The sequence below is a fragment of the Microcaecilia unicolor genome, chromosome 3 (genome assembly GCF_901765095.1).
Source record: "Microcaecilia unicolor chromosome 3, aMicUni1.1, whole genome shotgun sequence".
NCBI classification, from domain to species: Eukaryota; Metazoa; Chordata; class Amphibia; order Gymnophiona; family Siphonopidae; genus Microcaecilia; species Microcaecilia unicolor.
Genome location: NC_044033.1, coordinates 129639709 through 129783887, shown reverse-complemented (window position 1 = coordinate 129783887; position 144179 = coordinate 129639709).

The window sequence follows — 144179 nt, the reverse complement described above, 5'->3', positions numbered from 1 at the left end:
ATGCTGGGCTCAATGGACCCTTGGTCTTTTCCCAGTATGGCATTACTTATGTACTTATGTACAGATAGTGCATATGCACACATCAGTGTCTCTTTCTGTGCACTTACACATGCAAGATGCACGCAACGGCACTTGCTGAGTTATAGAATTGTCTTTAAAGTGATAACATGGTGAATTAATAGGATACAAATAGCACAGCAAAAGAGAGTCATACCATAATACATTTTCTTGAAAGCAAGGCCAAGACCCCTGAGCCATTCAACCACAATCAAATGCAAAAATAGCTTAGACAGGAAGGAGAAAAAACTCCAGTCCTAGTGTTTCTTCTGCTAAAGAATCAATAAAGCTAATTAACACATCTTACCTTGTCAAGAGTCAGAATGAACTTACCATCTCCACCCACCCCCTTTCAGCTCATGGTGGTCAGCATGCTTTAAAACACCAGCCACTGTGGAGGTTTTGCACCCGGATATTCATACCAGTACCAAGATATCTACCTTCTGCTGTCCTAAATTTATCCAGCTAGTTACATGGTTAGAACACAATATCGCCACTAAGCGAGTAACTCTTGTCTCCGCCTTAGCTCCATCCCTGGACCACCCTGGCACTTTTCAAACGGTGCTGGGAAGTGTGTGGTAATTTTCAATGGCATTACCCAGATAATACTGCTGAAAATCTATGGCTGTCCCTGTTCTGCCTCCATATTCATGGAGGCAGGGTATATTGTTATCTATGTTTAGTATAAGTATTATTTGTATTCAGTTGCATTGTCTGTATATAGATAGCACTATGTACTAGAGCTGCTTTCCCCTTTAGTTGCAGTTTCCTATGATTGACTCCTTGTGAGCTTTCCCTATTGGCTCTTAGGTCTGAGCCAGGGCTAGCCCTCCCTGGAGTCTATGTAAGAGAGGTCCAGTCTTGCTTGCATGCCTTGGCGATCAGCAGCTGTTATAGGGACTGATCCCTCTTTTAATTTACTGTAATTCCATCACGATTTTTCACCATCTCCCCAAGTCACTCTCTTTTATTTTTCCCAAGTTACTTCCCCTTATTCCCCTTTTGAGTGTTACAACTTTCTCTCTCAGCGTGGCTGAGGTTCTGGCTATCTCTTTTCATCTGGGGTGGCTACATACAGACTGACTATATGTGCAGATGGCAACAATTCTGTCCAAGCAACTAAAATGTAAGTTGGATTTTCTTTGTTTAATTTGATTACTACAATAAAGAAGATTCGCTTAGGAATTAAGGGCTTCTTTTACAAAGTCGCACCAGTGATTCTTGTGCGGCAAATGAGAGGAAGCCCCTAGGAGTCTACTGGTAAAGCTTCTACTTGGGGATGGTTTAGTTGGTTGTTGAAGCTACACTATACTTTGTCTGGAACAGCACAGGCCCCAGTGCTGAATATCAACCCTTTAGTTTGCAACCTTTGACCCAGGCATATAGGAAAGTAGAAAGAGAAAGAAAAGGGAAACACTGAAAGGTGGGAGAATTGAGGAAAAGGAATTCTCCAGAAGTTTACTCCCCAGACTATACTTACAAATCACAAAATAATAATGTGGGGGTTGATATTTAGCTAGTGATGCTCAATGTTTTGCTAACTGCAGCTGGAATTATTCCCAGATATTCAATGCTAGGCCCTATCTGGGCTTTGACATTGAATATCTGATTTTGCAGAGCCGGCTAACACAGCCATTTAAGTCTGATACTTAGCACTTAACCGGCTATAGGTTACTGCATGAAGAAAGGACAGCCTTTTGTGCGGTTTATGTGGTTAACCTGGCTGGTTAAGTGCTGAATAACCATCCAAGTGCTGACTCCACCCCTGGAATGCCCCCAAAAGAGCTGGTTTACAGTTCAGTACTAACTGGTTATTTTCCGTGGCACTAACCGGTTAAATGCTGCTGAAAATTAGTGGTTAGCCCTGGGCAGGTGATTTAACCAGCCAGAATCCTTTTCTGGTTGGTTATCACTTTGAATATCAACCCAGTGTTTTATTAGTTCAACTTTCATATGATAAAACAGAACTGTGCTAAAGGAGCAATGGCTGCTGGTTATTCATGGCACCCACTTCAAACTAACTTCCTCTCCCCTCCCCCCTACAAACTTTTTTCAGTTACATAATGGATAAGTCCAGCCACCCTCACAACCTGCTAGAACAAAAGCCAGCTCAAAAAAATGCCCCTAAAGAGAACTCACTCAAACATTACAGCAGAATACTCAGTAGGAATATTATTTCTTAATAGTTTTCTTGGGGGGTTTTTTCCTTTTTTTTTTTTTTCTTTTCCTTTTAGCATCTGCTACATCTATAGCAACAGACTGAACATATGGAAAGTGTTTGTAGATTTATGAATTTCAGATTTCTCTAGAACTCAGTTGTTGCCTTCCTTAGAATTACTTTGGGGCCTTTTTACCAAACTGTGATAAAAAGTGACCTTACACGGTAAAATGGCAGCATTTTCTATTTTGTCTATTAATGGCCACACATTAATTTTCCCATTAGCATGTGGCCATTAGCATGAGATCCACTACCGCCTTCTATTTTGGAGACAGTAAAGGCTTACCAATAACCACGTGCTAACCGATTAGTGCAGAACACGCCAACTCTCCACCCGAAGACCCATCCCCAGTGCTAAAACATAAATTCTACTTTTTAACGCATGGTTAGCATGCATACGTCCAAAAACTACTAATGTGTGCTTACCGCAGCAAAAGATGGCATACTATGGGACATGTTGAGGCATCCCTGGGTAATTTCAGGATCTGTACACACTATCCTTGTGCTAAAAAGGAAAATTAATTTTTTTTGCAATGGGGGAATATCTGGGGGAAGAGAGTGGGCAGGTTTATGCTAATCGGTTAGGGCAGCTACATTGCTGAATGCTAACCAATTAGCATGTGATTAACACATGAGCCTTTACTGCCTACAAAATGGGTGGCAGTAAGGGCTCACACACTAATCTGTTTTAATAGCCTTGCGCTAATGGCAAAATTAGCATGTGGTCATTAATACAAAAAACTGGAAATTCTACCATTTTACCCCTGTGGTAAAAATAACTTTTACCACACAGGAAAGACCTGCATAAGGGTAAGTTAAGGCCACTTTTTACCGCTGTTTAGTAAAAAGGCCCCTAGGTCATATTGCATAAATAAGACCCTGTGCTAAAATAGCACAACTTGTGGTAACGTACTGTTCTAGGGCTCTTCAGCTTTTAGAAAACGTGACTGAGAGGAGATGTGATAGAGGACTATAAAATAATGAGTGGAGTTAAACGGGTAGATTTGAAGCATCTGTTTATGCTTTCCAAAAATACTAGGACTAGGGGGCATGCAATGAAGCTACAATGTAGTAAATTTAAAACGAATCAGAGAAAATTTTCTTCACTCAACATGTAATTAAAGTTTGGAATTCATTGCCAGAGAATGTGGTAAAGGTGGTTAGTATTTGAAGGTGATTCCACATTTCAAGGTGATTAGATATAACTACTTCAAAATTGTGACTTGTAAGTTCAGATTTATGACCTATGATGAATTACTTAACTGGCAGCAGCTAAATCTCTAAGAAGAACCTCAACCGACATAGCCATGTTTCGGATCTTCATCAAGGCAGAGGTTCACTAAAACAAAACAAAAACAAAACATTAGCCACTACTCAAAACAATGTCACGTATTTTATATCAATCTTCATATATTAAAACACTTTTAAGATCCTAACAAAACTTACAGTTTTCAGACATGCTTCATTCTTCTTAGTGAAAAAATGGCCACGGCGTTTCACTAGAATGCCGACGCTTAAATAGGAATCAGCTGACTGGCGAACAACAACCGTTGATAGGTTAACTGCAGTGTATCTTAGACCAATCAGATCAGAGACCACCAATCCAACTCCGAATTTAACCCCAAAGGGTAAAGCGTGTTCAAAAGATATATCCATCAATGATCCTTGTAGTTCAAAAAATATCCAGAATTCCCACCCTCCCACCCTAAAGTTGGGAGCATTGGAGGGTGATGCTGATACACATTGGAAGAGGTGGAAGGACCATGCACACTAGGTTTCAGCTGGCGTAAATACCAGTGCCCAAATTTGGACGCATGAATGGGCTCTAAGCGCTATTCTATAAAGAACGCTTGACACGGAGCACCCTTTCTGGAAAAGAACTACGCACCGATTTTTCCGGTGCCCAAATTTAGGTGTCATTTACTGAATCCGGTCCATACTGTTTGGTTAGTGCCTTCCCTATGTGATAAATGCAGGGTAGATGCTGGCCACATCCCCAACATTTGACAGCAGGCTTTGCACTTATCAGTTGATACGTTTTACACCTAACAAGCAATAAATGCAAAACTTTATCACAGTTTAATGAACACGTTCTGTAATCCTTTTGGACTTAGTTTGAAAATTATATATTTATCTTTGCTTTCCAAACAAACAAAAAAAATGAAGCTGATCAAAATCATCACCCTTCTTGTTGTTTCATCCTGGTCCACATGAACCACTTTAAAATGTCAAAAGAACAAGTAGATTGAACACAATTCACCACTAAGAAAGCTTCAAGTCACAATATGCTGAAGCAGCTTCTGGGTTCTATCAATTGAATTTTCACTTTGACATTTATTCTTCCAATATATTAAACATGACATAAACAAATGACGATGTAACACAGTAACAGAGAGTAACACTCACAGTAAACGATGGCAGATAAAGACCTGCACGGTTCATCCAGTCTGCCCAACAAGGCCACTTACACCACTTTATGCAGGTTATAGTTATTCATGCTTAAACACATGTTGGCAACTTGCCATCATGCCAACTACGTATAGGTAGTTAAATATGATGGAGTCTTGGGACAACATATGTTATAACCAAAGTATTGCTGTCAGTAATTAGTTTGCTAATTAAGATGCCATCCAGAATCCTCACTCACTACATAAGATAATAAAGTGATATACGATACTGGAGTTGATGTAAATAACATGAATATTATGAACAATCTGTGGTATTGCAATTCATATGCGTTTTGTCTATTTAAACAATTAAAATATCAGGCCTATATTCAAAAGGGTTTTTTCTGGTTAACAGGACCTAGCAAGGCTAATAGTCTGCATCATTGTCCAAATAGTGCAGCAGAATATTTTCTCTAACCACCAGGACACTTTCTTAATAGATCCGCTGAATATTTCCTCTAACTGCCATGGCACTATCCTTTTAGAGTGCTGAATATGTCCTCTGAGTGCCATGGCACTATCCCTATAGAGAGCTGAATATTTTCTCTTCTCTGGGTGGTCAGTCCAGTGCTCTAGTCCAGCCATTGTCAACTTGTGTGTCACAAAGCAATGGGAGATGACATGCTAGTGCTCTTTCATCTTCTGCAGGAACTCCGCTGTGTTTTCCAGAGCCATGAGAAGGCCCTCTATGATCCCCCATCAGTTCTGCAGGACAGCTGCAATTTCTTCTTGTATGACCTGTAAAAGATTCTTGCCTTCATAGCAGACACTGTACATGCTTTTAATGTTATGCCTTATCTGTTAACTTAAAAAATGTTTTAATTCTGTCTTTATTCTTTCACTTAATGTAGTGCTATAACTACAACTAATGAAAAGGGGAAATCGTTTGTGAATGAAATGTGGTTTATTCTGTATCTGCTTTCCAGATCTTGGTGATCTCTTGTGTACAAAAAAAAAAAAAATGAAAATGTAGTGACCAAGAGAGGAGACTTTTCTGAAATCTAATAAATGAGTATTGAAATGAGTGTTTAGAGCACATTGAAAACTTTGAGTTCTCATTAGGTTACCACTGAAAAACTTTCCAGCTCACTATACAACCTTGTATCTGTTATCAACCGACTAGGCAAACGCCTCTGACGGTACTATGTAAGCCACATTGAGCCTGCAAATAGGTGGGAAAATGTGGGGTACAAATGCAACAAATGAATAAATAAATTCCTCCACTCTGCCTGCACATCATCATGCTCAAAACGTACAGCCGGACCCTATTCCGAAAATGATCTCATTCATCACGAAATGAACATCAGGGGCTGCCTATCCAGGCTACTTTCAGCATGCACACATATAGGCAGAGAGGGGAAATAAATGGCAGCATGATCTCCTGTTGCAGATGTCCTGAAAAGATAAGATGTCCACACAAAGAGAAAAACCTATACTGAGTCGGGAAAGAGGCACAAGTTGTAAGGGGGAAGAAATTAAGAGAGCGGCAGGAAGCACATGTTGGGGCAGGGGAATTACAGGAGAGGCAGGAGGCACAAGTTGGCGGTGGGTGAGCAGGGACTAGGAAGTTTAGTAGAAAAGCAGAAAATTGGGGGACAGTTGGCGAGTTAAGCAGGAAATTAACAGAGAGAGAAGGGATTTGAATTTAAGGGGATGAGTGTTGACCATGGGAACCCAGGGACTGAGTGGAAGAGCAAGTATATGGAGCGTAAGGAGAAAAAGAGGAGAGGAAAAATGGGGAGGGAAAAAAAAGCAGAGCTATAGCTTGGGGTTAAGGAGGGTGAGTAAATGAGCACCTGTGAGATCGAGTGCATGGCAGAGAAGAGGGATTAGCAAAGGGTAAGGAGAGAAAGAGGATGGGAGGGACAATGAGTGAGGGCAGGGGTCAGGGAAAATATGAGAAGCATAAAATAATCACAGCCACATACACCACCAACATGTACACACCTCAGTGATAGAAGAGTGCAAGAAGCGAGCACGGGCAGTGAACAGAAGGTGACCAGAAAGGAGAAAGAAGCTTTCACACAACCTATATAACCATTTGTAATCGCATACACACATCTTACATACTTATTCCCCTCTCTAGATCATTTATAAATATGGTCCCAGCATAGACACCTGGGGAAACCTACTTTCTACCCCTCTCCATGTGTTACACTTCTTCCTTCCATGCCTGAGACTGAAACTTTCAGTATGAAAAGGAAAGAACATTCTCACTGCTCATACCATAAATCATATACATACCTATTAGTCTCAAAATTGTACAAAAATCTGTAGAGTTCTATTTAAAAAATAAATAAAATAGAACAAGGTCAGGACCAGCAGTGACCTTCCTTTCAAGTCCACCTGCAATAGAAGCAAGAAAAGGAAGTTCGTAAGAGATCCAGGCAGAGACCTAGTAAGACCTGGCAGAAAATCACCACTTCCTGAATGGTATGGGATTTGTGTTACAAAACGTATGAGAAGAGAACATGTATACCCTGGAGGAAAGGAGAAACAGGGGTGATATGATACAGACGTTCAAATATCTAAAAGGTATTAATCCGCAAACGAACCTTTTCTGGAGATGGGAAGGCGGTAGAACTAGAGGGCATGATATGAGATTGAAGGGGGGCAGACTCAAGAAAAATGTCAGGAAGTATTTTTTCACGGAGAGAGTGGTGGATCCTTGGACTGCTCTCCCACGGAAGGTGGTGGAGAGGAAAATGGTAACGGAATTCAAACATGCATGGGATAAACATAAAGGAATCCTGTTCCGAGGGAATGGATCCTCAGAAGCTTAGCCAAGATTGGATGGCAGAGCTGGTGGTGGGAGGCGGGGCTGGTTGGGAGGCAGGGATAGTGCTGGGCAGACTTATACGGTCTGTGCCCTGAAAATGACAGATACAAATCAAGGTAAGGTATACACAAAAAGTAGCACATATGAGTTTATCTTGTTGGGCAGACTGGATGGACCGTGCAGGTCTTTTTCTGCCGTCATCTACTATGTTACTATGATTCCTTCTCCATCTATATGTTTCATGACAAATAGGGCCTCTTTTACCAAATTGCGCTAACGATTCCAGGCGCAGCAATGCCAACAAAGCCCATTCACTTTGAATGGGCTTCGTCGGCATTGCCATGCGGGAATCGCAAACACAGTTTGGTAAAAGAGGCCCATAATTTGGTGTGAAAAAAGAATTGATCTGGTATTTTTGCAATATTTACCATAAATATAGCAACTAGTATGGAATGCAGCACTCACCTTGCATCTAATACTAAGATCCATGATCCTATTAAACCACTTTTAAAGGCATTTCATTGGTTGTACATCTATTAGCATGTAAGTTTGAAATTCTTTTTATAATTCATAAATCTTTGGAGGGGAAAGTGCCGCTGTACTTACACTCCCAAATTCAGACTTGCCCTTCTGAACTGAACTATGCATTCTTCAAGTCAGGTACTGTTGGAGGTACCCATGGGGAGCTGTTTACAATAGGCCCTGGCTTATGGAATCACTTGTCACCTGAGCTGAGAAAAACACGGGAAACTGCTTTTTCTCATAAGCACTGTAAAGCTTGGATCTTTTTATTTGCCTTTAGACAATTACAAACAATGTATTTCTGTTATTGGGTACTTTGTTCAGCATTACTGTATTTTATTGTTTAATTCTGTGAAATATATTGAATTTATTTGTATTCTGGATTGGCATGTTTTAATATTTGTAACCCACATTGAGCCTTTCAGAAAAAGGTTCTATAGAAAACTGAGAAATAAATAATGCAGCAAATAAAGAATAGCCATCTAGACAATTGCTTTTTTTCTTCTTTTATTGTACATTCTATTCTATTATTTTATAGCCTCTAAAATTCATACCTGATATTTTCCTCTCACTTCAAATTTAGCCATTAATGCACAAAACTCTGTATCAAAGCTTGGGATGAAGCCATATTTATAAACACCTATTCTTGCAGCAGGTCTGTCAGGGTCACAAAATGGTCATGTGTTTATGATAAATATAATAACAATCATATAATTATATCTAAACAAAGAAGCTGTAGTTCATGATTTAATTTAATTTAATCTAATGTGGCACTTATAACCTGCTTTATTGACAAGTTCTAAGCAGTTTACAGTTAACAGTATACAGTAAACAATATTATATTATATCTTATTAACTAGCTACATAAGTACATAAGTAATCCATACTGGGAAAAGACCAAGGGTCCATCGAGCCCAGCATCTTGTTCACGACAGCGGCCAATCCAGGCCAAGGGCACCTGGCAAGCTTCCCAAACGTACAAACATTCTATACATGTTATTCCTGGGATTTGGGATTTTTCCAAGTCCATTTAGTAGCAGTTTATGGACTTGTCCTTTAGGAAACCGTCCAACCCCTTTTTAAACTCTGCTAAGCTAACCGCCTTCACCACATTTTCCGGCAATGAATTCCAGAGTTTAATTACACGTTGGGTGAAGAAAAATTTTCTCCGATTTGTTTTAAATTTACTACACTGTAGTTTAATCGCATGCCCCCTAGTCCTAGTATTTTTGGAAAGCGTGAACAGACGCTTTCCATCCACCTGTTCCACTCCACTCATTATTTTATATACCTCTATCATGTCTCCCCTCAGCCGTCTCTTCTCCAAGCTGAATAGCCCTAGCCTCCTTAGTCTTTCTTCATAGGGAAGTCGTCCCATCCCCGCTATCATTTTAGTCACCCTTCGCTGCACCTTTTCCAATTCCACTATATCTTTCTTGAGATGCGGCGACCAGAATTGAACACAATACTCAAGGTGCGGTCGCACCATGGAGCGATACAACGGCATTATAACATCCTCACACCTGTTTTCCATACCTTTCCTAATAATACCCAACATTCTATTCGCTTTCCTAGCCGCAGCAGCACACTGAGCAGAAGGTTTCAGTGTGTTATCGACGACGACACCCAGATCCCTTTCTTGGTCCGTAACTCCTAACGTGGAACCTTGCATGACGTAGCTATAATTCGGGTTCTTTTTTCCCACATGCATCACCTTGCACTTGCTCACATTAAACGTCATCTGCCATTTAGCCGCCCAGTCTCCCAGTCTCATAAGGTCCTCTTGTAATTTTTCACAATCCTGTCGCGAGTTAACGACTTTGAATAACTTTGTGTCATCAGCAAATTTAATTACCTCGCTAGTTACTCCCATCTCTAAATCATTTATAAATATATTAAAAAGCAGCGGTCCTAGCACAGACCCCTGAGGAACCCCACTAACTACCCTTCTCCATTGTGAATACTGCCCATTTAACCCCACTCTCTGTTTCCTATCCTTCAACCAGTTTTTAATCCACAATAGAACATTTCCTCCTATCCCATGACCCTCCAATTTCCTCTGTAGCCTTTCATGAGGTACCTTGTCAAACGCCTTTTGAAAATCCAGATACACAATATCAACCGGCTCCCCTTTGTCCACATGTTTGTTTACTCCTTCAAAGAATTGAAGTAAATTGGTCAGGCAAGATTTCCCCACACAAAAGCCGTGCTGACTCGGTCTCAGTAATCCATGTCCTCGGATGTGCTCTGTAATTTTGTTTTTAATAATAGCCTCTACCATTTTTCCCGGCACCGACGTCAGACTCACCGGTCTATAATTTCCCAGATCTCCCCTGGAGCCTTTTTTAAAAATGGGCGTTACATTGGCCACCCTCCAATCTTCCGGTACCATGCTCGATTTTAAGGATAAGTTGCATATCACTAGCAGTAGCTCCGCAAGCTCATTTTTCAGTTCTATCAGTACTCTAGGATGAATACCATCCGGTCCAGGAGATTTGCTACTCTTCAATTTGCCGAACTGCCCCATTATGTCCTCCAGGTTTACCGTGAAGTCAGTAAGTTTCTCCGACTCGTCCGCTTGAAATACCATTTCCGACACCAGTTGGGCATAATTGTTTATTTAAGATCATATTTAATATAAAACTTGACAGTCTTTGGAACTCACAGTCTATAATGTTACTTCTTCTGGTTAACTCACAACCTGAGCTTAAGAGGATATCAATAAATTCCAACAACAAACCAATCCTCTTCATATGAATATTACTATATTATAATCCTTAGTGGTATTCTTATCAAAAAATTATCAACAAATTGAAGAAAAAAGCCTCAACAGACTCCGTTCTTTTAGGCACAAAGCTGTTTGAATTCAAGGAGCACTTGCTGTCATCACGGGCAAAAAACCTCCATAGGTTAACTAACTTTTACAAGACAAGATAAGTTTTTTTGTATTTAATATGTGGACTGTAAAAGTTAGTTAATCTATGGAGGTTTTTTTCCCGTGATGACAGCAAGTGCTCCTTGAATTCAAATGGCTTTGTGCCTAAAAGAAAGGAGTCTGTTGAGGCTTTTTTCTTCAATTTGTTAATAATTTTTTTATAAGAGTACGACTAAGGATTATAATACAGTAATATTCATATCAAGAGGATTGGTTTGTTGTTGGACTTCTTCTGGTTAGTCTGAAAACCAAAGTAGTTTCTGTCCTTCATGGCCTGGGGTTTGACACCTTTGCCAAAAAAGCATTCCCAGGCAGTTTTGGCTTTACTTTCATATTTCCTTGTCCTTTATACTGTGCCTTGACTTTCAGATTGTCCTCACACAACAATACTGTCTCATTCACACAACACTACTGTCTTACAGGCCCTTTTACTAAGCGGCAGTAAAAGGGGCCCTTCGCTAGCACCGGCGGTCATTTTTGCCACAAATCAGGCCCTTTTTACCACAACGGGTGAAAATAGCTAAAAATAAAATGGCCGTGTGGTAATTTTGCACTAGCCGCACAGCCATTTCAGGGGGAGCACTTACCACCACACATTGAGGTGGCAGTAAGGACTTCCATGCTAACCCGGTGGTAACCCCCTGCGGAAATATTTTTTCAATATTTCCTCTGGCACCGAAAATGGCATGCACTGGGGGTGAAACTACCGTCGGCGGTAGTTCCGGGTTGCCACACGGTAAGCCCCTCGCTACGCGGCAACCCTTTAGTAAAAGGCCCCTTAGTGTTACAGCCAGCATTTTCTCAGTTGAGTTACATTTTTCATGCTTCTTAACCACAGCATAAGAGAACAGGCATAGTCTCAGGAACACAGCAGCACATTCAGCTGCCCCCCATCTAGTAAACTGAGCTCAAATCTACTTTCTACAAGGAGTCAGTAATTTCCTTAAGTGTGTGAAACATTTTCATGTAGAATGAGTGCAAAGCAATGTTCACCTTGAGACTCCAGGAGATGACAGCATGTAGGTGACAAGAAACATGACAGAGGCCAGCGCTGCTCATCATTCCACCAAAATGGGAAAGGCCTCAGGCTACTCTGTAGAATGAGAAACTTTTTTCTTTACCACTGATGTTTATTGATTTGTCCGGTTCATAGGGAGCATCCCTTAATGTTCCTCTTTCATGTTTCTGCTTTGTTGCATGGATGCCAAAAAGATTATTGCAAATTGATCTGTCTTTCTTGCCTTTGTTGGGGATGAACTCCTAGAATGTCAGTTTCTCTGGCCTGTCATCTCCTGCTCAGTTTTCCAGTGTATAATCAGCATGGCTAAACACTGAGGGCTGAGCTGATTAATTTCCAGCATGCTTGGCTGAGCCCATTGATGGGCTCCCTGTTTGATGATCTATGCAATAGATGGCCACTTTTGATTGTTTGACCCTTGCTCTTCGACCTCAAGTTGTCTGTTCTAGCACCTGTTTAAGTTAACAACACACACACACACATTCTGTTTAGACTGCATTCAAAAGAAAGTATTATGAAACATGTTTAAACTGCAAAGTATATTCAATCACAATATTTGGTTGCCATCCATAAGCCTAATCAACTCATTAAAAGGAAAAAGAATGTCAATAACAGGAAATATGTACTTGGCTCACCTGGTATCCTTCTGGGCATGTCTTCATTTATTGTTTTTAGATCTTGACCTTGCGGGGTTTTCTTGTTCACACTGTCCATTATTTGGCATACAACGGCCATTTGACTTTAAAGTTTCATATATTTTTTGTTGAATTATCTGTATGTGCCAGCATTGAAAATCTATGTATAACTTTAAACATTAAGGGGTCCTTTTTTACTAAGGTGCGCTGAAAAATGGCCTGCGGTAGTGTAGATGTGTGTTTTGGGTGCGCAGAATTATTTTTTAGCGCACCTACAAAAAATGACTTTTAAAAATTTTTGCCGAAAATGGACATGTGGCAAAATGAAAATTGACGCCTGTCCATTTAGGGTCTGAGACCTTACCGCAAGCCATTGACCTAGCAGTAAGGTCTCACTCGGTAACGAGGCGGTAATGGTCTAGGCGCATCAAATTCCACTTGACACGCGTAGCTGCCGCACGTCAGAAAATAAAAAATATTTTTCAGATGTGCGTAGTGGACACGCGCCAAAATTGAAATTACTGCAAAGGCCATGTAGTAACCAGGCAGTAACTCCAATTTGGTGTGCAATGGGCGCACGTAGACGCCTACACAACTTAGTAAAAGGGCCCCTTAGACAACACCAGGGTTTTTTTTAGGATATCCATAATAAATAAGTGGGAGTGGCATTTCCATATCCTGGGTCTCTAATGTGTTCATATTTATCTCATGCATATTCATTGTAAATTTCTTGAAAACCCAACCTGCTGTGGGGTCCCCATGGCGAGCTTGAGAAGATCTGGGATAAACAGTTAAAGTAAGACCTATTCCTTATGTATCACCACTTAAATGTGTAAGTTGTGTATTCACAAACTGAATTTCACTGCTGAGCATAGGATATCTGCTCAATGGACCATTCAGTGGACAATTGGTCATAAGCTAGAATTATTGGTCATAGGCATGCTGGTCATCATGGTTTATGGTCATAGGACTATTGGAAACTTGCATTGTTCATATTAGGACACTTGGCAGTAACTTAACATATAACATAAGATAGTAAATACAGAATACAGAAAGACAAACAATAATTAGGTATAAAAGATACAAAATAACAAGACTAGGTAAAATGTAAATTTTGTATTTTATTTCACAATGACAACTCAATCGTTTTCACACAGTATCAATTTTGTGATATAAATGCCATACTACGTAAGTGATTATATCAGTTTTATCATAAGTTGTAACTGCTCTCTGCAAACGCTTTTTTCAGTAAACGATAGTGCTTCACTGGTGCCAGCTCAACACCTGATGATGCTTCCAAAAATGATACTTTTGTAAACTGAAATGCCAGCCCTCTATGCATGCCAGTTATTCTGCTGCTGATTTGTACTGATTTCATGTTTCAATCCTACAAAGTGGGTGTGCATACGCATTACCATGAGCCTGCCAGTGACGGCTTCTGATGTGTGTTTCTACAAGGAGGTCATATGCTTGTTCAACGTCACTTACAGGCATATGTGCAAGGGCAGCAAGACACCTAACAGATCCATGGACAATGTTGCTGCTCTCAAATGTTGTTTCACGCCCATTTCACTAACCTTACATAGAATACTCTGAGTTAAATGAAAATAACTCCCTGTTATCCATGCTGATGGGTGGGGTTTTTCGAATGCTGATATTGCTCCAATTTCAAAGCCTGCCAGTATAACTGCTATACAAGCAGAAGGAATCAGTCGTTTAACCTCTTGCATTAGGTGATTATATGTTGAACGCTGTTTATCGGGTAACAGTCAGTATATAACAGCTGGATTATATCCGTCTGCAAATTGAAAATTAATGGAATACAATGCTAAAAACAACTTAGATACTACCTTGAATGTTCTATCTGCAATGTATAGTGGTCACTAAGCCAGCCCATATAATAATTCATTTGATCCAAAGATGAGTATGCAATCAACTCCAAGTCCAGAGTCAAAAATAACATGAATTCTGAAATGAATGGGTACTTCAAATTAAGATAATTTGGAATGCTGGGTAAAACATCTACATTTCCTTCCACGAGAATCTTCTCTCTGTGTTGACGAAGTGCAAGGCTCAGCGTGGACTTCTTCGGCAGTGTTATAAGTACATGTATTGAGAAAGTCTCAGAAACTCTGCCTAGAGCTTCTTTTGGCCAAACACTTGCTTCTCCAATGATCTTCTTCATGTCTCTGACAGCATTTTTGGCAACTACTTCATGATTATGTTCAGCATTATCATCACGGAGGATATGTAATCCATTGCTGATTAATGAAGTATGGCATCTCAAAGTTCTCACTTTACTACAACACCACATTGTGTGTTCAGGTTGGTTGATGTAATTTTTGCATTATTTATGTCCTTTGTAGATTAAATTAGTTTCGCCTTTTTGTGAAATACCGTACTCTCCGTTGACTTCCATTTATGACGAGCACTCTCAATCACACTTTTTAAAACAAAGTTTATACTAAATTATAAATTAATAATTTTATCAGATGTTATAACTAAATTTTCTAACTTACCATCAAGCACAAACATGTACATCGCACTAGCTACTTCCTATTAATATTATGCAACTAGCATTATAAAGAATTGTAAGCAACAGCCATGCATAGCAATATGTGCCTTATCAGCTCTCCTGAAAGACTTCAAAGATATTTACAATTTGGACTCAATTATTATAAACAATAACTTGCATAAAGGTGATTTACTTGGAATAAGACCAAAGAAATAGCCTAATTCCTACTAGCCTTTGAAGCACATGTAACAATATTACATCTATAAACCCCAAATCCTTCATGACAATATATCAGTCACCTAATGGCCTTATGACCAATAGTAGATGTGACCACAAGGTCCTATGACCTAAAGCCATATGACCAAAAGGTACTATGATCAAAGACTCTATGACCAAATATCCTACGGCCAAGTAGGAATGACCAATGATCCGTACACCAACTTTATTACCTACCCTCACTCCATTCTAAACCACACCACTATTTAAAACATATAATGGGCTATTTTGGTGCTTGTTTTAGAAGGACTATTTATGTTTTAGAAGTTCATAAACTGGCACTTAGTCATCCATGTTTTATGGACATCCAAATCCTGATTTGACAAGCAAGGATATGAGCATCTAAAATTGCAGAATGCACATATAGCGAGGGACAGTAGTCTAGGCATATTTTGGGTGGGATTTGGGCAAGCTTAAAAAAATAGATGTTAATTCCCCATTGCAGAAGGGGAAAGAAAGTCCATGTCCAAAAAGATGCACATAGCCAGCACACAGACATCCATTTAACCATGTATTTTAGAACAGGCCTCTACTTCAGGAGATCCCGTTCTAAAATACTAGTGCAACTTCAGACATCCCAAACTGGATATCTAATTTCCTGGACATCCTTTCTAAAATGCCACTCTTTGCAAATAAATCAGCCAAAGTTAAAAGTACACTATTGGGATTTCTTTTTTTTTAAGCAGTTGGGTGACCAGTGTCACTGCCAAGCATGCAAGTGCTTTTAGATAACAACCTCTACATTATTATTTCATATTTTAATGCAGAAATTAGTTTAAAATGTATTTTAATGCCCTAATTCAGCTGCTCTATAAAGCATCTGATGGCTTTTTTTGTTTAATTAGTTACCCAGAAAAGACAAATTAAGATAAGTGCCTTATTTTCTCTAAGAACCAAAGGCAGAAAGAGATAAAGAGAGCACTTTTCAAAAGGATTTAGCTCACAAACCAAGGAGGTAGCCAACTAGTGCCCTAATGCAGAGTGGTTGCATGTATATTTAGGGGCATATACAGTAAGGGGTGAATTCTCTAAATGGTGCTGAAAAATTGGTGCTGGAAAAATCAGCACTAAGATATTAGATCAAGGATCTAGGATATGTGCGTATTACAAAACTAAAATGAGTAACAACTTATTACTTGGTCAAAACGTGTTTATGAAATAATGTTCTTTTTAACCCCTTTTAAAAAATATTAATACTGGATCTAAGTTTCACATAATATGGGAGAGAAGACTAAAACCTTATTGCTTGATATGAAAACAGAGAAGTAGACATCTTCTTCAAAATTATCCGTTTGAGACTTTGGAAAGATAAAGCCATCATGTTTCTAACATTATAAAATTGGCCAACCATTGATCTACAAAAAAGATACATCATACATTTAGGTGACAAACCATATAGAATTTTAAAAATCAAGCAACCCAACTTACACAATATGCTGGCATCTACTGGAAGCCAGTGTAACGTCATGAAAAAAGGAGTGATGCTATCTGACTTTTTCAGAGAAAAGATTTATCGCACAGCCACATTCTGGATCGTTTGAATCCCCTATTAGATGTTTTGAGAGCCCCAGATAAACAATGTTACAATAGTCCAATTTGCTTAAAATCAATGAATGAACCACCAACCTAATCTGGTCTTCATGTAATTGTTTCTTAATATTTTTCAATTTCCTTAATATACAAAAATTGCTTTTGACAAGAGAGTTAATCTGATTTTCCATTGATAGTTTATGATCCAAGATAATACCTAAGAATTTCACTGAATGATCTATTCTATAAACTTCACCATTATTCCTAAGGTTTAAATTCATAATTTGATTCACCATAGAACCAACAAGAACTTTGTTTATCTTTGTTCAACTTCAAGTAATGAGAATTCATCCAGTCAGTAATTAAAGAAAAACAATGAGAAATATTTTGATATGAATAATGTAGCTCACCGCTAACTGGAAAAAGAATGGCTATATCATCTGCATACATGAAGACATGGTAGCCATCCCTCTCTAAAGAGGACATGAATACATTAAAAAGTACTGGCGATAGAGGACATCCTTGCACAACACATGGTGGTGGAAACCACTTCTCTGATAGGACACCGTGTATTTTAACTCAATAAACTCTACATAATAAAAAAAATCCTAAAACCACATCAGCACTTTTCCAGACACTCCAAAACTATCCAAGATTTCATGTAACACTCTATGATCAACAAGATCAAATACACTGGAAAGATGCAGCTGCCCGCATTTACTTACAATTTGCTTAATATGATCTGACAGAACAACAAGCAAACCAGACTGAGATGTATGTAGTAGTTCATTTTAATCTAGATAGTTTACTAATTGATTCATCACCAGACCCTCCATATCTTATAAAATAAGGGATAGATGCCACCAGTCAATAATTAACAGTATCACTCTTCGATGCCTTTGGATTTTTTACTTTAGGTGTCAAGATAATCTCAGAGAATTTGTTATGGAAAATGCTACAGGTAAAAGAATCCTCTATCATGAAGCAAATCCAGTTTACATTCTAGAGGTGCTGATTTCATTAGATAGGTTGGGCAATTATCATGTGAGCAATGGACCTTGAATTTTTAGAACAAAATAAATTTAGATCTTCCATAGATATCCTAGAGAAAGCACTCAAGTTGTGATCTGTTGGCCAGCCCTCAGAACGGAGATGATCAAACATGGCCCTCTTATCGGAATTTAGGCAGATTACTTTACAGAATATGCTTAGAAAGTTACGCACATAAATTCTAATACGTGCCAATTAGTACCGATAATTGCTTGTTATTGGCCAGTTACCAGCACTGATTAGCTTGTAAGTTGCCTGTGCAGACCAGCTCCATGTACAGATTTGCATGTCCAACTTTAGTCACCATTTATAGAATCTGGGGGTTAGTGGCTGAATATTGCACCTGTCCACATCATTTTTAGAGCTGCCTCTTAACCCAGCCCACAGTTATACAAATGATTTCATGCCATCTAGTGATTTAAGCAGCCTGATATTATCTATATAGGGCTTCTTTTACAAAGCTGCACTAGCAATTCCTGTGCAGCAAATGAGAGGAAGCCCATAGAAATTGAGTGGGCTTTCTCTTATTTACCGCACAGGAATCGTTAGCTCAGCTTTGTAAAAGAAGCCCATAATAAGGTAGTTATGCAATGGCCATCTGCCAGCTATTATATAACTCCCTTTGAAAAGCAGCCCAACTTGATTTGACCAATTTAACCAAAGTTCATTTTTTCAAACTGTTGCTGAATAAAAAGAACTAAGCCAAATTTCATCAGATTTGCCAAGTGTAGTCAATTGTTGTTATTTACTACGAACAGATGATGTGCTAACCTCCTAGCTTACACATAGCTGTGAAGTCAAGAACTAAAATGGTGTGCCAGAGCCCATCTTAGATTCAGAAACTATAGGCTGTGCACAAAATCAAGTAAAACACAGGCTGTATTTACTTAAAGGCACTATTACATTACTACAAGTGGATGCACATTAGTACATGTTATATATTGCAGGTTCCATTTAATGCAATAGGAGCTATTTTATTTATTTGCATTTTGCTTACACCTTTTCAGTAGTAGCTCAGGTACATTGTGTATTTCTCTTTCCCTGGAGAGCTCACCATCTAATTTTGTACCTGATGCAATGGAGGGTTAAGTAACTTGCCCAATATCACAAGGAGCAGCAGTGGGATTTGAATTGGGCACCTCTGGATGGCAGGATCAGCACTCTAACCACTAGGCCACTCCTTCACTGCATATTAATGGCATTAGCAAACACTAACTCAGTGACACACGTTAGTAAATCTAACCAAGTTGTCTTCCCAGAGCTGTTTTATTTATTTATGACCTATTGTGAGGGAGTGAGTGGTATAGCCACAAATGTCCCTAGGAACACTCCCTGGCTGAAAGTTCAGGTTAGCCACCTTACAGCAGGTGGAGCCAAGAGAACGCAGTTTAGCAGCCTAAAAGCAGAGGTCATTAAATTTCCAAAGCAGGTCCTGAGTCAGAAGGGTGTGGCTTAGAGGGAAGGGAGGTTAAATGCCCTGAAGGAGTGTAGAATCAGTGTGGCCCTGAGGCAAGTGGTCTCCAAAAGAGAGAGCTCAAGTTCAGAGATCTCCTGGAAGGGAGCTACAAGTGAGGGAATTCACCCTAAAGTGTTAGCTGGGTTGAAGTGCATGTGAGGGAGTCCCAGGGATGCAATAGGTGGCCCCAGCTCATACATTTACATGAAAAGGAGCAGAAAACTGTAAAGGTAAAGTAGTGCCTTCATTCACTGTGAATGTTATTGAAGTTGCTGACCAGAGTTGGAAAGAGTGTGACAGGGGAACAGACTGTATTGCTTTATTTATTTTCTACAAATAAAGTTTCCTTTGATTTTGCACTGCACACTAACTGTGTCTGTACAATCCAGTAGCCAATCACCAGTCACACTCACACCTATCACTTAGAAGCTACTATTTTTAAGCTATAGGGAAGATGTCAATGGATAGTAAAATAGACCACAGTCTTGTTTCTATCAAACTAATGAGAAGCTCACTCAAATTCTGTGTTCTGTTAACTTCAACCCTAGCAGAGTTTCAGTGCTTTTACATAGATAAGACTGGAATGCCACCTCACTTTATGGGCTTTTTAAATTGATGACTTATTTATTCAGAGCTGTATTCTTGCAGTATTTTTGGATGAGTAAAATATTTAAAGAGAATGGAATTCTAGATTGACAACTGATTAGTATACAGGCCTGATTATATGCAAATCACCAGTTTCCATTGACTTAATTGTGATCAGAAGCAACATGTATAATTACCACATGTATTTAAGATACATTTATATTTAATTAGTGTGAATATTTTTATATTTATAGCACTTATGTTTTATGTATATTGTACTTTTGATAATGTACATTGAGGTATCGAAGCCTCACTAAACAAATTTGCTGTGTGGGTTCATGAGCTACCCAGGATTAATTTGCTGAATATTATAAACCTGTGAAAATTATTGTGCTTTTTATATGATTGCAATGAATTAAAATCTTAATGAAGTTGAGTTCAGGTGCACTAAAATGTTTATCACATTTTATACTTACTACAAATTTCTGCTTCCCTCTTTATTCTCAATGTGCTTCCACAAAAATGAGCAAATACTTAGAAATAGTCACCGATCATAATATTTTCTTGTGCTGAATATAGAGATACTTTTATTATTCTGCATTTTGTTCTCTGTCAGGCTATTTTATTGTTTCTATATAGTGAGGGGGTGCTCTATAAAGATTTCATCACTATTTCTATATAAACAAGTTGTGAAGTACATGCTAGAAGTATTGCACATAGGTGTCTTTTCCTAAAAACTCATTGCCTGTCATGCATTCACTCAGCACCAGGCTCCACCACCCTGTAGTGACTCAGACTCCACATCGCTGCTCTCCTCCTCAGAGCTGTTCTCCATTATAATCCAAGTCGCAGGCTTTCTACACACAGCCTGGCAGAGACAGTACACCTCCGTGAAGTGCAGGGTATCTCTGGTGAGATGATGAATATCTGGGATCAATCTCAACTTCAGATGGCTATAGTCTTGTAATCAGTAATAACTCAAAACTCATAAGGAAAAAGAATCATTATCCACCAAACCGCCATAGATATATACTATGGTTTCGGAGGAAAAGACTTCAGAAGCTCTTGGCTTGTCGGCTTCAAAACACAACTGGGAAATAATCCTGATGGTGCGTCACTTCATCATAAGTCACAAAAAACTCCATGCTGCTTTTCTGATTTTTAAATGAATTATTCAACTTAGACTATATTACCAATTTTATGCAAATTTAAGTAAAATATATCAAGGAAGTCAACTTAACTTTCCATTGCTGACCGCTCAACAGGGTGCTGCTGTTTTTGCAAATTGCTTCTTCGGGAGCTTTACAGCTTCTTCAATGTTGCCACTATTTGTCACCAAACCTCAAGGTTTCCTGCTGGTTTGATCAAAATCCAATGCTTTTTTTGTAGAAAAAAAGGTGCCGGTACTCATTATAGGCGGGGTCACCACATATGGCTCCACCCCTATTATAGCCACACCCACATTAGCCACACCCCTTATGCTAGCCATGGCGCATATAAACAGACATCATTGAAAATATTATACTAGTACAGGAGAAAAAAATAACGTGATTTTTTTTCATTATAAATAATTTCTGTAAGCTGTTACAGCTCCAGTTTACCCAGTGCAAAATAAGACAGCAGATGTAAATTCTCAAATTGGACATATTCCAAACACTAAAATGAAAATAAAATGATTTTTTTCTACCTTTGTTGTCTGGTGACTTTCTATCCATATTGGTCCCAGTCTCTGATTCTGCTGCTCTCTATCTGTTCTCTTAACACCGTTTCCAGGGCTTTCTTTCCATTTATTTCTTTACTTTCCTCCTTTCTTCTTCATTTCTTGCCCTACATCCATAAGTAAAACCTGGGTCCTCCTCCGTGGAATTGACTGGAGGAGGTACAACGTGGCTCCAGCTTTTGCCTATTTTCTCCATCCATGTGCAGTTTTTCTCCTCTCTTCCCTTTCCCTCATCTTCATCCATGTGCATCTTCTTCTTTTTTCTTTCCTCCCCTCCACCTATGTCCAGCGCTTCTCCTCTCTCCTCCCCTCCATCCATGTCCAGCATGTCTCCTCTCTCCCCTAACCTCCCCTCCCATGTCCAGCGATTCTCCTCTGTCCCCTGTCCTCCCCTGCCATCTATGTCCAGCAATTCTCCTCTCTCCCCTTTCCTCTCCTCTCATCCATGTCCAATGATTCTCCTCTCTCCCCTGCCCTCCCCATCCATCCATGTCCAGCAAATCTCTCTTCCCTGACCTCCCCTCCCATCCATGTCCAGTATGTATCCTCCTTCCCCTGCCCTCTCGTCCCATCCATGTCCAGTGATTCTTCTCTGCCCCCTGTCCTCCCCTGCCATCCATGTTCAGTGATTATCCTCTCACCCCTGCCCTCCCCTCCCATCCAAGTCCAGCAATTTTCTCTTCCCTGCCCTCCCTCCCCTCTCATCCATGTCCAGCAATTCTCCCCTCTCCACTGCCCAGCCTTCCATGTCCAGTGATTATCCTCCCTTCCCTGCCCTCCCCTTCCATCCATGTCCAGTATGTCTCCTCCTTCCCCTGTCCTCCCCTCCCATCCATGTCCAGTGATTCTTCTCTGCCCACTTGTCCTCCCCTGGCATCCATGTCCAGTGATTATCCTCTCTCCCCTGCCCTCCCCTCCCATCCATGTCCAGCGATTCTCTCTTCTGTGCCCTCCCCCCTCCCATCGATGTCCAGTGATTCTCTCTTTCCTGCCCTCCCCTCCCCTCCCATTGATGTCCAGCAATTCTCTCTTCCCTGCCCTCCCCTCCCCTCGATGTCCAGCAATTGTCTCTCCCCTGCCCTCCCATCGATGTCCAGCAATTCTCTCTTCCCTGTTCTCCCCTCCCCTCTCATTGATGTCCAGCAATTCTCTCTTCCCTGCCCTCCCCTCCCATGAAGTCCAGCAATTTTCTCTTCCCTGCCCTCCCCTCCCATCCATGTCCAGCGATTCTCTTCTCTCCCCTGCCCTCCCCTCACCTCCCATCCATGTCCAGTGATTCTCCTCTCTCCCCCCTGCCCTGCCCTCCCATCGATGTCCAGCAATTGTCTCTCCCCTGCCCTGCTCTCCCATCGATATCCAGCGATTCTCCTTTCTCCCCTGTCCTCCCCTCCCCTCCCGTCAATGTCCAGCAATTATCTCTCCCCTGTCCTCCCCTCCCCTCCCATTGATGTCCAGCAATTCTCTCTCCCCTGTCCTCCCTCCCCTCCCATCGATGTCCAGCAATTCTCTCTTCCCTGCCCTCCCCTCCCATCAATGTCCAGAGATTCTCTCTTCCCTGCCCTCCCCTCCCCTCCCATCTATGTCCATCAATTCTCTCTTCCCTGCCCTCCCATCCCCTCCCCTGCCCTCCCATTGATGTCCAGCAATTCTCTCTTCCCTGTCCTCCCCTCTCCTCCCATCGATGTCCAGCAATTCTCTCTTCCCTGCCCTCCCCTCCCATGATGTCCAGCAATTCTCCTCTCTCCCCTGCCCTCCCACCTCCCATGTCCAGCAATTCTTCTTCCACAGCCTATCCTCCTCCCAGCCCGTCCTCCTTCTGCTTAGGCTGCCAGCATCGGACTTGGCAGCGCAAACGGTGCAGGCAGCGATTGAGAGAGGCTGGCAGTGTCGGGGGTTCCCTCTACGAGTCCCGCCTATGCAGAAACAAGAAGTTGTAACAACGTAGGCAGGACTCGCAGAGGGAAGCTCCGACGCTGACAGCCTCTCTCAATCGCTGCCTGCACCGTTCGCGCTGCCGAGTTGACGTGAAAGTAAGTAGGGGAGTGAAAGAAGGGTCAGGACTCGCCGGGGGGGGGGGGAGGAAAAAAGGTGCCGGTATGCCATACCGTTGTGTACTGGCACAAAAAAATCACTGTCAAAATCTATCACTGTTATGTACCCTTGAGAAGAAAGCAGTGTTATGCAGCTCAAGTCAACAGGAGAGGAGGAGGAAAAAGATGGTAAAGATGACAAATCCTGACACTAGGGTGAGCACATACTTAGGGGGAGATGCTAGAGAGAGGTGCAAAACATGGTAAATGTGAATAATCTGATAGTTTTACCAAATCATAATAGACTGGAAACAGCTAGGCGCTATCTTGAACTTTCCTACCTAAGTGTTAAAAGATAATTAATAAATCTATTCTTTCAGATCTTTCAGAAATATTTCAGTAGCAAGCAACTTAATGCTGGAATTTGCTACCTATATGCTCATTATGGTACATAAGAACATAAGAGTAGCTATACTGGGTCAGACTAATGGTCCATCTAGCCCAGTATCCTGTTTTCCAAACAGTGGCCAATCCAGGTAGTACCTGGCAGAAACCCAAATCTTGGCAACATTCTATACGACAAATCCCAGGGCAAGCAGTTGTTTCCCATGTCTGTCTCAATAGCAGACTATGGACTTTTCCTCCAGGAGTTTGTCCAAACCTTTTTTAAACCCAGATACGCTAACCGCTGTTATCACCTCCTCCAGGAAAGAGTTCCAGAGTTTAACTATTTGGTGAGTGAAAAAATATTTCCTTCTATTTGTTTTTAAAGTATTTCCATGTAACTTCCTCAAGTGTCCCCTAGTCTTTGTACTTTTGAAATGACTATCTAGTTAAAAACTGGGCCTCAGTGAACACCACATTGTTTTCTTGGAGTTATAATACATTTTCAAACTCTCAAATCTGGAGGATTCCTGTGTTGTTCATCATCCCGTCCAATCGTTGTCACCACTTCCTCTTCATATGTTAGTGCTGAAAATATCAAGAGAAGTGAATTATGTATTTGTTGCCTACTAGCATACACATAACTCACTTTAAGATTATTTATTTATACTTACCTTCTTTTTGCTTTATAATTTCCATCTTAAGTAACTCCCTTATCCCTTTTTGGCCTGTTTGTCTTGACTACATTGTAAGCTTTGTTGAGCAGGGACTATCTCTTACATGTTCAGTTTACAGCACTGCATACGTCTAGTAGTACTATAGAAATAATAACCAGTAGTAGTAGTAAGAAATTCATACAAGTTAGTGTACAGAAAGATTAGACATTTAAAGCTGTAAAATTATTCAAATAGTGCATATTATGGTATAGTATATTATTTACAACATCAACACAAAACATTAAAACATCTTAATAGACAGCATAGGGTGTAGGTGGAGGTAGAACATGCAGATAGATAATATAGAAATAAGGGTGACTAACTTAAGTTAAAATTGTATATGAAGTCAGAAAAAATGCATGAAAATGATCTATGCTAGAGTAGGAGTGGATAAGCAAGTCCTGCTACAGTATGTACAGCTAGTATTAGTCCTTGTGGGCTAGATTCTATATATTGTGCCAAAAGAATTGGCATTAAAAAAAGTGCTATTCTATAAGCCATGCTTAAAGTTAGGTGTGGTTTAAAGAATAGCGCGCTTATGCCCAATGGTTGTGCATAAACTTAGGCACCACCATTTGCACCAAAGAAAATGTGGTGAATGTAACTCAAAACCACACCCTCTTATTGCCTCAAAATGCCCATATCCCTTCCCTTTCCACACCCCCTTTTTAGGGAGTGTAAGTTCTAATTAAATCTAATTAGACCCAATAATTGTTTGTTAAAATGCCAATTATTGGCACTAATTGGCTTGTTATGTAATTAAATTCCATGTGCAAATTTGGCATGCACCCAAATTTTCAAGCTTACGTTTTATAGAATTGGGGGGGAGGTGACTAGCTAGTTAGTTGCTTCTTCCATTAGAGGTTGAATAATCTGGTACCACCCAAAATAATCTCTAAAAATTGTAGGTACAGTATTTTACAGCATTTTCCAAATATATATTTGCCAATTTATACACAGGGGTGAGAGAGAGACAGAGAGAGCATCACCAAGTTTTCAGAACCTCTTCTGACCAACATAAAACCTATTTAATAACAGTTATTTAAAACATTACTTATTAAGAAGGAGAAGTTCTATGGCTTTATTTATTCAATTCTATTTCTTCCTGCAGTGCTTCTATTCTTTTGGCTAAAAAGCTAACTCTGTAATTTGTCTGCCTCTTTTATTTCATTTCTCATCAAACTGTATGAAAATTGAACTCACTGCTTACCTTTTGCTTCTCCTTATTTCAACCTCCATAGGCTACATATAAATATAAATAAGTAAATATATAGATAGATAGATACATAGATAGAGAGAGAGAGATCTCCATAGACTAGTGATATATATATACATACTGTACACACACACACACACACACACTCACACCCATGCCCTCACACCTCATTAGGCTGGTAGAACAATTTTCTTTCATTCTTTCTCCAGGGTGACTCTTGGAAGCATGAGTATGTGGTTGCTATTTCTCATTATAATTGTAAGTAGATAGGGGTCTGTATAATCTGACTGGTTCTACTGGGTGCTTGTAGATGTATGTGTGTAATCTCATTTTCTCATTTTCTTGGACAGCTGGTTAAAGGAGTATTTGTATGAAAAATGTTATGGCTGTAAGTGCTATATAGTGATGTGTATTGCAAAGTAAAGCAGCCAGCTGAGTGCCTTCCTGCTTTTGCTCCTTATTCAAGAATGCTTTCATTAGTGAAGAAAAATTAAAGTACTATTATTGGGTCAGCCAGCAGTTCAGGTGGCAAATATTGTGCACTGTCATTGAGAAGGTCTCAGGTTCTACCCCCAAACTGTGTCTTCCTCTCCTCTGGTCAGCTGGGGCCAAGCAGCATTTAGAGCATCAAGGTGGGGAGGTAGCTATAATCATTGATTAAATGTGAAATCTAGTGTTTGGAGCTGGAGTCCTTGTGTGTAGCTCCTAGCACAGGACCCTCAATGCAATAACCAGACTAGGTATGCTGGGGAGGGGTGGGGGAGGAAGCAGAAATATAAAAACCCATGAATAATTTCAAATGAAAGCTCAAGGTGCCAGATTCCGCCCTGGTTCTAATTAATCTGGAAGTACAATGGAGCAGAAGGAAACTGCCAGGTTAAAACAGCAAAGTAATATTACCATTGATAACCCCAATCTATCATCCAAATTGCCTTAGCTGCAATGTAATTTCAAGAAGTAGCAGGTAAGGGAGGAAGCATTATCTGCACTAACATCACAAGAGTAAGCAAATAACATTTACAAAAAGATGACCTTTCTGTGAATTTTATTAAATGGATTCGTTAGTGCTTGAAAGGCAGCCAAGTAACTAACCCCTAAATTCAAAGGCAAATGTATTTATAGCTCTCTGCATCTTCTGAAGATTTTTTTTACAACGCTTCTATTAAAATTTGGCAGTTAGCATATGTTAATGTCCAAAATTCATGTGCAGTTACTGAAAAGCCTGTGCATTAACTGCTATAGACATACCTAGCATCCTCGCATAAGAACATAAAAATAGCCATACTGAGTCAGACCGATGGTCAATGTAGCCCCGTATTCTGCTTCCAACATTGGCCAATCCAGGTCACAAGTACCTAGCAGAATCCCAAATAGTAGTAAGATTCCAAAATCCTAAAGAGCAGCAAGATTCCATGCTACCGATCCCAGGGCAATCAGTGACTTCCCCTATGTCTCTCATACAGTTAGCACAGGGACAGTGTTCTTACCATGCATTAAAGGGATGATTCTCTAATTGTGTGACTCCAATTAGGCATCTGGAGGGTGTGCAGTGGTTCTTTTATAGAATACTGCACTACCAGCTATCAACATGCCTAAATTTTAGGCATTTGCACTTACAACAGCCATAGAGCTGGTGTAAGTCTGCACACCTATATGTGGTAGGGATGCTGCAAATTATGAGCGTAAATGAGAGCCTCTCCTATGGCCCGCCAATAGGCCTCCCCTGTGCATGCCCCCTTGCAAATATGTGCTATGTAAGTTATGCGGGTATTTACAGACCAGCATGCACCATTCCAGCATTTGCATGCATAAATGTGCACATATATGCATAAATGCTAGCATTGTAATCCCTTATGCATAACACATGCATAAATATAACCTAGATTATAGAATTGCTCTTTTAAGTACATTGCAGATAACACAGATGCACTTAACAATACCTACTGAAGTGGCAATAACTGCTCTGCACTATCTACTGCAGTGCTTCTCAACCCAGTCCTAAAGACACACCCTGCCGATTAGGTTTTCAGGGTACCCACAATGAATATACATGAGAGAAATTTTCTTGCATTGCCTTCTTTGCATACAGATCTATCTCATGCATATTCACTGTGAATATCTTGAAAAGCTGACTGGCTGGGTTTGCCTCAAGGACTGGGTTGAGAAGCTCCAATCCACTGCATTCACAGTTAATAAAAGTTGCATTGGCTCCCAATCAAAGAACGGATCATCTTCAAAATCTGCACCTTAGTCCACAAAATCATCTACGGCGTAGTCCCAGGATACATGATAGACCTTATAGACTTACCAATAACAAGCAAAGTCAGATCGTCAAGATCCTACCTAAACCTACACTACCCAAATTGCAAAGGACTGAAATACAAAACAACTTACGCAGCCGGCTTCTCCTACATATGCACACAACTATGGAATGGGCTCCCAAAAGCTGTGAAACAATCCACGACCACTTGAACTTCAGGAAATCACTAAAAGCCTAGCTCTTCAAAAAGGCCTACCCCAACGACCCCACGTAACCCTCTTCACCTACCAACACAGCATGACTATGATCGAACAGGACATCACACAATCTTCATCCATTCCGACCCTCCACTTATACTTCATACGATCACTATACAACTTTGTATTTGTTATCCACCGACTGGGCAAACGCCTTTGACAGTATTATGTAAGCCACATTGAGCCTGCAAATAGATGGGAATATGTGGGGTACAAATGCAACAAATAAATAAATAGAGGCGCCACACCACATGTTACCTGTAAGGTGCAGTCTCTGCCTTTACCGCATTCAATGTTTTGTCAATTAATTCAGGAATTAGTGCCCACTGTATTAACTGTTAGTATGGGCATGTGCTAACAGTGAATGCTAATTCCTGCAGTAACTGTTTAATACACTTTAATACCAGGGGCCCTAAGTATTGTTCACCAAGATCTGGCTAGATAACCAACATAGGCCAATAGAAGTAGATTTAAGTAGTAACCTTTCTGTAACATGCAGCATTTCATTTGTGTGAAGCACGGTTAAAATATCTCAAATTTGAATAGAGAAAATGTTGCTTGAACACTAATTTCGTTTATTAGAATTGACATACAGGAATAGTTGTGGTGATAAATGTTGTTTCATGCAACCTTTCTTCATAAACATGCAGTCACAACTGATTGCCTAACAAACCATCAATTTAAATGACCGAAAAAAAAGAGCACATAATAAGAGACAGATTTCTCAAATCAGATAAAGATGGGAACCAGATTATGTGTCTGTGGGTGATGGATTATAGCAATAATAAATTCAGTTTAGGACACCAGATCAATTTTTAATCAAGCCAAGAATTATTGTTGCAGAAAGATAAAATGACCCATGAGGAGAGGCTTTAATTTCCCACCAATCAAATTATAGCTTTTCTAAATAAGATGCAATGAGATCCATGGAACATCCAGGTTACACATTTCACCTAATTGCCCATGTTTCTTGTCATGTAGTGATGACGCAGTGGTACAATGTACTTTGGAATTTTCCATGATGAAAAGATAATTAGGTTTTTTTTCCCCCCACAAGGCTGCAATGAAACCAACAGCAAGGACATGTCTACTTTTTTTTACCAAGTCACAGTCTCATAGGTATTTATTCTTAAAATATACAGGACATGCCCTGCTAGGTAATAAACTAAAGTCATTAAGCAACACATGCATCTGACAATAAAGCAACTGCCATGTTGAAATGAAAAGAGCACTGCAACGGAGTTTAAAGGCCTGATTAAATGTAACCAGTGAGCAAGCACACACAGATCCACAGCTTAGTAAGTGGGTTGTTAAGCAATATGACGATGTGTTGTTTCGTTGTGACACATCACTGCATCAAAAGTAGTGTCAACCCCCCCCCCCCCCCTCAAAAGCATTTCCAGAAAAAGACATTACTAAGGGCCAGCTTTAAGAATCAAGCAAAAATGGAGTACAGAGGCTTGAAAAGCTGTCATGCCAGTTCACTTGCACTAGTTTCAAATTTTGTACCTGTTATGTTATGTTATAATATGTTATGTTATACAGGATTTCTAGTCTGCAAATACTGAAATTAGTTCATTGCGGATTACATTTAAGAGTCAATGGAGACAGAAACTCCAGAATATACAATATTCAATAAAAATCATTCCTAAATGAAATAACATAAAACATATTAAGAGAGGAATATCCCAGAAAATGTTACTGTTGTTCCACCCAATACCACTTGAATAAGAAGGTTTTAAGAACCTTACTAAATAACTGATAGTTATTGAGTAAGTGAAACTCTGGGGGGTAATGAATTCCACAGTGAAACAATCTGATAGTGAAGGGAAGAATCAAACAATTCCTCGATTGAACTAATCTGAATAATGGAAAATTTAGCAACATTTGCTTACGAGTTTTCCTATACTTGGTAGAACTATCATTCAACAAAACAGTCATACTGCATAGATATGATGGAATAACACCATCAATAATCCTAAACGTAATACTGTACAGTTTAAATTGAGCCCTAGCCTCAACTGGAAGCCAGTGTAAATTCACAAGCAACGGAGTGGCTGAAAAAAATCTACTTGCTGAAAATATTAGCCGTGCTGCTGTGTTCTGAATAATCTACAGGCGCTTGATTGTTTTCATACAGCAGTTAAAAATAACAGTCCAGTAATCCAATCTGGACAGGTTTAATACTTGAACCAATAATCTAACCTTTTCTGGTTTAAAATAATTCTGAACAGTTCTCAGTTTCTTCAGCATTGTCTAAGTCTTAGTTTCTTCCAATGTTTTAGGATCTGGGGAGGGGAGGAGGGGGATGTCCCACAGTGCCTTTAGTAGAAGATTTTGACACATAATCTAGATGGATACATTTCTGAAAGATAGGTTTATAGAACAATTTGACTAAATTGTTAAGGATTATATGACTACTACTACTACTTATCACTTCTATAGCGCTACTAGACGTATGCAACGCTGTACACTTGAACATGAAGAGACAGTCCCTGCTCGACAGAGCTTACAATCTAATTAGGACAGACAAACAGGACAAACAAGAGATAAAGGAATATTAAAGTGAGGATGATAAAATAAGGGTTCTCAAAAAGTGAACAAGAGTTAAGAGTTAAAAGCAGCATCAAAAAGGTGAGCTTTTAGCTTAGATTTGAAGAAAGCCAGAGATGGAGCTTGACATGCCGGCTCAGGAAGTCTATTCCAGGCATAAGGTGCAGCAAGATAAAAGGAACGGAGTCTGGAGTTAGCAGTGGAGGAGAAGGGTGCAGATAAGAGAGATTTATCCAGTGAACGGAGTTCCCAGGGAGGAATGTAGGGAGAGATGAGAGTGGAGAGGAGCTGCAGAGTGAATGCAGTTATAGGTCAATAAGAGGAGTTTGAACTGTATGCGGAAACGGATAGGAAGCCAGTGAAGTGACTTGAGGAGAGGGCTAATATGAGCATAACGACACTGGCAGAATATTAGTCGTGCAGCAGAATTTTGAACAGATTGAAGAGGAGAGAGATGGCTAAGTGGGAGACCTGTGAGAAGCAAGTTGCAATAGTCTGAGCGAGAGGTTTAAGGTGTGAAAATATACTTTGGCGCTTTACAAAATGCTAAACTAGATTTTGCTGAAGTGGCAGATTCCCTTTTGGTTTTCTGAAATGCCAAAACAGATTTATTTGGAACTGTCTGAGCTTTTCATTTCACCTTTGAACTTAATTGAGAACTATTAGTCTGAAATTTGTACTCTTCCAGGTGAAAGAGTGAATTCTTTCCACATCTCTACAAGAAGGCAAACAATACCGACACTGTTCCTGTAGAGAGTAAGTCCTAAAGGAAATTAAACTTTCTTCATTCTTTTCAAGCTGATCTGTTAAGGATGAAGAATACAGACGTATCCTCAGCACTCTGGTTTTCTAGGTCATCAACAAGTGTCTGTTTTATTTATTTTTCACATACGGGACTAGATTCTATATATCACACCTAAAAAATTGGCGCCAAAAAAATACACCTAGGTGTATTCTATAAAGTATGCCTAAATTTAGGCGTACTTTATAGAATACACCTAAATTTCCACACAGTTTATAGAATATGCCTAGTACCCAGCTGCGCGACTAAATTTAGTCACAGGCAGTTACACCAAGTAAAACTTGGTGTAAATGCCAACACTAAAATTAGGTGCAGACTCAGTGTATTCTATAACAACGTGCATAAATATTAGAAATGCCCATGTCTGCCCATGGCCACACCCCCTTTTTAACTATCAAGCTTATTTTCGAAAGAGAAGGGCGCCCATCTTCCAACACAAATCAGGAGATGGGCATCCTTCTCTCAGGGCCGGCCAAATCGGGATAATGGAAAGCCGATTTTGGCCGTCCCCAAGTGCTTTCCGTCACGGGTTTGGCCAAAGTTCAAGGGGAAATGTCAGCAGTGTACCGAAGGCGGGACGGGGCATGGTTAAGAGATGGCCATCCTTGGCTGATATTGGAAAAAAGAAGGGCATCCCTGACGAACATTTGGCCGACTTCACTTGGTCCCTTTTTGTTCACAACCAAGCCTCAAAAAGGTGCCCAAACTGACCAGATGACCACCGGAGGGAATTGGAGATCACCTCCCCTTACTCCCCCAGTGGTCACCAACCTCCTCCCATCCAAAAGAAAATTAAAAAAAAAATTTCCAGCCTCTATGCAAGCCTCAAATGTCATACCTAGCTCCATCACAGCAGTATGCAGGTCCCTGGAGCAGTTTTTAGTGGGTACTGCAGTGCACTTCAGGCAGGCAGACCCAGGCCCATCCCCCCCCCAACCTGTTACACTTGTGATGGAAAATGGGAGCCCTCCAAAACCCACCCGAAACCCACTGTACCTACATCTAGATGCCCCCATTACCCTTTAGGGGCTATGGTAGCAGCGGCGTAGCGAGGCCGGCTGACACCCGTGGCGGGTCGCCGCTGCACACACACACCCCCCCCCCCCCCGGAGTGCATCATTACCGCTGGCACTCCGCCCCGCCGAGTGCACGTTGTCTCTGGGAGCTGCGTCAGCTCTGTTGGTTCCCTGCTCTCTCTGCCCCCGGAACAGGAAGTAACCTGTTCCGGGGCAGAGAGAGCAGGTAACCAGCAGCGCCAACACCCCCCCCCCCAGCGCGTGTACCCGGGGCGGACCGCCCCACCACCCCCCCTTCCTACGCCACTGTATGGTAGTGTTGTACAGTTGTGGGTAGTGGGTTTTGGGGGGGGGGTTGGGGGGCTCAGCACCCAAGGTAAGGGAGCTATGCACCTAGGAGTAATTTGTGAAGTTCACTGCAGTGTCCCCTAGGATGCCCGGTTGGTGTCCTGGTATGTGAAAGGGACCAGTGCACTACGAATACTGGCTCCTCCCATGACCAAAGGGCTTGGATTTGGCCGTTTTTGAGATGGCCATCCTCGGTTTCCATTATAGGCGAAAACCGAGACTGGCCATCTCTAAGGTTGGCGATCTCAACATTTCGGTCGACCTAAATGTTGAGATTTGGCCGTCCCCAACCGTATTATCAAAATGAAAGATAGCCGCCCATCTTGTTTCGATAATACGGGATGCCCCGCCCCTTCACCGGGCCGTCCTTAGAGATGGGCCCCCTTAAAGATGGGTGCCCCCTTCGATTATGCCCCTCCACGTGACTTAGAATTTACGTGCATCACATTACAGAATACTCTTAGACAGTTGTGAACATAAATTCTAATTAATGCCAATTAGTGTCAGTAATTGCTTGTTAATTGGCAATTTTCAGCACTGATTGGCTTGTTAACTAATTAAGCTGTGGGCATAAATCCAGAATATGACTGGATTGGCATGTGCAATTTAAGTCATGCTATAAGGAATCTGGGGGATACCCCCTAATTCTATAAACTTGTGCACATATCGTGGGCATGGTTTTGAGTTCCGTATGTAATTATAGAATAATGGTGCTCCACGTATAAATTTAGGCATGGGCATTTGCACCACATTTTTGCTGGTGCAAATGATGGTGCCTAAATTTACACACAACATCTCCACTTAAGTGTTATTCTATAAACTGCGCCAAATTTTAGGCTTATAGAATATCGCTTAAGTGTTTTTATCAGTGATGAATTTTTAGGCGCCAAATATAGGTTGTAGCCCTATATCTAAGAAGGTATGGGACAAGCACAGAAGATCTCTTAGGGAGTGGAAGGGATCACAGAGTTTAGTAATTGGTATGGATGGGCAAACTAGATAGGCCATATCATCTATATCTGCTATCATTTTCTATGGGGTCAATATTCAAAGCAATTTAACCAGCCAGAAAACAGTTCCAGGCCAGTTAAGGGGGTCTTTTACAATGGGTCAGTAAACACAATGCGGGCTTACTGCTTGCTAAAATGGAAGTACTGCCAGGCTACCGCAGTAGTCTGGTGGTAGTTCTCACCCCCAGCACATGCCATTTCCAGCGCCGGTGTGTAACCGGTGGTAATCATGCAGTGCCACGCACTGCCTGGTTACTGCTGGGTTAGTGCAGGAGCCCTTACCGCCACCTCAAGGGGAGGTTGTAAGTGCTTCCCCCCTCCCAATATGGGCACACGGCAAGTGCTTCACTTTCTGCATGGCCATTTCTTTTAAAAAACAAAGACCTGCCTTTTACTCACTGCCGTAAAAGGGGACCTTGGCGCTCATCATAAACATGAGCTGACGCCAGCGCAAGCCCCCTTTTGCCGTAGCTTTGTAAAAGGACCCTTAAATTGCTTATTCAGGGTTAACTGCTCATTTTCAGCAGCACTTAACCCCCTCTGCTCAGGAAAAGCCATTGGATCAGCAAGAGGTGCACCTATTTAGTGATCATATAAAAGGACAGACAGGCAAACGCATTTTTGTTGGTACAATAGTTTTTGGTGGGTCTGGTCTATCTTTACTGAAACCCAGCACCTCTGCTACCTAGTACAGAGTTCCTCTCTTTTGTGCTTTGAGCCTAGTTCATGCTTCATGTCTGGTTCCTGAGCCTTGTCTGCACTGCTCCACCCTGCCCTGGGATGAGCATCTCCATCTATGCTCCTGCCCAGGGGAGATCCTGACACCCTGTTATAGGATTACCTTCTTATAGCCCAGTAGTTCAAAAAGTCTTTGCTCTAAGAAAATAAGAACATAAGAATAACCATTCTGGGTCAGACCAATGGTCCATATAGCCCAGTATTGTGTATCCAACAGTGACCAAGCCAGGTCACAAGTACCTTGCAGAAACCCAAATAGTGGCAACATTCCATGCTACCAATCCCAGGGCAAGCAGTAGCTTCCCATGTCTGTCTCAATAGTAGACTGTGGACTTTTCCTTCCGAAACTTGTTCAAATCTTTTTTAAACCCAGATAATCTAACCTCCGTCCTCCAGCAAAGAGTTCCAGAGTTTCATTGAGTGAAAAAATATTTCCTCCTCTTTGTTTTAAAAGTATTTCCATGTAACTTCCTTGAGTGTCTCCTAGTCTTTGTACTTTTGGAATGTGTAAAAAATTGATTCACTTCTACACCACTCAGGATTTTGTAGACCTCAATCATATCTCCCTTCATCCATCTCTTTTCCAAGCTGAAGAGCCCTAACCTCTTTAGTCTTTCCTCATATGAGAGACGTTCCATCCCCTTTATCATTTTGGTCACTCTTCTTTGAAACTTTTCTAACTCTAATGTTTAAAAATGTAAAATACAGGAGATTATCCATCTTATTTTCGAAAGAGAAAGACGCCCATATTTTGACCCAAATCGGGAGATGGGCGTCCGTTTCCCATGGGCGCCCAAATCAGTATAATCAAAACCCGATTTTTGGCATCCTCAACTGCAGTCCGTCACGGAGATGAACAAAGATCACGGGGCGTGTCGGGGCATGGCGAAGGCGGGACTGGGGCATGGTTATTGGCCGAGGAGAGATGGGCGTCTTTAGCTGATAATCGAAACAAGAAGGGCGTTTTTGACGAGAATTTGGTCCGCTTTATTTGGACCCTTTTTTTCAGGTCCAAGTCCCAAAAAAGTGCCCCAACTGACCAGATGACCACCAGATGGAATCGGGGATGACCTCCCATGACTCCCCCAGTGATCACTAACCCCCTCCCACCAACAAAAACCCACTTTACAAACTTTTTCCCAGCCTGTATGCCAGCCTCAAATGCCATACCCACCTCCATGACAGCAGAATGTGTTCTATCCTCTGACAGCCTTTCCCTGGTCCTGATGTGGGTCTCGGGTGAGTGTGCCACCTTTTCTGTTAAGGGCACTGCAGAGTCACATCAGCAATGCATCGTGGTGGGTGTAGGGTATTGGGCTCCGTGATTCCACTAGCTTGTGTTAAATGCTCACAATGTTGGTAGTTGGTAGGCTCTACTCCCATGGTGCTTTTCCCTCTGCTTACTGGTTCAGAGTGTGCCCTGTTTTGTTTCCGGAAATCCATGAGGTAGTGGCCCTTTGTGTAAGACACTTTTAGATCCCTTTCATGTGTTAGCCACGTTACAGCACTTAGTTCTTACCTTGAATGTTGCTGAAAGAGGGCATTGTACATCATTCTGCCAGCTCGGACCTACTGCTAATCTCAGTACCAACGAGACTCGTTGCCAGTGGGGCACAACCTCTGATCTGCAATTAACTGTGAGTAAATGTGGTTATTCAAATAAAGGACGTTTTCAGCGAGATTAGTCTTCAGGTGTGAACTGCTGTGCCAAGGTTATACACCAGCAACAAGTGCTATCCCTGGAGCACTTTTAGTGGGTACTGCAGTGCACTTCAGGCAGGCAGACCCAGGCCCATCCCCCCCCCCCCCACCCGTAACACTTGTGGTGATAAATGAGAGGCCTCTAAAACCCACTGTACCCACATGTAGTTGCCCCCTTCATCCCTAAGAGCTATGGTAGTGTTGTTCATTTGTTCCTCCCACGACCAAATGGCTTGGATTAGGACGTTTCTGAGCTGGGCGTTTTTAGTTTCCATTATCGCAAAAAAAAACCCCGCCCATCTCAGAAGGGACCAAATCCATGGCATTTGGTCTGTCCAAACCATATTTTTGAAATGAAAGATGGACGCCCATCTTTTTCGATAATACGGTCTGTCCCGCCTCTTCACATACCCGTTTTCGGACATAGACGCCCATGGAGATGGGCGTTCACGTTCGATTATGCCCCTCCATGTGATGCAGTGAGCATGGCGGGTGTGCATAGCTGCAGCTCTGGGTCTCTCACCCCCCATCATGCAGAAACCATAGCTCTTTCTGAACATCTCGCAGACTTAACTGACCGGGAAGCTTAACAGCGCTGCATTTGGATACAGAAAGTGAAAGTGCCTTGGTGCTTTGTAGCTTTTACTATATGAGACGTAGGGTAAGGAATAATATATTGTAGAGGAATATATTCTAGTTATTCCCCAAGTTTTCCACGTCATCACTGTGACCCCTGACGCAGGTGCTAGTCACCGAAACACGGCCCGTGTCGGGTCTTTTTGTCAAGGCTCATTCATTAAAGAACTGTGTTCCATTTTTAAAGGCCCGTGGTGCTGTTTTTTTGGTAAAGATCTTATTACAGACACTAATTGGACATCCTCCATGGGTTTTGGATGAAAGGAGCCATATTAGCCTATGAAGGACAATGCATCCTAATATTCCAAGATTACTCCCCCTCTGTGCAAGAACAGCGGCGAAAATTCCACCCGATTTGTGAATCATTAATACAGAAAAGAACCCGCTTTATGCTTCTTTACCCAGCTACTCTGAAAGTATATCATCAGGGCCGCTGGATGTCTTTTTCAACAGTTGCAGAGGCTAACAACAGTCTTTTGAACAGCACCTCCAGAACGGTGGACACACGACCAAGACATTATGCATTAATTTGGTGAATATGTGAAATATAACAGAACTGCCCAGGTTCACTTTAACCATTGCTGCATTGTTCGGTATAATGTTGCTTTAAATTACATGTTGAGAGGGTGAGGGGTGGGGGTGTCTTGCATCTATAGTGATCTCTGCTCTACCTGGTCAGAGGCATCGCTAGGTGGAATATATGAGGGGATTGTTGGGGAGGTTGGTGGGGGGAGGAAGGGAGAGGGATCAGGGAGTTTGCATTGAAAAGCTTTGGCAAAGACAGTTTGGGTCTAAATTTGGGGTGGGAGTACTAGGGGTTGAAAGGGGAGGGGAACAACTACACAGGGGAATTACCATCAACCTGTTCTCAGTTTACTAAAGGGCTATTCTCACACAGTCTTAGAGGAATGATCATGCTTTGGTAATTTCCAGTAATGGAAGACCCACTTGCCTGGGTGGGGCATGGCAGAAGGCCTAGGTGGGGCTGGGCACCTGGGTTTGACGCATCATAGAATATGCAATTTTGAGAGCCTCTCACACGAACCATCTTACTATGTCTACTAGGATACTCACTTGCAATGTTGGGGGGGGGGATCGTGTCTCCTGTGAAGCACGCAAAAATATGATCTGCTCTGAAACGCCATAAGGCAGACATTGCATGCTTGCAGGAGAAACAGAGAGTGAACATTTAAAGATGCAATGCTCTTGGGTAGGTGAGATTTTTTTTTCTGCTTCCTCAACAGGGCATCAAGGAGGAATAGCTGTCTTGATTCGGAAAGGGTTGGCATGCAAGGCAGAACTTCTAGCTATAGATCAAGGGGGAGGATACATACTACTACACCTATGGCTTCAACATCATGAGATTCTACTTTTAGTAATATATGGCCCCAATAAATATGCCCTGACTTTTTTCACACAGTAGTACAATTATGCATTCCATATCATTCTCTGAAAGTGATAGTATTGGGAGATTTTAATTTAGTGTCTGATCCCAACTTAGACTGTTCCAGTTCATGAACACCTCTCCATGGGGGAGCTAGAGCTCGAGTTCTACCAGCTTTTCAATGATCCCTAAACCTTGTAGATGTCTGGCGATCACTGCATTCGGGAGAGCATGACTTTACGCATCTTTCTCGGGATGGGAGACATGTTCATTTAGATTACATTTTTATAGAGCACTTCCTATTTTCTTTAATATCCTTGGAAACTATAGGTCCAGAGGAAGTTTCAGACCATGCTATGGTATGGATAGATTTAGAATCCCCAACTTTTAGATCAACAGCAAGGTGGTGTTTTCCCTCCTACCTATATTCTGACATGCATTTCCATAAATATCTTCATGAGAAATGGGCAGAATATGCTACATATAATGAGACACACACAGAGCAACCTGTCCTTTTCTGGTCAGCATCTAAGGCTGTGCTCATAGAAGATGTGATCGCCTACATTCATGCACATAATAAAATGTTGGCAAAGGGAATATTATCTTTGGAATCTCAATTACATAAAGCTAAAACGGCATATGTCCATTGACCCTGCCAAACTACGTGAGATTGCTTTCACTCTACACAAGTGACCCTTAACTCATTATTACATGAACATGCAACTCGGTCCCTACTATTCAAGAAATACCATCTGTATTGTTTTGGTAATAGGCCGGGTCAAATGCTAGCTCATGTGGTTAAAACATGGGGAAGGTCTTGAACTGTAGCTTCCATATGAGATTCGCAGGAAAGATCTGCAATAAAAATGATGACATAGCTGAAAACTTTAAGAATTGCTGTCTCCTCCCATGTCCAAATGGCTTGACTTTGGACGTTTTAGACTTGGACATCTTTGTTTCGAAAAGTACCAAAAATCAAAGATGTCCAAATTGCAAAATGTCCAAATCCAAGGACGTCCATGGTATTTTCGAACACAAAAGATGGGCGTCCATCTTTTTCGAAAATGACCTTCTCCCCGCCTCGGAATTTGGACGTCTTTGTAAAACGTCCAAATTCTGACTTAAACGTTTCTTTTGAAAATGGCCCTCCATGTCTCCTATACCCGGAGTCGGATATTGAACTTGTGAACTTCATCTTAGGTGTTATGGGAGGGTGGAGTGGGCTGGGGGAGGAGGTTGAGGTTTATTTCTGTAATGCTGTAGAAGATGCTTATTTCAGCTGAGTATAAATTGTATATGTACTACAGTTTTATAAAATGATTGCAACATAAAAAAATGTAAAATACAGTCATATAATTAACATAAAAATATATTTACATAACATACACATTAAGTTTATTTATTTATTTGTTACATTTGTACCCCACATTTTCCCTCCTATTTGCAGGCTCAATGTGGCTTACATAGTACCATACAGGCATTCGCCAGTCAGTTGATAACAAATACAGGTTATATTGTGGTCGAAGTGAGGTAGGTGTGTATCAGGCACCATGAGGATGAAAGGGATGAAGATTGTATATTGTCCAGTACGATCATTGGTTGTGTTGTGTTGCTGGGTGTGGGGATTTACGTTGGATCAGTGGGGTAAGCCTTTTTGAAGAGGGTGTTTTTTAGTGATTTCCTGAAGTTTAGATGGTCATGGATTATTTTCACAGCTTTTGGGAGTCCATTCCATAGTTGTGCGCTTAAGTAGGAGAAGCTGGATGCATAAATTGTTTTGTATTTCAGTCCTTTGCAATTTGGGCAATGTAGGTTTAGGTATGATCATGATGATCCGAATCTGTTTCTGGTTGGTAGATCTATGAGGTCTGTCATGTATCCTGGGACTACGCCATAGATAATTTTGTAGACCAAGGTGCAGATTTTGAAGATGATCCGTTCTTTGATTGGGAGCCAGTGTAGCTTTTCTCAGAGGGGTTTAGCACTTTCAATGCGTGTTTTACCAAATATCAGCCTGGCAGCTGTGTTTTTTTACGAGTTGTTCTTTACATAGATTCTATTGCAGTAGTCTGTATGGCTTAGGACCATTGATTGTATTAGGTTTCGAAAAATTTCCCTCAGGAAGAAAGGTTTTATTCGTTTGAGTTTCTACATTGAGTAAAACATTTTCTTTATTACAGAGTTTACTTGGCTCTCAAGGGTAAGGTTGCGGTCTATTATGACGCCGAGTATTTTTAGGCTGTCTGAGATAGGGAGGGTGTTTATGGATGTGGGTTTGTACTTGTTATGTTGAGATGCAAGGATGAGGCAGTGTGTTTTTTCAGTGTTCAGTTTCAATTGGTATGAGTTTGCCCAGGAGTCCATGATGTTCAGGTCGTCATTGATTTCATTGGTTATTTCTGTTAGGATCTCTCTAACCAATATTGTGCTGTTTTTGTGTCAGGTTCTCAGGTTCAGAGCCCACGGGGCCGGGCTCTGGAGCAAATGTGAGCCCTTGGGCTGCTGACGAGGAGCGACAGCAGCAGGCAAAACACACCAACCAATGCTGGGCAAGCCCACCGACACCGGCAGGGACTGCAGGCACCGCCCAGCGAGCCGGAACACACGGACTGGAACACGGGACTGGAATTCCCCGGACTGGAGGACACAGGACTGGAACACTGGACTGGAGCACACCGGACTGGTCCACACAGCTTCACCTGCACTTAGCTACTAAGCCCCCCAGGAGTTGAGCTCCTGGGTTTGAGTAGCCGGCAGGACTTACTGGACGACACTGGGACCAGGACTAGAACAGGCTGTAGCTGAAGCAGGGGCGTATCTGCGTGGGGCCACAGGGGCCTGGGCCCCCGCAGATTTCGCCCTGGCCCCCCTCCCCGCCGTCAACCCTCCCCCGCTGCTTACTTTTGCTGGCGGGGTCCGACCCGCAATCTCCATATTTCGGCTTCCTCCGTGGCCATGTGCTTCCAGGAAGTAACGCTGCAGCGCTGATTCGTTGAATCTAGTTCGGCGTCTGACGTGTGGGACGTCAGACGCCGAACTAGATTCAACGAATCAGCGCTGCAGCGTTACTTCCTGGAAGCACATGGCCACGGAGGAAGCCGAAATATGGAGATTGCGGGTCGGACCCCGCCAGCAAAAGTAAGCAGCGGGGGAGGGTTGACGGCGGGGAGGGGGTGGAGAGAGGCGGCGGCGGCGGCGGGGGGGGGGAGGCAAAACTGTGCCCCCCCTCTCTGGCTCTGGCCCCCCCTACCGCCGGATTCCAGATACGCCCCTGAGCTGAAGTGCGCCTAACTCCTAAACTGACCAAAAGTGTTCCTAAGCCCGGCACCAACCAAAGAGCTCCTGAGCCCTCCACTAACAGCAGTGCTCTTAACAGAAACTAACAGGGGTGCCCCTACGCCCTACACTAACAAAAGTGCAGGGAAGCCACAAGGGAAAAGGAAGGGAAGACAAACGCCAGACCTAACACTGGTGCTTCCTAAGCACCAAGCTGCAGCAGCTAAACATAGGTTCTCACCCTGGTGCTTCCTAAGCACCCAGCTACAGCAGCTAAACACAGGTCACGAGGAAAAGCGGGGAAAGCACAAGGAAACAAGCAGGAAAGCCAAATACCCAAACAACAAAAGGTGCTTCCTAAACACTTATAACAAGGGTGCTCCCAGCACGAAACTCCAGCACTGCACTAACAGCAGTGCTACACACTGTAGCAAAAGGGAAAGCAGAGGAGCCAAAGGGAAAAACAGGGAAGTCAAACACACAAGTCACAAGTGCACACTGCACTAAACTAACCTGGACCTAAAGCAAGTAGCCAGAAGCAAACGTTGCGAAGGCCCTGAAGGAAAGAACCCAGTTCCTTATCAAGGCTCTCCCAGATGATGTCACTCTCCCTAGAGCCAGGCAGAACACATTCAAACCCCGAGAGGCCCAACCCACATCAATGCAGCACCGAGAAGCTCTTGAAGCCAGTACACCCAGGGAGAGGTAGAGCAACTCAGACTACACCCACAGCTGCAGTGAAGTGAGACAATTAACCCCATGCTGCTGGAAGCTGCCAGCACAGAGAGACAGAGCCAGCTCAGAAAGGACAGAGAAAAGAAACAGAAGCCAGCTAAGAAGCTGACCCCCAGGAAAGAGGTAAGTTTGAGAGGGGTTCTGACCCCAATCATAACATTTTGAATACTCAAAAATGTATCCAGAAGAGCCCAAAAGAAGATAATCTGAAAACATAGAAAGCACATTCCATCTATTATCAGGATCCACTCCAGCATTGCTTCTGCCACTACTAATGCATCCACTCAACATGTGCCTTTCTTGCCTTCCTAAAGCCTCTACCCACGGCAGGCATATGTCCAACTGCTTCCCTTTCCCTCAACTACTGTAACTCTTGTTATTTCCTTATATTTTACCCAATTCCATTAGAATGGGATTGGTAAAGTCTCAGTGAAAAATTGAAATAAAGTCCATTTTTGGAGCCTTTTCTTACTGATTCTCAACAGATCTCCGTAGTATCTATCAGCACTTGTCTACTGGAAGCACCATTGACAGACTGGGGACGATATTCATAACATGGCAGGCAGCCCAGCTACCTCCCACAATCAACGGTGAACCCAGATAGTCGATGCCAGGCCATTTCCGGTTTATTTTGGTTGGTTTAAACTTAACCAGCTAACTCAATATTCAGTGCTGACCAATTAAGTTTATAGCAGCCAAAGATAGGCCTGCTATTTGGGCAGCTTGATTTGGCCACCAAACTTAGCTGGCAATGCACTGAATATTCATAGCTAGCCAGCTATATCGCACTATTTTAGCCAGTTAGCCGCTATATACTAACTGCGAATATTCAGCAAGAGATAGCCAGCTAATTCCCACTAAATATTCATGGATAGCCGGTTAAGTGCTATTTAGCCAGCCAGTAGCCACTCCTGGATGGTTAAATAGCACTGACTACCGGGTGGACTCTGCCTACTTCACAAAGCATAGAAACATAGGGGTTGATATTCAGCCAGCAGCGCTCAGCATTTTGCTGTTTGACGCAGGCATTGTGGGTTAGATTCTATTTATGATGCCTAAAGAATTGGAGCAGAAAAAATACGCCTAGGCGTATTCTATAAACTAAAGTTAGGTGTGATTTATAGAACACACCTAAATTTAATGTAGTTTATAGAATGCGCCCAGTGCCCTTCTCCTGCAACTTTATTTAGTTACGGCCATTCATGCCAACTAAAACCTGGTGTAAATGCAGACTCCTAACTTATACATGGAACGGGCAAATTCTATAACACTGTATGTGAATTTTAGGAACGTCCATGACCTACCCATGCTCCTCCCATGGCCATGCCTCCTTTTTAAATCTGTGCCTTAGAATTTACATGCATCATTTTATAGAATATGCTTTAAAAGGTGTGTGTGTAAATTCTAATTAAACAAATACTCAAAAAATCAACTTATTCAAAAATGACTTTGTTTGAAGGAAAAAGGCCTCAAAGAGCTCCAAGATCAATTTTAATCTCACGGAGCTTAAACAGACCTGTACGGTCTTCTCTTCATCATAGGCCAAAAAACCTTATAATGCCACAGGTTTAAACTTCTTATAATATCTGTGGTCAAAGATTATAAAGCGACTTGCATATTTTTCTTAGTTATAATGTAGGTATAGACGGTGCATCTTTTCTAGCAAAAAGGGTGCCGGTACTCAAATACTAGGCCACCCTTCAAGGGTGGGGTGATCACTGAGGGATCCACCCCACAATAGCCAGGCCCCCTGCAACCAGTCACAGAACCTATGACAAGGCAGAATTGGTATGTAGAGCCTGAGCTCTTTCATTAAAACTTGGGGTCCTTGGGTCAATTTTAGCAGACAATGGAAAAGGTGCCGGTACTCAGTACCCCCACAAAAAAAGCCCTGGGTATAGATCACTACTATACGATATACACTATTACACTTATCTTTTTAGAAGTGGTGCATAATGGATTATGCTGCTCACTCTGGTATTACGCTCGGAGCGGGAAGTGAAGGACTACATAGCGTAATACCAGCTCTATGGCAGTCATAACTGTGGGTTCACAATAAGCATCTACTGCATGCTCTCTGGGAAACTAAATGGAGATACCGACTTATAGAATTACCTCCCAGATTATATGCAAAAGCGCTGCATTGCTTTCATCGTATCTAGAAAAATATTCTTGTCACCACATTAGAAAAAAAAAAAAGAAATGTGATAATTTGACCAAGTGACAGCAGAAATTCAACCAGCAAACTACCTCCATCACAGGATATGTATAAAAGCCTTGCTATCCAAGCCACTTATAGACATTGCTGCCAGAATACTGTGGATACCTTTTGAAACACTAGCTAGAAAGCACTTTTCCAACCAATATTTTTGATGGCTGTATAATAGAAGGTGACAGGATGCTTGCAGGCGTAGAATATGTGAAGATAGCACCTCCTTTATTAAGCCTTGCATGCCAGAGTACTACTACTACAACTACTACTTATCATTTCTATAGCGCTACTAGACGTATGCAGCGCTATACACTTGAACATGAAGAGACAGTCCCTGCTTGACAGAGCTTACAATCTAATTAGGACAGACAAACAGGACAAACAAGAGATAAGGGAATATTAAGGTGGGGATGATAAAATAAGGGTTCTGAACAAGTGAATAAGGGTTAGGAGTTAAAAGCAGCATCAAATCTCAAGAGCGCCCAACACTACTACTCTCTACAAAGAACGTAAAACCCTTTCTTCGTGCCCCAGAGGACTCCACAGTCTCATGTCACCCTCTCAAGCACTGGCTGCTTACTTTGAGCAAAAACTTCTAGCTTTACATCATAATCCACATATAGTTTATAGTTTATTACATTTTATGTACCGCCTTACATATATATATATCAAAGCAGTTTATAATAAAATACATTTTAAGGAATAAAAGAACTACAATAAAACAGGAAAGCCCACAGCACACACAAAATTCATTCCAAAGGCACTCAGACCTCATCCAGTCTGCTCTCTGCCCCTCCTACTACTCTATCCAATCTCCCAATACTCTATAGCCTCTCTCTGTTTATTAAATCTATGAAGATAACCACTGCCCCTCAAGATCCCACCCCCTCCAGCCATGTAAAGATGTTTTCAGAAGCCCTGGTTCCCTTCCTACTATCTGTACTCACTTCTAGCCTTTGATCTGGTCAATCACTCCCTTCTACTGCTTAGCCTGCACCAATTAGGTCTAAAGGATGCCGTTCTTGCTTGGATTTCCTCCTATCTATCTGATTGTATCTACACAATTTGAGTCAGTAGCTCTACTTCCCAGCCTTTCACCTTATTTTCTGAGGATCCATTTTAGCTGCAACAACGTTTAACATTTTCTTGGTGCCCCTTTTGATTCTACTCCAATCACTAGACTTTACAGCATAAGTCTACGTGGATGATATATAGGTTCTGTGTTCTATAGATCCCTCTGACCATTTGCAAATTAATGATATAAATCACAAGTTGATACAAATCACATCCTGGCTTGAGGACAACAAGCTCATCTTCAATCCCAACAAGTCGAAGCCCATTCTTTTTACTGACCACTCCAACAAGACCCTCATAACGCCCATCCTGTTCCAGTCCCTTTAGTCAATAGTACAAGGATCCTGGGTATGATCATTGATAACTCTTTCACATTCACTTCTCAGATTTCTTCAGTTGTCAAACATTCATTTCAAAGCTTAGGATGATTTTGTTCTATAAGATCACTATTGCACTCCTCTGCACTGAACATTCTTGTTCACACATTAGTAATCAACCACCTGGGCAGCAGTGACCATCAAACGGTTTGGTTTGATATAACAGCTAAAGTGGAGAGCAGCCACTCAAAACTCAAAGTCCTGGATTTCAAGCGTGCTGTCTTTAGTAAAATGGGGGAATACCTGAGGAAGGAGATGATGGGCTGGGAGGAAGTACGAGAAGTGGAAGGACAGTGGTCCAGGCTGAAAGAAGCTATAAATAGGGCCACGAACCTTTATGTAAGGAAAGTAAATAAAAGCAAGAGAAAAAGGAAACTGATATGGTTCTCCAAGCAAGTGGTTGAGAAAATAAAGGCTAAAGAGTTGGCGTTCCAGAAATACAGAAAAACTCAAGAAAAGGAACACATGGAGGAATATCAGATGAAAATGAAAGAAGCCAAGTGAGAGATACGACTGGCAAAAGCGCAAGCGGAAGAACAAATGGCTAGAAATGTAAGGAGGGGTGACAAAAATTTCTTCAGGTATATTAGTGAAAGGAAAATGACTAAAAAGGGAATTGTGAGACTAAAAGATACTGGGAACCGCTATGTGGAAAATGATGAAGAAAAAGCAAATTTGCTAAATAGATACTTTTGTTCTGTTTTCACAGAGGAAACTCCTGGAGAAGGACCACGATGGACTGGAAATAGTACAATTGAGAATGAAGTGGATAGAGCACCGTTCACAGAAGAAAGTGTGTATCAACAACTTGAAAAGCTAAAGGTGGACAAAGCCATGGGACCGGACGGGATCCACCCCAGGATATTGAGGGAGCTCAGAGAGGTTTTGGCAGGTCCTCTTAAAGATTTGTTTAATATATCCTTGCAGACGGGAAAGGTTCCGAGGGATTGGAGAATGGCAGAGGTGGTCCCTCTGGAAACTACAGGACGGTAAGCCTCACTTCGGTTATTGGAAAAGTAATGGAAGCGACGCTGAAGGAAAGGATAGTGAATTTCCTGGAAGCCAATAAGTTGCAAGATCCGAGACAACATGGTTTTACGAAAGGGAAATCGTGCCAAACGAATCTCATTGAGTTCTTTGATTGGGTGACAGGAGAATTGAATCAGGGACGAGCTATGGACATAATCTACTTAGATTTCAGCAAAGCTTTTGACACGGTTCCCCAAAGGAGGCTCTTAAATAAACTGGAGGGGCTGAAGATAGGACCTGAAGTGATGAACTGGATTAGGAACTGGTTGACGGACAGACGCCAGAGGGTGGTGGTGAATGGAATTCGCTCGGAGGAGGGAAAGGTGAGTAGTGGAGTGCCTCAGGGATTGGTCCTGGGGCCGATTCTGTTCAATATATTTGTGAGTGACATTGCCGAAGGGTTAGAAGGTAAAGTTTGCCTATTTGCAGATGATACTAAGATCTGTAACAGAGTGGACACCCGGGAGGGAGTGGAAAACATGAAAAAGGATCTGAGGAAGCTAGAAGAATGGTCTAAGGTTTGGCAATTAAAATTCAATGCGAAGAAATGCAAAGTGATGCACTTAGGGAATAGAAATCCACGGGAGACGTATGTGTTAGGCGGGGAGAGTCTGATAGGTACGGGCGGAGAGAGGAATCTTGGGGTGATAGTATCTGAGGATTTGAAGGCAACGAAACAGTGTGACAAGGCAGTGGCCATAGCTAGAAGGTTGTTAGGGTGTATAGAGAGAGGTGTGACCGGCAGAAGAAAGGGGGTGTTGATTCCCCTGTATAAGTCGTTGGTGAGGCCCCACCTGGAGTATTGTGTTCAGTTTTGGAGGCCGTATCTTGTTAAGGATGTAAAAAGAATTGAAGCGGTGCAAAGAAAAGCTTCGAGAATGGTATGGGATTTGCGTTACAAGACGTATGAGGAGAGACTTGCTGAACTAAACATGTATACTCTGGAGGAAAGGAGAAACAGGGGTGATATGATACAGACGTTCAAATATTTGAAAGGTATTAATCCGCAAACGAACCTTTTCCGGAGATGTGAAGGCGGTAGAACGAGAGGACATGAAATGAGATTGAAGGGGGGCAGACTCAAGAAAAATGTCAGGAGGTATTTTTTCACAGAGAGAGTAGTGGATGCTTGGAATGCCCTCCCGCGGGAGATGGTGGAAATGAAAACGGTAACGGAATTCAAACTTGCATGGGATAAGCATAAAGGAATCCTGTGCCGAAGGAATGGATCCTCAGGAGCTTAGTCAAGATCAGGAGGCGGGGCTGGTGGTTGGGAGGCGGGGATAGTGCTGGGCAGACTTATACGGTCTGTGCCAGAGCCGGTGGTGGGAAGCAGGACTGGTGGTTTGGAGGCAGGGATAGTGCTCGACAGACTTGTACGGTCTGTGCCAGAGCCGGTGGTTGGGAGGCAGGGCTGGTGGTTGGGAGGTGAGGATAGTGCTGGGCAGACTCATACGGTCTGTGCCAGAGCCGGTGGTTGGGAGGCGGGGATAGTGCTGTGCAGACTTATACGGTCTGTACCCTGAAGATCACAGGTACAAATCAAAGTAGGGTATACACAAAAAGCAGCAAATATGAGTTATCTTGTTGGGCAGACTGGATGGACCGTGCAGGTCTTTTTCTGCCGTCATCTACTATGTTACTATGTAACTTGATTACTGCAACACTGTCTACAAAGGAATTAGGGTCAGGGATCTCAAATGCTTTCGAATAGTACGAAACACAGCCATTAAACTAATTACCAGACATAGAAAGTAGGATCATGTTATATCACTACTGAAAGAAGCCCGCTGGTTACCAATTTCACATTGCATTACATATAAAATAATCCTACTAGTATATAAGATCCACATATCTGGAGAAGCTCTATTCCTTTCCTGGTTCTTAACTTCTTACTGCCTGTCTAGATCATTCAGATCATCACCACAAAACTAACTCATCGTTCCCTTCTTCAGAGAAATTGTTTATGACTCCAGCAGGCAGTCTATCATCTCGAAGCTCTGGACTCTACTGCTGCAACATCTCAGAATACAAACATCCCTACAACAATTGATTGTGAGACTTGCTGGATGCAAGACTGGACTGCACAGTTGCCCTTATGTGATTCCCTCCCCCTTTTCTCTCTTTGAAATTGTAGTTCTGCCTCCTTCCCTAAACTTTGTTGTCAATATTCATTTCTCATCTCTCTGTACTTTTTAATTAGATTGTAAGCCACTCAGATATTAATTTGATGGATGGGATAGAAAGTTTTTGAATAAACTTGAAACTTGATGCTGTGATTGGTCCCTTTTGTGAGGGTCTGTGGTCCAGTCTCCCAAGCCCTGTTGGGGTATAGGTATATAAGTTACATAACTATGTATTCATGACAGCAATGAGGTGGTTGGGAATTGCATAGTGTGGGTAAAAGTCACGCTTGTGACTTATGTCCCTTGAATGCTGTCCCTATATGGAGAGGACAGCTGTGAGTAAAGAATGCAGATTAAAGATTATGCAGGTGGCAAGAAGTGTTTTTCTTTTAACTTTGCGATTTGTGCTGGTTTTGCATGCCAGCATTTCTCTTTGTCCTATAGTATTGTTGGTGCGGGGGGGTGGGGGGGCTTGCCATTGATCCCTATGGTGTTTCAGTGAATCATTGTGTTTCAGTGAGTAAGCCCAAGTGAAGAAATAGAAATAGGAAAAGACATTCTGGCTTCTTGCCCTTAGATAGTGATAACATCACAGCCCACTTATGCCCAGTGTTATTTCTTTGTCATTTTCTATAAAAACCGTCATCACCCTAGTGACTTTTCATGTCATCAAAGGGATAATTGAGCTCATGCATATGGAAAGAAAGCAGCTGATGCATTCTGTGATTCAGAGTGGGGAGAGGGAGGGGAAGGGGGGCTGGGAAGAGGGGCTAAAATGTTTCATTATATGCTCACTGTCACTGATGTTGTCTCTCACACAACCACTCTCTAATTTTGAATGCCTATTGTATTTCATATGCACTGCAAGCCATGCTGTAAGTGAAAGAATGCATGCTCATCACTTTCTTTGATGCATCGTAGGGAAGTACGTGCATGCAGACAGCAACAATGGACTTTTCCAGCTATTACATTTCTTGACTGCCTTTTATATCTATATCAGCATTATGGTAGTGGCCTTAAAATTAAATATGCAGAATATAGTTGGACTGTTGTTACCAGGATGATCTTGAATCTGTAAAGATCATCTACTTGGCAGTAATACTATTATGCAGGCCAGCATACAGACTGCATTATTCCTGCCTCAGCATATAGACTCTGAAGTATGACTCCAACGAAGCTCTAGAGTATTCTCTGTGATACACTGCATTGCCATTAGACAGGCCATGGAAATGTAGCCTATAAGTCTACAGGGGCGCATGCTGACACTTATCTATCATACAGTTCACCATAGGCGTAGTTTGACTGTTTCATTTGGGGGGGCAAAGAATGGGCGGAGCATATTAGCCTATCATTTGCATATATACATATGCAAATGAATATGCTAATATGGAAGAAGGAATTGAAATTTACAGGCAAAATATCACAGATGCACATTTCAAAAAGCTGACACATTTCGATTAATAAATTATGAATAAAATACTTTTATCTACCTTTGTTGTCTGATCATTTAGTTTTTCTATTCGCTTTGGTCGCAGTGTCTTGTTTTATGCAGTGTCTTCTTTCCAGTAGGCTTCCCTCTGCTCCCCACCCTCCCAGTCCCATCCATCTCTTGCTCCTTCCCTCTGCTCCCCACCCCTCCCAGTCCCATCCATCTCTTGCTCCTTCCTTCTGCTCCCCACCCTCCCAGTCCCATCCATCTCTTGCTCCTTCCCTCTGCTCCTCACCCCTCCCAGTCCCATCCATCTTCTGTTCCTTCCCTCTGCTCACCATCCCTCCGTCCCATCCATCTTCTGCTCCTTCCCTCTGCTGTGCCTGACCTCTCCCAATCCCATCCATCTCCTGGTCCATCCCTCTGCTCCCCACCCCTCGCAGTCCCATCCATCTCTTGCTCCTTCCCTCTGCTCCCCACCCCTCCCAGTCCCAACCAGAAGCATAGTGAAGGCGGGATTGGGGCGTGCCTAACGTATGGGCATCCTCGACCGATAATGGAAACAAGAAGGGCGTCCCTGACAAGCACATGACCAACTTTACTTGGTCCATTTTTTCTTACAACCAAGCCTCAAAAAGCTGCCTGAACTGACCAGGTGACCACTAGAGGGAATCGGGGATGACCTCCCCTTACTCCCCCAGTGGTCACTAACCCCCTCCCACCCTAAAAAAATAAACTTTTTAAATATTTTTTGCCAGTCTCAAATGTCATACCCAGCTCCATGACAATGGTAGTGTTGTACAGTTGTGGGTAGTGGGTTTTGGGGGGCTCAGCACCCAAGGTAAGGGAGCTATGCACTTGGGAGCAATTTCTGAAGTCCCCTAGGGTGCCTGGTTGGTGTTCTGGCATGTCAGGGGGACCAGTGCACTACGACTGCTGGCTCTTCCAATGACCAAATGGCTTGGGTTTGGTTGTTTCTGAGATGGGCATCCTCAGTTTCCATTATCGCTGAAAATCGGGGACGACCATCTCTAAGGTCAAGCTAAATTTTGCGATTTGGGTGTCCCCGACCGTATTATCGAAACGAAAGATGGACGCCCATCTTGTTTCGATAATACGGGTTTTCCCGCCCCTTCACCGGGACGTCCTACGAGGACGTCCTCAGGAAAACCTGGGTGCCCCTTTCGATTATGCCCCTCCATGTTAGTCACGACTGAGTTTGTTGATCCACAATCCAGCAGGAGTTTCATTTTACAATCCAAGACATCATGCACATTTGAGTTTGTGGTTTACTGCATTCAATGCCCATGTAACAAATTGTACATCAGACAAACAGTGAATTTAGAATTGAATGAGGATAACTATAGTTGATATACATGCATTCATTTTCCCATTAGCACGTGGCCATTAGCTCATGAGCCCCTATCGCTACCTATTTTGTAGGTGGGAAGAACTCATGCTCATTCTCTGCCCCCACACATGCCCCCTCCACAATTTAGTTTTTTAGCTTGTGGGTAGCGTGTGTACATTGCAAAATTACCGCAAGCCATTTTTTGCTGAGGTAAGCACGCTTTAGTAAGCTGAGGTATGCAGTTTAGTAAAAGGATCCCTTAGTTTGTTCCTGAGGCAATGGAGGTTTAAGTGAATTGCCCTAAATCACATATAGCAGCAGCATGATTTAAACTGGGCTTCTCTAGTTCTGAGCTCGGTGCTCTAACCATTAGGCTACTCCTCCACTCCTCTCCTATGTAGTTTATTTCACAATATATTTTTTTATACTTTGGCCACCAATCTACAATAAGTGGCAACTGTGAAAGTCCACATCTAGCTTTATATCCCTATCTTTTTCTAATAATATAAGACAGTTTTTTTACATCTAAAGAGAAAGTTAACCTGAACTGTTTCACAACTTTTTCTCCAAAATGATGTTGAATATCTCAGTTTTGTAAAAAACAATTAAGATGTTCTGTCCACCCTGCCAACTTATTATATGGTATAATTTTCCTCATAAGATTTGGGAGTATAGTGTGAGGGGTAGAAAAAGACAGCATGCTATCATCAACAACATTGAAATTTTGTAAACTGTGTTCTCCAGGGAAATTCTATGAGTTTCAGGATTAATCCTAATCCCGGGCATGTGAAGGGCAATTCTATTACTGGGCTCCTGCATTTACATGCCCCTTGCACATCACTGCTAAGTGCCCAAAGCACTATTCTGTAAGGGGGGCACATAAGTGTTCTACCCTCTAATTCTATGAATAGCGGGCAGTTATGTGCGCAATCGGATGCGTAGTTATATAATAATTCCACTTGCATATGTAGCATAATTACTTAATTGGCCCTTGATTGATGCTTAATTGGAGATAACTATCAATAATGGGCCTTAACTAGCACTAATTGACACTAATTTGCAATTACGTGTGTGAGTTATCACTGTATTCTCTCAAGTGTGCAGTTCAATTGTCTCAGCATGTAACTGCATAGGGGCGTTCATGCGGGAGGGGCATGGGTGTGTCATGTGCATTCTGACTATTCAAGAGTGCTGTTTATATAATACTATCAGTTATGCACGTCAGCATTTAGGTGCATACATTTACACAATTGACCGCAACCTTACCCTTGAGAGCCAAGTAAACTCCATAATAAAGAAAATGTTCTATCCAATGTGGAAACTTAAACGAATAAAACCTTTCTTCCTTAGGGAAATCTTTTGAAACCTAATACAGTCCTAAGCCGTGCAGATTACTGCAGCGCAATCTATGCGGGATGTAAAGAACAACTCGCAAAAAAACTCCAGACCACCCAAAACACAGCTGCCAGGCTAATATTTGGTAAATCACGCTTCAAAAGCGCTAAACCCCTCTGAGAAAAGCTACATTGGCTCCCAATCAAAGAACGTATCATCTTCACAATTTGCACCTTTCTCCACAAAATTATCTATGGCATAGTCCCAGGATACATGACAGACCTCATAGATCTACCAACAAGAAACAGAATCAGATCATCACGATCATACCTAAACTTACAATATCCAAATTGCAAAGAACTTAAATACAAAACAACTTACGCATCCAGCTTCTCCTACGTAAGCGCACAACTATGGAATGGACTCCCAATAGCTGTAAAAACAATCCATGACAATCTAAACTTCAGAAAATCACTAAAAACCAACCTCTTCACAAAGGCTTACCCCACCAATTCAATGTAAATTCCCTCACCCAGCAACACAACACAACTAATGATCGTACTGGACAATACACGATCTTCATTCCCTTCGACCTTCACAGTGCCTGACACACACCTACTTAATTCGACCACAATTCAACCGACTGCCGAATGCCTTTACGGTACCATGTAAGCCACATTGAGCCTGCAAATAGGTGGGAAAATGTGGGGAACAAATGTAACAAATAAATAATAAATAAATGTTGGCACATAAATGCTGACTTATGCTAGTATTCCATAATGGTAATTGCACTCTTAATTACAGTTATAGGGCCCGATATTCAATGCCATTTAACCAGCCAGGAGATAGCCGGTTATCTCCACTAAATATTAGCGCTTAAGGCTAGATTCTATATATGGCGCCTAGAATCTAGGCGCATCTGAAAGAAATGCCTAGGCATATTCTATTAGACATGCCTAAATTAAGGTGTGATATATAGAATGTGCCTGGGCCAGGCAGATGTGCCTACACTTAAGCACGTCCATTTCCACCATCAAAAGGTTGGTGTAAATGCCTGTGCCTACACCTGTGCACGCTGGTACAATTTCTGTAACAGCATGCTTAGATGTAATTGATAGGCCCGGCACGCCCAAAGTCCGCCCATGACTGCACCCACATTTTGACTGCACGCGTGGGGATTTGGGCTGCGCATGTTGGAATTTACGTTCACCGCTTTGCAGAATGCGCCTAGCAAAGCGTGCACATAAATTCCTTTTTAAGGTCTATTAGTGTGCTAATTGGTCGTTATTAGCCAATTAACAACACAAAGTGGCATGTAAAGCAATTAAGGTGCACACAAAGATTAGGTACGTGCACTAATCTATGAGAACGCTTGCACACACCATATACAGAATTTGGGAGTTAGCAGCTAGCCACTAACCAGCTAAGGCCTATCTTTAGCCACTAGTGGAGTGGAGGAGTGGCCTAGTGGTTAGGGTGGTGGACTTTGGTCCTGGGGAACTGAGGAACTGAGCTTGATTCCCACTTCAGGCACAGGCAGCTCCTTGTGACTCTGGGCAAGTCACTTAACCCTCCATTGCCCCATGTAAGCCGCATTGAGCCTGCCACGAGTGGGAAAGCGCGGGGTACAAATGTAACAAAAATAAAAAATAAAATAAAAATATTAACCAGCTGGCGCTGAATATTAGCTTAGCTGTTGCCACGTTCAAAACTACAACTGGATATTCAATGCTAGTCGCCAGATATGGCCAGACATTGACTATCCAGGGTCAGTACTGCCAGTGGCAGCTAACCGCACTGCATGCCACCGGCTGAATATCAGGGGTTAGAATTGTTCATCTACTTGGACTGACCATTTATGTGTAAATAATTCCAACCTGAGTTCACTGCAAGATTCATGCCCCACTCAAGACAATGGGGGTGGTGAAAAAGGCAGCCAGATTGGTCGGTATTTCATCAAATAATATGGTGTGGAATTTCAAAATGTGTATCCAGCTAACCTTGGAGTTAGCCACAGAAGCATAACCAATTGAAAATGTCCCCTCTAACCTGCTAGGTTTGTCTACATAAAATCATAAGGTGTATATTTAATCCTTCCTTGGGGAACCCTGCTGTGGATCAGCCAGAGCCCAATTGCAGGGGTACAGGGTCAGTTTTAGGGTTTAACAAGTAGAAAATTGCTCATGGTCCCAGCCCTACAAGGGCCCCCTTTAGCAACAGGGCCACCGAGGGGTAGCAGGGGGGCAAGATTCCCTGGGCCCAGCCTCTAAGGGGGAACCCGGTGCCAGGGTCTGTGTCTCTCCTTCTCCTGTGTGTCAGGACCCAGGTGATTGTGTTAATGCAATAACCCAGCTCCTGGCACACAGGAGCAGGAGAGTGACAGACTGAGGGAGGAGCAGATGTAGGAAGTCAAGGAGGCAGGGCAGCAGCTGCTCAAGTGGGGGGGAGTGGGGCAGGGGTGGCCCAAATGGGAAGGGTGGGAGGCGGTGGCAGCCCAAATGGGGAGGGGCAGGGGCGGCAGCTGAACAAGTAAGGGGGGGCTGCGGCAGCCCTGCCATGGGCCCAGCTAAGTGATGTCACTGAGGCAGAGCTTCAGAGCACCTGGCACCAATTAAACCCTCATCCTTATACTCTGCCCTAGACTGCAATGTGTCTAACCCCTATCCTGCTAATTACCATTGCAAATTATTTAAAAAAGAACCCAGGAAGGCTAACTTGGTATTCTAATATAGCTTTACTACAGAAAGACATACAGGTGAAGATAAATGGAATGCAGCCTGCGATTTAGTTTCAACTATAGCCAAATGCATAAATAGACACCGGATTAAAACAAAATCTGTGTCTCTGTCTGGTGACTAAGGTAATCTGAGCATGTTGTCCCTGTCCTGGTTCTTGATGTCTCCTCATTTATTCATTCATTTGCTTATTCATTAGGATTTATTTACTACCTTTTTGCAGAAATTCACCTAAGGCGGTGTAAAGCAAGAATAAGTCAAACATAGGCAATAGACATTTGCAGCAGTGAATAGGATAATTCTCTGCTTCACCAGACTCAGTCCCTCTTCTGCTTCTTTACCTTTACCAGCATTTCCTCAGGCAGAGCTCTTCTTAGGTAAATTCTGTATCTTCTCTACCTTTCTGTCAGGTACATCTCAGGTATTTTTTTGCTTTTTTACCGTTATGTCATATGTTCCAGAAAATTCTTCAAACTCCTTTGTACCTCTTCTTCTAAAATCTTTCTTTCCTCACATAATAATTAAAGTAGCAAAACAGAAGCCAAATGTTCTCAGTCATAAGCAAATAAGCAACAACTCACCTTCCATATCAGTTGCATTCTTCCTTCAAGAATTTAAGCTGAATTCAAAACTTCAGTTGCGAAACTAGACTTCACTTTTTTTGGCTCTAAAGGCTAGAGTTTTAAAGATTGAAAGTTTAGAAAATAAGTAGAAATGTTGCTGTTTCAGAATCTAAATAGAGTCCAGTGAAGAGATCAGGGGTGTAGCCAGATAACAGATTTTGGGTGGGCCTAGGTAAGAAGTGAGTGGGCACCAATTGTTCTCCCCCCCCCCCCCCCCCCCACCACCACCACCCAAAACATATCTCAGCTTGTGGGAAAACGCTTCTTTCCACCTTGGCAGTCTGCAGCAGGCATGTGCTGAAAACTGAGCATACGCAGGTGCAGGTATCATGGAGAGTAGTGTTTTCGTTACCATCTGGAGGAAGTCTTCAGCTGGCCGAGCTTGGGATCCCACAGCTACCACTAAACATGTACTACTGTTGGGTGAGCCTGAGCCCTAAGTGGGTGGGCCCCAGCCCACCCAGGCCCACCTGTGGCTACGCCACTGGAAGAGATCCTATCTCAAACCATAGGCATAACTACAGGGTGGCATGGGATGGTAAGTGCCACCCACCCAAAAATAGCTTGCCACCCCAACCAGAAGCAACCACTATCTGTAAGCTGGTTTGGCTGGGACTTCGGCATTGGTGGTGCTGGCCATGGGTCACAGAGGTCCCAACTTCTTCATTCCTACAGCTACCGGTCCACACCATTGAGAAACCTGTGTTCGAACTGTGACATCCTGTCTATGGAGTCCTACATGGTTCAAACATCATTAGTTTCAAATTTGCAGCTCAAACTAATAATGTTTGAACTATGTAAGGCTCCTTAGATCAAATACAGGTTTCAGTTAATCAGGCTGGCAGCTGCAGGCACAATAGGAAGGAAGACGAAAAGGCTTTTGTGAGTCTGCAATCCATGAGGTTTGCAGTTCCAGCCAGAACAGCTGCTGGACCAACGCTGTCCTCTTGCACATTCAACTTCTTTGGCCCAGCGCTGTCTTCTTGTTTTAACTGCTGACCTTCCTGCTGAGTTACAGGTGTTTCTTCTCTTATCTTCTGGCCCATCTTTTGCTGCTGTGCTGAGTGAAATAAAATATACTGGACCGGGGAGGGGTGATGGTGTGGGAGATACTAAAAGAAAGATGGAGATCAGAGATACCAAGTCTCACTCATTAGAAGTGTGTCTCACTCATTTGAAAGCTTTCTCACTCTCACACTCTTTGAGAGCCTATCCAGCTTATAATCGAAAGAGAAAAACGCCTATATTGCGACCCAAATCAGGAGATGGGCGTCTTTCTCCCGTGGGTGCCCAAATCGGTATAATCGAAAGCCGATTTTGGGCGATTCCAACTGCAATCCGTCGCGGAAACAGGTAAAGTTGATGGGGGCATGTTGGAGGTGTGGTGAAGGCAGAACTGGGGCGTGGTTATCGGCCGAGGAGAGATGGGTGTCTTTAGCTGATAATCGAAAAAAAAGGCATTTTTACCAAGATTTTGGGTCACTTTTTTTGGACCTTTTTTTTCACAAATAGGTCCCAAAAAGTGCCCCAACTGACCAGATGACCACTGGAGGGAATCGGGGATGACATCCCCGGACTCCCCCAGTGGTCACTAACCCCCTCCCACCAAAAAAAACCCACTTTACAAACTTTTTTTCCAGCCTCTATGCCAGCCTCAAATGCCGTACCCACCTCCATGACAGCAGAATGTGTTCTATCCTGTGACAGCCTTTCCCTGGTTCTGATGTGGCTCTCTGGTGAGTGTGACACCTTTTCTGTTATGCGCACTGGAGAGTCACATCAGCAATGCATTGTGGTGGGTGTAGGGTATTGGGTTCCGTGATTCCAGTAGCTTGTGGCAAATGCTCACGATGTTGGTAGTTGGTAGGCTCTACTCCCATGGTGCTTTTCCCTCTGCTTACTGGGTCAGAGTGTGCCCTGTTTTGTTTCCGGTAGTCCATGAGGTAGTGGCCATTTTTGTAAGCCAGTTTTAGATCCCTTTCACGTGTTAGCCACATTACAGAACTTAGTTCTTCCCTTGAATGTGGCTAAAAGAGAGCATTGTACAGCATTCTGCCAGCTCTGACCTACTGCTCATCTCAGTACCAGGGAGACTCGTTGCCAGTGGGGCACAACCTCTGATCTGCAGTTAACTGTGAGTAAGTGTGCTTATTCCAATAAAGGACGTTTTCGGAGAGATTAGTCTTCAGGCGTCAACTGCTGTGCCAATGTTATATAGCAGCAACAAGTCCTAGAGGCCTGCGTGTATGCAGGTCCCTGGAGCACTTTTAGTGGGTACCGCAGTGCACTTCAGCCAGGTGGACCCAGGCCCACCCCCCCCCCCCACCTGTAACACTTGTGCTGGTAAATGGGAGGCCTCCAAAACCCACTGTACCCACATATAGGTGCCCCCTTCACCTTTTTTGCTTTGGTAGTGTTGTACATTTGTGGGTAGTGGGTTTTGGGGGCGGGGGTTGGGGGTTCAGCACCCGTGGTAAGGGAGCTATGCATGTGGGAGCGTTGTCTGAAGTCCACAGCACTGACCTCTAAGGTGCCCAGTTGGTGTCCTGGCATATCAGGGGGGCGAGTGTACTACGAATAGTGGCCCCTCCCACGACCAAATGGCTCGGATTAGGACGTTTTTGAGCTGGGCGTTTTTAGTTTCCATTATCGCTCAAAAAAAACAAACGCCCAGCTGAAAAACGTCCATTTTTTCGAAAATACGGTCTGTCCCGCCTCTTCACGTACCCGTTTTCGGACATAGACGTCCATGGAGATAGGCGTTCGCGTTCGATTATGCCCTTCCACATCTCACTTATCAGAGCTTAAGTACCGATGCACTGATCTTGATCACTGCTTTCATGAGAGGGAAGCCTAAGATAAGTAAACCAAGTGGCCAACTAGTATGAAGAAATCTGAGCATACCTTCCTGCCTACAGCTTACCTTTGCCCTGTCCCTTTTGTCTTTACTGCATGTGCTCTGAAATCAATGTACATTCTTTTAACTACTGGGTGGAAGACAATTTTCAGCTCAAAAAATGTACACAAACTGCTCCCCACTTTGCCTGTATTCTTTCAGAGGCTCCAAAGAAAAGTCAATATCATTTAAAGCTGCCTTAATTCACTTGTAAAGCAATACTACACTTATCATTCTAGATTTATACCCTAGATGTACAATCTGAAAAATCTCACTCTTTGGCCTTCAATGTCACTCCTTGGCCTAGTAAACCTCACTCTTTGGGATGGTTCACCCTTGGCAACTCTGTTGACCATCCTGGAAAAAGGAAGGGCGGTATTCTGGACTGTGAGGAAGGGGGAGAAGAAGAAGAATTCATACTAAAGGGTTGCCGCATGGCAAATCAGAATTACCACGGCCTAACACGGCCACTGGCGGTAGTTCCACACCCAGCGAGCGGCATTTCCAGTGTGACTGGAAATTTTTGTTAATTTTTACTGCAGGGGGTTACTCGGCAATAATCAGGCAGTGCCACATGCTGCCCAGTTACCACCAGGTTAGCGTGGGAGCCCTTACCACCACCTCAATGGGTAGTAGTAAGGGCTCCCTCTGAAATGGTCACACGGCAAGTGCGTACTTACCACACAGCCATTTCATTTTTCTTCGCTTTTACCCACTGCAATAAAAGGGCCTTGGTGCGTGTCAAATCTGGGCACCGCCGCTACCGCAGGGCCTCTTGTACCAACAGCTTAGTAACTAGTGCTAGCACATACCGCAGCTTAGTAAAAGGACCCTGTTATTAGTTAATAAGTCCTATTGCATAAAATGGAATCTGTGGTAAATAAAGCATATTAATGCATGTTAGCATGTAGTAACATGGTAGTACCTTTGAGTAAATCTAGCCCTCAGAAAATGCTTCAGCAGAGTATCTCAGCTGGTCAAATAAAGCTTTGAGGTCCATGCGTGGGATATGCATAAAGGAATCCTGTGCAGTAGGAATGGATCCTCAGAAGCTGAGCCAAAATTGGGTGGCGGAGCAGGTGGGGGAAGAGAGGATGGTGGTTGGGAGGCGAGGATAGTGGAGGGCAGACTTATACGGTCTGTGCCAGAGCCAGTGATGGGAGGCGGGACTGGTGGTTGGGAGGCGGGAAATACTGCTGAGCAGAATTGTATGGTCTGTGCCCTGAAAAAGGCAGGTACAAATCAAGGTAAGGTATACACATATGAGTTTATCTTGTTGGGCAGACTGGATGGACCATGCAGGTCTTTTTCTGCTGTCATCTACTATGTTACTATGTTACTTTTACTAAGCTGCAGTAAGCACTAATGCGTGCTTACCAAAGCAAAAAAGGACTTACCGCAGTGCGCGCGTAGGTGTCATGCGTTCATTTTTCCATGTGAATGTGCTATCCAGCACTGTGGGGTGGGTCTGAGGAAGTTGAGAGTGGGTGTGTTCTGTGCTAATCAGTTAGTGCAGCTACATTTGCCATGCGCTAACTGATTAGGGCCCTTACCACCCTTCTAATGGGTCACAGTAGACGCTCATGTGGTAACAGCGACTTGCTAATGGGAAAATTAGTGTGTGGCCATTAATGGAGAAAATAGAAAAATTGGCCATTTTACCCTTGTGATAAAAATGACCTTAGCGCGTAGAAATGACCTGCATAAGGATGTGCTAAGGCCAGTTTTTACCATGGTTTGGTTAAAGGACCCTTTATGAGCAATAATTGCTCTAGGAAACTTCTTGTAGTATATTAACAGATTTCTCTTTTACTTATAACATTCATCAAATATCCATTAATTTTCTCATTAATCTATCATTAATTATTCCATTTCCCTAGAATAATTCAAGCTCAAATGTGCAAACAAAACACAAACTTGTATAAACTGAAAATCAGCTGTGCCTTAATCAATTTTATATACAAGAGATTGACTTATTCTCTGCAATACAGGAAAATTCACAATGCTCCATTCATTCTTTCAAGTTTTCTCACAGAATGTACAGTATCGGTAATTACATGAGATCTTATCTATTATATTCAGTCACAGCAAACCTAGCTTACTCTAAGCTTATCAGCAACCTGCATTCTGATGCTTGTCATGGATATCCTGTTTCTGAATACTAAGGAGGGGTTCAAAAAATAATATGCTCATCTTTATTCAACAAAGCAAAATAATTCAGATGACAGAGAATGAGTTTTTGGTCATTTCGTATGCCTCAAGTTATCTACAGAAGATTTACCTAAGTTGTATATTCTTTTGATATGTGCTATCATTAAGGGCAGCAAAAATGTTACATCTCCAGGGCCCAATGGCTTTGAGTTAGTTTTTTATGATATGACCTAAAACAGCAAGATTGTGTTGGGATTAATCTGCATTGAGCAGCAGTTGCAACCCTAAAAGACAGTGGTACCATGGATACAGGAGAAATGGGACTGGAGTTTGGATTCCATGTTGATCTTTGTCCCCCTAATTCTATAAAAGTCTCCAAAAATTGCACGTGTGCCCAATTTGCAATTTAACTGAAATGCCCATGCAACAAGTTGATCATGGGCAAGACTGAGCGTAAACTTTCCACTCGTTTGTGTGAGCACAAATCTTGTGTGACCAATAACAGAATAGGAGCTCCGTTAGTCTCCCATTGTTCTGAGTATCATCATTTGTTCGGGTCTCTTCTTTGTTGTGTGATCGATCAAGTATCAATGAGGACCCGTGAGGAAGACATCAACAAAAGGTTATTACAAATTGAACAGCGCTGGATTTTCAGATTAAAAACACAGGAACCTTTTGGTTTGAATTCCTCACTTCAGTGGGCAGTGTTCCTTTAATTTATTCCTTAAGCCTTAATGTGGAGTCGTTTTGATTTTTAATAAATGCTGGTTTTACTCAAGATTGGTTGTGTTCCATTCCCTGGAAACCATGGTTTTATCCCCCACTCTTCTTCTCCTCTTGACTTCCATATAACCAACTTTACAGAAATTGTAACATCAGATTGCAAAATTGCTAAATATGAGGCCAAACATCAAACCCAAAGTTTGGTACATTAGGGCAGTTATAGAGAAGATACAGCAAAGTTCCAACTGAACCCCTACATGACCAGTACAAATCGTCCTGCTGATGACCACGCTTTTTAGTCTTTACGGAGGTCCATAAAGACTGATGATAGAAGAAGAAAAAAGACAGAGTAAGCGAAGCTAACATAGAGGAATGAGGACATGTGCCCTAAACAAATGTCATTGCCAGTAAGTGAGTGAATACCGCAAGTCATATTCCCAAACTTTCGGCATACCGATGCAGCTTCTTTCACTTAAAGTCTGCTTATTTTTATATATTTGCAAAGCAGGTGTTTCTGGAGATCAGAGGTGGATGGAGTTTCAAGTTTGCCAATATACTTTGCAAAGTACTCGTGTCTAGCCCTGAAGATATGTGTGCATTTATGCCTGTTCCAGTGGTGTGCTGCAGTGGGGTCTCAAGGGCTCGCAAGAGAAGTTTTTAAGAATTTTGGGAGCCAGTTGTTAAAGTAGGCCCCCAAAAGCTACTTTAACAATGGCTCCCAAAATGTGGGCTCGGGCCCCCTCCTGATTTCTCTTTTACTTTGCTGGTTGGGATGCTAAGCCCCACTAGCCAAGTAAATAGACTGCCGCTGCTCCTTGCTCCTTGTTTCTAGCTCTGAGCAGCAGGCTGGGACTTCTCATACATGCGCGAGAAGTCCCAGTATGCTGCTTAGAGCTATAAACAAGCAGCAGGGAGCAGTGGCAGCCCATTTATTGGCTGGTATGCCTCGATATCCCTGCCAGCAAAGGTATGCCTAGTGTGCCCGCATGAAGGATGTGAGAGGTATGTATTGCCCCCCCCCCCAGTCCACCCCTGCCCCCCCCCCCCAAATTGCAGGGCTGGCTATACCCGGAGAGAGAACCCGTTGTTAAATATTTAGCAGCACATCCCTGGATATAAGTCTGCTGTCGCTGGTTACACATACAAGCAGCTAATTTAGAAGGGAGCATATAACTTTGTAAAATGGCCTCTTTTTAGCTTTTTAGTCACACACCAGCTGCATCCACTTATGCAGCTGATTCTGTAATTAACTCCTTAATATATCTAGATAGATAGATAGATAGATAGATAGATAGATAGATAGATAGATAGATAGATAGATAGATAGATAGATAGATAGGTAATTTAGTCTGGCTTCATGGTCAGTTATGGATAAGATCACATTGTTTTATTCAGAGCCTAAAGCAGTGGTCATTATTAAAGGATAGTCTTTAAATAGTTTTGGCTATAGAAAAATAAGTTTGTCCCTTATTCATCTATTATGAATTCATATTCTAGAATCACTTGTGGTAAAGCTGAGAGACTACACTGGGTGCAGGGAAAGAGATTATCAAATCATCATTATTTGCAGGTCATGTCTTATTATTTCTATCTGATCCAATTAAATCACTACCAGCCATTATGGGCACATACAAAGCTCATAGTACATTATCAGGTCTTAAACTAAATTTAGATAAATCTGTCACATTAGACATCAAGGAAGGATTAAATGAAATATGGCAGGGTATATTTCCTCTAAAATGGACTGAAGGTTCTATAAAATATCTGCTAGTGACAGTCTCATGAGATTTATTGAGACTTTATGATTTAAATATTCCTCCCTTAATCAAGAAAATAGAAACGAATCTAGCTAGTTAGATAAATCTCTCAGTGTCATTGTTTGGTAGGATACAATTAATAAAGATGGTCATCCTGCCCAAAGTGTTATATATTTTGCAAATGCTCCCTCTGGTAATTAATAAATCAGATATGCAAAGTGTAAACAGAGCTTTCACTCACTTTATTTGGAAAGGGGGGGAAACCTATCTAGCATATCAATGTTTTTGCTACAAATGCCCTTTAAAGAGGGAGGGCATGTCTTTCCTGATTCTAGAAACTGTAATAAAACATGATTACTTAGATTTGTAGGAAAATGGTTGTCTTACATTTCAATATATGGTACATTGTTGAACAACAATTAACAAATCCTCTGAGTTTAAAATTACATGGAAGTAAGGAATGTCTTGTGAAGAAACAAAAGGGAGTTTATTGGTGCAGAGAGTGAGGTGGCATGGAAGTTAGTTAGAAGAGCCCTTAAGATTTATCCTAGCACGCCAACTTTTAGAGGACAGTTATTACATATGTTCAGTACATTTTTAGGAACCTACTGGAAGGGATAGCTAGAAAATGCACAACAGTGGCTTATGCTTTATGTTAGTTAGGAGTGTGAATCTATTTGGAAGAGCTGGGGTCTTAAACATTGATATTGGAATTTTATGGCTTGTGTTGGGGTAAAAGGAGATGAAAAAAGGGGGTGTGATATTGCAAATTCTATTTATTTTTTTTTAAAGAAGCAATTCATAAATTTGATTTTAAAAAAACCTTTGAATTTACAGCTGGGTTCTATGTAGCTTTCAAAGTTTGGCAGTGAGAATAGTGTAATTGTTTTATTAAGGGGTCCTTTTACAAAGCTGCGGCAAAAAGTAGCCTTAATGTGCCCTAACGCTGTTTTTTTCCCACGCACTAAGGCCACTTTTTGCCGTGGCTGGAGAATACCCAATTTTCCAATTTTAATGGCCATGCGATAATGTTCCTCCAAGGTATCAAGTTGCAAGGTATCAAGCTGCAAAGGACTCAAATACAAATCAACCTATGCATCCAGCTTTTCCTACATAAGCACACAACTATGGAACACATTACCAAAAGCCATGAAAACAACTTATCCTCACCTAAATTTCCGGAAATCATTAAAAACTAACCTGTTCAAAAAGGCATACCCTACCGACCCAATTTAAATGCCTGTACCCTGCAACACAACAAAACCAAAGCTCGTAATGGACATATAATAACTCTTCCTCTCTACAATTCTCTTCCTCTCTACAATTCCCTAATGTGTCTGTACACACGAACCTTATTCTACCACATTACTGTATTTGTTCATACCGGAATTGGCGAACGCCTTTACGGTACTATGTAAGCCACATTGAGTCTGCAAATAGGTGGGAAAATGTGGGATACAAATGTAAATATTCCTGGGGAAAAGCCTCAAAGAGCTCCAAGATTAAATATTCATCTACCGGAGCTTGAACAGACCAACTGGTCTTCTCTTCATCATAGGCAAAAACCCCAGTATCGCAGTTCTAAATAAACTTGACAAGCTGCGATCTAATACTTTGTGAATACACAAGATTATTTTTTCATTTTTCATCATCACTGCATAATTGCTATTGGAACATGCCCATCTATCCAATTCGTTACACTTAACTTATTGAATAGCGTTCCACTCAATGCTGCTCCACGCTGTGCTGTTCCTCTCTTTGCTGCCCTGAGCCAACGGTGGCCAGCGTTTCGCTGCTTCTTCAGGGTCTCGGGCTGCAACTAGAGGATAGAAAATAAAATCTTATTGTAGTGCAGCTCACCTACACAGAACAATTATCTTAAAAAAAAATCCCAACAGCTAAGTACTTGGAACAGCACAGCGTGAAGCAGCATTGAGTGGAATGCTATTCAATAAGTTAAGTGTAACGAATTGGATAGATGGGCATGTTCCAATAGCAATTACGCAGTGATGATGAAAGATAAAAAATGAAAAAATAATCTTAAGTGTATTCACAAAGCATTAGATCGCAGCTTGTCAAGTTTATTTAGAACTGCGATACTGGGGTTTTTGCCTATGATGAAGAGAAGACCAGTTGGTCTGTTCAAGCTCCAGTAGATGAATATTTAATCTTGGAGCTCTTTGAGGCTTTTCCCCAGGAATATTGTCATTTTGTAAACGTGTGGATTTTTTGAGTATATAGATTTTGTTGTATCTCCACACCACCAATTTGGTTATTTAGTGGATACAAATGTAACAAATAAATAAATAAGGCCAATGTATATAGTCACCATCAATGTATAACCAAGATTGACTCACCACAGTGACTAACTGTTTTACTGCCGATCTCAGCGATGCAACTTGTGGCTATTATCACTTCATCCACAAGAATTTACAGCACCCACCTCCTCATCGATCAGGCAATATATTTAGTTTTATCATGCATTCATTATTATGTCTATAATGCTTCCCAAATTATATTATATTCCAATCCACATTTAAATTATTTAAATCATACTCATCTTTAATATGTTTTTTGATGCTGTCAGATGGGGGTTATTGTCCAACATGCATGTTTTGCCCCAGCTGTCTCAAGGATCACCCCCTCAAAGCTTTTAAACATCAGCTTGCTGGTATCATATTGTTCTCTTCACAAAAGAGGCAATAACCCCTATCTGACAGTGTGTTTTTTACAGATACATGTACTCGTTTGCAGAGTCACAATTTAACTGAACAGAAATGACTCTCGATTGCTTAAATTGCCTGTTTGTGGCTAACTTTTCATTTTTGGTGGCACTTAACCAGTTAGCACTACTGAAAATAACTGGCTAGCTCCTAACTGCAAACTGGCTATTTTGGGGGCATTCTAGGGATGGAATCAGCACTTAGCCAGTTAAGTGCCAATTTTCAGCACTTAAGTTGCTGCATAGATTGGACTGCATAAGGGTCAGTGCTACCTTTATGTGGTTCACCATAACCGGTTAAGTGGTCCTTTTACTAAGGTGCGCTGAAAATGGCCTGCAGTAGTGTAGGTGCGTGTTTTAGATGCATGTAGATCCATTTTTCAGTGCAGCTGTAAAAATGCCTTTTTAAACATTTTGACCAAAAATGGACATGTGGCAAAATGAAAATTGGCACGCGTCCATTTTGGGTGTGAGACCTTACCGCGACCCTTTGACTTAGCAGTAAGGTCTCACACATTAACCAATGGTTATGGTCTACACACGTCAAATGCCTTTTACCGTCCAGTAGCGCCACAAGAAATGCAAAATTACAGCCAGGCGAGAGACTAGTTTCAGGTACTACTTAGATAGTAAATAAATGTTTAGTTAGTGTTATAATTGATCCATATTCAGTTACCTGTTATTGTTTTTCTGATTGCACTTTTTCTGTTTCACTGTTCAATTTTTCAGAAATTAAACAATTTTAGTTTGTTAACTCTGCTTGTCTGGACTGATAAAGAATCCTGGTGGTTTTTGTGCTGGATCTGTGAATGCTTTCTGGGAACTGTGGGACCACTAGGAGTTGGCTTCAGTAACCTAGAAATCACTGGGGATAATTTTAGAGCAGGAGATTCGCCCAGAGGCGGTTGTGCAGTCAGTGGTAGGAGGATGCTAGTGTAGAGCACAAGCGGCAGTTGCAGGCAAATCTGAGCTGTGCTGGGGATAGACCCTCTAAATGGTCACAGGGTGGGTGTCTAGGAGTTTTGTGACAGAGGAGTACCATCTGCAAATGGATGGATTAGTAGAGAGATTCAACTAGAGCCTCATTAGGATTGTGAAGAAATGCAATGAGGATAAAATAATAGAGTGGGACATGGTAATCCTGTATGTACTGTTTGCCAATAGGTGTGCTTAGGGTTTTCACCATTCGAACCTATAGAAAAGTTCCTCAGGAATCCTTAGGGTTCTCACCATTCAAACTAACGTTCAGCTGCCAGGAACCTGTTGGAGGTAGTGAAGGGATGGACAGGTTGGCTCATGTCCTGGAACAGAGAGCAAGAATAGTGAATATAATAAGAGAAAGAAAACTTAGTGAAGGCCCAGGCCCAGCAGAAAGCTTATTATGACAAGAATGCTAGGCAACGAGAATTTAAGCCACAAAATAGGGGGCTGGTACTGCTACCCGCCTCCGCTAAAAAATTATTGGTTAAACGGAAAGGACCCTATGTGATAAAGAGAAAGGTGGGTCCAGTAGATTACAAGCATAGCCAAAAAGTTAAATGAAACCAGAAATTTCATATTAATTTGTTGAAGCACTGGGCAACTCAGGAAGGGTTGATGAAAGACCTAAGACCAGATATGGCCGGGTTGAAGGAGGAACAGGATCCATGCCTAAATTTTATACACGAGTAAAAAGAGGTGCAGAAATAGGAGGGTTATGGGCAGACCAGGGGCCTTCTTAGCATTTATGTATATTGTTATAGAACAGGGTAGGCCAACCTCAGTCCTCGAGGGCCACAATCCAGTCGGGTTTTCAAGATTTTCCCAATGAACATGCATGAGATCTGTTTACATGCACTGCCTCCATTATATGCAAATAGATCTCATGCATATTCATTGGGGAAATCCTGAAAACCCGACCTGGAGAGGGCCGAGGTTGGAAACCCCTGTTATTGAATAAGGGGGATACATGCCCAATAAACCTTGCCTAACTTTAAGTGCGGCTTATAGAATAGCGCTTTTTTCTACAACAATTTTTTCAGCACCTTATATAGAATTCACCCCTTACCGCCAGATTCTATATATCAAGCCTAGCATTCAGCGCCAAAATTCAAGTGTATTCTATAACAACACATGTAACTTAATTGACTTAACAAGCCAATCAGCATTTTTAACAGCACTTAACAAACCATAATGAGCACTAATTGGCAATAGTAAGAATTTACTTGCACAACTCACTTAACGTATTCTGTAATGCACAGTGCCTAAATTCTAATGGGTGGGGCCAAAAATGGCAATGGTTATGGGAAGGGAAATGGACATTTCATGGGCATTCCAAAATTTATGCGCACTGTTATAGAGTATAGCCCTCTGTGCCTAAATGTACGCGCTGGTTTTTACGCTATGTTTTCCTTGGTGTAAATGGATGTGTGTAGTTCTAGATGCTGCCTATAGAATACGCTTAGGTAGAAATGTATTCCATGTGGATTTTTCAGGTGCCATATATAGAATTTAGCCCTTAGTGCCTAAACCAAAACCAGGTAATTTGTGGGCATTCCAGGGGAAGAGTTGGCACTTATGCAGTTAAAAGCAGATATTCAATGCTTAACCACATAAGGTAACAAAACAGCAAAAGTAGAGGCTGACAAATGTACAAACCAATAGGGAGATAATATCAAAGAGCAGTTTATTCAGAATATTCATATCAAGGACCCGACACGGTCCATGTTTCGGCGCCAAAGCACCTGCCTCAGGGGTCACAAACAACTTTCTCTCACAAGATGTTGTTTGCTGATCGGTTTTTTGTTGTTTTTTTGTTCCCTCCATGGATTAAACTGTTATATAACCACGTGCAAACAAAAAAAAAGGATTTATCCAAGCCAATCAGCTTCTTTTCAGAGACCCGTGTCAGGACCTTGATATGAATATTCTGAATAAACTGCTCTTTGATATTATCTCCATATTGGTTTGTACATTTGTCAGCCTCTACTTTTGCTGTTTTGTTTTGATTCTCCATGGAGGCTCCTCCTGTTTTCTTGGATTTGCTAACCACATAAGGTAAACAGTATAAACAGGACCACATAAAATATTCTTATCTTTAAGCAGTTCACCTTATGTGGTTAACTGTTGATTATTGCACTTAACTGCATAAATGTTAGCTGGCTCAGCATTGAATATCCAGTGATAATGCCTGCAGCAGCCAAAATACCCCACTGAGCACAACAGGCTATTTACCCATTAGTAAATGGTAGCAGATAAAGCCCAGCATGGCCCATCCAGTCTAACCAACATGGGTTATCGCCCAGTTACAACTGATGTCCAGTGAAGTGTAACCCCCTCTTTTCCTCTTCTTCTTTTTTAAATTCTTTAAAGCATGAAAGTTACCAAAGTTTTACTGAGAGTGGAAGTGCTCAGTACTATCTTTTTATTCCATCTTCATGCTATACAGGGAACCTCTGTGTTTATCCCATGCCTTTTAGAACCTGTCACTGTTTTTGACCTCACCATTTCCTGTGGAACAGCATTCCAGGTATCCACCACCCTCTTCTTGGAAAAGTACTAGGTACCTATAGGACTCGTTTTCAAAGCACTTAACTTACAAAATTCCATAGGTTACCTTGTAACTTTGTAAGTCTAAGTGCTTTGAAAATATGCCTCCACGTCACCTGGAGTAAATTTATGAAGGTGCATAGGTATGCATGTTGCTTTTATAAAACAGATGCAACATACATGTCTGTGCCTTTCCTGTCTGGGAGCCCTCTTATAAAATTACCCTCTCCATTTGTGCACTTGCCTCTCCCAACCTAACCCCACCTCAGGAATGCCTCTTGAAACCCACAGTTAAAAAAGAGCATGTGTTCCTGCTATCAACTCATTCTTATAAACACCAGTATAGCAGAGACAAATTTGTGTCAAAGAGTAAAGAGATTGGACCCATATTTCATTGTATGAGGTTGCCCAGAGACCTTTGATTATTAGGAAAAAGTGAGTCCAATTCTTTTGATATTAGAATAGAAAAGGGTATTTCAACAAACTTATAACACAAACTCCTGAGAGAGAATATTGCTCGTGGGCTTTCACTGAGCTTTTATCCTTTCCTCCTTCTCTTCCCTTTGCCAAATTATGCCCCTCCTTCTCCTGATCCCTATAGTTTGTGTGGTTGATCCCTGCGTGTAATTGTATAAATGAAGCACATCTTTCCTGTCTAAAAATGGAGTTATTTTCCCACTTTTTCTAAGCAGCAGCAGCTAAGAAAGCAAATAGAATGTTAGGTATTATTAGGAAAGGAATGGAAAACAAAAATGAGGATGTTATAATGCCATTTTATCGCTCCATGGTGCAACCGCACTTTGAATACTGTATTGAATTTTGGTCACCGCATCTCAAAAAAAATTTAATGGAATTAGAAAAGGTACAGAGAAGGGCAACGAAAATGATAAAGGGGATAGGACGACTTCCCTATGAGGAAAGGCTAAAGCAGCTAGGGCTCTTCAGCTTGAAGAAGAACCGGCTGAGGGGAGAAATGACAGGGGTCTATAAAATATTGAGTGGAGTGGAATGGAATGGGTAGATGTGAATTGCTTGTTTATCCAAAAATACTAGAACTAGGGGGCACGTAATGAAGCTACAAAGTAGTAAATTTAAAACAAATCAGAGAAAATATTTCTTCACTCAACGTGTAATTAAACTCTGAAATTTGTTGCCAAAGAATGTGGTAAAAGCAGTTAGCTTAGTGGGGTTTAAAAAAAGGTTTGGATACCTTCCTAAAATAAAAGTCCATAAGCCATTATTAAGATGGACTTGGGAAAAATCCACTGCTTATTTCTAGGATAAGCAGCATAAAATGTATTGTACTTTTTTGGGATCTTACCAGGTATTTGTGACCTGGATTGGCCACTGTTGGAAACAGGAGACTGGGCTTGATGGACCTTCTGTTTGTCCCAGTATGGCAACGCTTATGTTCTTATTATGTGGAGGGGCATTTTCGAAAGGGATGTCAAAGTTTTGATTTGGACATCCTAGCAAAACATCCCAATCCAGGGGCGGGGAAACCTGTAGTTTCGAAACAAGATGGATGTCCATCTTTCGTTTCAAAAATACCGTCAGGGACGTCCAAATCCTTAAATTTGGTTGTCCCTAGACATGGACGTTTCTGATTTTTGGCGATAATCGAAACCAAGGACGTCCATCTCAGAAACTACCAAATGCAAGCCATTTGGTCGTGCACTGGTCCCCTGACATGCCAGGACGCCAACCGGGCACCCTAGGGTGGCACTGTAGTGGACTTCAGAAATTGCTCCCAGGTACATAGCTCCCTTACCTTGTGTGCTGAGCCCCACAACCCCCCCCCCAAACCCACTACCCACAACTGTACACCACTACCTTAGCCCTTACGGGTGAAGGGGGCACCTATAATGTGGATGCAGTGGGTTTGTGGTGGGATTTGGAGGACTCACTGTTTCCTCCACAAATGTAACAGGTAGGGGGGAATGTTGCTGGGTCCGCCTGTCTAAAGTGCACTGCACCCATGAAAACAGCTCCAGGGACCTGCATACTACTGTCACGGACCTGAGTATGACATCTGAGGCTGGCATAGAGGCTGGCAGTTTTGAAAGATGTTTTTTGAGGGTGGGAGGAGGTTTGTGACCACTGGGGGGAGTAATGGGAGGTCATCCCAGATTCTCTCTGGTGGTCATCTGGTCATTTCAGGCACCATTTTGTGCCTTAGTCATAAGAAAAACAGGTCCAGGTGAAAACATCCAAGTGCTCGTCAGGGACATCCTTCTTTTTTCCATTATGGGTCAAGGATGTCCAAGTGTTAGGCACGCCCAAGTCCCGCCTTCGCTACACCTCCGACATGCCCTTTGAACTTTGGTTGTCCCTGCGACGGAGTGCAGTTGTGGACGTCCAAAATTGGCTTTTGATTATACCGATTTGGACGTTTCTGTGAGAAGGACGTCCATCTTCTGATTTGTGTCGAACGATGGACGTCCTTCTCTTTCGAAAATGAGCCCGTGTCACAGTCAAGTTTCTAAAGCAAAAATATTAAGTCCAAATATAATTGCAACTAGTCCGCATTAAGGAAAGAAAGTGAATTGAAAATAGGAAACATGAAGCCATGGGTCTATTTCGTAACTCAACATCCAAGTAATGCCAACAGAATTGCACAACTGCACTTGTTAGACATGCTAAAAACTGCTTCGCCAGGGAGAAATGTTGTAAAACTGTCTTTCATAAAGCACTATTAATTGCTAGGCATTATACTATGATTAGGTGACTGGGTAATAAACTTCCTGATTTTACTGTATGAAATTTAAAAATGTATGAGCATTTAATAATGGAAAGATGACAGCACTAATTACAGGGGAAGGAGCCTTCACAGAGATCCTTGAAAAATGAAGATCTTACATTACGGTTTTTTGCTTACTGATTCAAAATGTTGCCCTTGATTAGTCTATTTTATTTATTTAATTGGGATTTATTAACCAGATTTCTGAAGAGATTCACTCAAGCTGGTGTACAACAGGTTAGCTTAATATAACTTATATTGTGATAAGAGCATAACAACAGTAAAATGACCATGCGTAAACATAAACTACAATGAGTAAACTTGGAGACAAATTTTAAATGTGTATCAGAAGGAGACCAAGATGGCGGCCTGAAGGGAGAGTAGCGAGGCAGCTCAGAGGCGTTTTTTGTTTGCCTTAAAAATTTACCTGGAGGAATGCCGAAGCGAAAAGGCAAGCGGGTGCCTGGTTCGGTGGCGCCCGCGGGACCCGCTTCAGGCGCGATGGACCGCTTCGTTACAGTGGGAGGAAGCCAGCTGAGCTCGGGAGCCTTGTTGTCGGGAGGGGCGGAGAGAGGCGAAGCGTCCCTGCCGCTGGAGACGGAGCTCAGCCCGGAGGTGAGGGAACCGCCTCCCATGCCGGCGTCGGTGCGAGCGGCAAACGGACAGGGTCTCCTGGCCTCCGAGGAGGGGGCGGAGGGCCCTGGGACAGGACCTGGAACAGCTAGGAGAGAGCAGCATATTCCGGACGGGAGAAGGTTCGGTGTGCAGGGAGGCGGAGCTCCGGAGGGCAGACGGCTGGAGGAGGAAGCCAGTTTCTCCCTGGGATCTGAGAGGAGTGCTGAAGTATTGTGTAAGTCTTCACTCTTGCCTAAACCGCCGAACTTTACTTTGGAAACTATATGGGAGGCGTTGCTGACATTGGAAACTTCTCTTTCTAAGAAAATGTTGCTTTTGTCACAAGCCTCTCAGCTCCCAATTGAGACTGTTTCAAATATGGGACAGCAATTGAAGGTGGTTGGAGAAAGATCTGAGGCCCATGAGGTGGCCATTAAGTCAGTGCAATCGGTGCAAGCTTCCATGATTAAAGAAAATAAATGGTTGCATGGGAAGATTGAGGCTCTTGAAAATCGGCAGAGGGCTAATACTCTGCGAGTGATAAATTTTCCTAAACAACAACTGACTGCACCGATTCTGACTTTTAAAAAATATCTCTTGGAAGTGTTAAAGGTGCCGGAACTGGCATGCCCACCAATCTCGCAGATATATTACTTGCAGCCTTTTAGGCGGGTGGCGCATGGCGAGCAGGCTGGTGTTGGTGAGTCTGCTGTGCGGTTTGACACCTTGGACTTTATCAGGGAGCTGGAGGGCGAAGAGGGGCGGCAGGAGCGAGCCACTCTTATTGTGACATTTGTTTCTCATTTTGATAGAGACCGGATTTTGAAGTTGTTCTTTAAAAGTCGGAAGGAAAAGTTTTTGAATGTTCAAGTTAGGATGTATCCTGATGTGACCAAGGTAACACAGAAGAGGCGGCAAGCTTTTCTTAAGCTGCGGCCTACTGTGTTTCAGTTGGGGGGCCTGTTTTGGCTCAATTATCCCTGTAAATGTGTAGTAAAGATGGAGGCTGTAAAATATGTGTTTTTTGAACCTATGCAGTTGAAAGCGTTCCTGGACTCCAGGGGGGGCGAGGGGGCTCCTCCTCCATCACCTGGAGCTGAGATGAGATCAGCACCTCAAGTATAATAATCTCCCGCATCTCCCTTCAGAGTCGGGTTTATTTTTGTCTCCCTTTTTCGTAAGGGGGTTTTTTCATTATTCTTTTCCCAGGAGTCTGGTTTGGTCAGCCTTGATGGGGACTAAAGTAGGAGGCGGGATTTTGAATCGGGGGTTGTGTTTTGTATAAAAGTGTGTGTACTGTTCTCCTAAGTTGTACAAGAGGTGTTCTTGGTGTATACATGTAATGTATAATAAAAATATTGAAATATAAATGTGTATCAGAAATATACACATTAAAACAGCACAGTAGAAAAATCATATATCAAAAATTGAATGAATGTTGGCAGAATACAAATAATATACCAGAATAGGCAGAATGGAAGCATATTCATATAACACAGATATGGTACACATGGGGACTCATTTTCAAAACAGAAAAATGTCTGAAAAGCGATACAAAGCATCATTTGGATGTTTTATTGGCTAAAGTTTCCAAATTACTTGAAACACATTTTAAAGATGTTTTTCTGTGCAGTTCATCTGCATTGCATCCAAATCACAAGGGGTGTGCCCAGGGCATGTTGGGGGTGGAATTTGGGCATTCCCAAAACTTGGACGTTTTTCTGCCATAATGGAACAAAACAAAAATGTCCAGGGCTACAATTTAGATGTTTTGGTCCGGACCTGTTTTTATCACAAAGTCAAAGGTGCCTTAAATGACCAGATGATCACTGGAGGGATTAAGGCATGCCCCCCCCCCCCCCTCTTACTCCCCTAGTGGTCACTGACCCCTTCTCACCCCCTTCGCCCAAAGATGTGACAGAAACGGTACTGACCAGGCTCTATGACAGCATCAGTTGTTATGGTCATTCCTATTAGAGCAGCAAGCAGATACTTGGAGTAGCCTAGTGGTCAGTACAGTGGACTGTAGAGAAGGCGACTCAGGCTCATTTATTTTTATTAGGATTTATTTACCGCCATTTTGAAGAAATTCACTCAAGGCAGCTTACAGTAAGAATAGATCAAATATGAGCAGGAGGCAATTAGAGCAGTAAAAATATTCAAACAATACAAAGTATGGCATGGTATACTACTTGCAATGACAACACAATATGTACTAGAACATTATAATTGGTAGTGAAGGGTAAGGCAAAGTTGTAACATATAGATGAGTAAGAAAGTAGGAAGAATTAGAAAGTAAGGTGACTGATTTGAAGAAATTGCTCATGAGGTCAGAGAGATGATTAAATATTATCTCAGCTAGGGTAGAAGTGGATAAACATGTCCCGCTGCAGTATGTGCAGCCCGAGTCAATCCTTGTGTGTGTGAGTGAGACTATCAAGTTAGTTACTTCTTCCGTTAAAGGCTTGGTTGAAGAGCCAAGCTTTCACCTGCTTCCTGAAGTAGAGGTAGTCTTGTGTTAAGTGGAGACTTTCAGGCAATGCATTCCAGAGTGTGGGGGCTACTCCGGAGAAGGCTCGCTTGTGGGTATCACATCGTGTAATATCTTTTGGAGAGGGTGTAGTTAGTGAAAGTCCTTGGGAGGACCTTAGTGTCCTTGGCAGTGTGTGAAGGATCATCCTATTCTTTAGATACTCTGGGCCATTTCCTTTCAGAGCCTTGAAGATCAGACATAAGAGTTTTTAATTTAGCCCTGTATTGTACTGGTAGCCAATGAAGTTTTTGCAAAAATGGTGTGGTCACGTCATTTGCAACCTTCTATGAGTCTTGCTGCTGCATTCTAAATCAACTGGAGCTTGTGCAGGCCCTTTGTAGTCAGATCATTGTATAGTACATTGCAATAATCCAGTCTTGATGTTACCATGGCATGCACAACAGGGATAAGATTTACCTTCTCGATGTAAGGAGAAAGGCAGCATAGCTGTCGCAAATAGTAGAAGCAGCTCTTGAACTCCTACTCTAACTGTTACACTTGTGGTGGAAAGCATGAGCCCTCTAAAAACCTCCAAAATTGCACTGTACCCGCACATCGATGACACCTGCAGCCATAAGGTCTATTGTAATGGTGTACAGTTGTGTATAGTAGGTGTTTTGGTGGGTTTTGGAGGGCTCCACATATAATATAAGGGGGTAATGATGAGATGTTTGCCTGGGCCCTTTTATGTGAAGTCCACTGCAGCACCCCCTAGGGTGCCCCACTGCTTTGCTGGAATATATATGTGTGGCCAATCTACTAAGAATGCTGGATCCTCCTTCATCCCAATGGCTTGAATTTATGCATTTTTCACTTGGACATTTTGTTTTTCAAAAATGGTCCAAAAAAGATAGATGTACTGAGCACAAAAACATCCAGCAAATGGCCATTTTTGAAACAAAAAGATAGACAAAAGCATCCAAAGTCAGATTTAGATGTCATATTGAAAATAGGATCAGAACCACATAAAGTGGAAAGAACACAATTGTCCCACAGAGAATAACAGGAGGAGGAAAGGAGTGGAAACAGAGTCAGGCTCTTCAAAACAGACCAGAGACACTGGATATCAACCAGAATCTTTATTGGAGGATAACTCAACAGGGTACTGTGCTTCGGCACGCAAGGTGCCTTCCTCAGGAGTCTCGTTGCCTCTCATGATGTCAGCACAATATAAATGAAAAACCTTAATAGGCAATGCATTAGAACATTCACATAACATAGACATGATACTCACAATGTGAAGAATGTACAAATGTAGACTACTCAGACATATAAGAAACACCGGTGATGTAGATCCACATCATACAAAAGTGAATGGTTTTCTTTATTTTGATATATTATGTAGACATTGCTATTCTACCCAACCCTATTTAGTTCACTTTGTTAGTTTCTTCCCTCCTATTTACCTCTTTATGCTTGCCTAAGCTGTTAAGATTGTACTCTTATGTAATTCTCTGTAAGCCACATTGCGCCTGCATGTGTGGGAAAATGTGGGATATAAGTAACAAATAAATTATTCAACAGAAGGCTTCAATTGAAAATCATGTGCTGCAAAAGAGCTTTTAAAAAGCAAATGGGGTAATTCTACATCTGGGTACCTCCATTTAGGTACCCCAAGGACATACAATAGAAGCCTGTTCTATAATGCAAACTGGGTGCCCAGATTCCATTTTAGAGTACCAGCATAACCTGGTATCAGAACAACCAACATGGCTGCAGTTACAGCAGCAATAGATCTAATGTAACTGTGGGTGTGTAAATGCAGCAGGGATGCTTGGATCTTACAGTATTGGTGTTGACTACAGGCTGCTCTTTATTTGGATTTTGCTTACACCTTTTTCAGTAGTAGCTTAAGGTGAGTTACATTCAGGTACACTGGATATTTCTCTGTCCCAGGAGGGCTCACAATCTAAGTTTGTACCTGAGGCAATGGAGTGTTAAGTGACTTGCCCAAGATCACAAGGAGTAGCAGTGGGATTTAAACTGGCCACCTCTGGATTTCAAGACTGGTGCTCTAACCACTAGGCCACTCCCTCCTCTTTGGCAGGGATGGGTTCATTACTTTTTAAAAGTACTTAAGTAAAATGTAAAAGTATTGGCTTCAAAAGTAGTTTAGAAAAAGTAGAAAGTCTTATCCAACAAAGAAAAAATAAATACTCATGTAAAAGCGATAAAGTATAACCTCTTAAAACTACTTTTTTATTACAAAGTAAAATGTATTTTTAAACTTCCATCAGCCGGGCCCCGCCAGACAGGAAATGATGAAAGCGAGGGCAGGACCTGGCCGATGGAAGCCTGCAGGGCCGGCAGAGGCAGTAATAATTGAATCACTGCTGGTGCCGTGGATGCCTATAAGGTGCACCAGGAAGGGACAGGGTTCATCGATGGGCGGGAAGATGCCAGGACTCCATGGAGGAGGAGAGATGTTGATGTGGGTGGGCCTCAGCCAAGAATGGGTGGGCCTATGCCCACCCAGGCCCACATGTAGCTACGCCACTGTGCAAGAGGAGGAGGGGAAATGGGGGCTGATATGTGTGCAAATTAAAGGATATCTGGGATAGGGTAGATATCAGTGTTAGGAATGTGTGTGAGACTGGGGTTTTGATGTGTTGGGCAGGAAGGTACATGTGGGATGTATAGGGAGGTACAGGAGGGGTTTGGGAGTTGCTGTGATTGAGATGTCTGAGGTGTGGGAGTAGATGCTTGTGTATGTCATGAGCATAATGGTGATATGATGTTTTGGAGTGTGTGCATATAAGGTATATCAATGTGGGGTGGCTGGAATAGGGTAGTGTGAGGGTAGTGAGTGTGCATATGTGTATGTGTGTTTGTGTAAGGAACAAAAGAAAAGGATGTTGGGTGCACAATAAAGGCATGGGGTGGGACTGCAGTAGTCTAAGAAGGGCTCCTGAAATGGTGGGTTCAAGGAGGATTGTCTGATATGAGTCTGTAAGAAGGATGGAGAATATAAAGGAGAGTTTAAGAACATCCCCCCCCTTCCCTTCCTTTGGCACCTATAAAACATTTTTATAATGTGGGAAATGGGAGGAAGTGAGCACAGCACACAGTGTATTTACCTCTAGCAGTTCTGATGTTGCACCATCTCCTGATTCCGGTCTTCATCATCCCCCATGCTGCGAGACAGCCAATAAAGTACTTGAGCACTTCATCTTGGGCTGCTCTGGAGTCAAATCCTGTGGTATGAGTTGTGAGATCACAGCACTTATTGCGAGAATCTGTCTCCGCCACAGCCCAAGATAAAGTGTTCTAACATTTTATCAGCTGCCCAGCTGCATGGGGGTGGGGGACGGGGAATGAAGGATCAGGAGGTGGCATAGTAGCAGCACTACTTAGAAGTAAGTGGACTGTGTGCTGCGCTCACCTCCCAACACCACCATGTGCCTCAGATCTTTTTTTTTTAATCAAAATTAAACCTTCAGCACCCCAGCAGCAGGCATTCCTACTAGTGGATGGCCCTGGATTTTTGCTGTGGTCACTCAGTGATAGCTACATCCCTGCTGTGGTGGGTTTTAAGCAGATCACAGGCAGAGTCATGATTTGCATGTGTGCTTCATAAGATACATGTTTGCATGTAATTTACATTTGAACACTTACAGTAGGATTCACTTTGGGCACAGTTTCTGTAGAATTTGTCTATAACAACATTATACAAGTTTGACCTCCAATTAGAAAAGGACTGCCAAAGTGGTGGGAATCTTGAAACTTAGACCTTACTCAGAGATGGTTAAACTCAAAATGTATACTCACAGACAGAAAGAAAAAGGCAAATGAAACATTTATGTGCCTCTCGCTCGCTCTCTCTCTCTCCTCTCTCTCTCATCTCTCTCTCTCTCCTCTCTCTCTCTCTCTCTCTCTCTCTCTCTCTCTCCTCTTCTCTCTCCTCTCTCTCTCTCTCCCTGTGTTCCTGAGGTCAAATTTTAAACAATGTCCTTCCCAATACTGGTTACAACTGTGCTTAATTACCTCTTCTTGGATTCCTCCGGAGCGTTGTTTAATCCTCTTAGCACTTTTCAAAGGGAACAGAGATTTATTCATCTTTCCACTGACATAAACTCCATTTATCATTCTGTCATGATGGAAAAATCCAGTATGAATATATAATGTGCATATACAGTAGGGAGTCGGCTGTGATACTGGCATTTACTATACTATCGGTAACACAACATCCATATGACCTACTGTGAAATACTATATGATATCTTATGAAATATCATCCATAGGGGAGCATTACTGCAGATAGCCTTTATGAACATGATTGCATGTTATTGTAATTTCCAGACCACCTATCCAATTTTAGCTCAAGGCATTTTGCAGTATTTATTTTTCTAGGAAAATAAGACTATTTCCCAAAAAGCATACATGCTAATAGCTGGAGTTTATCAATGTGTCCTACTATTGCGGCTCCTTGTGACCCCAGGCGAGTCAGTCACTTAACCCTTCATTGGCTCAGGTACAAAAAAACAAAAATTTGGGTCCCTTTTACTAAGCAGTGGTAGGGCTACCACATGGGTTGCATGTGCTGCATCAGCACAACCGCAAGGCGCCCTGAGGCGTCCCATGGTATTTCTGAGATCAGCACATGCCACTTCCCATGCTAGAAAATAGAAAACATTTTCTAGCATGGGGGGGGAGCGGAGAGAGGGCGTGGCCTGCAGTAATCAGCTAGCACATGGCAGTAAGGCTTCATGCGGTAGTGGCCACACTCTAATTTGGAAATGGCACATAGAAATCCAGCCATTTTAGAGCCGCACTAATGAGTGTCCAGAGTGCGTGGGAAACCGCAGTGCCGGCCATGTTTTAGCATGGCTTAGTAAAAGGATTCCTTAGAATGTGAGCCCACTAGGGACAGAGAAAGTACCTGTATACAGTATAATATGTAGACCACTTTGCTTGTATCTCAGAAAGGCGGTATTTCAAATGCACACCCCCTACCCTTATCATATTAATGCACGCTAATGTCATTAGCGTATATTCATTCTAACTAGGTAACCCTTTTACTAAGCCATGGTAGGCTCTACGTGCATGCAGTGCGTGCCAAAATAAGGCTACCGCCAGGCCAGCATGCCTTCCTTGCAGGAATTTCAGATTTAGCACACTCCCATAATGCCTGAATTAATTAATTATTTATTTCCTCCTTTGCACAACGGTTCCGACAGTAATCGGCACTTGGCGTGTGCCAACCGATCACCGCGCATGTAGCACATGAGCCTTTACCACTAGATCAATGGGTGGCGTTAAGGGCTCAGGCCGGTTTTGGGTGCACACTGGCAGTGGCGTTCCGAGGGGCGCTGACACCCGGGGCGGATCGCCGATGCACCCCGCCCCCCCCCCATGGGTGCAGCACCCCCCCCCCCCCCCCCCCGTGCAGCGCGACCCCCCCCCGGCAAAGGGACACCCCCCACCCTGGCAAAAGAACCCCCCAGGGTGCACACCGCTGGGGGGGTGCCACGCGCCGGTCAGCGTCGTTGGTTTCCATGCTCCCTCTGCCCCGGAACAAACCTGTTCCGGGGCAGAGGGAGCATGGAAACCAACGACGCTGACCGGCGTGGCACCCCTCCCCAGCGGCGTGCACCCGGGGTGGACCGCCCCCACCGCCTCCTCCTTGGTACGCCACTGCACACTGGTTTCATGTTTACCACAGGCCCTTTTCCCGTCCTTTTTTAAAAAACTCATTTTTTTGTAGATGTGGTAAAACTGGCCCGGCACGCACCCAGTACATGCGCCTACACTACCGCAGGCCAATTTTTACCACGGCATAGTAAAAGGACCCCAGGTCCCATTGCATAAAATTGGACCTGCAGTAAAATAATTCACGGTAATGGCATTAGTTCATGTTAGTAACTGTAGCAGTAAGTGGATACCCAACACCACAGGCAATATAGAGTCTTTTGTAAAATCACAAGGAGTATTAGTAAAGGAAGCAGATGTGCTTATTTGCTTCCCTTCCTCTTCTCCCACCCTTCCTTTTGTCTAGTTATCCCACTGAACTATGGGATTCCTTTCCTTCTGTGCATCTGTTTCTTCTCATGCCCTTTCCTTTCATTAGCTATCATATCTGAACTATGGAGTTCCCTTCTTTTGTCCTATATATTTGCTGTGCAAACCGCTTCACTATATTCCCGCACAAAAGGCAATATATTAAATCACAATAAATAATAAACAACGTGAAACCTGGTTTAGTACCTATTTCTCTAGCCCTTAGGCCAATCCTCCCACCATTCTCAGTAACAAGGCAAATTCTATTATTTCAACAAAAAGTCATATCCCCGCTGTACACATATATCTTTCTACAGCTAGATGACAATTACTTTTAAAAAATATATATATATATATATTTTATCGCTTATGATTTCAGATACTCAGCTATACTACTAAGCAATATAAACATGAAATACAACTTTTTCATATCAGCCAAAACAGAGATTTTTATTGCAATCTTTCATAAATGGCATCTATCTCTAAAGCCTACAGTTATCCAGGATGTTTTCATTGCATTGTTATCCTTAGATATTTAATTAATTTGCACCAAGGTCCCCCAGTGTTCCTTGCATCTTTCTCTACTCATCCTCAGAGTCAAGAATAAATATTCACACTCACAGAAGCCAGAAATCATGCCATATTGAGAGATGGTAATTGAAGATTCATATCAAGGTAAATAAATGGTGAGATCGCAGGAGCGTACTCTTGTGACCAGATGCATCCTGAAAAAGGCTAACATCAGAGAGTAAATTCAGCACAAAACCTCTGAGGGAATGAATTTCTATAAATAAACTGAAGAAAGCTCACTTTAGTAATGTTACTCCCACTGAAGAACTATGAAGCCCCTTTTACTAAGGCGCTCTCACATTTTTAGCGTGTGCAAAAATTGGGTGCATGCTAAACGTTAGAGACGCCTATGCATTCCTATGGGCGTCTCTAACATTTAGCGCGTGCTAAAAACATGTGCATGCCTTAGTAAAAGACACCCATGAATATTCCATTGCATATGTTTTTACTAACAATATCAGCTTCATTTATTAAGCACTATTCTCTTCATGTTATTGCTTTCCCTGGGAAAGTGCAATATCCTCATAGGATCCTATAACTTACAGTAGTGTTATTTGTTGAAATTTACCTGACACATAAAACATGTCTACATGCAATGCCATGCTAGGTGCAAGGACACTCCAAGATATGATAAAGGTCTCTAAAATAATGAGTTGAGTGGAATGGGTAGACGTGAATCACTTGTTTACTCTTTCCAAAAATACTAGGACTAGGGGGCACACAATAAAGCAATAAAGGGGGCATGCAATCGGAGAAAATATTTCTTCACTCAACGTGTAATTAAACTCTGGAATTCATTGCCAGAGAATGTGGTAAAAGCAGTTAGCTTAGCAGGGTTTTTTAAAAAAAAGTTTGGATAACTTCCTAAAAGAAAAGTCCATAAGCCATTATTAAGATGGACTTGTGAAAATCCACTGCTTATTTCTAGGTTAAGCAACATAAAATGTATTGTACTGTTTTGGGATCTTGCCAGGTACTTGTGACCAGGATTGGCCGCTGTTGGAAACAGGACAGAGGGCTTGATGGACCTTTGGTCTGTCCAAGTATGGCAACACTTATGTTCTTAAATCACATGACACATAAGTAACCAGTCAACACCCAACCTTGGAGGAAGTGGAAATGTATGTGCCTTCCAATCCTGGGGTAATTTTAGAAAGGAGCATGGATGCACTTCTTCACTTTATAAAACAAGGGCAACATATGTGCCTGTGTGCCTTTCCTTTCTGGATACCCTGTTAAAAAATTACCCCTTTTACTTGCTTCTCCTAACCTAACCCCATCTCAAGAATGCCTTTTGACATCCACAATTAAAATACATGTGTTGCTGCTCTACACTCTTACTTTTAGCATGAGTTAGAAACTGTAGCAATGTGTGCTTTTGCAAAAGAGGAGTTGGAGAATAAACTCTGTGGTGCAACTTTGGAAAGAATCCATCTCATCGATACTAAAGAGCTTATTTTCAAAGCATATGGACATCTCAAAATGCCCAAATGGACGCCCATGTACTTAAAGCTCCAAATTCCAATTTTGCAAAAGAAGAAAAGGGACGTCCAACACCACAGTACATCCAAATAGCAAGGGGGGCGTGTTTTGGGTGGAACTAGGGAGGGCCCAAAATTAGGACATTCAAAAGTGATTACTGGACAGGAAGAAATGTCCAAGTCTAAATTAGATATGTTTCAGTCACGTTCAGGGTACAAAAAGGTACTCTGATTATGCAGCTGACCATTGGAGGGATTAAGGCATGATACTTCTTTATTCCCCCAGTTGTTGCTCTACACCTCCCTCTCCCCTGAAAGTGAAACTGAAAGTGAATACCAGGAACTATGACAGCTTCAAGTATTATGGGCATAAGAACATAAGAATAGCCATACTGAGTCAGACTGCGTCCAGCATAGGATAAATTTGAACACATTCTAAAACCTTGAATAACATTATTTCAAAGATCAGTTTATGGGCTCATAATAATTTCTTGAGGTTAAATAGGTTAAAAATAAAGGTAATTTGGTTTGGTGATTTTGAATCTCTATCAAAGATAAGAGTTACTATAGGAGTTAAGTTACTTTCTGGGGAAGTTTTAAAGATTGAGGATAAGTCTAGAATTCTAGGAGTCATTGTAGATTTGAAACTTACATTTGAAACCCATCTTTATATTGCTATTTTTTATTTATTTATTTTACAAGGCTTGAAATACTGCTTTATGCCAAAATATGGCTTCAAAGCAGTTTACAATGAAACAATGATATGCTGCTGGAGAAAGGCAATGTGAAGCTAAAAGTGAGCAGGGTAGGCTAGAGAGAAGAGGTGAGTTTTCAGAGAGGACTTGAATTTAGTGTAGGAGGATTCTGAGTGAAGGTGGAAGGGTAGGGAATTCCATAGGATGGGACCAACATAACTAAGAGCTGATGCACATGTGGATTCAAGTCTGATGACAGAGGGAGGGGGAATTGAAGCACAAGGATTTACGCCAGGTTTCAGTTAGTGTAAATGGATCCCAGCATTATGCGATATTCTATAAAAGGTGCCCAACTCGGACCACAATTTATAGAATAGCACTCAGCACTCTTTTTTTTTTGTACAGAATGTAGTCCTTTATTATAGATAACTTAGATCCCTCATCAGGAGATCAGCATAATTTAGAGGGGAAAAGCTGTATTGAGAAAAGAGGATGAAGTTTTTTTTTTTTATTTCTGCACCTGCAGCTTAAATATCAACCCCTAAGGTTTTCAGGATCTACATATAAAGCCCCTAGGAAGGATACCAAGACAACTGTGTAACACTGCAATTACATATGAGTCTCAAAACATATGTCAGCCAAAGGACTTTGTGTTTAGACCAGGAAAAAACTGCTGGGAAATCCAGAACCAAAGGTAGACCTTGATATGAGTAGAATTGGGGTTTTGTTTGGATGATTTATTAAAAAGGTCTACGGGGAGGAACTTTTACATTGTGATGCTGATGTTACACTGTGTGAAGCAATCTTTTCTTCTGTAAATAAACAGACTTTTGAGGGAATTACACTAGCCAGTATGGTCTGATCTCATTGCATCAATTCTCGGCCTTCTTGCTTAAGAACAGGGGAGGTAGTTGAACACAGAAAGGTCTAGTCAGCAGTGGCGTAGGAAGGGGGGGCGGGAGGGGCGGTCCGCCCCGGGTGCACGCACTCGGGGGGTGCCGGCCCCGCTGGTTCCCTGCTCCCTCTGCCCCGGAACAGGTTACTTCCTGTTTCGGGGAAGAGAGAGCAGGGAACCAGCGGGGCCGACGCAGCTCCGAGTGACGTGCACTCGGGGTGGATCGGCCCTCCCGCAGGTAAGAATGCGCTCCGGGGGGTGCGCCGCAGAGGGGGGGTCGCAGCAGCGACCCGCCCCGGGTGCCATTAGCCCTCGCTACGGCACTGCTAGTCAGCCCTGTACAGTGTAAGAAACACCTCTCGTGGTCCACTATACCACTGTTCCCTCTAAGCTAAGTGAGAGTCCTCTATCTACACTCCTGCCAGTGGGGGGCACTATCTCACTATCACATTTTAAATAGTGAGGGAAAGGCAAGCTCTGCAGGACTCCAGGGAACCTACCTGTCCCTAGCAGTTGAAAACACCTTTCACTGGCTACAGTGCTGTTGGAGGACTCCTGCTCAGGTTAGAAGGAATAGTCCACTATACCAATTCCAGTTTGGCTAGAGTAAAAAAAAAAAAAAAATACATGATCATTTCCTACCTAGAAACCAGTAACCCAGTCCAAAAAAGGGTTATATTAGTATTACATTGCATTCAAAAGACCTTTATGCAGATTTAACCCAGTGTTCCTAATCTGAAGAAACAAAGGTTGCATTTAAGGCCTGCATCTACATTTCTATTGAGCCCCAGAGAAGTTGTCCTTTTCAAATCCATGGGGTACCCACAATTTAACATCTTACTGTAGACAGGAAAAAAGCCTAATGCTATCACTCTCTACCTCACCTAGCCAAGATCTTTAACATGTATGGTCACAGGAAAAAAAAACAACACATCATACCATATGTAATGAGTTTATCTTGTTGGGCAGACTGGATGGACCGCACATGTGTTTATCTGCCGTCATCTACTATGTTACCACTTAACACAAACACAGTTGAACTGTGTTATAAACTACAGGACAGAGAAGGTTTCTGATGGAATTTCCAATGGCCAGTCACATGGTTTTCATTTAACAGTGCTGCAAAACCATTACTCCTCACAATACATTCAAATGAAAACCACCTGAATGCAACACATGCATCTGCAAATTTTGGCTGCAGAGTGAGAGGATTTCAGGCTAGTATGTGGTTTTGGATTGCATTTTCCCAAGCTTGGTTAGCGGTTGAGATTTTCCTTCTGCTCTTTTTTTCAAATACTTTGATACTTACAGCATCTGTACAATTAAATCCCAAACAGGAAAGGGCTCTGAATGCATGAATCATGACAGATAGGTTAATGTACTCGCTCAATAAAGCAGTAAATACAAGAACTTCTTACAGTTAAAGCGGGAGGCTAATTAGGATGATAAGTTGCTCTTAATAAGACATTTTTGTCATAGACACAATATGGGAGAAAACCTTTAGGGCCCTATTTACTAAAATGCAGTAAGAGTTTTCAGTCACCATGTATTAGTTATCAAAATTAAGGTTTAAGGTTTATTTACTTGATTAGCCACCTTTCATCAATGATAACAAATAAAATCCAGGGCATAAAACACAAAGACATGGCTCATGCAAAAATACATGACAAGAAACATAATGGCAACTAATACAGAATATAAGGCCTATTTGGTGATAACAAACATTGATACATCAAGTGAACACAGAAGATCAGCGCTCCAAAAAGGGCAACTAAAAGAAGGATAGGAAGGTAAGAAGATGAGGGTAGGTAAAAAAAAAAAAGGGGCCTAGGAAAGAGGTCCATTAGTGTATATTAATAATAACTAGGTCCCACTGCATAAAATTGGACCTACAGTAAAATAATGCATTACTGCATGTTAGTAACTGTAGCGGTAAGTGGATACCTGAAACCACAGGAAATAAGAGACTTTTGTAAGATCACAAGAAGTACTAGTAGAGGAAGCAGATCTGCTTGCTTGCTTGCTTGTTTACATAGTAACATAGTAACATAGTAGATGACGGCAGAAAAAGACCTGCATGGTCCATCCAGTCTGCCCAAGACAAACTCCCACCTTTCCTTTTGTCTAGTTATCCCACTGAACTATGCGATTCTTTTCCTTCTTATGCATGTTTCTTTTCCTGCTCTTTCCTTTCATTAGCTCTCATATCTGTACTATGGAGCTCCCTTCTTTTGTCCTATGTATTTGCTCTGCTCTGATCTTCAAGCTGACTGTTAGCATGGCTACTACTACTACTTATCATTTCTATAGCGCTACTACATGTACACAGCACTAACTGTTAGCACACATTAATTGCTGCATTAGCCAGTAAAGGATATGGCTTTAAGATGTCCTGGCCTACGTTTGAGATGAAGATGGACCAATCAAGGGGCATCTGGATATATAATGGAAGTGCTCGATGAAATATTCAGTCTTCAGTGAGGCTTTACATTTAAGATAGTTATACTCACCCCTGAAATCTTGAGGTAGCCTCTTCTAGAGCAGAGGTGTGAGAAAATGGGTGGCTGTAGACCTTACTACAACAGGAGACAGGAGATGGTAATAGATAACATTGTGAAGATTTTAGAGGGCACAGGGAATCCTAAGCATTAAGAGGGAAATACACATAGTATGGAAGCCCCATATAGATAGCACAATGCACTAACAATACATTTTAAACTGAATTCTTAAAGAAACTGTGAGCCAGTGTTGGTCAATGAGCAGGCTATGTGGTCATATTTTGTTAGCTCAAGAAAAATGTATTTTATATAGTTTGGAGCAGTTTAAATGATAGAGCCCCTAGTCTAGATACTACAAAGTTACAATAATCCAGAAGGTTGAGAATTAAAGTGTGTATAAGATATAGAAGATTCTTGTCTAGTTTAAAGCTAATATTGTTGAGTTTCCTTAGGGTACAACATGAGGGGAGAACAATGGCAAAAACCTGTTTGTCAAAGATAAGATGGGAATCAAGTTGTATTCTTAAGACAGGCACCACTATAGAGACAGTATCCTATCTAGGGAACCAAATAAGTTTGGGCCTTTGAAGGGAACCAACAGGAAGTTGTTAGCAATTTTTGAAGGTTAAAGATTTGTTATAGCTCCGATAGATTTAAAAAGTATCTAGGAGCTCTTTGAGGCCTTTTTCCTTCCTGTAAGTGGTCGGGTTTTTGTTGTTGTTGTTGTTGTTGTTATTGGAAATTCTCTCTTTTTGAATTTTCTGGCGAACTAAGGTTTCCACACCCTAGTATTGCGTTTTAGTTGATGTTACAGTAATTTAACCATTAAACAAGGCACGCATACAGAAGTGTCATCTGTGAGGAAGAATCAAGATAGGGCCTAAGCCTAACACATTTAAACTGTCAAACAGAAAGGAAGCATGTTTTGACCAGGGCAGAAATTTGATGAGTGAAAGAGTTCTTAGTCAAGTACTTTAAAATGGGATACAAGGAGAATAATAGAACCTTGGAGAATGGGAGTAATCAAAGGGGCAGCAGAAGTACCAGTAATCCAAGTTGCAGTGGTCTTTGCAGTATTAAGGACAAGGCAATTATCAATTAACCAAAACTGAATGGACGCTAGAGTTGTGTTAAGTTTTATCAAATCTGGTTTCATAATACAGAAGGATTTCATCCACATAGCAAAAAGTTCAGATACCATGTTCGTGAACCTGATGGGTTAAGGGGTTAACCAATATATTGAATAAGGGAGGAGTTAATACTGAGCCTTGTGGTATTCCACAAGATAGTAGATAATTACTAGAAAAGAGAGAATGGGACACAAGAAAGGTACGATTTTGAAGATAAGAAGTGAACCAAGAAAAAATAGTGCCTGAGATGCCATAATCAGAGAGCCTAGATAAAAGATTATGATCAACAAGGATGAATGGAGCCATAAGAGCAAGTGAAACCAGAATGACAACATTACCTTAATGAAGATTGTTTACAAGAGCAGTAAGAACAGTTTTACAACTATGACCTGGACAGAAGCCAGACTGACAGGAATATAGAACATTGCATGCTTCTATATGATTAAGAAGCTGCTTGAATACTATCCAGCTTATTTTCAAAAGAGAAAAATGCCTATAGTGCGACCTAAATTGGGACATAGACATTTGTTTCGCAAAGGCGCCCAAATCGGTATAATCAAAAGCCGATTTTGGGCGTTTCCAACTGCACTCCGTCGCGGAAACGAATAAAGTTGACGGGGGCGTGTCGGAGGTGTGGTGGAGGCGGAACTGGGGCGTGGTTAACAGCCGAGGAGAGATGGGCGTCTTTAGCTGATAATCGAAAAAATAAAGGCTTTTTACCGCGATGTTGGGTCACTTATTTTGGACCCTTTTTTTCACGAACAAGTCCCAAAAAAGTGCTCCAACTGCCCAGATTACCACTGGAGGGAATCGGGGATGACCTCCCCGGACTCCCCCAGTGGTCACTAACCCCCTCCCACCAAAAAAACCCCACTTTAAAAACTTTTTTTCCAGCCTGTATGCCAGCCTCAAATGCCGTACCCACCTCCATGACAGCAGAATGTGTTCGATCCTGTCACAGCCTTTCCCTGGGTCAGATGTGGCTCTCGGGTGCAGTACAGGGTCACATCAGCATTGCATTGTGGTGGGTGTAGGGTATTGGGCTCCGTGATTTCATTAGCTTCTGTTACAGTCTCACGATGTTGGTAGTTGGTAGGCTCTTCTCCCATGGTGCTTTTCCCCCTGCCTACTGGGTCAGAGTGTGCCCTGTTGTGTTTCCTGTTGTAGTCCGTGCGGTAGTGGCCATTTTTGTAAGCCACTTTTAGTTTCCTTTCCTGTGTTAGCCACGTTAGACAACTTAGTTCTTACCTTGAATGTGACTGAAAGAGGGCATTGTACAGCATTCTGCCAGCTCTGACCTACTGCTCATCTCAGTACCAGTGAGACTCGTTGCCAGTGGGGCGCAACCTCTGATCTGCAGTTAACTATGAGTAAAGGCGGTTATTCCAATAAAGGACGTTTTCAGAGAGATTAGTCTTCAGGTGTCAACTGGTGTGCCAATGTTATATAGAAGCAACCAGTCCTAGAGGCCTGCGTGTATGCAGGTCCCTGGAGCACTTTTAGTGGGTACCGCAGTGCACTTCAGCCAAGTGGCCCCAGGCCCATCCCCCCCCCACCTATAACACTTGTGCTGGTAAATGGGAGGCCTCCAAAACCCACTGTACCCACATGTAGGTGCCCCCTTCACCCCTAAGAGCTATGGTAGTGTTGTACATTTGTGGGTAGTGGGTTTTGGGGGAGGGGGTTGGGGTTGGGAGCTCAGCACCCGTGGTAAGGGAGCTATGCATGTGGGAGCTTTTTCTGAAGTCCACCGCACTGACCTAGGGTGCCCAGTTGGTGTCCTGGCATATCAGGGGGGCCAGTGTACTACGAATCCTGGCCCCTCCCACGACCAAATGGCTCGGATTAGGACGTTTTTGAGCTGGGCGTTTTTAGTTTCCATTATCGCTAAAAAATACAAACGCCCAGCTCAAAAACGTCCATTTTTTCTAAAATACGGTTCGGTCCGCCCCTTCACGGACCTGTTCTCGGAGATAAATGCCCATGGAGATAGGCGTTTCCGTTCAATTATGCCCCTCTATATGTTCAATCCAAGATAGGATGGTAGTTGGATGTGTCTTCAGGATCTAGTTTTGACTTCTTTAGGATTGGTCTTATGACTGCATGTTTCCATACAGTTGGGACAATGCCAATAGACAGACTTGTAGAAATCATGTGGAGGAGAAAAGTACAAGACAATGCCTGGGAGTAGTAAGCCATGATGATGGAATACGATCCAAGAAGCAGGTAGTAAGTCAGACAGAGCTAGTAAGTTTAAAAAACATAGTAGCACTGGGAATGGAAAATGAGTTCCAGGAATGAGTTGGCAGGTGGGTGTGGTTGTAGTGGTAGTCAGAACAGAGGATCTCTGGGAGGGTAATGTAAGTGAGGAAGAATGAGCAGGAAAGGAAATGGTAGGAGGTGGAGTCATTGACTGTATAGAGTACTTGAATCTAGCTATCATATCAATAAAACTGCAACAGTATCAGTAAAAGGGAGCATTGGGGAGCAGTTGAGGATTCAGTTCAAGTAAGCTCCCTCATAATAAAGGCAGGAATCAGAAAGTCAAGCTGGAGGCAATGGTAATTGCATCTTCAAAGAGGATTTCCAGAGAGACCTGGACCTCAAGCGGTACATCGAGGAAAGTAGAGGGAAAAGCAGTGTACCAGGGTAGAAGGGAGAAAGGATCAATGTAGCACAAAAGACAAGTCCTAGCACCAGGTAGATTAGGATCAGTGACAGGAACAGGTGGGATGTGCAAAGTAAAGGAAACTAATAAACGGTCAGACCAGGGTATAGAAGTAGAAGCAAAGTTAGATAAGACAAAGAGATCAGAGGCAAAAGCTAAGAGGACAAGATCAAGGGCATGTCCTGCAGTGTGGATAGGAAACGTGATATGTTGGGTAAGACTGAGAGTAGAGAAAAAGGTGAGAAAATGTTTATCATACGTGGACCTTAGTTTATCAACATGAAAGTTGAAATCACCAAGAAGTAGAAGATTAGGAAAGTTTATCTTGTTGGACAGACTGGATAGACCATTTTATTTATTTATTTGGATGTTGCTCACACCTTTTTCAGTAGTAGCTCAAGGTGAGTTACATTCAGGTACACTGGGTATTTCTCTGACCATGGATGGCTCACAATCTAATTTTGTACCTGAAGCAATAGAGGTTTTAAGTGACTTGCCCAAGATCACAAGGAGCAGGATTTTAACCGGCCACCTCTGGATGTCAAGACTGGTGCTCTAACCACTATCTGCCATTATCTACTATGTTACTATCCACCTTATAATTGAAAGAGAAAAACGCCTAGATTTCGACCCAAATCGGGAGATAGACGTTTATCTCACAAAAACGAATAAATCGGTATAATGGAAAGCCGATTTTGGACGTTTTCAACTGCACTCCATCGCGGAAGCGTACAAAGTTGACGGGGGTGTGTCGGAGGCGTGGTGAAGGTGGAACTGGGGCGTGGTTATCGGCCGAGGAGAGATGGTGCCTTTCGCCAATAATGGAAAAAAAGTATGCGTTTGTAGCTAGAATTTAGGGCACTTTTCCTGGACCCTGTTTTTTCACAAATAAGGCCCCAAAAAGTGCCCTAAATGACCAGATTACCCCCAGAGGGAATCGGGGATGACCTCCCCTGACTCCCCCAGTGGTCACAAACCCCCTCCTACCACAAAAAATGATGTTTCACAACTTTTTATTTTCACCCTCAAATGTCATACCCACCTCCCTGGCAGCAGTATGCAGGTCCCTGGAGCAGTTGTTAGGGGGTGCAGTGGACTTCAGGCAGGTGGACCCAGGCCCAACCCCCCCTACCTGTTACAATTGTGCTGCTTAATGCTTAGTCGTCCAACCCCCCCAAACCCACTGTACCCACATGTAGGTGCCCCCCTTCACCCCTTAGGGCTATAGTAATGGTGTAGACTTGTGGGCAGTGGGTTTTGAGGGGGATTTGGGGGGCTCAACACACAAGGGAAGGGTGCTATGCACCTGGGAGCTCTTTTACCTTTTTTTTTTTGTTTTTGTAAAAGTGCCCCCTAGGGTGCCCGGTTGGTGTCCTGGCATGTGAGGGGGACCAGTGCACTACGAATCCTGGCCCCTCCCACGAACAAATGCCTTGGATTTATTCATTTTTGAGCTGGGCGCTTTCATTTTCCATTATCACTGAAAAACAAAAACACCCAGCTCACAAATTGTCAAATAAAACATGGACGTCTATTTTTTTTCGAAAATACGGTTCGGTCCGCCCCTTCATGGACCCGTTCTCGGAGATAAATGCCCATGGAGATAGACGTTTTCGTTCAATTATGCCCCTCCACGGGGCTCATTTTCACAGCACTTAGACTTTGTAAGTCTACGGGGCCTTTTTATAAATGCGCGTTAGGCTCTATTTGTGTGCAGCGTGCGCCAAAATGAGACTACCACCAGGCTACCACACCCCCTGGTGGTAATTTCAGATTTGCAGCTCACCTGTAATGCTTGGATGATTTATTTATTTATTTCCTCCCACGCACGGCATTTCTGGCGTAATTGGCAGTTGGCGCACACCGACCAGTTACCACATGTGTAGCGTATGAGCCCTTACCACTAGATCAATGGGTAGCATTAATACTATCACACATTAACTACACTGCAGATAATGCAACAACTATTCAGATGTAATTAATTGTGCTATGTTATCATGGGGTGTTAACTCATACAGAAGAAAATGGCCACACACTCCAATAAAATGGATGGTGATGAAGCCTTTAAGCATTCCACTACAATACATGGAAGGAAACAGTAACTTTTGACATGCAAACAATAAGATATTTTTCACTAGGTCCAGGGCAGTAACTTTCTTTATCAGTCCTTGGTGTCTACTGGCTCCCTTCTCTCCCCTGCACCAAACCTCCAACCCCCAATTGCAAAATAAAAAATGTCCTTGGTGTTTAGAGCACCTCAGCACCCATGACCTGACCCTACCCCTTCTCCCCACTATTTAAAAAAAAATCCCTGTTCTCTAGGCACCCCTCCCCACTACTTAACTTTCCATGGTGTCTAGCGGCACTTCTGCCTGTCTAACCCCTCCGCTATGTCCCCACAACCCTCTCTAGGGTGTACTTTAAAAAAGCCAGGAGTGGTATCCACTTGATCCTGCCTCATGCATCACCATCATGGAAAATGGTAGAGCCTGAGCCCAGACAGTGCATCCTGGGATGCACCAAGCAGGGGCAGTCTGCCAAACAAAGAAATGTTTCCCTTATTTGGTAGTGAGGGTGGATACCTCCAAATAAAAGAAAAAATCCTTTATATAGCAAACTGATCCTGCTCAGTGCATCCCAGGATGCATTGTCTGGGGTCAGGTGCCGCCATTTTCTAAGATAGCAGAATCTCAGACAGGAGCAAGTGGGCTTCACTCCTGCCTCTTTTAAGCTACACCCTGGGGGAGGTGGGTCAGGGGGAACTGGAGGAGGTGTTGAAGAGATTGAAGGTGCCACTATATACCAGGGATACCTTTTTTTTAAAGTAGGACGGAGAGGGGTCAGGGAGAGGAGGGGGGGGGGGTTGTTTGTTTTTTACAGTTGGGGCAAGGAAAGGGAGGGTGTGCACTAGATCAGTGTTTTTCACCCCAGTCCTCCGGGATCACCTGGCAGTCAGGTTTCAGGATATCCACAATGAATATACATAAAAGAGATTTGCATGCACCGCTTTCTTGGTATGCAAATTACTTTCATGCATAGTCATTGTGGATATCTTGAAAACCCAACTGTCTAGTTGGTAGCTGAGGACTAGGTTGAAAACCAAAGCACTAGATTAGCAGAACTTTTACTTCTATCAAGGAGGGATCCGGTCAGATTGAGACGGGGGGAAGGGAGTGGTGCTACTAGACTACCAAGGACGTTGGGCCAACTCAGACCACCATTGACTCTTTACTTAAAAGTCCTCCTTCCTATCAGTGTGTGAGCCAATTACTGCTCACATACTGACAGGAAAGGGGACATTTTAGCAATGAGCTGCAAATTACTGCCTCATTTTTAATGCAACAGTATTTGCATGCTCTTCCAGGTGGCTTTCTGCATTGACCTCCAAATTAACTGTTAGCATGGTGCCCACATTAACTGTTAGTACACATTAATTGCTGCGTTAGCAATTAGGGCTATACTTTAAATTTGTTCTTTAAAGAACTTATCAGTCTAACATTTAGGGCCCTGTGCACTAAGCGGCATTAAGGGCGTGTTAGCATTTTTAGCGCATGCTAATGATTAGCACGTGCTAAATGCTGTCGCCTATAGGAACATATGGGCAACTCTAGTGTTTAGCACGCACTAAAAACGCTAGTGTGGTTTAGTAAACAGGGCCCTTTGCATCTATGATAACAAAAAAAAAAATAGAGAGCCTAAAGTCTACAGTTTGCTTTTCATTTACTTAAACCTTAAATGTTCACCCTTCCTCTGCTCACCTTATTCCAAGTCTGGCAGAATTAACTATATAATTCATCTCAAAACACACCCGCAAACATTAAATCATCTGTGTTGTTACAGGTGGGTAATGAGTCAGAATGTGTTCCATGAGCATGGATATTAAACCTCTCGTTATTTATTTTATTTCTGTTAGGTTTTCAGTGTAACTGGAATGCCAGATCCTACAAGTGACCTCCATAACTGTATTTTATATAACAGTGAAGTACAGATTATATTTGAGATAGGAGAAATGTAAAAATCTCTCATTTTGAGTTTATAAGAAAAACGGCTTGCAAAATATTAGGCATGTTTCTGATTACAGCTAAAATACTGTGATACAGATTAGAGAATGACACGGGGACAAACTTTACCCCATCCCATTCCCGTGGGTTCTGTCTTCGTCCCCACCCCATCCCCGCAGGTTCTGTCCCTGTCCCCGCCCTGTCCCCATGGGCTCTATCCTCATCTGCAGAAGCCTCAAACACTTATAAATAGGAACAATATGCTATGCAACTATTGTGTATAAATCACAAATAGGAAACAATAATAACAGCAAGCAGCTATAATAACCTTCCTCACCACCACCCTCTACCCTTCCAACCCCAACAATAGCTGATTTCTACTACCCCAAGGAATCCTAATTCACCCTGTTAAAATGCCCAGGAGTACAAAAATACAACCCGTTCTGTATGCCCTAGAGGGGAGAAATATGCCCTATGAAGCACTGTTATGATTTTTCAATCTGTGGATGAATAAGAAATTATCAACAATCTCAGGATTCAGTCTTCCACAGTCTTTCCTGCAATAGAAGATGTCTTCTTAGAAGATGTGCTGGTAGCAGGATGTACAGGATTCCCCCATGCAAATATTGCTAGTTGTGACCAGCATGTTTGCTTGTTTTTCCAAAAAATCAAAATATCATAGTCTGCATCACTCCAACATAAATAACAGTCCAGTTCATTAACAGGCTTCAAACTAGAAAAATGACATGGGGACAAAGTTTGTTCCCGTCCCCGTGATCTCTGTCCTCATCCCCGCCCCGTCCCCATGGGATCTGTCCCCACACCGTCCCCACAAGCTCTGTCCCCGTCCTCGTCCCCACGGTTACTGCGGGTCCCTGTCCCCGTGTCATTCTCTAACAAATGAATGTCTCCTGAGCTGCCAGACTCAGGGATGCAAAGAACAAGTAGAAAACTGTCCCAGAGAGAATAAGTAATTGGAATAAATCAGTTTACTTATACAGTGCTTAGAACTACTACCTAAGAAAGTCGAGGTTCAAATCCTGCTTCTGTGCTCCTCAATATCTTTGCTCTTAATGCAGATTATAACTATTTTGAGGAGGGATGGTTAAATGTACTTGAATTATAACTTACCTTGAACAAAGGACTGGAAAGGTGAGCAATCAAATCCAAATAGCAACTCTTCTATCCACGTATTTCATTTCCTCCTAATTCTAAGTGGGTGAAGGTGGAGCATGTGAAGGCTGCATGGGACTTTAGCCTCAAAAGTGAAACAGTAAAGTATCAGGCAAAAAGAAATTGTACTTGTCCAGGGGCTAGGCCCCCATGCCCCCCCTAGCTATGCCACTGCTTTATATTTTTAATTTTACTTTTGTTGATATCTTCAATTTGATTTTAGGACCATTTCCTGATGAAGCCTTCATGGTTAAACATGGTCCATATAGGTATTTTGGTCCTAGCATTTGATCTGTTTGACCTTTTTAAGATGTGTTATTATTTGCAAAATGATCATTAAAAGAGAGATTTTGATATTTAAATGGTTTAAACACAGCTGATGAAGTGTTTGGTGAGCCATGTGTCTGTGTGCTCATGTGAAAAGAGTCACTGTTGAGGCTGTTTGAATTTGCTTTGTGGGTGAAAAGTCAAGCATTGGGCTTCTGTTGTGTGTTATGTTTAGTGCCCCCCGCTTAATAATCCGATTAAGGGACTGCTTTCAAGGTGAATAAACAGTGGATTTTCCCAAGTCCATCTTAATAATGGCTTATGGTCTTTTCTTTTAGGAAATTATTTAAACCTTTTTTAAACACCACTAAGCTGACTGCTTTTACCACATTCTCTGGCAACGAATTCCAGAGTTTAATTACATGCTAACCCTTGGATTATATATAGTGTGCTTAGATTTAGGTGCCAAAATCAGCATGGATTCTATAACACCATGCTTAACTTAGGGAGTCTTTTACTAAAGCTTAGCTCGAGTCATCTGCAGCAGGGCCCATAGGAATAAAATGGGCCCTGCTGCAGATAACTCAAGCTAAGTTTTAGTAGAAGACCCCCTTGATTGGCTTAACATGCTAATGAACGCTGATAACAGTACTTGATAAGCAATAATGAGCACTAATTGACATGATTAGAATTTAGGTGCACAACTCACTAAGTATATTTTGTAACGATTTGCGTTGAATGTCTAATGTATGGAGGCAAAAGGGGCATGGTTATGGGTGAGGAAATAAGTGTTTCATGGCATTCCAAAATCTAGGCGCCTAGTTATAGAATATGGCCCAGTGCACCTAAATCTACACGCTGAGAGATACACCAGGGTTTTGTTGGCGTAAATGGATGCATGCAGATATCGGCACTGAAATATCAATTAAGCATATTTATAATCAGTGCCTAAATCTAGGCACCGATTATAGAATACGCTTAGTCGGCACTGATTTCAGCGCCGATTTTTTAGGCACCATATATAGAATCTCCTCCTAAGTGAAAAGATATTATGTCTGGGTTGTTTTAAATTTATTTAGTAGTTTCATTACGTGCCCCCTAGTCCTAGTATTTTGGAAAAGTAAACAAATGATTCACATCTACCCATTCCATTCCACGCGGTATTTTATAGACCTCTATCATAGCTCCCTCAGCCATCCTTTCTCCAAGCTGAAGAGCCCTAGGTGCTTTAGCCTTTCCTCAGAGGAAGTCATCCCATCTCCTCTATATGCCATTAATGAAATTGAGGTCCTGGGGATGGCTGGAGATTCATTACCCCCTATTACACAAGCTCAATATATCTGGAGCTCAGGAAGATCTATGGGAGGTCCCTCTCATAAGCAAGAAGTGGACAATATGAATCTTACCTCCTTTTTGAAAACCTCTTTAGACGTGATTACACAGAGAACTACTATGTTGTTTATTTTTGTCTTGGAACCTGATCGAAATGCAGTTTTGAGACTTTCCCTTAGACATTTGGAGATGCTCTTTTTTGGTTCAAAAGTGCGCATATCTCCTGATCTTTCTAGGGTAACATAGATGAGGCGTAAGGCTTTTTTGGCCTTATGGCCTAGAGTGTTAGCCTTAGGAGCTAATTTTGTATTACATTTTCCTTGCTTGTGTTTTGTATTGCATGAAGGTAAACAGTTTCAATTTTTTGACTCACAACAGCTAACTGATTTTCTAGAAGCTAAGGAGGAAGTGAATGTCATAATTAATTCCTGAATGCATATGGCAGGCTAGAGATAGTAATTGGAGGGAGCACCTGCCTGTTTTTTTGTTTGTTTGTTTTTTCCTGAATAATTATTTCTTATACCTTGGGTTTTTGGTTATCTGATTGGTGGGCGAAAGATTGATGTATATTTTCTTTAAAATGTTTGCATTATTTCTTATTTATTTTTAATGTTTTTCCAGTTATCTCTGATATTGTTCAGATATGTATTTGAAAATTTAATAAATTAATTAAAAAAAAAAAAATACATGCATACTTTATCCCCCTGATTTCATAAAGGTTTCCAAAATTGTGTGTATGAATTTAAGTATGTTCCCGATTTGCATGCACAGTTTAATAGAATAATTAGCCAATTAGTGCCAATTGGTTTTTTAACAAGTAATTATTGTCACTAATTAGATTTAATTGGGACTATCATATGTAAATTTAGGCCCAGGATCCACACCTAAAATTAACTCACAGTCCAAAAAAGGGGGCACAGAAATGGGAGGGGCATGGGAATTTCAGGGCAGATCAGGGGTGTAGTTTTGAGTTACACACATAATGACAGAATAATGCTATTCCACACATAAATTTAGGCGTGGCATTTGTACCACATTTTCGTTGGTGCAACTGGCCACGCCTAAATTTACAAGCAACTCTCCGCTTGTTTATTCTATAATCTGCAGTGAAGAGAATTTTTTAGGTGCATTTATAGAATCTAGTCCTATATGCTTGTGTTTATTAACATGTGCCATACTACTTAGCTGTACACGTCACAGCGGTTTTTATAATAACTTGTAGAATTGCCCTTCACATGTGAAATATATGCTGCTTCAAAATTCTGCAAGCACTAGCAAGCTCTTTTGTATTTTTTTCTTTTTCTTTTTGCCTTTCTTTTGACTGTATCTTTCATTTTGTCTTTTATGCTCTGTTCAATTGGCATGTTTGATTCCTTCTTGGAACAAAAGGGCGGGAAAGTCCTTCTGCAGCAATCAAACAAACACCAAACAGTGTGGACAGATGTTCCAAGAAACGAACAGAATACAAAGTTCTTTTAAAAGGTTTATTCTCCACAAAACGTCACATCTATCAACTAGACCTGGGTGGTGGGAGAATAAACCTTTTAGAACTTTGTATTCTGTTCATTTCTTAGAACATCCGTCCACCCTGTTTGGTGTATGTTTGATTCCTTCCCCATCTCTCTACAGAAACATATTTACCCCTGTATGACTAAAAGTATACAATGACTAAAATTGCGTGTGCAAATCAGCACGCATAGCTGATTTGCGCACACAACTTAATTGATTAATGAGCCAATCAGCGCCAATAATTGGCTGCTAACAACCAGTTATTGGTGTTAAATGGCCATAACTGGGAGTTACACACTAGAGAATGAAGCGGGGACGGGGATCCGCGGTAACCGCGGGGACGGGGATCCGCGGTAACCACGGGGACGGGGATCCGCGGTAACGACAATATTTTAAGTTTTTGGAAAAAACAAGTAAACATGCTGGCCACAGCTAGCAAACTTTGCATGGGGGAATCCTGTACATCCTGCTACCAGCACATCTTCTAAGAAGACATCTTCTATTGCAGGAGGGACTGTGGAAGACAGGAGAGCTAGAGTGAATCCTGAGACTGTTGATGACTTCTTATTCATCCACAGATTAAAAAATCATAACAGTGCATACGGCTTATTTCTCCCCTCTAGGGTATACAGAATGGATTGTATTTTGTACCCCTGGACATTTTAACAGGGTGGATTAGGATTCTTTGGGGTAATAGAAGTCAGCTATTGTTGGGGTTGGAAAGGTAAAGACTGGTAGTGGTGGGAAGGTTTATTATAGTTGCTCATTGTTATTATTGTTTTCTATTTGTAATTTATACACAACAGTTGCACAGCATATTGTTCCTTTTTATACTTTAATAAAAATATTGAAATATAAAATCATAAGTGTTTGAGCCTTCTGCAGATGAGAACAGAGCATACGGGGATGGGGTGGGGATGGGGACAGAAACTGCAGGGACAGGGCGGGAACAGAGACAGAGCCTGCGGGGACGGGATGGGGATGGAGATGGGGCCTGCAGGGACGGGGTGGGGATGGAGAGAGAACCCACGGGGACAGAGACAAATGTTATTCCCGTGTCATTCTCTATTACATACACATTGCAGTGGCGTAGCCAAGGGTGGGCCTAGGCCCACCCATTTTGGGCTCAGGCCCATTAGCAGCACAACTATGATGTAGCTGGCAGGGATCCCCAAGCCCCACCAGCCGAAAACTCCCAACAACTATCCCTCCTGCATACCTTGTAAATAGCAGATCTTCGCCTGCAGTGAGCAGCGACTGATACATCAGCCCCACAGCCTTCCATCTGATGTATTCCTGCTCATGTGGAAACAGGAAGTTGCATCAGAGGGAAGGCTGTGGGTTCAGCATGAGCAGTGTGTATTAGTTTCTGCTCACTGCCGGTGAAAATCTGCTATTTAAAAGGTATGCAGGGGAGGGGGGGGGGATGTTTGAGAGACCATATGGCATGCAAGCAGGAAAGGGAGAGACCAAATCACATGTGGGACAAGGCAGAGTTCTTCTGCTCACCCATCTTGGGCCCAGGCCCACCCAAAATTGGGCATCTGGCTACGCCCTTGACACATTGTATTCTATAACGATGTGCGTGGAACTCCTATTGCACATAATTTCAAGGGGAATGTTTAGGGGGCATTTCAGGGACGTTCCTATGAATTAAATGCATTTCTATAGAATAGGCCCAATCCATGCCTAATTTAGGCACCATCATTTAAACCTGGTTTCAGCAGTCATAAATGCAGGTGCCTTAATTTAGGTGTGGATTAGGCATTTTGGTGCTATTCTATTAAGTGCAGGTACCCTTTATAGAATAGTGCTTGACGCATAATTTTTGTCCATGCCGATTTTTCAGCACAATTTACTGAATCTAATACTTAGCTACCAGTATAACTAATATTTTTAAACTTGCACTTGTTTGATCCTGTTTTTCATCTCTGACAGAAAATACATGTAGATAAAATCTGCAAACAATTAACTATTAATTATTTTGTTCCTTGTATAAAAATGTTGCTTTAAGAATGTGTTCACTGAATTAATACAGTTGTCATCTAATAAGTCACAGGCCTTGTAAGCACAATGAAACAAGAGTCAAGTATAATGAGACTAAGCTACAGCCTTTGAACACAAAAGCTCTGCTCTCTCTACACACTAATCACTAATCACTATGTCAGTCTCTGCCTCCTATATCGCTTGCCTACCAGATTTTAAGAAGTCATGGACAACATATGATCTCCAGGCCTTTATCAAGGAGTGATACAGTGAGAATGTTCCATTGTCAGTAACTTCAAAATTCTACTCATTTTCAAATGCTTGTTTCTCACAGGCTTAGGGGTCTTTTTACTAAACAGTGTTAAGCTCTTAACGTGAGGTCGGCACATGCTAACAGGCTGCCATACAAACATGTTAAAACATTTTGTAGTATTTTGTCTGCTTGTGTTATCAATTTTTAGAATATTTTTAGAGGGGGCGTCTCATGGGTAGACGGCACTTCTGCATTATCTCTCTAGTACGTTACGATTAGCATATGCTAACTGGATAACACAAAGCTAACACGGGAGCACTTACTGCCTCCTAAATAGGAGGCAGTAAGAGTGTCCACATTAATCTTTTGCAGGCACAACGCACTAATGGGACCATTACCTCATAAGCTACATTGACAACAAAAGACAATGCCCTAAAATATGTAACGTTCAGTCTGGGCCTAGTAAGCGGGAAAGTCCTGCATTAACCTGCATTAAGCCCAGATTTTAATGCAGCTTATTGAAACAATCCCTTAAATGAACATGGCCCCCATTGCATCAACCTTCTCTTATATGAGCACGCAACTCTGGAATACACTACCATGCAACCTGAAAACGATCTACGAATTAACCGACTTCCGCAAACGATTGAAGACTTATCTCTTTGAGAAAATTTATTGCAAGGATCAAAACACATGAAGTCCATACACACTAATAGAAATGCATCAATACACTCTCTTCTGAATTCTCTTACCCCGTATTTTCACCACAATTAAAACTCCACCCACATATAAAATTGCTATACCCTTATGTTCTCTTGCTATTGTTCTATCGCCCTATCTTCTCCCCATTGTAACATTCCATTGTTTCTATGCCCCATACGATGTTTTGACTTGACTTGTCTTCCCATAACTCCTCACAATGTAACCCATAATCGTACTGTAACACATTGTATTTCCATCATTCACAATGTATTGTAAGCCACACTGAGCCCGCAAATAGGTGGGAAAATGTGGGATACAAATGCAATAAATAAATGATGACCTTCTGTTTAGATAGTAGCCAGGCCCAATGTTACTTACCTTCCAAAATTCAACAGGCTTACTCAGAGTGATGTTTTCTGGGGGACATGAAACAAATTGTCTAGGCAATAGGTTTACTAATCTTGGATTCCTGGGAAGATCTATCAAAATAAAAAAAGTTACATCTAAAATCTTGTATTCTATTTATAAGAAGGAATACTTTTCAGGCATTTCTGTAAAGTTTTAGCTTCAACCTGGAGTGCTACTTCCAATAGGTTTCTGAGTGAGTACCGAATTCAACAGAAATATTTGAAATAGGCACAGAATTATAATGAATAGACTAACTAAGTGGCCCTTTTACTAAGGTGCACTGAAAAGTGGCCTGCGCTTGTGTAGGCGCGTGTTTTGGTTGCGCACAGATCCCTTTTTTAGCGCACCTGTAAAAAATGCCTTTGGGGGGGCAAAAATGGATGTATGGCAAAATGAAAATTGGCAAACATCCATTTTGGGTCTGAGACCTTACTGACACCCATTCACTTAGCGACAAGGTCTCATGCATTAACCGTACGGTAATGGTCAATGCGTGTTCAAATTCTGATTACTGCCTGTGCACTGGACAATAAAAAATTTTCCAGCGTTCATAGTGGACGCGCGTAAAAATGAAATTATCACCTGGGCCACGTGGTAACCGGGAAGTAATTCCAAATTGACGTGCATTGGGCATACATAGGCGCGAAGAGGAGACCTGTCTTCTTTCTCTCTGGGAGTAACTGGTGGTAGGAAAATGCAGAACCTGCTGGCTTGCTTCCAAGATTGGCCAGCAAGGAGACTGAGGAGGAAGTCTGTTTCTGGTACTAAGTCCTGTTATATTGAAAGTAGAAGACCATACAGAAGAGTGGAGAGGAGGAGTTTAAGGAAAGTCATAGGTGTAATGGAAATATTGAAGAAAGAGGTAGGATCATGTTTTTAGTTGAGTTTTTTGTGATATTTAAATTTTTAGTATATAAAAGATTTTAATAATAATAATGAGTCCCCATGTATCATTTTTTGAAGTTGTTTCTAGGAAAAATGGGGAAAACTACCCAACCAGTGCTGGATCCAGGAGTCTGTAAGAGTCCAGAGCTAGAGAAGAGAAAAGGATTTCCAGAAGAAATATCGGATACCAAAAGGGTCTTTAGGCATCAGGAAGCTCATAAAGGTTCAGAAGAAGCTCAAAGTCCAAAGGAAGGTGGTGAGATTATCCTACACATGTTTGGAAGGAAGGAAGGATCTAACCCTCCTCTATTTTATTGTACTTACAGTGGGGGAAATAAGTATTTGATCCCTTGCTGATTTTGTAAGTTTGCCCACTGACAAAGACATGAGCAGCCCATAATTGAAGGGTAGGTTATTGGTAACAGTGAGAGATAGCACATCACAAATTAAATCCGGAAAATCACATTGTGGAAAGTATATGAATTTATTTGCATTCTGCAGAGGGAAATAAGTATTTAATCCCTCTGGCAAACAAGACCTAATACTTGGTGGCAAACCCTTGTTGGCAAGCACAGCGGTCAGACGTCTTCTGTAGTTGATGATGAGGTTTGCACACATGTCAGGAGGAATTTTGGTCCACTCCTCTTTGCAGATCATCTCTAAATCATTAAGAGTTCTGGGCTGTCGCTTGGCAACTCGCAGCTTCAGCTCCCTCCATAAGTTTTCAATGGGATTAAGGTCTGGTGACTGGCTAGGCCACTCCATGACCCTAATGTGCTTCTTCCTGAGCCACTCCTTTGTTGCCTTGGCTGTATGTTTTGGGTCATTGTCGTGCTGGAAGACCCAGCCACGACCCATTTTTAAGGCCCTGGCGGAGGGAAGGAGGTTGTCACTCAGAATTGTACGGTACATGGCCCCATCCATTCTCCCATTGATGCAGTGAAGTAGTCCTGTGCCCTTAGCAGAGAAACACCCCCAAAACATAACATTTCCACCTCCATGCTTGACAGTGGGGACGGTGTTCTTTGGGTCATAGGCAGCATTTCTCTTCCTCCAAACACGGCGAGTTGAGTTCATGCCAAAGAGCTCAATTTTTGTCTCATCTGACCACAGCACCTTCTCCCAATCACTCTCGGCATCATCCAGGTGTTCACTGGCAAACTTCAGACGGGCCGTCACATGTGCCTTCCGGAGCAGGGGGACCTTGCGGGCACTGCAGGATTGCAATCCGTTATGTCGTAATGTGTTACCAATGGTTTTCGTGGTGACAGTGGTCCCAGCTGCCTTGAGATCATTGACAAGTTCCCCCCTTGTAGTTGTAGGCTGATTTCTAACCTTCCTCATGATCAAGGATACCCCACGAGGTGAGATTTTGCGTGGAGCCCCAGATCTTTGTCAATTGACAGTCATTTTGTACTTCTTCCATTTTCTTACTATGGCACCAACAGTTGTCTCCTTCTCGCCCAGCGTCTTACTGATGGTTTTGTAGCCCATTCCAGCCTTGTGCAGGTGTATGATCTTGTCCCTGACATCCTTAGACAGCTCCTTGCTCTTGGCCATTTTGTAGAGGTTAGAGTCTGACTGATTCACTGAGTCTGTGGACAGGTGTCTTTCATACAGGTGACCATTGCCGACAGCTGTCTGTCATGCAGGTAACGAGTTGATTTGGAGCATCTACCTGGTCTGTAGGGGCCATATCTCTTACTGGTTGGTGGGGGATCAAATACTTATTTCCCTCTGCAGAATGCAAATAAATTCATATACTTTCCACAATGTGATTTTCCGGATTTAATTTGTGATGTGCTATCTCTCACTGTTACCAATAACCTACCCTTCAATTATGGGCTGCTCATGTCTTTGTCAGTGGGCAAACTTACAAAATCAGCAAGGGATCAAATACTTATTTCCCCCACTGTATATATGTTGTGACATTGCATTAGAACTGCTTCCATTTTGCATTGGAACCTATTGCCTTTGACTGTTTACTTTGAAGACATTTATTCAATGAAGACTTATTTTGGAACACTCTACTTTTGTCTGAAGAATTGTGGAGAATTCTTTTTTTTTTCAAATTTGAATAATTACAATATTCAATAAATCTTGAATAAAGTACACAAAATATGCAACATCATCATAGGAAAACAATAATACAAAGAGAAATAGAAAAAAAACTCGACCACAATTTAGGAATTGATCCAAGAAAAAGAAATTAAATTATAACCTAATATAACAAAGCCTATTCTGTAATTGTTAAACCAAAGACTGCACCATGCTCTGTTGACTTAATCCAAGCTACTGTACAGTACAGTACAGTAGTACTATTCAGGATTAAATTTTCACAATTACACTCTCTTTGCTTAATAAAAAATCCTCTAACTGCTTAGGTTCAAAAAATTGGTATTGCTTTTTTGATACAGTATCCTACAAACACAAGGAAATTTCAACTGAAAATTTGCTCCTAAAGCTACTACCCTAGGACACTGTAAAAGAAATAAGTTTCTTCTCTTTTGGGTTTCCCTGGATAAATCCGGGAAAACCCTTACTTTTGAACCTAAAAATAATTCAAATGTCTCAAGGACAGTCTGAGTACAGCATCTCTATCTAATTCTAATGCAAATGTCACTAACAAAGTAGTTCTTTGTGTGACAACCTCCAGAGATGATTCCAGGAACTCAGTCAAGTTCATTACACCTTGAGGGTTTAAATTATCTGGGTTTTTCCCAGTAATTTGCAAATAGTATGCTCTTGTAATAGGTGGTAAAGAATTTTCAGGTAGTCCCAGGATTTCTACTAAATATTTCTTAACCATTTGTTCTGGTGACACAAGTGGAGATTTAGGAAAGTTAATAATTCTTAGGTTAAGTCTCTTTGATTGATTCTCCAAATATTCCAAGCGTTTAGAGGCAAAATTCCTTTCTTTAATCAAAGACTGCTCCACGATTTCCATTTTTTCAAGTTTGCCAGAGAGGGTTTTTACCTCTGCTGCTTGCAGATCATTAATTTGTAATTGTTTCAATGTAGACCCAGCCAAAACCTTGATAGTTTCAGAATTCTTTACTATCATAGTTTGTAAAGCAGAGAGAGTTGTGGAATTTAAATCCCAAAGTGACTCTAATGTCACTACAGCAGGTCTTTCCAACTTCCCCTCAAAACCAGTGGAGGTGCTTTAGCAACTTGTTCCAGGATACTCACAGTCACAGCAGGAGTAGAGCTTTCCTCTGGAATATTCAAGCTTACAGCGTTTGTTCCAGCTTCCAGCAAGTTCCCTCCCTGAATGCTCCTTTCACCTGACAGGATTGAAACAACAGGACTCGCCACAAAGCTCTCTCTTCCTGGTTGGGGTGGTGCTGTACATGGGACAGGGCTCAAAGAAGCCCCGTCGATACTGTCGGTCGGCTCCGAGGTGTGGACTCCAGCAGCAGGAGTAGAGGTCATACCTGAGCCAGACGCAATTCCAAAGTGTTCGAGCGTCAGCTGTTGGAGCAGGGGTTTATCGCCTGGGGCAGAGGGAATCACCCTGACTTTCCCTCGTCTCTTACCCATCTGAAACAGCAGGTAAGAGGCTCTTTCCAGAGTCAGCTTGAGCACTATTCAGAACGCGTCTGTCGGTGCAAGTCACACCGTCGCCATCTTGGATCTCCCCAAATTCCTTTGTCCCATTGGAGAATCCACATCAAGTCTTGCACAAAGCCTATGGGACTGGGACCTGGAACTATGTGAGCTCTAGTTAAACATGAGTGTTCAGAAGAGGGGTCATACAAAAATGGTGCCCATCATAGGGCCCTAAAGTAATGGAGGTTCGAAATCAGGTGTATCCCTATTGAAATTTTAATGTCTTGAGATACTGGGAATTTCAAAGCAATTGGGGATCTATTTTTTAAGGTACCTTCCATGGGTACAAAAAGATGGAGGAAGCATTCAAAACCAGAGAGAAGAACGGTATTGCGTGCTCACCCATAATATCACTGTCAATGTGGAAGGAGTGCAATCAACTGCAATTCTAGAGGTGTATCACTGTTTACACCTGGCAGCATCCACTTTCTCATAAAGAAATTAGTAGATGACGGCAGAAAAAGACCTGCACGGTCCATCCAGTCTGCCCAACAAGACAACTCATGTGTGCTACTTTTGTGTATACCCTACTTTGATTTGTACCTATGCTCTTCAGGGCACAGACCGTATAAGTCTGCCCAGCACTAGCCCCGCCTCCCAACCACCAGCCCCGCCTCCCAACCACCGGCTCTGGCACAGACTGTATAAGTCTGCCCAGCACTATCCCCGCCTCCCACCACCGGCTCTGGCACAGACCATATAAGTCTGCCCAGCGCTATCCCTGCCTCCCAACCTCCAGTCCCGCCTCCCACCACTGGCTCTGGCACAGACCGTATAAATCTGCCCCGCACTATCCCCACCTCCCAACCTCCAGCCCCGCTTCCCACTACCGGCTCTGCTATCCAATCTCGGTTAAGCTCCTGAGGATCCTTTCCTTCTGAACAGGATTCCTTTATGTTTATCCCACGCTTGTTTGAATTCCGTTACCGTTTTCCTCTCCACCACCTCCCGCGGGAGGGCATTCCAAGTATCCACCACTTTCTGCCAAGCTTGCAAAGTCTGAAATTAGCTCAAAGCCAATTCACCAAATTGCAGCCTTCTGAAAACTTAAAAATGCCAGTCAAACCAGACTACTGCCATATTTCTCACTGCAATTTACCATTTAAAACCCAATACGGGAAGGTGGGCTACGAGGTAGTCAATCACATGACAGGCATTACTCTGGACAAGGGATCTGACAGCACAGTGCTCTGTTCAAGACAAAAAAAAAATCTAGATTCCCAACTGCAAAATGGGTTCAGCACACAAATGTTTCTTTAGAGAATGGCTGTTAGCTGCCGTACACCATTGTGTGGGGCATTCTTTAGCCTATTAACCACTAAAATAGCAAAAAGAGACAAAAAAAGGACATTAAAAAAAGAGCAAATAGGGCACAGTAGTCCAGGGGGATTGGAAGGACTGCATTTGGAATTAGACCAGACAGATTTCAATGAATACCATCCTCTGGTATCTCTCCAAAACGTTTTTGAACCCTGCATTCATTTTGAATTAGCCATCGCTTAGTTTTTTATATAAATCCCAGCAAAGTAGTGTGAACTGCAGACGTTTTATTCAGACAACAGTATCATAATTTAGGTTCAGACAATTAGGATTTATAATCTGTGGAACTTTTACCTATGCAGTGAAATAATTGAAGCCATCTAAATTCCTGAGTCCTAGAAATAGCAAAATGTGCTGCAAGCTCAAAGAAAGATAGCAGTGAGTTACAAGTTGACCGAGGGTCCAGATGTTTTTGCTCTGACAATGAGACAAAAGTGATCTTTTCTTTCTGATTCTAAGCTTAGGGCTAGACCAGATTGTAGTCAAAAATTATTTTCCCCATGGAATCTCAAGACATTTATCTAGTGTCAAAAGGGTCTTATGCATAAAGTAGAGAAGGGAAATTTCTTGAAAATGTTTTAGTAAGACAGATCCAAACAGAATCAACAGAGGGATGAGGCAGTAATTTCCTCTCCTCGTATGAGGGACTGGTGAGTGAGGAAAAATGTCCTTATCCACTATCCATTGTACATTATATCATAACAAAAAAAGGTACAAAAAAGCTTGGGAATCCTACCCCAGCTGTCTTTGGATGCCTTCAAGATATTAAGGAGAAAGTTATTAAGGTGTGGTAAAAGATCACCTTTTAACATAGCTTGATTTCCTCTAGGATTCAGCAAACTACGGTTTCTCTGTCCCACACTTTGCTGAATCCCATTTTAATGGAATAACACTGCTTGCAAGTCACCCTGCAAGCACCATTATTCCAGCAGTCCAGAAGTATCAGGCCACAAAGCTGCAGTGGCCCAATGCTCCCAGGCCAACAGTAGGGTCCACCCTGGCATACAGCCACCACCCCAGCTCAAGACCCCCACCCCCTTCCAAGTCCCCTTCCCCCACTCCCTCAAAGGGTTACCTTTGAGCATTGGTGGTTGGGGGGGGTGTCTTTGGGCAGGAACAATGCCTAGTCACTTCTGCCCAGTCCAATGTCAGCCACAAAGTGGCACTCCTAGTGCTAGTATCACAGGTCTAAAGCTAGGGGTGATGTTTCCTTTTACTGCCATTTTGTAGCCAATGCCAGCCTGAAGACCTCCCACTGGACCAACAATGTTGAAAAGGTAGCACTATGAGGGGATGAGGGCTACCTTACAAGTGGGGGTGGGGGTGGGTGAGGGCTTGATGTAGGGGGCGCTTGAGCTGGGGGGATCCTGCTCTGCTGAATTTTTTTTCCCCTAACGAAACTTACAGTGTATCACTGCAAGTCCTGTTAGGGTATTTGCATAGTAAGAGATGCAAAAATGCAAAACCCACAGTGACTTAAATATCACTATGGGAAATTAAGCTGGGCTGCATTAAGACCCTTTAAGCCATGTTAAAGCCGTAATGTAGCTTGATAACTTCCCCCTTAAAGCAATATAGGGAATTTCCCTGTCCATATAAAATTAACTAGTAGTGAAAGTAGTAGTTCCATTTTAACCTGAAAGTCTTTAGGAAATAGTCATGAAAGTATGCTCAGGGTGTGATAACCATCTGGAAAGCTTCAACCCACTCCCATCAAGAAATCCTACAAGGGAACCATCACTAGGTGATAGTTTTGATCACTACTAGAATATTGCCCCTGTTAAATTGCAACAGTTGTTCAGTGTAAAAGTACCTAAATACTCAAGCTGCAGAGGAGCCCAGTTAAACCCAGTGACCCCTATATCTGTCTCCACAGTGTTATTGCTCAGTCATAACTTCTCGTTTATCCTAGTGTACTTTAGATCCAGAAAACTAAGAAAACATCTGGACTGTCTCCAACATAGGCAAGCAGTGAGGCTTTGGGCTTAGATTTTTTTTTTTAAAGCAATAAGTCATGAGCATATGATGTCAATTTGTACTCAGATTCAGAGAATTGAATTCCCTGAATAGTTGCAGACTGCAGACTACTTATAAGAGCTTCCAAAGCTAAGTTGAAGGGGAGGAGGCACCCCTGTCTCCTACCTCTACCCAGCCAGAGAGGATCTGACAATAAATGATTAGAATTCTGAAGGTATATGGGTGGACAGAACCTATATTCATCTGGTAAAGTTCAGGCCTCATCCAAACCATTCCAGAACCCTCATTAAATATGACCATTCAGTGCAGTCGAAGACCTTCCCATCATCTCAGAAAATTGCTATAAAAGAAGCTTCCTTGCTTCTGGCCACTGAGACAAGACTGTGAACAAGTCAGATATTATCGACAATCTGATAAATGCTCAAAGTGAATTAACTGGACAGTGCCACTGAATATCAACATTAACCACCCCTGCACACTCCAGTTAGTGCTGGACTGGTCCATGGGCGGAGCTTGGGCAGAGCCTGGGTGGAGCTGTTAATCAGTTAGCAATGATATTCACACCACTAACTGGTCAATTTTCCTTTGTACTTCTAAGAAATGTTTAATTCATAAAAGCAATAAAAAGAATTACCTTCAATGAGTACAATCAGGGTTTCTTGGAAAGCCTATTTTACAAAGGCAGACGGGTGCCTAGGTTGCCTTTATAATATTGGTGCTTTTATTGAAAACATTTTGGGTAATTGTATAAATAGTAGTAGTAGTAGTCACATAGAAACATAGAACAGTGTAGGCAGATCAAGACCATATGGCCTACCCAGTCTGCCCATCTATGCCATCTATTCTCCCTATCACTCCCTTAGAAATCCTATGTACTTGGCCCAGGCTCTCTTGAATTCAGATACTGTTTTGTCTCTGCTCCACTCGGAGGCCATTTCACAAATTCACCACCCTTTTCATGAAGAAGTATTTCCTTGGGTTACTTCTGAGTCTATTTCCCATCACCTTCTCATACATGTGTAACCAGTTTCTTGTACAATAGCAACCAGCATAAAGGCAAACACAATGGCACAATCATAGGTTCTTTTTATTACATTTGGACCCCGCACTTTCTCTCTCATGGCAGGCTCAATGTGGCTTACATAGGGCAATGGAGGGTTGAGTGACTTGCCTAGAGTCACAAGGAGTTGCCTGTGCCTGAAGTGGGAATTGAACTCAGTTCCTCAGGACCAAAGTCCACCACCCTAACCACTAGGCCACTCCTCCACTCCAGTGTGTACAGGAGTGGAGTTTCAGTTAAGCTTGCAAGCATGTGCTTATATTTTAAAATATTCTAGCCTACGTGCACACTCAAGACTAGGTATAAGTATCCATGCCTGAAAGGGAGACATGATTTCTGCCGCTTATGCTAGTGTGTGTCTTTAAAAAAAAATTGTGCCTAAGTAGGTGTCTGTTTGCTTTCTTAAATCAGGGACCCTCTAATAAAATTACCTTCTATATGTAGTGATCAGTAGAAGCTTGCTTGATAATAATCCTATCATAATGAAGATTTAATTTCAGGAATTTTAATTCAAAAACTTATAACTCACTACTTTCAACAAACGTTATACAGTGCATGGTACAATCAAAACATTCATAACAGAAAAGAACGCAGTCCACCTCAAATCATAACATGTCCCACCTATCCTCCCCTCCCTTAACCATTCAATCCCCTCCCTCATAAAAATCATTCCCCAGAATACTGAATAAAAAAAAAACAACCAACCGATATTCAAAGCGAGTTAACTGGCTGGGAACGGCCGCCGACTGGTTAACTCGCTTGTTCACGGCTTTCTGGTCATTTTCAGCAACACTTAACTGGTTAGTGCCCCTGAAAATGATCAGTGACCACCAAACTATGTCAGGGATGTTACAGGGCAGAGCTCAGTTACTTCCCGATATTCAGATGTAACCAACCAGGTTTAGCAGATAAATAAAACCGCATAAATACCTGTCTTATCTTTATCTGCTAACCCATGGCCGGTTAAGTCTGAATATTAATTTAACCGGTCATTCGCTGGCCGGCTTTTGGAAGCTAGGAAGTTGAAGTCTCCTGAACCTCGAGAAGTACCTGAGTGATGCCTATATTTAGATGTATATGCCCTCAATTCTATTTTGTTAAATTTCCTTTATAACCTGGCTTCAAGGGTTTAATTTCTTTTGGATTCCCCTCCCTTTTGTGGACTGTAAGCTCTAATTTTTTTCTTATTATTATTGAGAAGTTTCTCTTTTACCTCTTTTTTTCATTTTGCTAATTGTGTATTTCTAATACAAGTGACCTTGTTGAATTATTGTAAATTTACAAATTTCATAAATAAATAATAATAATAATAAAATGGATATTCAATGCCAAAGCCCGGACAGGGCCCAGCATTGAATTTCCAGTTTTAACACTGGCGGCAAACAAAAAAAAAAAACGTTGTCCACCGCTGGCTAAATATAGGGGGAGCAAGTCTTAATTGTCTTCAAAAAGATGCATAATTTTGCTGTACCTTCACTCCCCTGGTACTTATTCCACAAACTACATGTAACACCCGCAAAACATGAGTCCCATGCACGCACCAAATGGAAAGCTTTTGCCACTGGCCAATGCCAAATGATCCTAACTACCAGACTGCATCAGGCAGCCTGGTTCATAATGTTGACAAAGTCCCCTGAAATATTGAGGTGCTATCCTTCTTAATGCCTTAAAAAGCAAAGCTACACAGTCTAAGCCAAATGTGAGGCTTTATTGGTAACCAATGCAATCCACATTAAAGAGAGCTGTCTATTGTCCCGCACAATTTATTTATACAGAGGGAAGGCAATTTGCACAAGATTGTCCCCAGGTGTTTAAGCTGTTATCCACATTAATTCACTGGACTGAAAATTGCCCTTCTCTCAGCATCCAAATGCATGAATACTGTTTCACAGTGCATATGCTCTTCCTCACAAGAAAAAGATTGGGATGGGGAAAATAAAGTTTGCATAGAGATTTCATTTTGAACCCCTGTATGTACTTTACTGCAACTAATTAGCATCTTTTGTGAAGCAGGTGCAAAGTTTGCAAGTATATTTTTACTCACAGACACCCACATTCCCTGTCTGACCCATAGGTTTTGAAATATGGCCTCATTGTAATGGAGCCCTGAATAACTATCTGTTGTACTCCCTGAAATAGAAAAGGATTTGGAAGTTAAACGGAAGGGGGGGTGGACAACAGCAAATTTATAATCAACAGAAATCCAACAAGCTCAGAAAGAAAAGCATGCTTTATTCTATGTCTTGACACATTTTTTTTAGGATCTCACTGCTAGTGCAAAATCTAGGCTTTAGAATGATTGAAAGCTTTTTTTTTTCCTTTTCTTTTTTTTTTTTTACTTGTTCACTATCTCCTGGATTCTATATATGGCGCCAATGTTTTGGCATGCATCCAAGCAGGGCTGGCTCAATGGACTGTGATACCAAAAAAAACATGGGTGTACAATCATAACTTTAATCTAAAAGAAAATACACACGAAGGGCCTCTTTTACAAAATTGTGCTACTGATTCTCAGCGCAACAAATGAAAGGACGCCCATTTAATTCCTATGGGCTTCCTCTCATTTGCCACACTGGTATCACTAGAGCGGCTTTGTAAAAGAAGCCCAAAGTGATCCACTTGCACAAAGAGAGACTGTTTTTTTTGTTACATTTGTACCCCGTGCTTTCCCACTCATGGCAGGCTCAATGCAGCTTACATATTATATACAGGTACTTATTTGTACCTGGGGTAATGGAGGGTTAAGTGACTTGCCCAGAGTCACAAGGAGCTGCCTGTGTCTGAAGTGGGAATTGAACTTAGTTCCTCAGTCCCCCAGGTCCAGAGTCCACCACCCTAACCACTAGGCCACTCCTATTTGAAATAACAACTTTAAGTTAAAGGAAAAGCCTCAAAGAGCTCCAAATCCAAAGGTCTAAAGAGCTAAATGTGATCCAATAGATCTATTCTTCATCATCGGCTAAAAACCTTCGCATAGTTTTAATTTTTTAAAATTGTTAGCATTCATCAAGCCTAACATATAATCCAGTGTCCATAAAAGAACGTGTTTTGCCCCAAAAATTTCAAAACATTCAATATTCCACTCAATAATGTTAATTAGCAATGGTTTTTTATACATTGCTGTACTTATCTTCTCTTATAGTCAGCAAATTATTTACGTGATAGTCAGGACAAATTGGTTAAGGCTAGAAATCCATTGGGGTCTCCCCACGCTGGTTCAAATCCTGCTGACTATGGGGCTGCAAATTTGTCTTACTAGTAGAGTTTTGGTAGTGGAGGCATAGCCTAATGGTTAGAGCAGTGGAACAAGATCCTGGGGAAATGGATTTGATTCCCATTGCAGCTGCTTGTGACCCCGGGCAAGTCACCTAACCCTCCATTGCCCCAGGTATGCAAAATCAGGGGGTCTTTTAAAAAGCGTTGGTAAGCCCAACGTGAGCTTACAGAACACTAAATTGGGACTACCACCAGCCCAATGCAGCCACCAGCAATAGTTCTGCCCCAAGCGTGCACCCTCTGGGGGCAAAAGAAACCTCCCAGAAATGGTTGCACGGCAGTAACCCATGCAGCGCTAAATAGTTTACTGCCGAGTTACTACATGAGACCATCACCACTTCTATGGGTGGCGGTAAAGATTCCCCTCCACATGGCCATGCGGTAAGAGTTCTTTTACCGCATGGCCATGTTTGTCTGGGGGTTTTTTTACCCACTGTGGTAAAAAGGGCCCGGACGCACAGGAACAACCGCAATAATTAGAATTTATGCATACAATTCACTAAGCATATTCTTTAATGAACTGAGCCTAAATTCTAAAGCACGCAGTTCAAAAGGGGGCATGGCTACGGACAGGGAAATAGGTGTTTTGTGGGTGTTCCAAAATGTACACGTGTAATTCTAGAATATGACCCAGTGCATGTAAATCTACGCACAGGGATTTATGCCACATTTTTTTTTTTTTTGCTGTAAATGGAGGCTCGTATTTTTAGGCACAGGGATATCAACTAAGCGTATTCTATATACGACGCCTAAATCTTAGATGGAAATGTTTACCGCATGGATTTTTTAGGTGCCTTATATAGAATCTGGCACTATGTGTGTAAGTGACTAACTTGTGTGCCAGTTTTTAAGTCTGGCACCTAGAGTTGGTGTGGGAATTGGCACTAAGCACTAATCTATAAAGGGCTTGCAACCTTTATAGAATTGCACTTAACGCTGTTTTTTTTTTAAGGAACCTATTTTTGAGTTCCATTTATAGAATTTCCCTCATAATGGGATAAGTTATCTGGATATCTTTATCTAGATAGTCAGGGGCAATTATTTCTGTATTATTTATTTAAGGTTCTTCCAAGTTATTGTATTGTACCATTGCAGTTTCCAGAACAGGGGGAGGGCTCTCCTAACCATTAAAGTAGTGGTGGGAGAAGACCTCTCTTGGAGGGAAATCGGGACTGGTATAAAACACTGCATCCAATGGCTATTCAGGTCTTTGCCTAGATTAGGCATTTACGCCTTTTGATCAATAGACATGCAACAGTGCTACAAAGGTCTTTTTCAAGACCAACCCATTATATTACTGACTGGACAGATTTTATATTGAAGACATTGAAATTTATTTATTGGAAAAAGACCCCTGAGGCAGACCGGGGGCGTATCTGCGTGGGGCCATGGGGGCCTGGGCCCTCATAGATTTGGCCCTGTACAACATGCAGGATGTCAGACTCAGAATTTGAAACCGAAGGAAGCTTTGATGTGATGGAAGAGAGGACCTCGGCTGGTGGGGGTTGGAGTCCCCTGCCAGCAAAGGTAGGCAATGGCGGTGGGGGAGGGTTGGTGGCAGGAGGAGGGGTAGAGAAGGCCGTCGTCAGGGGGGGTCAAAGTTGGCGGCGGGGGGTCCGGCAATGCGGGGGGGGGGCGGTGGCACCGGGGGGGCTAAAATGTGCCCCCTCACTCTGGCTCTGGCCCCCCCCTCCCGCCGAAGTCCAGATACGCCTCTGAGGCAGACCATAGGCCGAAGCACAGTACTGTGTCGGGTCTTTGATCAATAAATCTTCTCAATCATCCAGATTGTCCTCTTCATTTCTGGAGTCTGTGGTTCCATTTCCCACTTCCCTTTTTATCTGCTTATCTTCATGGGACCACAGAGTTCTCCACCCAGGCGGATTTCTACTGAAAACAAGAAAGGTACAGATCCAGCTGCTTCAATGTGGAGGTGTTGGCACTCACGCATTTAGGTGGTGATTTTGCAACTTCTACATATAGATGCCCCATTTTACAAAGCTATATGTATAATTGCCATACACTTAAGTAGTGAGGTCACAATTTTAAAACTTGGCTTTATTTTGGAGGTGGAAATAAACTATCTAGGATTATGGAGCATGACTTGCTTTATCATTTGTATAAATCCATGACTGAAACCAGCACATTGTTAAAACCTATGAGCTGCTGTATATCTCCACATGGATATTTTCCCCATATACATGCATTCCTTTTTAAAATGGAGAATACACATATAGGGCTTGATATTTAGAAGGGTTTCCCAGAACAGGAGAGGATTTTGCACGGTTACACCCTGCTGAGCTGACCGCCTACCGATATTTAAGAACATAAGTATTGCCATACTGGGACAGACCGTAGGTTCATCAAGCTCAGCATCTTGTTTTCAACAGTGGCCAATCCAGGTTACAAGCACCTGGCAAGATCCCAAACCAGTGCAATACACTTTATGTTATTTATCCTAGAAATAAGCACATCTGCCCGCACACTATTCTATAACATTGCACACCTACATTTTTTTGTGTGCAACCCAGAAGAGAGCATAGATAGGTCAGGGTATTTCTCAATTTTAGGCACAGTGTTATAGAATCTTAGGGTTAGGCACCCATCTCATACGCCAGGATTTACACCAGGTCTCAGTAGACATAAATCCTCATGCCCAATGCTGTGCACAGGAATCCAAGCTAAACGCTATTCCATAAAGGTCGCTCAACTCGAAGCGCCCTTCATAGAATAGTGCTTAGCACGGATTTTTCCTGGCACCTAAATTTGAGCACTTTTTATTGAATCTGGACCATAGATTATAGTATACCATTATTTACATCTGACTGGTATAAGTGATCACACATAAATTCTGTGGGCCCAATTTTCAGTGGGTGCCAGGCAGCACTTTTGCTGTTCGCCACCGGCGTTAAACCTAGATATTCAATGCCGGACTGTATCTGAATTTATTTTGGCTACTAAAAAGTTGGCTATGCCAATATTCAGCACTAACTGGTTAACATTTTAGCACTCAAAGATAGGCCTGCTACTTAGGCGACCTATTTTGACCGCCAAATATCTGTACCTAACTGGCTATGTCGTGCAATATAACTGGTTAGCAGCTAGCCACTAACTGGGATATTCAGCAGGAGATAACCAGTTATCTCCTGCTGAATATCTGTGGTTAGGTGCTTTAATGCTATTTAACCAGCCAGAAGCCGTTCCTGGATGGTTAAATAGTTTTGAATATTGGGGGGTATGTCTATATTTACCTACTTTCCTTTAGAGAATAGGCTCCAGTTAGCCACGTATCCTCTTGATGCCTAAAAATAGGTGCACTTTACAGAATTGTTATTTTTTATGATGTGTTAGTTTTTATATGTATGTTATTTTTTTTCTTCTATTAAGAATTTTATTTTGTATGGAAACCACCTAAAATAGTAATATAGTGCATTCTCTAAATTTTTAAAATAAATAAATAAAATACCCTTCTTAATCCTAACAAAGGTCCGCTACATATGAACACCCAAAATGATTGCAAGAAAAATATGAGAGGGACCTCTGAAGTTCTCTGGTTTTTTTCGAAGCAACAACTTTTTTTTTAATGCACATGTTGAGGCCTAAGATATTTGACATTATCGGTGAATCCATGTGGTATGGGGTCTACGGTTAAATTGTAATTTAAAAAAATTGCCATCCAAACCTTGATCATTTTCTAAGCAATCCTGCATTTTATGACGCTATCCAGCTTATAATTGAAAAAGAAAAACACCTATATTGCGACCCAAATCGGGAGATAGACGTTTATCTCACAAAAACGAATAAAGCGGTATAATCGAAAGCCGAATTTGGACGTTTTCAACTGCACTCCGTCGGGGATGCGGACAAAGTTGATGGGAGCATGTCAAAGGCGTGGTGAAGGCGGAACTGGGGCGTGGTTATCGGCCGATCAGAGATAGGCGCCTTTCACCGATAATGGAAAAAAAATATGCATTTTTAGCGAGAAATTAGGGCACTTTTCCTGGACCCTGTTTTTCCACGAATAGGGCCCCAAAAAGTGCCCTAACTGACCAGATGACTACTGGAGGGAGTCGGGGATGACCTCCCCTGACTCCCCCAGTGGTCACAAACCCATCCCACCACAAAAATATGCCGTTTCACAACTTTTTATGTTCACCCTCAAATGTCATACCCACCTCCCTGGCAGCAGTATGCAGGTCACTGGAGCAGTTATTAGGGGGTGCAGTGGACGTCAGGCAGGTAGACCCAGGCCCATCCCCCCCCCCACCTGTTACACTTGTGCTGGTAAATGGGAGCCCTCCACACCGCCCCCCCAAACCCACTGTACCCACATGTAGGTGCCCCCCTTCACCCCTTAGGGCTATAGTAATGGTGTAGACTTGTGGGCGGTGGGTTTTGAGGGGGATTTGGGGGGCTCAACACCCAAGGGAAGGGTGCTATGCACCTGGGAGCTCTTTTACCTTTTTTTTTTTTTTTTTTTTGTAGAAGTGCCCCCTAGGGTGCCCGGTTGGTGTCCTGGCATATGCACTACGAATCCTGGCCCCTCCCACGAACAAATGCCTTGGATTTATTCGTTTTTGAGCTGGGCGCTTTCATTTTCCATTATCACTGAAAAACAAAAACGCCCAGCTCACAAATTGTCGAATAAAACATGGACGTCTATTTTTTTCGAAAATACGGTTTGATCCGCCCCTTCACGGACCCGTTCTCGGAGATAAACGCCCATGGAGATAGATGTTTTTGTTCAATTATGCCCCTCCACGTTATGTGGGATCTTCAGTTTACTGAATCTGTAACCAACAATTACAGTTTGTAGCCAGGCCTCTAGACTGTGACCCCAGAAGTCTTTACCTTTTCTTGTTGATAGAAGACTGGTGAATACCAAAGTCAGATCTATTTTGAATTCTGAACAACCACCACCTCATGAGAACAGTGTCATGGCTATGAATTATTATATTAGTGATGAGGATAAAAAAGAAACAGAAGAAAAAAATAAACCATAAGAAATGTAACTTATAGGCCAATAGCTGAGTTTAATGGTACCCGTGTGAGTGGACTGAATATATGTACTGCTTAAAAAAGTTATTTAAAGCAAATAAAACTATTAATGAGGATCTGCAATTCTCCATTTTCCTCACAGTCTGCAATCTGAAAATGTACTCACTAACTCAGAAGCTAGTTGCTCCAGTTCTGCCTAACACTAAAACCCCTGGAAGAAATGTGAGATTTGATTTACAACTATGTTAACCCCAGGCCTCTGCTATTGTGCACTTTAGGCTTTTAACCTTCACATAAGGTTACCAGATCTCTAGTGAGTAAATCTGGGGCATTTTTTCCCATAATACAAGTAGTGAGTGAATACTTTATAATGGGGCCCAGGGAGTCCACACAGGGAAAAAAAACATTAGCAATTTAATTTCAGAATGTGCAATTTCCTGGTACCTAAGAGGCATATAATTTAAGATTATGTTGTTACCACAAAGTTTTAAATTCTCTGTGCAAAACTCTCCTAGGTATCTAATGTAGTGAAGATAATAATTACACACTGGCAAATTCTGAATCAACCATATTGTTTTTCAGTTGTGTAAATTCTTCCTAAGAGAAGATTCAGAAAAAAAATAAAGTACCAAGAGAGTTTAATTTGAGTAACTCATTAATATAGTGTTACACCTAATAAGTAATTTTTGTAGCCTTCGGAGCCTCTAAGTTTGTTTTCTATCCTCTATGTCCATTCTCTTTTCTTTTTTTGTTTTATAATTGATTCTGCTTTTTGTTTTCGCTTAGATGTCATACTTTTCTTTCCTGTCTTCGTTGTCTTTTTGTCACTTGTCTGTCTGTCTGTCTGTCTGTCTGTCTCTCTCTCTCTCTCTCTCTCTCTCTCTCTCTGTCTCCTTCAGTATTTTTCATTGCTTTATATGGCTATTAACCTGCATTTTTCCTTTCTGTCCCCTATACCTTTCTTTCTCCAACTTTCTTTTATGTTCTCTCCCTCTTTACTTTAATGTTTTGTGCTTTCCTCCTCACCTGTACTGTTCCTTCTAAGTATATCCCTCTCCAATACCCATTCTCCTTACTTTCCTCTAACCCTCACTGATCCCTGTACAGTGTCTCTTCCTCGTGCATTCTCAGCCTCTTCACCCTATCTGTAGTTTAATTTGGACAAGAACTGATTTAAGAAGACACTAGTAAAAAAAAAAAAAAAGGCCCGTTTCTGAGACCAATGAAACGGGGGCTAGCAAGGTTTTCATCATAGTGTATATGTTTGAGAGAGTGTGTGTGTGATAGTGACTGTATGAGAGAGAGAGACAGAGTGAATGTGCGAGTGTGTGTGTGTGTGTGTGTGTGTGTGTGTGTGTGTGTGTGTGTGTGTGTGTGTGTGTGTGTATGTGTGTGTGTGACATAGGGTGAGGCTGTCTGTGTGAGAGTGTGTTGGCTGGCTGGTTGTTTAGTTGGTTGGTTGGTTGGTTGGTTGGGTGGCTGGCTGGCTGGCTGGCTGTCTCCCTCCGACGTTCAGGCTGGCCGCCTGTCTGCCTGCATGCCTGCAGGATGCGAGGGCAGGGCAAACACTCATGGGCAAACTTTGATCTACACCACCACAGATTTAGAATGTTGGGACTTATGGAGGCTTCATTAGAATGTTGGAGGTGTGTTTTATATATAGAGATGAGCAGAAAGAAAAGAAAAATAGTACAGCAAGTCTCCAATCTGAGTTTGTGACACCTAAGAGCATCGCAGGAGTCGCTACAGTGGAAGACAAAAATATAATGATCCTAAGAGTATCAGAAAATTTTGTATTCCCAGGGATTAAGGTGGGAGTTGCAAAAGGAACCATAAGGGTTTGGATTTAGTGCACTGGGTAGGATCAATCCCCCCCCCCCCCCCGATATTCAGCCAGTGACGGTCAGCGTTTTTTTAAAACTCTGTCACCAATTAAATTAGCCCCCAGTATTTAGTGCCATACCATGTCTGGGGGCTAAATATTGGGGGCCAAATGTGGGTGAGCTGGACGCTGGAGCTTATGCAAGCCCGGCTTAATATCAGGCCGGGTCCGGGACCCACATAATTTTTTTTTTAATTTGAGCCCCTCTGAGATCTTTCCAGGGCCCCCCTGAAAAAGCCCCCTCCCCCAGCCCATGGACAGCAAGAAGGCCCAACGGTCTTGCCCCCAATGACCATCACTACACCATCAGGGATCAGATTTTTTTTAAACAGTTATATGGGTGCCATCCTGAAATTCAGTGCTGGTGCCTGCATAGCTAATAAGCGACCTAATTTAGAACAGCTTTTGAGCTGTCCTAAATTAGGCCGTTTAGCTATGTGGGTGCTCACATTGAATACTGCCGGCATCCGTATAACCCCGAGCTCCTCCCCAGTGCCACCCCAAGTGCCCCCCTGACGCCCACTTTTTGGTTGGGTGATCTATGGGGAAATTCAACAGCAATCTCCAGTTAAGTATCGCTGAATATCCCCACTTAGGTGGCAGGAAGCAATCTAAGAAGGCAGAAGAGGCTTTGAAAATCAGCCGGAATGTGTATAAAATATTCATTTTTTTCAAGGCTTTTGTTTTTGTTTTGTTGTTTTAATTTTGTTTTGTTTTTATGAACTTACCCATAGAATTGCAGCATAGCTTCTTCTCAGAACTTAAATCTTGCATACTTCAGTATGCGTGGCAAGGAAACAGATTGTTAGTTCGAGGGGAGATGTTATTTTTCTATGGGAGTTGGTGAGACTAGGCCTTCCTAACCCTATATGATACTACTGGATAGCAAGTTTGTGAGCACTGGGCTAAACCTCTGATGCAATCATTGGGTTCATTTAGAGGAATATCTCATTAGCTCTTATACTGTGCTGACATTTGTAACATCATTAGAATTTTAAAAGTGGTTTGTGCTGTTTTAAGTTCTCCATGCTGTGCACAATTTACTCAGTCCATTAAGATAATGCTTCCATTGCTGGCCTATGGTAGCCTTGACAGCCAATAGGATGAAGCTGCCTGCATTCTATTCCAGTACTCAGCCCTAGGCCTTTTTCCTTGATTTGATAGACAGCTTGGAGCCAGCTTCAGTTATGGCCTTTCTGTGAACCTGTTGTTTTTTCATGTTCCAGCACCTGTCAAGAAATCACATGTTCGCACTAGAAGCTTCCAGAGAGGTTAGAAGTCTCTGGAAACTGAAGGAAGGGTAGGAGTTTATGATAATTTGGGGAAGGGTTAGTGGTTGTAGTTACCTCCTCTGTATATGTTATAAGCTTCCTTTGTCTGCCAAATTTGTCTTGGGTTCCATCTCCCGCCTTTGACCCATGCCAAGAGGGATATCCCTCCCGTTCCAGCCTGATGCAGAAATCCTAAATGCAGAATCAGCCTGTTATACTCCCACACGTTGGCACTAAAGGCATTTGCTAAAGAAGCACAGATTCAAGAACCAAGGGACAAGTAACAGATCCGAAACCCGGTTGCTGGCTTCTTTTAGTGATGAGGTATGGGGAGCCTTCCCACCCCTGGGTAACCCAAGGAAGAAGGAGAGAGAATTCATTCAGGGTACCTGCTGTGTCATTCAAGCAAACCCTGTAAATTACAACCTTAGCAGGCAAGAGGAGAAATAAAGAACTGTCTTAATATCTGATATCATCATCACTGCAGAACCACAGTGTCTGTCATCTAGATACCCAGGAGCCTATGTTTACCTGCTAATTAAATCTTAATAACAGTTAATATCTGCTTAATCTTACCAGCAAAGTGAACTGTGCAAGCCAAGCCAAGCCCTCAGTAATCTGGTGAGTTAGTTTGAATAACAAGGAGAATAAGGAGAAGCTGTTTGTAATTTTTGTGCTTGATTGGAGGAGAGGAGAAAGGTATTGTATATAGATGGCTGTGTATTTTGAGAAGTTTGAAGCTGTACCCTTTTGGTTTTCAGCAAAAAAAATGGTGTGGTCTCCAGCATTGTGTGATATGTAAAGTCTGGTGCAGAGCTTGCTCTGCCTCCTAGATAAATCCTAGTCTCATCCTAGTACCAACCAATAAATAACAGTATGCACCACTGTTGTCCACCTATCCTAGACATAGTAGGCAGCCACCTAGACCATCTTAACCAGGGGGTTTACACATGTGTTTTTGGATTAGACAGTATGGTGTAGTCAGGTAGTGGCCCACCCATTTCTTCAAAAGCAAGAAGACCACCGAAGTGGACAAAGAACAATGGTGTCCCACGAGTAATGTCAAAGGCAAAAAGGAGTGGGAACTGAACCAGGCTCTTCAAAAAACAGACCGGAAAGGGTCAAAGTTCAAAACACTATTTATTAGTTGAAGACTCTACAAGGTACCCTGTTTCGGAACTAAAGGTGCCTTCCTCAGGAGTCTGATTGCTTTGTCTCAAAAAGATGTCTGACAAAGAGTACCGGAAAGAGTCACTGAGACTTGATGCTTTGGTCTTGAAAAAGGCCTTAGGGATTGTCAAGAGGAGTATAAAAGACGATACCACTTTTTTTCTGTAGCTTGGTAAAAAGGGCTCTATGTTACAATCATTGCTCGGCACCAGCCCTATAGCCTGTCTATGCTCTGCCTATCTGTAACCCCCTCCCTTTCAATTACATGTCATAGCATTTACATACTACTTTATAAAATGGTGAACAGTGCTTTTTAGCATGTCTGCCAATTAGAACAGCACTTGCACATACAAGGTGTGTGTAGCTGTATGCACCCATTTATAGAATTGCCTCCATAATACCTAACCATCATCATAGATATATATTAAGATATAAGAATTTGTGGGGTGCAACTGTGCTAAGGATCTACAGGAGTTCTGAATTATTTTCTAGGGTTATTTCCAGTCCCCAAGACATCCCCAGACCAAATGGAGGTATCTTGAGCACAGGAAACTCCCTAAGGCTGCTTTTAATATATTCACCTCATATATCTGAACTCCTTACTTACCAGAGCTGTGTACTAGCTCATAAGTAGCCAAGAACACATACTAAATATAATTAAGAGTATAAGAAGGTATCTTTTATTTCTTAGGCATTTAGTATAATTACAATTAGCCATTAGTCTGCAGACACAATTTACAGAACTTTATTTGTCATGAGAAATACCATTCAATTAGTTTTAGGAATGTAATATTCCAGCTGCAAACAGGTGCTTTCTGGGTTTTAATCTTATGTGATATATCTTACCACTCAAGGGTATTCAGGGGAAAGCAATTGGGTCATTTGCCAATTCTATTGCGATACGTCGGTTTCCCCTGGAGAGAGAGTAGTGGCCGCCCCTCTCTAACTTGAAGCAGGAAGTACCCTAACTTTTATATGTTCATACAGGATACTGGTAATATGACAGTAAGCACATCTGATTGGATCTAGTTAACGTCATGGTTTACACTGATTGGCTTATGCTAATGAGTAGCTTCAAATCTTAAACATGTTCTCATCCTTAGCTTGCTTAACCACAAACGTTTGCAATTCCCTTGCACCTGGCTGTTCTGACCACAAACTTTTCCTTTCCCACCATGTTGCTAAACAATGTCACTCCATCATTTAGACCCCCACACTTGTGATTTCCTGTTGGTCTCTGCAGTGCTCCAACACTGGAGGTCAAATCAGAGTTACACAGGCCTGCAAGCTTTTCTCTCATTTTGGAGCCTGAACCAAGGCTCATAGCTGTAGCACTATTATACAGTTCTCCATATCATTGTAGGAATATGGCCATAGATGCTTGATCTCTCTTTTTTTGATCAATACACAATTGAAGATTGCTGGACAGGTTGTGATACCGTGGGGACCCTTATACATATGTGATTTGAATGTCCACTTATTCAAAATTTTTAAAGGATGGTTTTAGATAATAATAAAGATATGTGGAGAACAGATCCCAATGGACCTGCTCTTTTTTCTTTTGGGTTCCTCCACTACTTTAAAAGACCTCTCAGTACAGTTAGTAGTGATAATGGTGCTGCTGTTAGCTGCTAAAAGAAGTCTGGGAAAATTCATAGAATATGGGATCCCTTTAAACAATTTCATTTTTGAATTTTGGGCTCTTGATGGCATACAACATTCTGTACATCTTAATTGTCTGCTAAATGCATGGTGGTCTTTCAGATAGTTCTGGGTCAGGACAATGTTGCAGAATTACTTGATTTGTATTTTCTCAATATCAAAAAAGGAGGGAGTTCAAACTACTTATTGAAAAATACTAATAAAATAAGGTTTGAACCTGATGGAGGGGACGTGGCGGGGACCCTTGGATTGGAGGACCCCGACGGTTGGAGTAGCGGAGAAGGTCCATTTGGGCTGCCGTCTTAGATCCTGCTTTGTCGACTCTGGAGATCATTGCTGCTTGTTGCTGCAGATTCCTCCGTGCCTGTCTGAGTTATCTGACCACTGCTGCAGTTCCCGTTTGTGGATCGCCTTGCCAGACCTGATCGAGCCACCCGTTTTGCCTGGATCCTTATCATCCCCTTGGCTCATTTGGATTTTTGCTGTCCATCTCGTCGCTTTCCCCTTTCCCTTCCTCTCCCTCCCTACCCTGCTCCTTCCTAATGTAATGTAACTGTAACTCTATTGTATTTATTTGAAACTTCTTTGTAAGCTGCTTTGGGGCTGCAACACTGTGGCAAAAGGCGGGATATAAATGACCTAAAATAAATAAATAAATAAATAATGCTGTATAATGAATTTCCCACTCCGTCCCACTAGTGTACTATTTCCATTGTGAAATTAGTGGGACGGAGTGGGAAATTCATTATACAGCATTATAGGTTCAAACTTTTTTTTTATTAGTATTGATTTGTATTTTGTAATGTCTTTGCATTCTTTTGATTGGGGAGGAGGGGGGAGTTCTAACTTTTTTGTATAGCCTCCTTCATGATTAGATAGCAGGCAAGGGGAGAGTACTATTACAGAATATGAATGTATAGATGTGTTATGGAACCTACTGAAAATTGTGCATTTTGACTGTATTCTGCTTATGTTCTAATTGATTCTTATTGGTTTATTTCAATTAAAATGTTGTTAAAAAAAAAACAACAATTGGCAAACAATGGCTTAATAGCCAGGAGAATAATTCCACGATCAAATCTTTGAGCATAAAAAAGTATTTTGATTGCTATGTGAATTAGCTGTAGCCTTTTAGTAGAAGAAAGTCCATGGAAAAGGATGTTACTTTAATAGAGCTTGATGAGGACCATAGAAACATGATGGCAGATAAAGGCCATATGACCCATCCAGTCTGCCCATACTCTATAACCCCTTATTCTTCCTGTTCCTAAGCGATCCCACATGCTTATCCCATGCCTTTTTAAATTCTGGAACAGTCCTCGACTCCACCGCCTCCACCGGGAGGCTATTCCACGCCTCCACCACCCTTTCTGTGAAATAGTACTTCCTTAGGTTACTCCTAAGCCTATTCCCTCTTAACTTTGTCATATGCCCCCTCGTTCCAGAGCTCTCCTTCATTTAAAAAAGGCTCTCTTCCTGTACATAAATGCCCTTCAGATATTTAAACGTTTCTATCATGTCTCCTCTCTCCCTCCTCTCTTCCAGCGTATACATGTTGAGGTTCATAAGCCTGTCCCTAGCCGCCCTCTGGACCGACTCCATCCTGTTTATATCTTTCCATAGGTGCAGTCTCCAGAAATCAGTGCATCTAATAATAAACGTAGATCACCTACATCTAAGTAAAGGCAGAGAAGACAAACCTTACAAAGAAAAAAGAAAGATTGTCTTACCACAATAGAGATAATGTATAGAGGCTGACCAAAACTGCTTTTTTCAGTTAGGGCCAAAACCAAAACTATTTATACACTTTTGGCTGAAACCACACCCAAAAATTATCGCCTGGTTTCAGCCGAAGCCAAAATAGAATCTGAAAACCAAAGATTGGTTGTGTGAATGTGAACTGATGAGGCCCACTGGGGTTGTCAGAGCTTGCAATCAGCAGTTCTCTGCTAAACCCACAGAAGATTATTTCCTTCTGATCCCAATAAAATAAAACATGGAAAAGAAAATAAGATACCTTTTTTATTGGACATAACTTAATACATTTCTTGATTAGCTTTCGAAGGTTGCCCTTCTTCGTCAGATCGGAAATAAGCAAATGTGTTAGCAGATAGTATATATAAGAGAAACATCAAAGCATTACTTTGACAGTCTGACAGAGTGGGAGGGTTGGGGTATGCATGGGGACATCAAAGCATTTCATTAATATTCTAACAGGATGGGTGTTGGTAGGTGAGAGGAGGGTAATAAACAGAGAAATAAAGCTTTATGGTTTATAATGGGTTAGAAAACCCAGATCCTTATTAAGTCCTGTTTGTTGGGTGTCAAAATATTCAATCATTCTTATTTCAAAGGTCTTACGTTCCTGTATTGTTTTAAAATTACCTTTCAGTATTCTTACTGTGAAATCACTGGTGCAGTGTTCTGGTCTTGTGAAGTGTTGGTCCACAGGGGTGAGGGCTTGACTGGCACCGGCTATTTTCATGTGATGTCTGTGCAAATCGAATGAGCTTGGAGGAAAACCAAAGATGAACATACACTCAACACATGGAAACAAATACATAGAAAATACAAATATGCTATAAGACAGACAAAAAGATCATATTACAAAACTAAAATAGGGACAGATTACAATGACACAAAGAAATTATACCAACTCGTGAACAAACTCCTAAACACCAGCTTGGTCACTACAACAAACACAGACATCCCATCTGCAGATAAACTTGCTAAGTATTTCAATGAAAAAATCATAAAACTACACAGCACTCTACCTCAGGACAACACCGACATCAAAACCTTCCTTAACGAGTTAGACCCAACCACTGGAGAATACCTGGCTGATCGGACTTGGTTAAACTTCGCCCTCCTTACCATCGAAACAGTTGCCCAAGCGATTAACAGGTTCTCCAACACTCACTGCAAACTAGATACCTGCCCCAGCTACCTATTGAAATCCATCCCTGACTGATTCATAGTAGACCTCACATCCCACCTAAATTACAAGCTTCAACAGGGTCTGTTCCCCAAGGAAACCGGCTATATCCTACTCACTCCGATACCAAAAGATACCAAGAAAAAAAACAAATGAAATCACCAACTACCGTCCAGTAGCATTGATCCCACTAGTAGTTAAACTGATGGAAAGCATGGATTCTTTATGGCTAGGTCAATGGCTTGTGGTAAGGTCTCAGACCCAAAATGGAAGCGCGGCAATTTTGATTTTGCCGCACGTCCATTTTCAGAAAAAAAAGGCCTTTTTTACAGGCGCGCTATAAAATGGATCGGCACATGCCCAAAACCCACGCTTACAGTATCGCAAGCCATTTTTCAGCGTGCCTTTGTAAAAGGACCCCTAAATCTTAAGGACATTACATACCACACTTGGAGATATACCAGTCCTAAACTCCAAGGTCACTGTGAAAATTCTCAGTAAAGCTCTAAAACCAGTTTAAGAGTTTTAATGGAACGTAGGAGGCTATTTTTACACCTTTAAACCTTTATGTCTGTGTTTTTAGAGCTTTATTGAACATTTTCACAGTGACTTTGGATTATAGGTCTGGTATATCTCCAAGTGTAGTATTTAATGTCCTTAAGATTTTGTTTGTTTAAATAACACAAAGCCATGCCTTTAGATACATGAGTACACCAAAACACTGATTTTTAGATATGAGCTGCCAGTAGCCCTCACTGTTTCATTGCATATGGGATACACACTTTGCTAAAAAAAAAAAAAAAAAATAGGATGAGGTACTCACTTTGTTTCACCTTTTTTTATGAATGAGAGTCATTCTTTTTAGCATGTTGCAAGACACACACTTGTCCATTATTATGTTTTTAGGTTCTTTTATTTTTTATGCCATTGGTTATGATTATATGCATGGTCACATTTACTACTACTACTACTTATCATTTCTATAGAGCTACTAGATGTACGCAGCGCTGTACACTTGAACATGAAGAGACAGTCCCTGCTCGACAGAGCTTACAATCTAATTAGGACAGACAAACAGGACACACAAGGGATAAGGGGATATTAAAGTGAGGATGATAAACTAAGAGTTCTACGTTTTGAAATTGTGCTTGCTGTTAGTGCAAATAAATCTTTGCCTAGACCATTACACTTATTTTTGATTTGCTGGTTTTTTCATGCATTGTATGTTAATTATAGGGTTTGATTACTGGTTTTAGTTATATACCCCTGAGTATTTAATAATTAACTGTATTTTGGGAATTTCCATCTGGGATCTGTTCTTTTTCCATCAATTTGAAACAGATCTGTATAGCCTCTTGAGTACGTGTCTTTCTATCTCTGTCTGTGTCTATCTCTATCTTTGTGTGTACACTTAAATTTGTCTCCTCAGAAGCAGTTACTTATCTCTCTTTGACCTCCTTTTACTAAGGCACATGCAAGTTTTTAGCGTGCGCTAAATTGGGCGCGCGCTAAACATTAAGAGACACCAGTGCATTCCTATGGGCATCTCTAACTTTTAGCGCACGTCCAATTTTAGCGCACACTAAAAACGTGAGCGTGCCTTAGTAAAAGACCCCCTTTATTCTTCTATCATTTCAGGAATTCTCTTGTGTTAGCTAGCAATCCTTGTGACAACGTCCCATGCAAGACCTTCCATCAGGTAGGTAGTCTTCTCTTTCTTCTTGCCTTCTTCTGTAGACATCTACTATATAGTATCTATCTTTGAGGTAGTTTTACCAATCTGCATGAAAAGTTGGCCTTAGTGTTCCCTTTAGCCGTTTTTTTCCCACACACTAAGGGCATTTTCCCACAGCCAGAAGATGGCAATTTTCTATTTCTTGAATGAATGGCCACACACTAATGCTAGGAGACACCCATCAAACAATATAATGGAAATGATGATGTGCCAACAATGCCAAACAAAATATATATAAACCTTCACCCCATAAATAAATTAAATAAAAATGGAGAAAAAGCCTCAGAACTTCCAGGTGAACACACTGTTATGGTGCTAATTAATTGTGTCTATATCTTGGGTGCATCAATATCTCAGAATGTGTTAATGTCTAAATAAAGTCCAATAGATTCAGAAAACATTTTTCTTTAAAGAAGATCTCCACCACTAAGTTCAACACTGGCCAGTATTTTACCAATCTGCTTTAGGGATTGCAAAGAAAAAAACTATCAGTAACATCAAAAACTAACAAATCTTCTGTTATTAAAACAGCTCTATAAACTACTTGGTGCTACAAACAGTTACTGGTCATGCCTCACAAAAAAACATAGCATTACTATCACCTCACTCCCACCCCACAGTGATCTTATCCAAGATACACCATTTGAAATCAGCTAGCCCATGTTTTTTATGAAGCCAGTGAGCAACAAAGGGTTTGTTGCCACCCCATTTTTAATCCTTGATTTATGTTCTATCAGTCTAAATTTAACAGTACGGCTTGAGCACCCCACATATAATAATTCGCAAGGGCATTGTATGATATAGATGATGTTATCAGAATCACACGTAGTGTTATAGCGAGCCAAAAATTTTGGCCAGTACAGAGAACCACCCATTCTAAACTTTCAATGGTGGATTCACTGCATTGATACTGTCCACACTTAGCATGTCCATACAACATATTCTCAAAGTAATCAAGATCATAATCCAGTCTTTTATACGTCAACAGTTCTCCAATGGTCTTCTCCCTCTTATAATAGGCTCATCCTGGAAACAATCATGAAGGGACAAGACTGACCAATATTTAAATAGCAGTGATACTACCGAAGTAATATTCTGGTAAAATGGAATATAGCCACTAGTTTATCTTGTGTAGATTTAGAATTATAGGAAAGCAATGGCACCCTTTGTGCAAACTTGGCTCAAAGAAAAGCTTTCTTACTTACAGTTGTTGGATAACCTCTAGCCAGATATCTCTGACTTAGGGCCCCTTTTACCAAACTGCAGCAAAAGGGGGCCTGTACTGGCATCAGTGCGTGTTTTCACATGCGCTGAGACCCCCTTTTACCGCAGTAGGTAAAAAGGAAATCTCTCTTTCCTGCAGGAAATGGCTGTGCAGCAAGTAAAGCACTTGCCACATGGCCATTTCAAGAGGAGCCCTTACCACCCACACTAACCCGGCAGTAATCAGACAACGCGTGACACTGCCCGGTTACTGCCGGGGACACTCCGGCGCTACAAAAATTAATATATTTTTGTAGCACCGGATATGACAGCACGCTAGGGGTGGGAAGTACTGCCGGGCTGCTGCAGTAGTCCAGCGGTACTTTCTGTTTAGTGAGCGGTAAGCCTGCATTGGACTTACCTCCGCTTAGTAAAAGGGGCCCTAAATTTCATAGCATGTAACAAAAATTCAGATTCAGTTGAACAGATACGGTGAACCCTCAAAAAGTGACTAATGGGTAAATTTTTCCATAGAGTATAAGGATGGAAGCTATCAAAATACAAAAACGTGTTCCTAGATATGGCCTTCCTACACAATATAGTAAGTAACTTCTCATTATCTTTATAGAAATGGACATCCAAAAAATCAATGGAATTGGTGTCAAATGCAAGGTAAATTGCAAAAGAGAGTGAAAGAGTTTAACCATGAAAACTATGAAGTGCATCAATGCTTCCCTCCCAAAGAAACAATATATCACAAGTACATAAGTATTGCCATATTGGGACAGACCGAAGCTCCATCAAGCCCAGCATCCTGTTTCCAACAGTGGTCAATCCAAGTCAGAAATACCTGGCAAGATCCCAAAACAGTACAATACATTTTATGCTGCTTATCCTAGAAATAAGCAGTGGATGTTCCCCAAGTCCATTTTAATAATGTCTTATGAACTTTTCTTTTAGGAAACTATCCAAACCTTTATTAAACCCTGCCAAGAATCATTTCCAGAACACAATATGTTGAAACCATTGTGAACCATATATATGTTCTTCTTCAAAAGTAGCCACAAATAGAGTGGCTACAGAGGGGACCAGGGACACCCCCATTGCCACCCCCTGAAACCAAAAATAATTATTACAAATGATCAATTGAGCCAATTTACATAAAAATTCTGATGATATCCTTTCAGTGTCTGTGCAATAATAGTTAAAGCCTCATTTTGTGGTATGATGGCATACAATGATACCACATGTAATGACACCAAAATACTTGTGGAAGTAACAATAACAGTTAGTCACATATGAGGCATATTTTCAAAGCACTTAGACTTACAAAGATCCATAGGTTACTATCAGGGGCATTTTTGAAAGAGAAGGGCGCCCATCTTCCGACACAAATCGGGAGATGGGCGTCCTTCTCTCAGGGTCGCCCAAATTAGCATAATCGAAAGCCGATTTTGGGCGCCCTCAACTGCAGTCCGTCGCGGGGACGACCAAAGTTCACATGAGCGTGTCGGAGGCGCAGCAAAGGCAGGACTGGGGCGTGCTTAAGAGTTGGGCGTCCTCGGCCGATAATGAAAAAAAGAAAGGCGTCCCTGACGAGCATTTGTTACTTGGTCCATTTTTTTTCAAGACCAAGCCTCAAAAAGGTGCCCGAACTGACCAGATGACCACCAGAGGGAATCGGGGATGACCTCCCCTTACTCCCCCAGTGGTCACCATCCCCCTCCCACCCTAAAAAAAATCATTTTTTTTGCTAGCCTCTATGCCAGCCTCAAATGTCATACCCAGCTCCATGACAGCAGTATGCAGATCCCTGGAGCAGTTTTAGTGGGTGCAGTGCACTTCAGGCAGGCAGACCCCGGCCCAAACCCCCTACCTGTTACACTTGTGGTGATAAATGTGAGCCCTTCAAAACCCACCCAAAAACCACTGTACCCACATCTAGGTGCCCCCCTTCACCCCTTAGGGCTATGGTAGTGGTGTACAGTTGTGGGGAGTGGGTTTTGAGGGGGGTTTGGGGGGCTCAGCACCGAAGGTAAGAGAGCTATGCACCTAGGAGCAATTTGTGAAGTCCACTGCAGTGCCCCCTAGGGTTCCCGGTTGGTGTCCTGGTATGTCAGGGGGACCAGTGCACTACAAATGCTGGCTCCTCCCATGACCAAATGGCTTGGATTTGGTTGTTTTTGAGATGGGCGTCCTTGGTTTCCATTATCGCCGAAAATCGGGGACGACTATTTCTAAGGTCAACCATCTCAACATTTAGGTCGACCATCTCTAAGGTTGACCTAAATGTTGAGATTTGGGCGTCCCCGACCGTATTATCGAAACGAAAGATGGACGCCCATCTTGGTTCGATAATAGCAGTTTCCCCGCCTCTTCAAGGGTTGTCCTGTGGGGATGCCCTCAGGAAAACTTGGGTGCCCCGTTCGATTATGCCCCTCCACGTAATTTTGTAAGTTTATGTACTTTGAAAATGAGCCCCATAGTAACATAGCAAGTGACAGCAGATAAAGACCTGAATGGTCCATCCAGTCTGTCAAAAAGTCACATTCATTAACAGCTCAAGATTTAAATCAACAATGAACGTGATGTTTTATACTTGATCATGGTCTTTCTTTGGTGTTTCTGGGACTTAGACCATAGAAATCTGCCAGGCTCTGTCCTTATGTACCAAACTACTTGAGTTGCCATCAAATCTCACTCCAGGCTATCCAAATTTGTCTCATAATTTTGTCATGTTCCAAACCACTGGAGAGTATGTTGAAGCTCTCTCTAGCCCATCCTAAACCAAATCGCCATATGCGGAACTCAGACCATACAAGCCAGCCCAGCACCAGCCTTAGTTGATGTAGCCAGAGTTGCCATCTAAGCACTACTTGACATGATAACACATATGCAATCCTTTAAGTTTTGTTTTTTATATCATTCATTTTCTAATTAGAGATCTTCTGTGTTCATCTCATGCATTCTTCAATCCCACCACAGGCTTTTTTTCTACCACCTCCATCGGGAGGTCATTCCAGGCATCCACCACCCTCTCCATGAAAAACAATTTTCTGACATTACTCCTAAGTCACCACCCCGCAATCTCAATTCATGTCCTCTAGTTTTACCACTTTCCCTTTTCTGGAAAATATTTATTTCTATATTAATACCTTTCAAGTATTTAAATGTCTGTATCCTATCTCCTGTTATGATCCTACTGGGACAGGCAGGGTAGCAACTAGGTCTCGTTCCTGATTGGTCATGTCAGGGATTGGGCTGACGTCTGAGGCAGCTGATGTCAGATGCAAGGCCCTATTTTAGTCTGCCTCTGCCTGCATAGTACGGTCTAGCATTACTTCCTTTAGCTGTGAGCTTACCTTGCTTCTGTGCATGTGGCACAGTGTGATTTCTCCTTGTCTGTGTTTGTTCTTCGAGTCTGCGCCCTCTGATTGCTTTGCTGTTGTTCAGCTGTGTTCTGCTTTCCAGTGTGCTCGGCTGTTGATCAGCTGTGTGCTGCTTCCCGGTGTGCTCTGTTGTTACCCTTTCCTGCTATGTTTGCTGGGTGAGTCCATGGGAGCTTACTTCCTTGGTTTGGGTTTCTATTTAACCCTTTCTTTACCTGCTGTATCTGTTGGTTGGTTTGTGAAAAAACTGCTCCTCCTCTAGCTGTGTAGATTGGGCAGTCTCTTTGTGTAGTCTGCCTTAACCCTTTACCTGTTGTATCTGTTGTTGGGTCTTCTAAGCACTACTCCTTGTCTAAGCTGTGTAGCTTGAGCAGTCTCTCTGTGTAGTCTGCCTTTACCTGCTGTATCTGTTGTTGGTTCCTCTGTGGACTGCCCCTTGCCTAGCCGTGTGGCAAGAGCTGCCTCTCTGTGTGGTTTTCCCTTTTTCCCTTTGCTTGCTGTAGCTCTTGTTTGGGCCCTGAGGAGGCTGCTCGTTCATTTGGACTATGTGGTACAGCTTGGGCTACCTCTCTGTGTGAGTTCCCTTATTTTAGTTGTTGTTAGTATCTGTGTGTTTGGTCTTGTGACCTTCGTGGGTGACTATCCAGCTTATAATCGAAAGACAAAAACGCCTATATTGCGACCTAAATTGGGAGATAGGCGTTTATCTCCCAAAAACGAATAACGCGGTATAATCGAAAGCCGAACTTGGACGTTTTCAACTGCACTCCATCGCGGAAGCGTACAAAGTTGACGGGGGCGTGTCGGAGGCATGGTGAAGGCGGGACTGGGGCGTGGTTATCACCCGAACAGAGATGGGCGCCTTTCGCCGATAATGGAAAAAAAGTATGCGTTTGTAGCTAGAATTTAGGGCACTTTTCCTGGACCCTGTTTTTTCACGAATAAGGCCCCAAAAAGAGCCCTAAATGACCAGAATACCACCAGAGGGAATCGGGGATGACCTCCCCTGACTCCCCCAGTGGTCACTAACCCCCTCCCACCACAAAAAATGATGTTTCACAACTTTTTATTTTCACCCTCAAATGTCATACCCACCTCCCTGGCAGCAGTATGCAGGTCCCTGGAGCAGTTGTTAGGGGGTGCAGTGGACTTCAGGCAGGTGGACCCAGGCCCATCCCCCCCCTACCTGTTACAATTGTGCTGCTTAATGCTTAGTCATCCAACCCCCCGAAACCCACTGTACCCACATGTAGGTGCCCCCTTCACCCCTTAGGGCTATAGTAATGGTATAGACTTGTGGGCAGTGGGTTTTGAGGGGGTTTGGGGGGCTCAACACACAAGGGAAGGGTGCTATGCACCTGGGAGCTCTTTTACCTTTTTTTTTTTTGTTTTTGTAAAAGTGCCCCCTAGGGTGCCCGGTTGGTGTCCTGGCATGTGAGGGGGACCAGTGCACTATGACTCCTGGCCCCTCCCACGAACAAATGCCTTGCATTTATTCGTTTTTGAGCTGGGCGCTTTCATTTTCCATTATCACTGAAAAACAAAAACGCCCAGCTCACAAATTGTTGAATAAAACATGGACGTCTATTTTTTTCGAAAATACGGTTCGGTCCGCCCCTTCACGGACCCGTTCTCGGAGATAAACGCCCATGGAGATAGACGTTTTCGTTCAATTATGCCCCTCTATGTGTGGCACAGTATGCACGGCCTGAGTGCCGGTCCTTTCCAGGACTTCTCTCTGTTCTTTATCCCTTCCCTTTTGTGTGTTTGGGTTCCAGTTTGGCCTTGCGGCCCGTACGTTTGAACACTATAGGTGTGGGTTCCAGTTCGGCCTTGCAGCCTGTACAAGTGGTCTATTTCCCTTTCTGGTGGTGCTCACTGGTCTCCCTGAGTGTGCCGAGCTTCGTAGCCCTTTGTCTCTGCATAGCGTGAGCTTGGTCTGCCCTAAGCCTGCTCTAGGACTTGGCCTAGGTCCAAGGGCTCATGATCCTCCTAACATCTCCCCTGTCCCTCCTCTCTCCTAGGGTATTCATGTCGGCACCTAACCAGAAAGTTGCACAACATAGCTGGTTATATGCTAGGTATTTATCAGCAATATTCAGTAGAGATAACTGGTTATTTCCAACTGAATATTGCCGATTAGGTGCTGATATGCTGTTTAACTGGTCAGCAGCCGTGTCTGGCTGGTTAAATAGCTTTGACTATCAAGGGGGTGAGTGTCTTTGCATATCTAAAAAGGAATAATAAAACATGCTATTTAAATCTATGGATTTAGCTCATACTTTTTATTAGTATCTCAAGGCAAATCACATTCAGGTACAGTAGGTAATTTCCTGTCACCAGAGGGCTTACAATCTCAGTTTGTACCTGAGGCAATGGAGGGTGAAGTGATTTGTCCAAGGTCACAAGAAGCAGCAGTAGGATCTGAACTCTGGCTTCCTTAGCACTCAGCCTGCTATTCTAACAACTAGGATATGCCTCTACTAACAAGGGCCTGACTAAATGCTCATTATCAGAGTAATGCTATAACAGTGTGCTGAGGTAGGAAAGGCACATAAGCAGATGTTTTGCACCTATTTTATACAAACAAATTTAGGGCCCTGTTTAATAAGCTGCATTAGTGGTAAAGTCTCACACGTTAACTGGGCGTTAATCATCAGCACGCATACAATACCAATTACTGCCTGGTTAGTGCTGCGCGCCAGAAATGTTTCCAGGGAGCGTAGTGGGCGTTCGTAGAAAATGAAATTACTGCCCAGGCCACATGGTAGCCAGGCGGTAGTTCAAAATTGACACATGTAGGACGCGTGTACGAGCCTACACGGCTTAGTAAAAGGGCTGCTCAATGTTTGAACATACAAGAATGCTAGTGTTCTAGATAAATATGTTTCCATGTTTACTAAATGTTAAACAAGTTTTGGAGGAAAGATGGCTTCTTGAGGAAGGTGATCTGACAAACCACAGCTGAAGTAAGTTACTCAAATACACAAGGCAGATTATATAAAAGTAAATATAATTATGTAGCAGAATTTGTACAGTGTTTCCAGAAATAGAGCAGTTTTAGGAAAAAAAATCCCTCCCCAGTTTCTACATTGATTTATGCCTTCGGTGCCAGTATTCGACTGTTGTACTATGCCATTAGGCCACTGAAGTCTCTGCCTAGTTAGTATATTTTAAAGTACAGCTTGTCAGCAATGTGGAATTGAAAAATCAACATCCCCCATTCATGAAGTGATTATGGGTAATGGACTCATCACAACTGGAGAATCTTCTTTTAATCTGGCACATATTATCCAATCATGGAATATAGCAGCCACAGTGTATGTTTCATTCTTTACTTTGTTCAGTATATTAAGTATTCTGACCAGGCTGACAACCTGATTTCTCACAAAGGAGCATTTGCAAGGCAAAAGACCAGATATTCTGTGAAATATTTTCCTTGGCATCAGTTTTGTGTTCCAGTATCTCAGACTGAGACAGTATATGACAAATGAGTTAAGCCATCCCGTTCAAAGAGTGGCATTTGCCATTCTCATGAATGTGACTATACTGCCCCCGTGAGATTCATTTGGAAAAACAAGATGTGAAAATACAGCGGATGATACAATAATACTGATAAGACCATGTTTTTTCACTTGATGTTGGACACAATGAAAGCTGGAAAGTAGAACTCCCGTCTGTCATTTGATTTCATCTGGATTAAATATAAAACTACTGTAATCTTTCAAAAACTGAAAAAAGGCCAAGTATTGTTATCATGTTAGTCCTTTGAATTTGCAGTATAAGGATCAACAACATATGTAGCAGATAAATTTATTGGACTAAATTTATTTGTGGCTAGCTTTCAGAAAAGCTAAGCTCCTTTCATCAGGTCGTTGCAGAGAAAGTGCAGTTACCCTGGATTTCAATAATGCAGAATAAGCTAGGCACGATGTTGTCAGTAAACGTCATTATGGCTCAGTAAAGGAAAGGGCAGAGGTGACTGTGACAATAAAGCAAGTGTTGGTATAAACAAGCACCCTTCAGTGCAGTCACTTATCATAGAACTAGCCATTAGCCATTTGCCTTCCTTTTGCCAACCTAGAATGGTAGCTCACTACCTGCCAGAGAGGGGGGTATTTCCAATATGACGTCTAAGTCCGACTTTGGACGTTTTGCAAAAAACGTCCAAAATCCGAATAGGAGAGAAGGTCTTTTTCGAAAGAGAAAAACGTTTATCTTTTGTTTTTGAAAATACGGTTCCGAACAACGTTTTGAGATTTGGACGTTTGTTTTTTGGTCCATTTTCAGGAAGAAAAAAAAAAAGTACAAGTGCAAAACTCACAAAATCAAGCCATTGGGATGTAGGAGGAGCCAGCATTTTTAGTAGACTTGTCCCCCTGACATCCCAGGACAGCAATAAGGCACCCTAGGGGACTCTGCAGTGGACTTCATAAAATGCTCCCAGGTACACATCTCACCATTGCTTCCTTACCTTGTGTGCTGAGCCCCCCAAAACCCACTACCCCCAACTGTACACCACTACCATTGCCCTTACGGGTGAAGGGGGCACCTATATGTGGGTACAGTGGGTTTCTGGTGAGTTTTGGAGGGCTCACACTTTCCACCACAAGTGTAACAGGTAGGGGGAGGTAGGAGTCTGGATCCACCAGTCTGCAGTGCACTGCATCCAACACTGGACTACTTCAGGGACCTGCATGCTGTTCTAATGGACCTGAGTATAACAGCTGAGGCTGGCATAGAGGTTGGTAAGTAATGTTTTTCATTACATTTTGGGGGGTGGGAGGGGGTTAGTGACCACTGGGGGAATAAGGGAAGGTCATTCCTGATTCCTTCCAGTGGTCATCTGGTTATTTAGGGCACCTTTTTGTGCCTTATTCGTAATAAAAACAGGTCTAGCTCAAAATGTCTGCGTTTTAGTCCTGGACGGTTTTGTTTTGTTCCATCATGGCTGAAAAATGTCTAAGTCTGAACACGCTCCTGGCACTCCCCCTTGAGATTTGGATGCACATCTGGAGGACTTCAGAGAAAAACGTCTAAAACTAGGTTTCGAAAATGCTGATTTGAACGTTTTTGTGAGAAAAACGTCCAAATGCAGACTTATGCCACTTTTTGGATGTTTTTCTCTTTTGAAAATGAGTCCACGAGTCTCCTGGGATGGTTCTCTTCTTCACTGGGACCCTCTATCTCCCAATAGTCTGCTACCCCAAGAAAGATTCTGTTCTCTATAAGTGAATCTGTAATTAGCCACACCTCTGTTATCCAGTCCAGTTGTAATTGCGTGTTTTCTAGGGTCAGTGCCTTCCTTATGATTGGCTATAGATTAAGATTTCTTGAGACTACAATCCCCATCTACCTACAGTTCTTTCTTCTTCTCTTTCTTAAAGTGACCCTACCTCTGCGATTCTCTTTATATCACTCTCTCCCACTGACTACATGTGCAAATTGAGGCGCGTTCCCGATTTGTGTATGCCATTTAATGGAATAATGAGCCAATTCATGACAATTATTGTTATAAAGACAATTATTGGCACTAATTAGATTTAATTGGAACTCACCCACATAAAGTTAGGCATGGTCCAAAAAAGGGAGCGTGAAAATGGGAGGGTTATGGGCATTTTGGGGGAAGATCGGGGGTGTGGTTTCGAATTTTGCACATCATTGTAGAATAACAGTACTCCGCTTATAAATTTAGGCGCGAGTATTTGCACCACCTTTTCGCTGGTGCTAATAATGGCCATGCCTAAATTTACACATGACCTCTTTGCTTAAGTATTAATTCTATAAACTGCACCGAATTTTAGGCACAGCTTATATAATACCGTTTACATTGGGGGTTTTACAGCGCTGTTTTTTAGCTGCCATATATAAATCTAGCCCTCTGTGTTTTTGAATGGCTACAATCTCCCCTTCATAATACTGTTCCTGATTCAGGGGTCTTATCAGTAAGCTGCGATATCACTAACGCATGTTACTGCTGGCTAAAAAGCACTACCAAGGCATCGGCACACGCTACCCATATGCTAAAAATATAGAATTTATTTTTCAGTACTGGGGGCATGTCTGGGGGCAGAGATTAAGCATGTACTGTGCTAATTGGTTAGTGCAGCTACATCACCACGCACTAACCGATTAGCACGTGGCTAGTGTGTGACCCCCTTACTACCTAGGTGGCAGAAAGGGCTCATAGGCTAATGGCCATGTCCTAATGGGGAAATTAGTGCGTTGCCATTAATATAAAAAATGGAAAATGGGGCCATTTTACCACTGCGCTAAAAGTGGCCTCAGCATGTGGGAAAGACCTTTGCTGGGGGTAGCGTAGGCCACTTTTTAGCGCGGTTTTGTACAAAGACCCCTCAGTAACTCACATCACCCATCACAACAGTGTATGCAGGGCTTTTTTTGAGGGGGTACTTGAGGGTACTGGCACCTTTTCCATTGTCTGCTAAAATTGACCCATGGACCCCCAAGTTTTAATGAAAGAGCTCAGGCTCTACACACCAATTCTGCCTTGTCATAGATTCTGTGACTAGTTGCAGGGGGCCTGGCTATTGTGGGATGGGTCCCTCAGTGATCACCCCACCCCTGAAGGATGGCCAGGCATTTGAGTACCGGCACCTTTTTTGCTAGAAAAAACGCACTGAGTGTATGCTACTATTTACTCTTCACCCTCTTATGTCACTTCCAAGGATGTGCATTCATTAACACGCATTCAATTTCTTAGCACACTTAAATCAGTTTAACACATGTTATCTACAAATGAATGCATCCATTTATATGCATTAAGGGGGGAGTTATCAGTGTGGGCTATCATTAAGTCTGTTTTTTTAGCACTGGGTCTCATTGCACAACTCGACTTGTGATAAAATAACCCAACTTAACATTAGCCCGCATTGATAACTTCCCCTCAGAAGTTCTAATGCATGTTAAATATTTTTTATTAAAATGAATGTTTAGAATGAGTCCAAAAGAATATGTGAAAATCAGGAAAAGTACAAAAAATTCAAAAACAAATCAAACATTTTTTTTTCTTGTGTATATCCCTAGTCTCTTCTGATACCAGCCAAATGAAACATCTTGGCTCTCCCCATCAGTTAGAGATTAATTTGCTGATAGCTGATTCAGGTGTGAAGAGCAGAGGGCGCAAATCCCATACATTTCCCAAGAAACAAACCTGAGCGAGCAAAGGAAAGGCCCAGCAAGAAATGACTTCAATTATAAATTAAGGACATTTACGCTCCTAACTTTGAAAGCTATGGGGTTGATATTTAAAGCAATTTAAACTGCCAAGAAAGGCTCCTGGCTGTTTAAATCAGTGTTTTCCAAGTCCAGTCCTGGAGTACCCCTTGCCAGTCAGGTTTTCAGGATAGCCACAATGAAAATGGAAAATGGAGTATGGTCCGTTGAAAAACTATATTTCAACGGACCATACTCCATTTTCCACGGAGCAGAGATTGAAGGAAGCATTGTATTGCTTA